This window comes from Gopherus evgoodei, chromosome 2 (genome assembly GCF_007399415.2).
Source record: "Gopherus evgoodei ecotype Sinaloan lineage chromosome 2, rGopEvg1_v1.p, whole genome shotgun sequence".
NCBI lineage: Eukaryota > Metazoa > Chordata > Testudines > Testudinidae > Gopherus > Gopherus evgoodei.
The window spans coordinates 54,303,856-54,439,460 of NC_044323.1; the positions used below are offsets into that span (position 1 = coordinate 54,303,856).

The 135,605-nt window shown below is 40.9% G+C and overlaps 1 protein-coding gene across 6 annotated transcripts; it reads right to left on the bottom strand.

Moving 5' to 3' along the window:
• Positions 1–36,629: 36,629 nt before the first annotated feature.
• Positions 36,630–114,588, bottom strand: ETV1 (ETS variant transcription factor 1). Of its 6 annotated transcripts, none has more exons than XM_030550681.1 (13): positions 114,456–114,586; positions 113,885–114,019; positions 113,021–113,108; positions 110,926–110,973; positions 101,258–101,311; positions 76,625–76,754; positions 74,834–75,022; positions 70,006–70,253; positions 55,270–55,338; positions 54,211–54,279; positions 50,080–50,249; positions 47,530–47,631; positions 36,630–39,396 (listed from the first exon to the last, which is right to left on the bottom strand). In XM_030550681.1, exons 2-13 carry the CDS (start codon positions 113,927–113,929, stop codon positions 39,175–39,177), a joined length of 1,434 nt encoding a protein of 477 aa, XP_030406541.1. In that variant the 5' UTR covers positions 113,930–114,019; positions 114,456–114,586; the 3' UTR covers positions 36,630–39,174. The 6 variants fall into 6 exon arrangements, with proteins under 6 accessions (XP_030406541.1, XP_030406543.1, XP_030406542.1 ...); XM_030550683.1 differs by lacking the exon at positions 114,456–114,586 and adding an exon at positions 114,242–114,300; XM_030550682.1 differs by lacking the exon at positions 114,456–114,586 and adding an exon at positions 114,149–114,222.
• Positions 114,589–135,605: the final 21,017 nt, after the last annotated feature.

Consider the following 135,605-nt stretch of genomic DNA (forward strand, 5'->3'; position numbering starts at 1 on the left):
AGGCCTGGGATTGTGCCTGAGCCACTTAAATCTTGAGGAATAGAGAGTACAGGTTAAAGAGTAAAAAGGCAGGCCAAGACTGATTGCCACCTTCTACTTTAATTTGTTTCCAAAGGCCATATCCGTATAGGTTCATGTATATCTGTAGTGTCTTTTCTCATTTACTTATCTGTACATCTAATTTTTTTTTTAAATTACTGCTCCTTACTTTGAAAGATCAAAATCATTTTGTTTCAAGCATAACAAAACATAAAATCCCTGTGTCTGTGCCAACTTTCAAATGTCATCTGCTTTTTCCCCCACACCCCTGTTCAACACAGTGTGGTTAGTATTCTTTTTAAGTGGGAAAATTGTGCTTTGCACTTAATCTAGTATCTTTCATTTGAGCATCTCAGAACACTTTACAAATATCCATTCATTTTGCCTCCTAACATCCCTTCAAAACGCATATGTAATTTTCCTCTTTTACAAATGGGTAAACTGAGGCACAGAGTAACTTTCTCAAGATCATTCAGGAAGTCAGTGATAGGACTAAGAATAGGACTGCATAGTCATATGATACATCTATCACTAACATGCAGTCCTCAATGCTATAACCATTCAAGACAGGACAAAAAGAGAACACCGGATATATGTATAAAGTGTGAGTTTGTCAGCCTGTTCTTTCCTGATTTCCTCATTTTTGGCAGAAGTGTTTTTTTCAGCCTTTTCATTGTAGTGCTTTGAAAAAAGTATATTGAAAAGTAAAAGTTTCTTCAGTAATAGGCAAATATTTAGCAAAGTGGTTAAAGCAACTTCAGGCTCCGGTAAATCTGACTTAAGCTGTTCTAGCATTAAGTAGAGAAGGTGGAATGTGAAAGCATTAGAGGCATATGTCTTAGCAACTTGGGTTTTTATCATTTGAATTATTCCTCTAAACTGATGAGCATATTCCAGAGAACCTCAGGGTGGGATTTTTGTTTGCTTTGGAGGGCTTGTGGGTGTTTTCTGTTATTGTTTTTTCTGATTAAATTGCAGCTGAAACAACATATAGTTAAAATAGCCATAACCTGTGGTTCATAATCTGTGTTTAATAATTTAGCATAGGGATTTCCACCTGCAAGGCAGGTACACAACATTTTTCTTAAAAGAATGTTAGTACTCATTTTTCAAAATAGTTATCATAGGTTGGCAGCTAGGGATTCATTGATCTCTCAATTTGTTATGTCTACTGCACTACCTGTGCTTCTCTGTGCTAGTACCGAGGTTTGCCAGCTGCTCCAGCTATCTTTGGGTACCTGCATGCACAGCTGCTATTAAATACAGTTAGATTAAAACTATTTTCCAGCCTAAATCATATGGTCTCCATAACGTCACCCAAATAATACAGAATTCATTAACATATTTTGCAGTGCAGTCACGTTAATGAATATTAAATAAGTTTTAATAAAGTCTTTAAAAATAAAATGTTAGATTTAATAGGTAACTGTTGGGAAACCAAAAAAGCTTTTTCAGTGCTTGAAAACAGAGTCATCTGCCTCCTTGTCACTGTGTGAATATGAATATTCTGATGAAACTGGTATAGCTGTTGCTTTCTGTTGATCTCTATTACTCAGTGTTTTCCAAGGCTGGGAACAGATGGTGCACCACCTGACTCTGAACAGTCTAATGTAAGATTCATTGTGCTTCACAGGAAATCAAAGATCAAGCAACATTGCAGAAGGTGAAGCAGCACCTCAGCAACCAGCAACACAGTATGATACAGTCAAGTGGTGGAGCGAGAAAGAGGGAGAGAGAGAGCACAACTAAAAGGAAGAAAGAAGCCAGCAAGACTTAGCTTTTCTTTTCTTTACAAGGATCTTTTTTTTTTTTTAGTTAAAGAATCTTTAGGTTCTGAAGGACAAACCTTAACCCTTAGAATGCTAGAATTTCCAGCTGGCTGGGCAAAACCCAAATGCTTAGCAAGGGAGAGAGGCAGAATTATTATGGGTTGGTTTTTTCGGTTTAATAAATGCCTATTTGGAGCTCTAGATGCTTTACAAGTATAAAATATATACAAAATTTCTGTTGGATTCATAGCCATCAAGTCTTATCCACCATTAATATTGCCCCCTAACATTCACTTACTAGTCACAAAATATTGCCAAAAACTCCCCCACCTGCTCAATTCATTGCTACCCTAACCAACCTGCTCCTTCAAGGACAGCAGATAGGTGTTAATAATAGGACATATATCAATCTCCTAGAACTGGAAGGGACCTTGGAAGGTCATTTAGTCCAGCCCCCTGCCTTCATTAGCAGGACCAAGTACTAATTTTTGCCCCAGATCCCTAAGTGGCCCTCTCAAGGATTGAATTCACAAACCTGGGTTTAGCAGGCCAATGCTCAAATCACTGAGCTATCCCTGCCTCCCTCTCTGCCCTTATAAATAGGCCAACAAATCCAGGTTCTGTGAAACCAAAGGGGGAGATTACCTCTATAGCTGAGGGTTCTTCATTTAAAACACTCCATCACTAGCTCCTTCTGTTTAAAACTGGGGGTTTTTAGCTTGGTCCCTCAGCTGATCTCAACTGTCAATGATGAAGACATAGGCTGTCACTGAGGTACAGTGACTGGTTGCTCACCCCTTAAGGATTGAAGGGCCTGGGGCTAGCCAACCCAGACTGCTAAAGAAGAATCACTGGACCAGGTGATTCCTTTATAACAGCATCAGGAAGCTGCATGTAGTGAGAGAAGCTCCTACAGGTGAAAGCCCTGACACAAGGAGGATTTGGGGGTCAGAGCCCAGGAAGCAGGAGGCTTCTGTGGGGAAATCTGGACAGGATTTGGGCTGAGAAGTTTGGGGCCTAGAGGCCAGAATCTGAAGGCTCAGCTAGAGTTTGGAGGATGGGCTGTGAGAACAGAAGAAGAGCCTGGGCTGTAAGAGAAGACACTGAGCTAAGTATAGATTTTTGGGACTCTGGGGGGGTGTTGAGAAATACTCCTATTATTAAGCTGGCCCCAGGCAAGAGTGGCAGTTTCCATGTGAGGAAGCCTGTGTGCCATTCTTAAGGGGCCCTAGGAGCGGGGCAGGGGGAACAAAAGCAGGATGCTGGAAAGTGACTTCTTCCCGATAGAGGATGCTCAGTAAACAGCCACCTTGCTACAGCTAGCTAGAAGTCAAACCATTTAAAGTTTATTTGCTTTTTGTTATGAGTCAAAACCAACACCTTAAACCTCACTCAGAAATGTGATGCCAATGCTGATTACAGAGCAAAGGTGGTGTGTGCATGAAATGCCATTTAACAAGTATGCGGTCATGTTTCTACCCCAGCTGAAATTTTCAAATGCTCTTAAAATGTAACATAGTATTGCCAACCTTGTACTCGCACAAAACCAAGCACTCTTGCCCCACCACTGCCCTGCCCCTTCTCCGAGGCCCCTCCCCCCCACTCACTCCATCCATCCCACCTCCCTCTGTCTTTGGCTCTCCCCACCCTCCCTCATTTTCACTGCTCACTCAGAGGATTGGGGTGCAGGTGGAGTGAGGGTTCTGGCTATGGGTGCAGGCTCTGGTGTGGGGCTGGGGATGAGGGATTTGGGGTGCAAGAAGGGACTGGGGCAGGGAGTTAGTATGTGGAAGAGGTGAGGGCTCCAGATGGGAATGTGGGCTCTTGGGTAAGGTTGTGGATGATGGATTTGGGGTGCAGGAGGGTGCTCCAGGTGGGGACCAAGGGGTTCAGAGGATGGGAGGGGGATCAGGGCTTGGACAGGGGGTTGGGGCATGGGAAGGGGTTAGGAGTGCAGGCTCTTGGCAGCACTTACCTCAGGTGGCTCCCAGAAGCAGCAGCAGCAGCAGCATGTTTCCCCTCTGGCTCCAAAACGGAGGCACGGCCAGGAGCCTCCGCATGCTGCCCTTTCTGCAGGTACCAACTCCACAGCTCCCATTGCCAGTGGTTCCTGACCAATAGGCCCTGCAGAGTTGGCGCTTTGTGGCAGGGGCAGCACAGGGAGCCCCCTGGCTGCCCCTACCAAACAGACTTTTAACAGCCCAGTCAGCAGTGCTGACCGGAGCCACCAAGGTTCCTTTTCAATCGGGCATTCCAGTTGAAAACCAGACACCTGGCAATCCTAATGTAGCACCATGTAGGGCATATTGCACCCAGTCTGGAAGTTACAGGACATGGATAAATGTGACAAGGTCAGCATCTCATAGTGTCACCCCTATGTTTGCATCACATGAAAAAGTACAAAGTGGAAAGCATTATGCATAAAGATAATTTTTCAATATACATGTTCGTCCCCTTGTGCAAAAAGACACCTAGAAGCCTGTAGGGCTGATCTAGAGCCCAGTGGGTCAATGAATAGCCTCCCTATGTGTATAAAAGGTCCTAGAATTGTTGGTTTGAAATGTGTATTAGTTTGTGGTAGCACGTGTCTGAACCCAATAACCGCAGTAAGGGATGGGGCCCACAAGGTAGGGTGGAAGGATGAGGTATAGAGCTAACAAAGTGAATATCCAGTCAGTGACATTATAAAAGACCAAGTAATATACAGAAAAAGGTATCATCACAGAGGGATGAAGCAAAGATCATGATAAACAGACATGGGTGCACTTATGAAGTTACATAGCTACAGACATGGGAAATTGTTTAAAGGGGAGAACACAGCTACTTCCAGTTCACATAGCCACGCATTAGGTGCAAGACTCATGCAAGTGGAAATTGCATTAGCCTACTCAGTGGTCACATTAGCACACCACAGAAATCAAAGAGCACAGAGCAGAGCATGAGAGCACCTAGGCAGAGGAAGTGGAGACAAAAACACAGACAACAGGAGCGTCAAGAAACACTCTTGGCCACAGCAGCAATTCCAAGGCACAGAAACAACTGCCCATGGGTATCAGATCACTCCCGCATTGAGGAAGTGACCGTCCTGACCGCAGACCACACATCACAATACAGACACAGGAAATGGATAGCAAAAATCTGTGGTGCTTAGAAATTACAATGATGAGGGTGGTATAGAAGAGACTGGAAGCAAGAACAAGTGGTCACAAGAAGAGCAGGTGCTGACAGTGAGAAACCCTATTCCAGCTGTGTCAAATCCCTCTTTCAGACATGCTGTTCATTCCTAGCTGTATTTTTCACAGATGTTTGTGTCTGTTTTATTATATGCTGTTCTGACGTCTTTATAATACCCACATTTGTGGGAAGAGCACATAGCACATCTCTCTCACTCAGTACTGTGCATGGTTTAAGTGCCATTAATGTGTTGTGTTGTCCTCACTTCACTGCACATGGGTTGGATTTGAGATACAGCATAATAGTGTAACTGGCCATCTATATCTGCCAAGTGAGGCAACATGCGCCAAGGTACTATGTAAATCCAACATTATTTGCAGATGAATCACTGCTGTATGTCACAAGAGTAGCAAAAACAATATTTCTGCTACAAAGAGCAGCAGACTTGAAACTCAGCCTTCAAAATCAATTTGATGTTACCAGTGCACATTACCTAATACTCGGTATGCTTTTCACTCCAGGCATATGCAATTATAGTCTAGGATTTTCAAATAGCACTTTACAAATCACAACATACATGGGCTCTCTCTCCTCTGAAATGTTACAGGGTTGAGATAATGATATTTGTGTATTTTAATAGCAACTGAAGAATAAAAACTTGAAATTTATAAGGATTTGAGATGAATTTACTCTGGCAAAATCCAAAACATCTGGAACTACAGGTTTCTCAAGCACCTGAACCATGTTTTGCATTGCCCTTTTTTGGGGATCAGTTCTGATAAAAGGTTTATTACTTACTTCTGGTGTCTTGGCAATGACTTAGTTTGACTCCACTAACTGAAGATGATATCTCATGAGAGAGGTCACTCTAGGTCCAGGGTTGAGCATTCCAGTTGTTGCACAGAGAAAATGTTACAAAATCTCTTAAGGTTAAAAAAATAAGAAGACTAACAAACCAAGGAAGGTTGTAGGCCAAGAGCCCAAAGGGATGCAAAGAACTAAGTAAGAGCCTGATTGTCACCTTTATTCATGTTATTTCTACCTTATTGTATAAGTAGCCCCATGGTAATAAAGGGGAGTACTCATATAGAATGGCACTACTCTATATGGCCACAGGTGCTTAAAGCATGCCTAACTTAGACCACCTGGGACTACCCATGTGCTTAAGGTTAGGCACCCGTTTAAGTACCTCACTGACTTAGCACCAATATGGGCAAGGGGTGCAGAATCAGGCCTTAAATGAAGAAGCATCCCTACCTCCATCCAGCCCCCAAAGGAATAATAATGGAGGGACTCTATCAAGAAGACTTTGCAGAAATTGCCCCTCTACTTGCCCCTCCAGAAAATCAGGCCCTGCTTTACCACTACCCTACTTCTCCTATCAATTCTAATTAATCCAAAGCTGTTGGTTCCAGCCAATGGAGATGACCTGTCTCTATTGTTTGCCACTATACTGACTGTAGGGAGAAGGAATTGGGTCTTGATTTTCACATGTCAAAATGAGAATAATATTTACTGTATCTTCCATTTAAGTGTTCCTATTCTCATCTATCTTTCCCTATTAGATGGCACTCAGCATTCATACTAAAGGATGTATTTTCATGCCAAAGCTGCCAGTTCTCAGTGCATCCTTGCTCAGGTAAGTGTGGACCTCTGGCACATTGGTATGGATAGTGGAAAATAGGGGAACACCTTGACCAACTCAAATTTCAAAATGATGCTTTTTCAGCACATATTAGTCATGTCACCTTGTTCAGTTCTGGCCATATATCTGTTCAGAGTTCTGGGAAGGACTTATGAATCAGTACGTACTCTTTTACCAATCTATATTTAAAATCTAAGGATATTAAAGGACACTGATAATTTACAGGTTGATTCACAGCTCTTGAACTGTGTTCCTGGAAACAACAGATTTTACAAAACTACCACGTAAGCCTGGACTGCTCAATCACTAACCTCAACTTTCAAGTAGAAATTCATTTACTTTCTCCAGTTCTGACCAGGAATATATTTATTACCACTGCAAAGCAATTTGCACATATCAGCTTTAAAGTGAGTACAGAGAGGACTGGACTTGCCAGAAAGCAGTTAGGCAATTGTCACCAGCAGGGATAGTTATTCAATCCTAGAGTGTGTGTGTGTGTGTGTCATTTGTTTTTTTGTTTTTTTGGTTTTTTTTTAAATCCCTATTGTGGTCTATAAAGATGAAGTTTAAGTGGTAATAGGACCCTGATTTCCTTTAGACTAAGCTGTGTATGCAAAGGATAAGATGATTATAAAACAATAAGCTATCATGTTGCCTACTTGACCCAGGTATATATCAGGCGTATCCTCTAACTGTGGTACCAGGGGATTGACTTTGTATTAGTTTACACAATTATTTCTGAAGGGACTGCTGTGTAGAATGGCTGAAGTAGGAGCCTGTTAGGCTGATGCTGGATTGACAGTGAGAGTTCTTGAAGAATGGAGTTGGAACTAAAGAATTTTTGGCTATGGAGCTATCTCTGTTTTCTTCTTCCTGAAGTGTGTTACAGTGTGTGTGCTATAGAGTAAGGCCTTCAGGAAGTGCAGGTATGCCACACTTCCTGTGCATTCTTGATGTAGTCTTTGGTTTCCTGGGATGCTGCCTGCTGGGGCAGATGCAAAGCATCCCACGACAGGGCACCATAGACTGCAGCTACATAAAGTGTTAGTAGCTTAATTACCTCACTTCTGTTCCTAGTTCCAATTCCTAATAAAATGTTTAACTTGACACCGCTCTGCTTGTCAATAAAACATTAGCGTGTGTGTATAGTGCTGCACCAAAAAAGCCCTATACAATGATACTGAAGAATAAAGAGAGCAAACATGGGCACTGCATATTCCACAGAGTTTTGCAAGCAACTGTAGTCTCTTTTGTCATTGGGCAATCAGGGCAGACCGACCTCACATGGTTTTGCATTAGGAGAGGAGCACTGTGGAAGAGACCTCCATCTCTTTTCTCACATTATTTGCAGACACTTAGTTTACCTGACCATCCCATCAGCCCTAATGTCATCCTCCTACCCACACCCTATCTCATCCAGGATCCCTTTGACCCTAGCGCCACTCTTCATCTTCCTCTCCCCATGATAGCTTCCCCCTGGCAGTCTGTCTATCCTCTCTAGACCTTTGCATTACCTGATTCCTCTGTGCCCTACCACAGACCCACTCCTAGCTTGGACATAGCTGGCTCCAAAGATTTATCACCCATCCTCTGCCCTCTCTTCAGACCCTGCACCTCAGGTCCAGTTTTCTCCTCCAACTATTTGCCATTCTCCCCATCTTGTAGTGCAGAACCAGTTTCCTTCTCTAGGACCTGAGCATCTGTCCTCCGTTGCTCCCTGATCCCCTGCCCTGATCCAGACCCTCACACCTGCAACATACCACTACCCACACCCACAGCCCAGATTGACTCATCTACTCAGGGTCCCAACCTTTTTTCTGCTACACACCCCACCCTTGTAATAGACCCAGTCAGCTCTTCCCAGGTATTAGCACTTGCCTGTACCATTTCACACTCAACCCCACAGCTCAAGCCAAGCCATATCTTAGGGCAGGTCTAAGTATGTCTCAGCTGGTATCTGCCCCAAAGGATAGTTTCATCAGCTGGATGTTTCCAGGGCAAAGAGGCACTCCAGTTGTGTCTCTGAAAATTCCTCTACAATGAGGGCTATACCGGCTCTGTGTCAATCAAGGAGTTTCTCATGTGGTTGGAATATTCAGCTACCTAGTTAGGGCAGCTTTATGTCCTCTTTGCACTGTCGTGTTACTGTTGATGCAAAAGCTATTGTTTTAAAGCCAAACTAAAGCCTCCTTTTTTATATATGCTGGCCTTGGACAAGAGATGTCCAGTGGGGTCCAATCGTAATGCCAAATTCTAGGATCACTGACATCCACATAGGTCACAGCCCACAGGTTTTCTAGGACTAGGTCCATGTGAGAAGCATTCTAAGGTGAGGCATGGAGCATTGGGAGAATGGGCTGTGCATTTTGGTTTGAATTCTTGTTGATCATCCTGCCCTGTTTCTCATGCAGATTACTTTTCCCCTGTCAGGAAGAAACTGCATTGATTGAAGATGGAGGAGGGAGGACTCATGCCAGCAACAAACAGTCCAGTGCAGAGGGAGCCATTGGAGTAAAGCTAATGTAGCCACACTTGTGTGGATCCAGAAATCATAAGCTTCACATAGGGAGTATGTGGTTGTGACGTTGGGAGCATGGTGGTGAATTTTATCCATAGAGAATTCATTCCTGGATATGTAATGACAGCAGTCAACCAGATGTCTAAAGCATTGCTTCACACAGTGTTGTATAAGCTAAGGGTATAAATATCCTGATCCTTTTTAGGAGTAAGGGCTTTTCAGACTATACAGCCAGAAACTAAGATTTATGTTCCACTTTTCTCTTCTTTTGTTATATCAGTGCTCTTTGCCAGGTTGCGGTATTCAAGAATAAAATTGTTCCAGGAGAAGCTTCTGCTTCCATGATCTCCAAGACATGACACTACTGTCAGCAGGCCTTGTATTCAGAATTCAGTCACTTTGTCTGAGCTACAGAGAACAGCTAGTGTAACCAAAGTTTATCAGTTATGACAACTTTTTTCTTGGGGATTTCCCCCCCCCCCCCAATTTCTTTCATCCTTTCCTTGCAAAGATTTGAAATGAAAATACCTACCATCTCTTATTCTGAAAGCCCCTGTCCTATTGAGATTGCAGTTTAAATCTTAACTTTGCTAGTTATGTTGTCACCGTATTCTCAGAGTTGAGTGGAGACTTGCCAATTTTGTTTCTTGGGGAGTAATGAAGGAAAGCAGCTGAACATCAAAAACAAAGCTCATGATGAGATGGCCATTTTAGTTTACCAGCAGGAGCCCTGAACTTGTTAACCATTACCACTGTTGAATCTATTGCATGTGCTTCAGAAGGCTGTTGGGAATATAGCTAAAAAGGCATAATAAAAATGATGATGTTGTTGGGGTTTTATTTTTTCAAAAGGTCAGTGTTTCTTTGTGTTTCTTTGATAAATGGTGTTGGCCTACTAAAAGCACTATGTGCAGCTATGTCCAACCTTTTCTCACAGAAAAATATAGTTTTTTGAGCCTACTAAAAGTTGGTAATGAGTTTCTAAACTTGGCCCTTTAACCACCCAGGAAGAGTTCCAGTTATGTGCCTGGGATTTGGCTGCATGATTGTTAATGAGAGCTGGTCTCGCTTCTGAAAATATAGGCCTATCTTTATACTGAAGTAATTTCCTCCACCATTGGTTTGAATGCTTCGTGCAAATTTCTGTCTTCAGTTAAGTACATAAAAACAATGGCTAGTTGGCTTTGGATCAATTTTTTTAATGAGCCCATGTCTGCAGACAAACAAAGTTCAAAGATAAACCAGCAGAACTGGGACTAGTACCTTGGTCTTTTTTTTTTTTTTTTTTTTTTTTTTTTTTTTTTTTTTTTTTTTTTTTTTTTTGCTCCTAACACACACGTCTGTACCACTAGAAATCTCTATATTCTCTAAGTGAACCACTAGAGGAGGACATCACACACACACACACACACGCAGCATGTTAGGAATCTGAGAAATAATTTTGCTGACAAAAAGGAAGTGACAAATATGGGGACTGCCAGATCACAGCACAGCAGCAGTCCGTAAGATCCAATATTCCGGCTCTGTTCCTCAGGTGTGGCTGAGCATCAGCATTTCCACCCCATGAGAAATTCTGATGTTTCCACTTGTTTTCATTTAAATTCAAAATGAAAATTTGAAATAATTTTTCACAGTTCAAAATAGTCTGAAAAATTTAATTCAGAAATGTCAAAAGGAAACATTTTGAGTTTGACAAGTATCTGCACAATGGCTCAAACTTTATGGAAAATTTCATTGATATGTGTCCGTTTTTTACCAGAGGAAGTAGTCAGGAAGATGATTTTAGCAATAGTGTTGGGAATGGATATAGAGTCAGGTTGGGGTTTCAAGATGGCATTTGCAAAGGCCAGAAAGAAGAAGGTTGCAACAGTCAAAATCTATCATGATGTGGGCATGGGAAAGAGTTTTATAGTTTATAAATGGAAAAGGAAGGCTAGATCTGAGCGATGTTGTACAGGAAGGTACAGCAAGATGTAACTAGGGCCTGGATATGTGGGTCTAGAGAGAGGGAACAGTTAAAGATGATGCCCAGGGCCTGAGTGTCTGATCTTTATTTATTTGTATTTTATCATATTGGAGCCCCTGTCATGGACCAGGAGCCTGTTGTACTAGGTGTTGTACAAACATAGCCCCAAAAGACACTTCCTGCTCCAAAGAACTTACCATCTAGTAGTGGGTTCCACAGTGAAAGGGAGAATCCTACCATGTAATGTTGCTCAGCAAATTTTTAGGTGGGAGAACAGTGATACTAAACTTGTCAAATGGAGAATCTGCATTCTTCCACTTTCTTAGCTAAAACATGAAAATACAAGTCAAACAGGGTGTATGCCTGGCAGCAAAGGGACCATAATGTCCAGAGGAGGATGGCGCCTTGTACCTACTGATAAAAGATGAGATCTTTGGTCTCTGGTCTTTTTAAAGTATGTTATTTATTATTTTCTTTCATGTCAGCCCTCTTATCTCATCAGGTTTCACATGAATTATTCACAGAAACTCTGGCTATATGATCTGATTGCTTTTCTGGAATGTATGTTGAATATAGTTGCTCTGCACTTCTCTTAGTAAAGCCTTTATTACTGAAACTCCCTAGCTAGAGAAATACAGCCCTCTGCCCCTCTTTTACACAATGCCACTATGTCGATGCCAGAGAGACCTTTCACTTTATAATGAAACTGCTTTTTTTTTTAAATCCAGACTTCTGCATCCCTGACTGATTTTATTTCTTGAAATGTGCTTCATTAAAGGGTATTTCTTGCAGGATGCTAGCTGCTTTCCTGGCATTAGGCGTGGATGTTGAGGCTAAATTATGCACTATCACTATTGCTAGCATCTTTAATGCCATCCTCATAATCCTGACCTCCAGGCTGCATTGAAAAGCATGTTGTAGATTATTCTTGTTCTGGCCTTTTTGAATACATGCTCCTTTGTCACTGTTTATTGTATTGTGTTAGAAAACTGAGCTGATTGCTGTTACTCAGAAATGTTACAACTTTGCATGCAGTGGCTTGCTGTCTTCCTTTCAGGACAATTGACATCGTGAGATGTTATATATCCAAGAATTTAAAAATGAATATTATTTTAAGATGTTCTTTCTAAAGGTGAAACACAAAGACTGTGCGGAAGGGCCTAGTCTACTGATTGACCAATGATCATCCTACATTGCCAAAGTAACGTTAGAAAGACCAGGTGTGTGAGGTAATATCTTTTATTGGACCAACTTCTGGTGGTGAGAGAGACAAGCTTTCAAGCTACACAGAGTTCTTCCTCAGGTCTGGGAAAGATACTCAAAGGCCTGAGCTACACTAGCAGGGGAGTTGGAACTAAGATACGCAACTTCAGCTACGCTATTCGTGTAGCTGAAGTTGAAGTATCTTAGTTTGACTTACCTGGCCGTCCTCACAGCAGCAGCACACCCCTGTTGACTGCACTTACTCCTCCTGCCAAGGTGGAGTACGGGCATTGATTAGCAGATCAATTTATCACATCCAGACGAGACGCGATAAATCAATCCCCGATACATCGAACACTGTCCGCCAATCCGGCGGGTACTATAGACGTACCCAAAGTGTCCCAGCTGAAAACAAGATCAAACAAATAGTTTAGCATAAATAGTTAGCACATATTCCAAGGGACCAATCAAGATGAAGTGGCCCATTAACACCCCTGTACCTACAGGACAAAGGAGGAGGTAGTGGGTTACAAGATTGTGGTAAAAGCCATAAATTCAGTGTCTTTAACACCAAGATTTTGTGTCAAGCAAAGTTATGAATTTAAGCTCCCAGGCTCATCTTTTGAAAGTGTTGTGCAGGTTTCCTTTGAGGATGGGAACTGACAGGTCAGGTATAGAGTGATCACTTTGTGAAAAGTGTTCACCCACAGGTGATGTGGTGGTTTTGTCTTTTATCATTTTCCTGTGTGAGTTCTTTTGAGAGCATCATGATTGACTGGTTTTACCCACAAAGTTTTTTATTGGGGCTTTTCTTTCCTGAACCCCTCTTCTGGCCCTCAAACACCCCGCCCCCCCCCGCCTCCACACACACACCTCTCCAAGCTCATCACCAGAAGGAAGCTCCCCAAAGACCAGGACACACCAATTCAAAGCAGCACCAGACCCTGCCAGAACACCAAATGCAAAACCTGCAGACATATCTCCACTACAATGATCAACACCCCCACCCCACAGCACATCTCTCATGATCCATGGGTCCTAACACATGCTTATCATAACTGTGCTGTGCCTCATCCAGTGCACTAAATGTCCCACTAAAAATGATATGGGTGAAACCAGACAATCACTGTGCTCTGGTCTGCAATGAACTGGCACAGGAAAATGACGAAAGACAAAAACACCATATCACCTGTAGCATTTTCCTTAAGCGCTACAGTGGCGCAACTGCATCTGTACAGCTGCGCCGCTGCAGCACTGTGTGTGGAGATAAGCGCTTTGACAGGAGCAATACTACACACAAGCTTAGGTCAAGAAGTGGTGATGAATGACATATCCAAATGAAATTGCAGAGGGAATTCAGGTAGGCAGAATGTAAACCACCACTGGAATTTGAATGGCTGATCAAATGATTAGTCATTAACCTAGCATTATCTATTGGGGTTAGGTCGGTATAATTGCATCGAATGGATTTTCCACACCCCTGAGTGATGTAGTTATACCAACATAAACCTGTAGTGTAGATCAAGCCACAGAGAAAGTATCCTCTCAGAGACTTGGGAGGGGGGGAGCAGCTGTGTGCGTTGGATTTATTTTCTTAAATAAAAGAAAAATTATTATGTACTGAAAGAACATTTTGCTCTTTGAGAAAAGGTAACAATTAATGTGAAAGCCACTAGTAGCATATTACTTGTAATTAATTACATAAGCCTTTAACTTTATGAGCAGTGCTTAGAATACTGTATGTTGCAAGGCTGTTTGCAAGACCTCCAGACATCACTACCTATGTAGCATAATTAAAATGAATTATTACAGATTCTAACAAAACTGTTTAGCATACTGACACATTTGGGTTTTGAATGCTCACCCTGACAAAGTATAGCATTATGACGAAGTAGATAATGCCCATCGAAAATGCCACCTGCAACTTTCTTTAGTTTAAATGATTTAATACAACTTTCTTTTGTTTATAATTCCAGTTAGAAATCATGAACGTCTACAACCCCAAGCATCAATGCTCCTCAATATCTAATTTCACAGTTTTCTTAACACATATCATGTTATTTATTATAGTCAGTGTCATCCCAACACCTTTGTCTATTCCTGCTACATTTTAAATGGTTTAGCTGGCAAACCATCAATCATAAATCATGAAACATATTTTAACTTCAAGTAAGATCAGTTTAGAAAGAAAACAAGTCCTGTATGGTCTAATTGGATACATTACTCACATCTATAAGTGATAAATGCCTGTTCTGAGAGAGAATTTTTTTTCCAGATTCTTAGTGTAGTATGGACGGAATTAAAAATCTCCAGTTCCCTTGTAACCTGGAGCTACCAAAATATTGATAAAGCCAATGCTTTTAAGGGGAGAAAGGATCTTCAGAATTGAGTCTCAAAGTTCTGCAGTATATTCAGTGTTTCACCAATAAAATAAAAATATTATTGTCCCACTACATTTTAGTCACTAAGTAAACTGAGAAAGAACTTGTGTGCATTTTGCCAGAAATCTGTAATATTAGTGGGTATATAATATAATTATCTAAAGTGGATCAATATAGTTTTATTCTCTCTTGGTGTAAAAGGGCAAGAATGAGTTTTGTGGGAGTGGGCAGTTATGCTTATTTAGCATATGTTAAATCCCCTCCAGAAAGTTTTCATATCCAGAATATTTCTTCAGTTGGAATTGGACTAAATTTATTTCTCATACTTGACAAAGTCTATTGAATACTGTTATTTAAATAAGAATCCATAGGTGCATTAATCATGCTTTTTTCTGCATGCTATTAAATAACAATATTACATTAATAATAAAGTCACAGCAGAAACTTTTTTTAAAAAAGCAACCAACTAAATCACATACAAAAGAAGGAATCAGAAAGTCCTCATTTAGCAAAGATGTAAATCATTTCTTTAATGTCATTTTAATTCAAAAGAAAATAGATAATTTCACATATTCCATGAGGTCAATTGCACTAACCACACTGACCAGGTGGTGTTCATTTCATTTTACAGGTAATTTATTGTAGCTGCAACACTGACTCTGAGATGGTTCACACAAATAATTTACCTTAAGTAAACACCATTTGCCACTAATGATAGGGCAAAACAAACGTAAGGAGCATTTATGAAGAGTAACATCTCTCTTTTTCAGTTCCCATTTGCAAACTGATCTCTGTTGTTTGCAGATGAATTAACCATAGCTTGAAAAATCATTAAAGCCATCTGGTTTGATGAGAAAAAGAACTGCTGTGATCATTTTATTGTACTCACAGAGGCTAGGGACCATTTTACAATATTTTTAGCATCATTTACCCTAAATTTGACATGCTGTATAAAAAATGAGCAGTATTATCAGTTCTCATTGTGCCTATTTAGAAATACATTTACAGAGAAACCAGCTTATACAGGTAACTTGAGGTAATTGTTTTGTTGGTCTCTAACAGATGGATGACCTGTTTTTCAGCCATTAAAATCTGTAGTTTATGGTTTTCAATGAAAGCTTAATCTCCCACTGAAATATGGTCTAATAAACGTAAAAATATCATCAGTGTTTCACTTTCAAATTAATTTCTATGGTCCATTTAAATAAAAACTCAGTCCTTTTTCAAAAAGTCTTACAGTAAATAAAATGTAACAAACCATTTGGTTAATACTATTATTTGTTACTTTAAAAAAGCTACATACTGGACTCCTTTGACCAGAGACGTCTCACTTCAGAAACTGTAAGTCTTAATAACTTTCTGAATCATACATGTTCCCTTTGGCCCATGGTTTTCTCTTGCTTTTAAATCTCATTTAATTTTTGTGTTTTTTCTTTAATTTTTACTCAAATATACAACTGAGCCTTTTAGCAATATTTCAGGTACTGACCTCATCTTGAATGGCTCAAATGCACAATTGCACTATAGATATAACACAGCATTTCTCCTCCATAAATAATATATCATTATACCAAGTACTGAACTTCATTTTAAAACTTCTTCACATACTGTACATTAAAGCAGCTACAGGATCTTGTCCTTGCTTCTGTAAAGTGGAGCAGAGATTTTAAATATAGCTACTGTGTTTCTGATAATACACAAAAATTGATCAAAAGCATTGCTTAGAAATTATCTATCATTTAATGTGTGCCACAGACAAGCATTGCGGGCTACTTCTTTGGCACAGTGGGTTGTAAAATTGCTCTAACTGGGCCATTGAGGAAGCTCCTTATCATAGGGAATCCTTCATTATTTTCTGTATATGTGTATGAAACATGTCATGAATAAACCAGAACCAGGAAGGGGAATAGCAACTGTAATAGCCTTTAGGACTGTAACCGCTGGTACAAATTAGAGCAGCCCCTGGGCCGACTGTGACTTGCATAGAGGGCACCATTCCAGGCATAGGGGGAGCATGAAGGTGACATATAACCAACATTTCTACCCCTTGGGTTCTTCCTAGAGTGTGGCTCAGCTAGACTCCAAGTCTGGGGTCTGTTTATTGTCATGACTTTGTCATGGCAGGAGCCACCTGTTGGTAACAGTATCAAGATGGCTAGTCTTGCCATTGACTAGAGTCACTATTAAATGAAGAGCAACAAGTATCACAGTGGTGCACTGTTTCAGTTGGAAGTTTTGGAAGAGCTGTTTAGTCACAAAGTATTTCCTTGGGAAGATAAATTAGAAGACTTTAGAGGACAATACCGAATTTACAACAAAGCCAGATAATCCTTTGATTGGTTTAACACATACCTTGTAGTTTGTATTTTAAAATATGGGAGAGGAAACTGAATAGTCAACAACAAAAAAGTTTAGCTTTAGTAAGAGCACATTATTTAATAAAAAAATCTTGTCGTCCCCCCCCATTAAAAAATCCAGGCGTGTTGACTCTTATTGGATACTGAGATTGAGAAATCCCATATTTTACACTACTCTGAAGTTTAATAATTCCATGTTGCAGATAACCACTCCCAACACAGACAAATGTAGAAAGAGTCCATTTGCCATAGAAAAATATCTCCTTCATTTTGTGGGTGGGGAAACTGAGGCCCAGAGAGATTAATGATTAGCTCCCCTCAAGTCACAAACTAGGAAATCATATCTACATACCTGACTTTCAGTCCTGTGGGTTATTCACTGGACCATGCTGTTATTTTTCCAAAAATCTCTTATATTCTTATGGGAAGTATTTTATAGTATTTTTAAAATTTATTTTCTCCTTATAAACATAAAATAAGTTACCCGTGCACATCAACACACATACAGGTGAAAATATGTCTTTCAGAGCTCGCCTCCAGTCTCTGGTATAAAAACACATACTGTATCTCAGAACCATGAACGTTAAATTGACAAGGAACCCAATAAATCATCCAGATCCATTTATGTTTCTGCAATAAGAACTGATGCCTCAGTCTCATTCGCTCTAATCCTTTCTCAGATGCTTGACCTATAATTGGCATCATTCTGTCTTCCAATCAAGAGAAAAACATCTGCTGACGCACTCACACACAATGTTTCTTGCAAGGTTTTATAACCTTTTAGTCATATCTTTATGTTTACAGAGGACAAGAAAGTGATCACTAGGGATGTCTTTGGTTCTGTAACAGATCACGTGAAATGTCTGATGACTATGTAACAGAGGATTTGATATTTATCCAAAAGATGATTGTAAATAGTTGTTGAATTCTAGGCAGCACCAACTGTATTATCACAATGATTTCACCACAATATTTACTACATACTCTGTACTACTTCTAAGCACTAGATACCATCCTCTGTATAATAATATTCTCACTTGATCACTCACCACAATTTAAAAAAGGCCAGATGTTAAAGGATTGCCTTTTACATTGATGTATTTTTTTGCACTGATTCTCTTCTTACATGCATGTACTTTACGCTTGTCTAGCACAGACATCTATGACTAAAATAGTCTTCTCTGAATATCCTTCAACTGAAGAACAGTCTCACAAGAGAAATGATGGAAACACCATTCTTGGGACACTTAGAACAATACTTTGCAAAGCAGTAGAAATTGTACTGAAGGGAACACCCCTACAGTGGGAGATGGTTGAATGACCATATCTGGTTTTCCATCTCTGATTATATATGTTTCTATGACCATGCTTCCATCCAGGCTGGCTTACGTAAAAAAATGTGTTTGTTCCCCAAAGATCTTAACCTAGCTGTAAAGTTCTAACAACTATAATAATTAGGTGAACTACTTTGGACCTAATCGCACCTATCCCCCAGCAAGCACTGAGAGGGAGATAGTCTCACTCTTCTCTAACCTCTCAGCCTGTCTGCACTATTGTCCCATAGAGGAGGTGGTCCTTGCAAAACCTGGGTCTCAAAATCTTTGCAGAAATCAGGAGCTCTACAAAAAGCCAGGGCTGTGTATACATAAGTCCTGCACATCTGCACTACCCTGAAACATTGTTCCAGGGACAGTGGCTTGTGGGGGAGATGCAAAAGTTAGTCTGTTTCTCTCAATATTAACTGTGCTTCAGAACCCCTTAGGAGTTTATAAAGGGAAAATGTGCATACCACCACCACCGCCTTTTGCTCCCCAACCAGTCTCTTCCTCATGAACAGATCCCACCATCCTAAGGAAGACCTGTTTCTGGGAATAGGGAAACTATGCTGCAGAGGCAACAGTCCTATCTTCTTCAGTCCCAGGTGAGGAGCCATAGGGTTTTGCCTCATTGGTCCTTGAGGCTTTTGGCCTTTATTATGTTTTATTTTTTCTTCATTAACTAAGCAGTTAATATGGCTGCTTCCTCATTCATCCATCCAGCATAATACACAGATTCTCTCTCAAAGTTTATGTTCAAAGCCAAATTTTCTGGTCAGTAAAGCATTTAAGATGTACTGCCAACACTTGCTGATTCACAGAATGATTTTAGTCTCTGCTTCTTATTTTTGTACTTTTCATTTCCCTGAGCATTCTGTCCAGAAGCAATGGCATTTCGCTATCCTTGCATACGTGATCTGAGAAAATGTTGTTGATGCTTTTGATAGCGACTTCAGGTTGATTTGTCTTGAAATATTTATTTAATCTTTGTTTCAGTTACAATAATTGTGTTCTGTTTACTTCTTTTGCCTCATCCTGATTCCCTCCTAGGTACTCCTCAGCAACATGCAACCACATGAATGCAAGTTGGGCTGACTTTTGGGAAGGATATGTCTTAAATTTCCAAGAAGTGAAGTAGCTTTTTCCATCTCCTACTCAATTACTTCAGTCATTGTTTTCATGAGAGGGATTTTATTGTGTATGGAGAGCAAATGTTTATGCTACTGCTGTCATGGGCTTTGGAACCCATGAACATTTAGTGGGGCTAGCATAAAAGAGAGCAATATAACTTTTATGAGTTCATGCAATTGTGTGAGAAACGACAATGAGTAGAGCTCTGTGAACAGTAGGGAAAAAACTGTCCATAAATATTTAATCCTAGTGGAAAGTGAGCTCTGTGAACAGCAGGGAAATACTGTCCACAAATATTAATTCCTCTTGGAAAGTGAATGTTCCTTCAGTTGTATTTGTGAACCTTTCCTATTCACTTTTCACGAACATTTGCGCAATCAAGTTTTAGTGGTGTAAATACTTGTGAAAAGTTTCAAAGCCTGACTATTCTGTCATCACCAAAAGCTCATTTTGAATTGTAGATTCAATTTTAAAATAAGCAGTTTGCAATTCATGGCATGGTGGTGATTGTTTTAATTTTATTACAGTAGCACCGCCAAGATTAGGGCAATGTAACAGGCAGTCCCTGCATCAGAAGTTTTACAGTTTGACCAGAATAGGGCAGTTCCAGCTCTTATGAAAGTCAATGGAAAGATTCCCATTGATGTCCATTGGAGTTGGATTGGGTACTATACACTGGAATTACAATGGCCACTGCTAAACTGTAGCCACATCTTGAGTGAAACAACGGTTCAGTTAGCAACACTAAGATGAGACAGTTATTGAACAATATAATTCCCAGTGGGAATTTAGGAGGGAAGAATGAAATTTTGTGTGTTAGAATCTGTCAGAGGTACTGGAGTTTACACTTCTATGTTTATGAACTGTACCATGGACTAGTTAATGGCTACAAGTGGTCCGAACCTTGGTGTCATGTGTCATCTGACATATGAAAGCTGCAGCGTTACAGCACCCTCTGCGCTTTGGTGCTGACTCTGAAACAAGAGCACCTCCTATTGAATCACCAAACACCACTTAATGCAGCACCTGCAGTGTGTGAGATCCGATGAGCGCCAAGATTGTGTCTCTCTTAAGACTGATGGATTCTAAGTCTTACTGCCTTCATGATGATCAGTGAGTCTTGGAATTAGGAACAAAGGAATATCCCATTCTTGACTCTTATGGAAAAGAACTTCATAGAGGTTTGAGAATTCAATACAGGTCTATGGAATTCAATACAGAATTATATTCCTATTATAGAATTGTAAATGGTTTAAAAAACCTAGAGCCAGGATTTCTTTCTTTATTACAGTCTAACATTTGTATATTATATTAAGATCTCTAGAACCCTAATGGTTTCATCCTGGTTAAATTCTATAAGGCTTTTGAATAAAGAAAAATGTTATCAAATTTGTCTTTGAGAAATATTTAGTGAAAATTTAAACAGTGTTCTCTCATTCTTGTGCTACCTTTCTTTATACAACAGACATCAAACACTGTGACTGAAACAGAATCCAACAAATCCTCATCCAAACAAGCCCAGGCAAATCAAAATCCCTTTCATGGAAATCAACCTTCCAACCAAATAGGCAGCTGCATGACACTGTAAGTGAGTGCATTAGGCTATCAACCTGAGGAGTGGAGGTTTAATTCCTGTCATTACGTAGAAAGGCAAACAAATGTTGAGGTCTTCTCCAAGTCCATATTTGTGCACACAACCAAAACACACCATACATTTGATCAGTAATGTTCAAGGGAGGGCCAGGTCTGGAACAGCAGGCTTAATGCAAGTAAGGACAGAAGTGCATTGACAGAGCTCTGTAGGGCAGTTTGCACAATGCCTACAGCCATGCCTGTCTCACATCAATGTTCGTTAGTCCCTGATTTTGGTGAATTCTAAATTCATTCACTCATTGTTTTAAAATAAGTTAAAATCAAAGGACCAGATTATACTCTTCATTTGTGAAGGAGGAGGAGTCAGCAGATCCTGGTCTAGGAGTCACTGAAGGTGTGGATACCACCTTGTGCAGTATCATTCTGCCCTTCCTTTGCCTCTACAGAAGATCTACATAGGGCTTTAAATGGGGGTTACAGGCCACTGGCATTGGTGTTTGAATTAGGGGGGCTGCCACACCCCCGGGCTTGAAGTGGTTTCCATTATGTACAGGATTTATAGTTTGCTTCAATGACTCTCAGCACTCCCACTATACAAATTGTTTCAGCACCCCTGTCCACTGGTGGAGAAGGAGTGCAGAAATGACATGCAGGCAGTATTGTCTCCCACATGAAATCCACAGGACTTCTCTAAATAAGTTTACTTTGATCCTGACAGCATTAACTTGACCACGCTTCTCTGGGATCACAATTTAGGAATAAATTTTGAGGTCTGTGACCGACAGCCTCAGTGCACAACCTGTCAACACAGCCCTTGCAGAAAACATGCTGGCAGATCACCATAGAGGGGTTAGGCTCCAGTGACAGGCCCTAGCTCTCTGCATGAATGATCTGTACTTCAACAGATCCCTGAGATATGCATGGGTTTTGCCTGAAAAATGCACTGGAGACTTTCTGAGGAGAAGTTAGGAAGGATGGCCTACTGAATAATGCACTAAACTGGGACTCGAAACCTGGATTCAACTCTTGGCTCAACCACAGACTTCCTGAGTGATCAGGATTAAGTTATTTAAACTTCCCAGTGCCTTAGTTCCCTCATTATAAAACAGGGGAAATTATTTCCAATCCCATGGGTGAGGTGCACACATACTACAGTGATCAGGGCCATATATTCTGTAATAGGTAGAGAACCTCATAGAGTTTCTTCTCTTGAATGAGAGTAGCTTTCACAGTACCTTTACATTTACCATTGCAAATCAAAGATTCCTGCTACTGTTCACAGCTATTATAGTTAGCCTACACTTACTGATTCCTCTTTTCCCATAACTCTTTGGAAAATATCATTTTCTTTGCTTTTAAAGACACACAGATAGTTGAAAAAAATGTCCTATTACTCTTCAAAATCTTGGAGCAAATAAGTGGATTGTCTCACTGTGGTAACAGGAAACTTTTAAATTATCTTCACTTTAAATGTGTTTCTCTATCCTTTTCTAATTTCCACTACCATTTTTTACCATTGGACAAAGGATGAAGGAAAACGTTGGATATTACTGTGAATACATTATACATTTTACTTGTGCAGTAGTTGATCTATTCTGTTCCTGGAAAATTGATTTTTATTAGCTTATTTTAAGTTTACCTTGATCCAGTTCCAGATCTTACATACCTACCTCACCCCTAGATTAGCTTCTGATACTTTTTGAAACTGAGATTTTATTCTTCTTTTAACTGCTTCTGAAATATGAATTATGACCAGGAGATTTCATTTTGTCTTTTTGTCTCTTTTTGTCTGACCTTAATAAATGTCTTATTTTGAACAGATGAAGTTGTACCTTACAACCCTGTGAAATTACATGACTGAAATTATTAGTTACATACATTAATAGAAGCACTTTTATGTATGTGTGGCAATGTATAATGCACGTGTTTATATAAATTTGCTATTACATCTGGGAGTGTGTATCACACAGTTCTGTGATTTATCACATGGACAACACTTCCCGTGTGTGTGTGTGTGTGTGTGTGTGTGTGTGTGTGTGTGTGAGAGAGAGAGAGAGAGAGAGAGTGTGTGTGTCAGGGCCGGCTCCAGGGTTTTTGCCGCCCCAAGCAGCAAAAAAAAAAAAAGAAAAGGTCACGATCAGCTCTACTGCCACCGCTCCAGTCTTGGGCGGCAATTCGGCTGCTGGTCCTTTCCTCCGACAGGGAACGGCACCAAGAAGGAGCACCTTGAATGGGTCCCTGGCTATGGGGTAAATACTCACAGGTTCCAAAAAGGCAACTGCACCAGCATAGTCCAGTGACCACTGTGCCAAGCACTCTGAGGTATCTGGATGAGTAAGATTACAAGAGTGGCTTCTTGGGCATGATGCATAAGATCCAGCATCTGACTCAGATGACAAGTCTTCCTTTGGGGATCATGGGGTACAGTTTCCATCAGTGATGGAGACCAGTGCCAGAGCAGGGAAGCTTGCCCCAGGGCCAGCAAAGATGGCTTCCCTCTAGAGAGCACCATTGGGCCCCTAACTGGACAGCAGCTAGAGGCCACATCTCTTTCTTTTCATCCACTGGTATCACCACCTCTTGTACTGCTGGTGACAGCAGAACCAGGAGCACCAGTAGATCTCTGGTTGCATCAAATGCCTCCGAGGTGGATGGCATAGCTACAATGTTGGCACCACATTGACCTTCTGGTACTTATGGATCATCAGGGACCAGACTAAATGGATCCTGTAAAAAGCTCATAGTCAACAGTGCTGTTTGCAGAGCTGAGGCAGAGATGTGGCCTAATCTAGATCGCACTGCACTCTGCTCTCCATGCCCAATCTTCTCCTGACTTAGGGAACAGCCCCTCTCAGCCTGCTGTTTCTTGTGTTTCTTTCTCAGCACCGGGGTTGGTGAATGTTGCTGAGATTCCTGCATGGTAGGAGGAGCACTCTGCACGAATATACTCAGTGCTAAGTCCAACTGGCTTGGCTCAGAGAAGGGTCTGAATGTCACGTCCATTAGCCACTTCTGACATGAACCTTGTCCGAGCACTTGAGGCAGTTAGAGCGCAGCTTACTCAAGGGCATAGCCTTGTTGCAGGAGGCGCAAGGCTTGAAGCCTAGTGACCAGGGCATGCCTTGGCAGTGAATGAAACACCACCACTCAACAAGAGGTGTCAACTATACTAACTAATTATTTACACTAAAAGTATATGAAAGTTCAAAAAAAAAAAAAGTCCACTGAGAACAGCTTGCCACCGCAAGGAGAGCAGTTCCAATGACTGACATAGGCGGTAAGAAGGAATTGAGGGGGCACAGGGTTGGCTGAGGCCTATATGCCAGCACTATGTCCACATGGCACTAGAGAGCACCAGAGCCACCTTGATGGATACCATGGAGGGAAAAATTTCCAGCAACTGTGCTCCAGGTGCACACACACCTACAATGGAACGGACATGTGCAAGCACTCGAAGAAGAAATGTCATATCTTTGGGGCTAATATTTCACAGCCCTGTAGAGCTAGAAGCACAAGTCTGATATCATTAGGAAGGGGAGGTAGATTTTAGTCCTGGAATGTTCCCAGATTACAGACTTCAGAGTGCTTACACTTTTAAGGTATAGAAAAGCAAGTCAGGAGAAGACTGGGTTTGGAGAGCAGAGGCGTCTCTTGCTCTGATGACAGAGGGACTCTGATGGAACCCAGACTTCAAATGTTGTGCATTGCCCTTTTAGAGGCACAACTTAAACTCTCACCCTTGCTAACTAAGGGTATGTATACACAGGGGCTTGGAAGTGTAAATTCCAGCTCAAGCAGACGTATTTGCACAAGCTCTGATGAAGCTAGTACGCTAAAAATAAAAATGTGTTTGCAGTGTTATGTACGCAAGATGAGTTAGCAACCCCAAGTACATCCCTATGATTTCAGAGGGGGATGTACTTGGATTGGCTAACCAGTCCTTACCACCCCAATAGCATTGCTATTTTTAGCACAGTAGCTCGCACAGAGCTAGACATGTATGTCTACCCAAGCTGCAAATTACGCGTCTAGCTCCAGTGTAGACATAGAATTATAGGACTGGAAGGGACCTCAAGAGGACACCTAGTGCAGTCCCCTGTGCTCTTGGCACACCCTCAGGCACTTGTCATTACAGGCAGAGACATACCAGAAATTTCTCGAATGCCCTTATTTTAAACTCTCAAACAGTCTGAAAATAGTTTTTCCTGGGACATACAAAATGTATGCTGGCACGGGGTTGTGTGTGATCTAAAAGTTCAATTGATTAGGAGGAGCTGTATAATTCACTCATGACATTGCAAACAAACAACATGGAAAGAACAGTAAATATGTGTCTGGGACTATTAGGTCACTTGTTAGCATGCTGCTTGCCAGACTTCATGTATGGCCCTTCCCCATAATTATGGCAGCAATAAGTGTACACCCCATCCAAACATCACATGAACAAGAAAGGCCCAGTCCTGCTCAAAGTCCTATGAGACCCCATTTGTTGGTTGGCCCTAGAGAATGTATGAAAGGGAGTTCCCGACTTTGCCCACATCCTGATGGTGACACTCATCACAGCTGCCTTGGTTGGGGTGCCCACTTAAACCATCTGACAATACAGGAGACCTGGGCCAAGGACAATTTGACACTGCATACGAGGGAATGTCTACGCTGCAAATAAAATCCTGCAGCACCAAACCCTAGAGCCTGGGTCAACTGACTTGGGCTCATGGGGCTCTGGCTGCAGATCTAAAAATATCATTGTAGATGTTCCCACTTGAACTGGAGCCTGGGCTCTAAGACTCTATCCCCTTGCCATGGTTCAGAGCCTGGTCTCCAGCCTGAGCCCGAGCCTCTGTACCGCTATTTTTAGCCCTCCAGCCCAAGCCCAAGTCAATTGATCTGAGCTCTGATCAGGAGTGCAAGTAAGGTGGTACACCACAGTACCGGCAAGAGATTTTTAGTGGGTACAGGGTACCGGAAAGACTTGGGGATGCTAGCCCCTACCCTTGTAGGGAGGGGAAGAGGTGGAGCTGCACTCTGCTCCTTAAAGGAGCAGACCATGGCTAGGGAGGGCATTCATTCTTTATATGGATTTAACAGCACAATACATATGCTAACAAACTTAAACAAAGGCTTTGTTGGATGGAATATGCTGCTTTTGGACACTGGCACCCAGAAAGAATTTCTGTTACTATTTTTCTGATGAATGTACCTGATTGACTTTCCTTTACCAAGCAGAAACTAGGGACCAGCTGCTGGCTGTCTTTGCAAATGAACTCAGTCATGTTGGTAGTGAAGACATATCCTTAGATAAAAATAAGCTGACAGAAGCATAATTTGGGCATAAGGGAGGCACTGATAGTGTGTTTAGGGAAACTGGAGTGATTGTCCTTCCTATCCTTCTTTAATTTAAGAAGTGTTCAATTTGGGGTGCTGCTGGATCCTCAATGACACCTGGAAGTACAGGTGGCACCAGGGGCCCAAAGCATCATTTTACAACTACATCTGTGTAACATTTTAGACAGGTAATGGAGGTCTTGGAGGGGGTGGGGAAAGCGTGGGGGCCCTGGTCTGAGAGTGGGATGGGGAGGAGTCAGATGGAGGGTCACATGGGCTGGTCATGTGTTTCCCCCCTTGTGTCCCTCCCATGCATACAGTACAGGCAAGAAATTATTTCTACTTGCACCACTGGCTCTCATACTCAGGGCTGCAGGGTTTTCTTTGCAGTGTAGATATACCCTGAATGTCCTGGAGATCAGGGCCATCTCCCTATTCTGTGGAGCGCCCAAGTGCAGATACCAATGGACAACACCGCCACAATGCATCATATAAACAAATGAGGCCAAATTGGGTCATTCCCCTGTCTGCCAGGAAGGTATCGGACTGCGGAACCTTCCAGCTGTGAATAGCAACCTCACAGACTTCTTAGGCATCCATGCAATAACTAGCCTTCTTGGGTGCTGGCTGGTGAGTCTTGCCCACATGCTCAGGGTTTAGCTGATCGCCTTATTTGGGGTCGGGAAGGAATTTTCCTCCAGGGCGGATTGGCAGGGGCCCTGGAGGTTTTTCGCCTTCCTCTGCAGCGTGGGGCATGGGTCGCTTGCTGGTGGATTCTCTGCAGTTTGAGGTCTTCAAACCAGTTTTGAGGATTTCACTAACTCAGTCCTGGATTAGGGGTTGTATAAAAGTGGATGGGTGGAGTTCTGTGGCCTGCCTTGTGCAGGAGGTCAGACTAGATGATCATATTGGTCCCTTCTGACCTATGAGTCTATGATTCTATGAGCCACAGGTGGTCACTACTGAAAGCCATCGCTGAACCAAAATTTTGCCTCTATTTGCCACAGAGGATGGCACCAACTGTGTGAGTTACTGCCCCAGAGGTGGCATGAGCCAAGTCCTTATCAGACGCCTTACTTGCTGCAGTTGTCGCCAGGCTTTCTATATTCCTCTCCCCTCATTCCTAGAGTAATAGCCAAAGTCTGATAGGATGGGGTGAGGGCACACAGATCCTGATAGTTGTCTATTAATTGAAATATTTCTTACTGACAGACCTTTTATAATAAATAATATAATGTATGGAGATATACCTATCTCATAGAACTGGAAGGAACCTTAAAGGTCCTCAAGTCCAGTGCCCCGCCTTCACTAGCAGGACCAAGTACTGTCCCTGATAGTTTTTTTCCCCCCCAGATCCCTAAATTGTCCCCTCAAGAATTGAACTCACATCCCTGGGTTTAGGAGGCCAGTGCTCAAACCACTGAGGGGAGGGTGAGGAGATGGGCGCAGTATTTTGCATGTCCACCAGCACCGGCGGATCCACCAGTTGGTCGGTCTCTGGGCATGGCACCAAGAATGTACGTCCCACCAACGCCTGCCTTGGAGGCCAGAAGAGGGAGGCTGACAGTCATTCTGAGGCCCTGGCCACCAAGCGAGCCCCCACCAGGAGCTGTGGTACCGGCAGAGCAGGCTGTTTGACCTGGCTCGCCTTACCCATCGATGGATGGCTATGAAGGGAGGCTGGGCCGATGTATGACCTGCCACTGTCCCTGGACCAGGAGGAGTGGCGGTGCTGAGAGCTGTGCTGATCTCAAGACTGCGACCCCGACGTGGCGGACTGATACAGTCGGTAACAGCTGCTCGGTGATTGGCTCTGGCGAGCAGATCTGCAATGGCAAATCGACAGCCATTGATGCTGGGGACTGCAGAAGCAGTGCCAGGATGGGGTCCTGGAGCAAGATGACGAATGAGAATGGTGTTGACAGTCGTGTCATGACCAGCTACGATAGCCCTTCCAAGATGAGGATCTACGGAATCACCTGCCTTGGTCCTATTGGTGTTCACTCCTCGAGGTGGGGTGGTGCCTGGAGCCTCTGTCAGATGGAACCCTGCCAGACAACCTGGTGGGAGTTGACGGTGACTCACGTGGACTACGCATGGAATGGTCGCTGTGCGGTTAACGGCTTCGGGAATGTTCCCTTGACTGAGTCCAGTACCGAGTCAGGGGCGACTGCGGAGATCCCAACGGTGGCTTGCCTCTGGAATGCAGGGCCAACATTGGCAGTGCTCCTGGTACCAGCGTGGACATAAAGTCCCAGGCTGCCTGCAGGGCCTCTGGCGTGAAGGGCATCAGGAGAAGCCTGCTCTGAATGGGCCGGGCTACTCCACTCGACTTGAGTAGGAGGCCTAGAGGCCAATGGGGATTGAGAAGTGGCCAACATGGGGCTAGCCTCTGCCCCAGTTTTACTCCAGTGCCACAGCAGAGAAGGCCTCCTCTTAGCCTTCTTGGCATGCCCCATGGACAGGGAGCGGTGCTGACTAGTAGATGGTGCTGAGGAGTCGCCGTGCACCAACACCGTGGTGCCCGGTACCGACTCGGAGAGGTACACCAGGATAGCCCAGCACCTAACATCTCTCTCTCTCTCGGTGTGTGTGTGTGTGTGGGGGGGGGGGGGGGCGATGTAAGATACACAACTTCAGCTACAGGAATATCATAGCTGAAGCTGATGTATCTTATTTTGACTTACCTCCTGTCCTCATTGTGCGAGATCGATGGCCGCAGGTCCCCTGTCAACTCCGCTACCACCGCTTGCTTTGGTGGAGTTCCGGGACTGATATATCATGTCTAGACGAGACACGCTATATCGATCCCTGATAAATCGATCACTACCTGCCGATCCGACAGGTAGTCTGGATGTACCCTTAGCCTAAAAGACTTGGGCTTGTTAAAGTAGTTCCCTGCCTCTTTGTGGGAATCTCATCACAGAGCATCTCTTAAATGGCTTATGTAATCTCCTTCCATCTCTCCCCAGATAGCAAGGCATGCTCCATGTGGGTGCAGGCAGCCTCTTCAGCCTATTTTAGAAATGTTCCAGTATGTGAGATCCATATGGCAGCAATGCAGAACAAACCATTGATCTATGTTAAACACTGTGCCCTTGATATGGAAGGTAGGTGTGATATCAAGTTCAGGAGCTAAATGTTTCAATTATTATTTGACCACAATCTACAGGTGAAACTCCTCATTCTCATCAACAGTGGGATTCACACTGGCACATACTTGAAAAAGAAAGAATGGAGACCCTACAATGACTGTGGTTCTTTGAGATGTTGTTCTCAGTGATTTGCCCACCATCTCTGCTTTCAGAGTCCTCAGCAAACACAGGCTTTGAATGGCAAAGGAACTGAGGGAGGAGTGTGGCATCCTTGCTGCTTGTGCCCTCATTTGAGAGCATGAAGAGGCTCAGGGCCCATGTGTTACCCCCAATGGACATTGCTAGGCAAACACACATGAGGCTCAAGTGGGATCCACACAGACTATTGCATCTTGAAGACCAGTAGTTAATGTAGGATAAGTAACTGTTCTTTCTTAAGCACGAGTCCCATATGAGGAGAGATTAAAGAGGCTAGGACTTTTCAGCTTGGAAAAGAAGAGGAAGGGGGATATGATAGAGGTATATAAAATCATGAGTGGTGTGGAGAGAGTGAATAAGGAAAAGTTATTTACTTGTTCTCATAATATAAGAACTAGGGGGTCACCAAATGAAATCAAATTAATGGGCAGCAGGTTTAAAACAAATAAAAGGAAGTTCTTCACACAGCGCACAGTGAACCTGTGGAACTCCTTGCCTGAGGAGTTGTGAAGGCTAGGACTATAACAGGGTTTAAAAGAGAACTAGATAACCTACATGAATTTAAGTCCATTAATGGCTATTAGCCAGGATGGGCAAGGAATGGTGTCCCTGGCCTCTGTTTGGAGATGGATGGCAGGAGAGAGATCACTTGATCATTAGGTTCACTCCCTCTGGGGCACCTGACATTGACCACTGTCAGTAGACAGGATACTGGGCTAGATGGTCTGACCCAGCATGGCCATTCTTATGTGCCAGTATTCTACTGCTCCCTGTGAATGTGTTATGCTCTATTCCAGTGGCTAGCCAGCAAAGGGACTAGCACTCTCTCCTGTAGCTAAAATAGTGAGAGCCTTAGCTAGGAATCTGAATTTGAAAGTGTTCAAACCCTGCTGCTGAGCTTCCTGAGGGGACTGCTAGAGCTGAGTGTGATTCACTGAGTGATAGGGTGGGACTCACCAAAATTCACATTTCAGCCATTTGGCTTGTATAACCCACTGGTCAGCATGCGTTAGACATCCCTCTGTACCCCATCCACAGATCATGTGTCAGCAAGCTGTAATTGCTCATGCCTTTTAGCTCTGGATGTCATTGGTTCAATCCTTGAGGTTAGCCAAGATGTTTGAAGGCTGAGTGATATGCTGCCTCCTGCCTGGGAGGGCCGAGGAACAGAAAGTCCAATAGGTCGGCATACACACCCTTACATTCTAAAGCAAAATCTTAGGAGTGAGCTCAAGAGTATTAGGGCAGAACTTCCCAGATCCATGGACTTGTGCCAGTCAGATCTCCTGATGTGTAGAGATAATTGATATAAAAGGGTTTGCTGTAGAGCACAAGTTTGAAGCTGGGATACGTGTTGTATACTATATGAATGTGGAAAGCCATGCCAAAGTTTTTCCCCGTAGCTTTTTATTTTTCTGCTTCTGCATTTTTGGATGGATGGGGCATGTCCTGCTGCAACTGCACCTGCCACTAAATTTGTGTGTGTTGTTATAAGGTGTTAGTTCAGGATGGCTATATTACTCACATATGGCTCTTGATTTTTTTGTGCAAAAGTCATGCATTTCCCCCAGTACACAAATGTGTCAGTTTCATTTCCCCTTAAAAATAAATTTAAAAAACCCAATGTCAGCAATCACGCGCCAGCTTACAATAGACCTTTGTAAGGACAGTGTTTGATATAAGGGGGATTCAGTAACAAAACAGATTCTAGTTTGCAAGTCTTTCCTGTGGAAACTTTCACTTTTAAAAAAACAAACAAAAAGGTAAAGCTGAAATCCCGTCGTGCTCCCCCCTCTGACTTGTGCCACCTGATCCTTTTTTTTCCTGCACTTCACTCATGTACTCTCTTCTTCAGTCTTTTATAGTCCCAGCTCCCCCTACTCCCGCCCCCAACCTATAATTAGAGGTCCAGGAGAAGATCCTATGATCCAAGAAACCATCTTCCCCATCATTTATGTTAGCTGCCTGAGCTAAATAAATAATGGGCCAGTGATTGTGTCACTTACTGAAGGCTGAATTATAATCTTAGGGCTTGTCTACACAAACACTTTGTGTGTGGCAAGCCTGCCGCCAACTGTCTGTGTGGACCTTGCTGCCATGCACTAAAAGTTCCATGAGATTTGCTCTACCCTGCTTTGAAATGGAAGTAGGGAACTTTTAGTACACGGCAGAAGGGCTCACATGGACACAGTGCGCAATAAACTAATGCGGGGGGGGGGGGGGGCTTTGTATTCCAGCTTGCTGCACACTACATATTTGTGTAGCCAAGCCCTTAGAATCCATCCTTGTAAAGGACTTGTGCACCTGAAAAACAACCTATCCTGTTGCCTGCAGGATGGCAGTAAGTTTCCCTTACCCTGGAGAAGCTTACTTCCTCCTGTGTGTATAGGTAGCTACTCTGGCCCATGAGTGAAAAGTGGAGGGGGCAAGACTCCTCCCTCTCTCCAACCCCTCCCTGCCTACCAGCTCCCAGTGGGCAGCCTGGGGTGAGCAGCCCTGCACTCCCCCCGCTTGCAGCCAGCATGGGGATCTGAGCAGGAGATGGGGGGATTAGTCCCTGTGCAACTAAGCTGGCTGCTCTAGCCTGGCATGGTGGAGGAAGGGTGACAATCTAGCCCTGAGTAAGTAAGTTTGTCTGAATAAGCACTGTACAAAAATAGTGTGAACAGGACTCAGTCCACAGGTAGCAAATGAGATTCTTAACGCCATTCTTTGCTGTAATGCAGCATCTGGTTCTATGGCTTCATTTCAACTCTTGGAGTTGTTCTGCACTACCTCTGGCATTTGGACCCCAACGCTGACTGCTATACTCAGCTGTCTGTAACCCTCCCACTGACTGCAATGAGAGGTTTGTTTGAGCAAGGACTTCATGCTTGAGCCCATCGAGTCTGTTATTGTTACTGGCAATTTATTCCATACCCCAGCACCCACTCAAGAGAAAGCAACAAACTTTTTATTTTAGCATCGGCTTAAAACGTTTGGGCTAGATCCTTAATACTCTATGCAGCGAGAGAAAGGAATGCTGCTGGGCCATTGGTTAGGGAGCTGGGGGTGCATGTGGGTTCAAGTACCTGTTCTACCCCAGGGTGCCTGTAGGATTCTTGGGCAACTCCCTTAGGGCCAGATCTACAAAGGGACTCGGGCAGCTTTGTACCTATTCATCTGCAAACCCTTAGGTGCCTACAGGGTTGGGTTGCAGCTGAGTGGGTGTTATGAGGATGTCAGTTACACCCAAAGTGTCAGTTAGGCTGTGGGACTTAGGTGCCTATCTGAGCACCCTAACCACTGGGCCACTGTCCATTATGGAGTGGCGGTCTCTCTGGGTATGCCTACACAGCAGGAGAAAAAGACCTGCAGCAGAGAGTCTCAGAACCCAGGTCAATTGACTCAGGCTCCTGCTGCAAGGCTAAAAATAACAGTGTAGCTGTCCTGGCACAGGCTGGAGACCTCCCCACCCCCTCACCCCCCATACCAGGTTTCAAAGCCCAGACTGAATATACTGACCAGAACTGCATATCACAGGCCAAAAATAGGGCCAGAACCTCAGCCAGTGGCTCTGTTGACTTCAGTAGTACTAAGCTGATTTACAGCATCTGGCCCATTGTCTTTGCTGACTTTTTTTATACTTTGTGAATAATTTCTCTGCATTTACATCCTGTAAGTCTAGGCATATTGCAAACTCTCATTTGCTCTTTTAACAGCTACCAACCACTGTGCAGGGAGGTAACTACATTATCAACAGTCACACCAAAGTCAGTTCTGATCTTTCTGGCTTCAGGGATAAAGTTACTGGGCCAGAGTCATCATCCCTAGTGTACATCACAAGAAGTTTGGCCCACTAACTACCAAGCACACTGCTTCGAATTATCTCCTGGGGTGGGGAGGGGGGGAGACGGGAGCACTCTTATCTTGGTTTACTACTTCAGCACTTATTTAAGTCCTTTACGTCCTTATCTAAAACACCACCATCTTCCAGGTCCCCTAATGTGTCTCATGGTTTTACTGCTACTGTCACTGTCCCGTTCTGCATTTTCCTGCTTTTTGTGATTCTCTCTCATTCTCATTCTCTCTCATTCCCTAAGTCCATTGGTGCCAGAAGTCCATTGCAGGTTCCAGGAGCCTATTGCTTGCAAGCCCTTCCACTGATTCTCTCCATTTAGGAAGGAACAATCAATTGCACACATAGAAATGGGAAATGACTGCCTAGGAAGGAGTACTGTGGAAAGGGATCTGGAGATCATAGTGGACCACAAACTAAACATGAGTCAACAGTGTAACACTATTGGAAAAAAAAAACTGAACATCATTTTGGGATGTATTAGCAGGAGTGTTGTAAGCAAGATATGAAACGTAATTCTTCCGATCTATGCCACGCTGATTAGGCTTCAACTGGAGTATTGTGTCCAGTTCTGGGAGCCACATTTCAGGAAAGATGTGGACAAATTGGAGAGAGTCCAGAGAAGAGCAACAAAAATGATTAAAGGTCTCAAAAACATGACCTCCGAGGGAAGACTGAAAAAACTGGGTTTGTTTAGTCTGGAAAAGAGAAGGCTGAGAGGGGACATGATAATACATGAAAGGTTGTCACAGGGAAGAGGGAGAAAAAATGTCCTTCTTAACCTCTGAGGATAGGACAAGAAGCAATGGGCTTAAACTGGACATTAGGAAAAATTCCTAGCTGTCAGGGTTGTGGAATCTCCATCACTGGTGATTTTTAAGAGCAGGTTAGACAAACACCTGTCAGGAATGGTCTATAGTCCTGCCAGTCCTATGATTCTATCCATGTTCCCCCCCTCACCCTCTGGCTGCATCATCCTTGACTAGACCAGGAAAGCACATGTACACATCTATTCTCCCATCTATATTTTCTTCTATTTTCCAGCACCTTCTACTCTGCATTTCCAGCTGTTAAGGGCCAAAGTATAGCTGCCACCCAGCTAGAGAAGGCAGGGAAACAACAGTTTCCCCTTTTGTCCCACCACCCCAGGACAGGGCTGAGATCAGGCCCTCTGGTTCTTCTGTGTGCAGGGACTGCTCTCTGCTAGCTCTCCTGGGTCACAATTCACCCCCATGGGAGCAGGCGCAAGTGATGGCCCCGAGTGATGGCCCCCACCTCACCTCCCCGCCAGCCTTGGGTCTTGGTTGGCCCTACAGTGGAGCGAATGTTGCAATTTCTGAAGTGGGTGTGCTCCCTCTGGGACAGAGGGGAGCTTTGAGAGAGCAGTGACTTCTGGTGAGCCCACTGCAGAGGTGTGGCAATTTATGTACATGCCACTCCCAGTGGAAGGCTTTGGTTAAAAGTCACAGCACAGTTCTTTGCAGTATGTTCAACATGCCACTGAGGTGCTAACTTCATGGAGTGCCATAAATGCCACAGCACTGACACTGGACCACACTACTCAGTGAGAAATCATGGGTGAATGAAAAACTACCTTAACAAGACTTGAACAGACACATGGAGCATCATTGTTCAGAAAAATTAATGATAGAAATCCCTCAACTCTCTGCTTCTAGCATTCTTGCCCCAAGTAACACTTTCAGTGGCATAGCATATACTGCAGATTGCATAGAAATCAGATTCATTAGGTCCAGAGGGGAGGACTTTGAAATGTCTGTGGCCCCAGGCATCATGCTGTTCTGCCACCTTCTCCTCAGTGTAAGGCAAGTCTGACTGTGGTCTCAAAGGGCATGGCCTATGGAACTAGCAAGTAAAGCAAAGAAGCAGTGACTGAGACTCACCAGGAGAAGCAAATGCAAGCCCAGATGCTCTCAAGCACCATCGTTATATCTCTCCGTTAGCTTCCTCCTAGCACTATGGCAGGCTCCATTCCTCTGCTATCAATAGTGTTGACTACATGTTTCTGATTCCCCCCAACAGGGCTGAGTAACAGAAGATAATACTGCCCTGTAACAGCATTAGTATAAACTGAGTTCTCAAAGTAGGAGATGAGCTAGTGTTTTTTGAGAATAGATGTACAGCATTGGTCTGAGGTGGACACCTGCCCCTTCCAGCCTACGTATGCCCTCTTTGGCAACTCCACTGTGGTCATCTGAACACAGGGGGGGCTCCATGGGAGCGTACCTTGGAGGCTTATTACAGGAATTTCCTGTAACAAGTTGTTACCAATTTTTTCTTTCCACAGCAAGGAATGGGGATCCCATTTACTAGGGAAGTGAAATGGCCCCAGCTCATGCAGTAAGACAGGAGAATAACAATTATTTTTAGCTACCCAACTCAGAGGCACTGGCAAGCACTGGTGGGTATGTGCAGCACTTTGAAGATAAAAATAATAAATATTTGGCGCATCTAATACCATACATTTTTAAGGTGCTGCAGTAATGAATACTTATCATCCCCTTTCGGACAAACACGTTTGGAAACATGCACGTTTGGAAACATACTCCCTGAAAGCATTAAGTAGGACGAGGGAGCAATGGTTGCACTTACATGAAGAACCTGGCCTAACATCCTTCATGAGAAGCTAGCGTCCACACATAGAGCCATTAACTAGTCAAAGACTTGCCTGTGTCTTCCCTATAGTAGCTCATCTTTTGCACATGCCACCGAGGTGTTGTCTGCTATTAAAAAGCACAAAGCAAAAAAAATGCAAAAAAAATGCACTTTACTAGCTGCAACTGTTCTTTAAGGATGGACTTGACCCCAGAGCAGTCAGGCATTTCCCCACCCCTCTGACAAATATATTTGCTTTGGCATCAGAAATATTGGTTAAATTTCATGATATAATCACATACACACTGCCTGATCGCCTTTTTTTGCTTTAACATTTTGTGAGAAGTAATGCTAACCACCGAAACAGACCCGTCAGTTCCTTTCTTCCAAAAGGAGAACTTTATACTACATTGCAACAAGCTCCTCTCCAATTAAAATACACAAGAACCTTGCAGAAATCAGCTGCCAGATTTATTAATCTACCTGAAAACAAAACAAAAAAAATGGAATAAAACCAGAACTTTAAACAAGCCTTTTAGGTACAATTTCAAAGGGTTAATCAGTTCAATGAAAGCCTTTCTTCTTTTGCTGGGAGATCATGTAATGTTGGGCTGCTTGCTTGTTTTGTTCAGTGAGTCACTACCATACACCGTGTGTGTGTGTGTGTATATATATATATATACACACACACACGTACACACACAGACATATATATTCTCTTTAAATATTACACATTTGATGCAATGTTCTTTTTTTTCAAGACCCACCTCCCTCCCACCAATGCCCTGCTCCAGACAGGAAGTGCTCCACAAATGACATTAATGGAATCAAAACAGATCAAAGGACTTTTAATCAAAACGTGTTTCCTTCTAATCTTATTTCAATGGAAGCCACAATATTCAAAGTTCTAACTTTTCCCCTTCTTGGTGAAACTGCTACAGCTTCAGTGGTCTTGCTTTGATTTTGGGTTGATCACTGAAATTTTAAGTGCCACTGAGACCTATAAATTATTGACAGAACAAGATGGCATATTAAGGCATATATACACCCATGAAATATGTTGCCCTATGGGATTCAGGTGAATTAGATGCATGCCCAGAGAGTTCTTCTACACCTTTGGTCTCTAGCAGTCACTGCTTTTTAATTTTGAATGAATTGCATACAAAATCATTTATAGCTTACTGGCTTCTTGATTGACATTGAGTGGAAAATTAAGCCACCACCAAGGGGTGTCTTTGAAATCACATATATTACAATTACAATTATTGTTTTATGTTTATAAGTTCATCTTTGCTTTCTCCCCTAGATTTGTTATGGAATTGGAAAGTGAGGCACTCCTGTGAAGTAATAGCTTTTTAAATTTCACTGGGCTCTTCAAATCCCATTTTTTTACCCTCTTCAAACTCGGAAATGTTACATTTCAGAAAAGGTGCTCATAAATATTTAAAACGTGTTTTTTTCTTTTTGTTTTACACAAAGAATAATGTGTCTTGCTTTTTCAAGATTACCCCCTCAAAAATAAAATGATTTAAAACAAAACAAAAAACAAACCTCAAAACTTTAAATTGTCTTCCAAACATCTCTGATCACATTTACATTTCGTGTCCAAAACAAGTTGGTTGATAACATCAGTGCCAGCACTACAACGTCATACAGCGACTTCATTGTGTTCTTTGACAGTTCGCATAAGTCTCCGTTCCACCGGAAGTTACAAAAGGTTCCGCAGAGCTTTCCTTAGCAAGCTGAAGCTTACTATTCATTTGTCGATGCGCATAAAAGCTGCTTATAGCACAGCTATGGCGTAAGCTATTTTCTAAGCAATAAATGGTTCAAGTCATCTATTTTGTCCTGAAATGCTATCTGTCGTTACAGCATTGCTTATAAATGGTCATAGTAAATTCAGCATCAAAGAGAATATTACAGAAAAAGACAGCAGCAGAAGCATTAGCGTTATCTAGTATTTATATATGTTATCAACATAACACAGCAGTAAAAGGTTTAAATGCATATTAATGGGTACCGTGTCTAAAAATTACTAAAGTACCTATTTAGTGTATTGGATATTTTTCTCAAGGAGAGCTAGCTGTGTCTAAACAGCATAATTAGATATGTGACTTAGTACAGTTAATTCCTATTGATTAAATAACTTATTTATGTTGCAAAGGAAATGGAAGGAAAGAAAATGTTTTTCCCCTGATCATGACCCTGCATTTAACGCTGACACGATAATGAGAAAAGCCCGCCATATGTAATTACTACTCTCAACTGGACTTTGAAAGGTCAAAAACAATAGGATGGACTGTATTTGCATAGCAAAGTGGCACTAGATCAACATGCTATGCTACAAGTCTGCAACTTGCAGTCTGAAGGAAGGAATTGTGCTCCGTGGACACCAGCACTGCTGCATGCTCTGCCTAACATCCAAGTAAATGGGCATCTTCTGTAAGGCAGGGAAAACAAAAATATAAAATGCAAACAGAATGACAAAAAGATGTTCAAATATGTACATGAAAGGTGGACAGTCTATCATGTCTAGCTTCTACATTAAATCCTGCAATTTATGCTTTGATCCTCTTTATAACTGCAGAAAGACAATTAGGAATGACCAGAGACAAATGCCCAAGGCATGGTACTCTGATAATTATATCCAAACAGTTAATTTACACAATAAGAATTAACTGTACTATGGATACCCAGAGAAAATGTACAATATCTTATGCCGATATGAAACAAAACAGACGAAATAGCTTCATTGTACTTAAAACCTGTATGTTCCCTTCCCAAACTTAAGTAAAAAGTAAACCCACCCTTTTCCTCCCGTTGCACAGAATAAATGATTTGATTCCAACCCTCTCCTTTCAAATAAAGTGCGCTGTCCATGGCAGAACATAGGAGTAATGCAACAGGAAAAGCCCCCTTTAGTGTACTATTTAAAAAACAAACTCTGCTCTCCTCTGGATCTTGTGATAGAGGACAAGCACAGGGGAGGATGCCCCCTTTTCTGTCACTGCTATTAATACACATAGCCTTCGTTATAGGGATGGGTGTTACAGCAGCCGCCCTCCTGCATGTAGACCATGCTCTCGTCAAAGTGGGACAATGGCACGGTATCCTCCTCGTTGATGTGCCGCTCCATGTCTGTCTTCAGTAAGGGGCGTTGGTTGTCTGGAAAGGCCATGGAGAAAAGCGCTTCGGGATCACAAACAAACTTGTAGACATATCTCTCTCCGGCAACCTTAACACAAGGTTAAAAAGGAGAAGAAAAGAAAAAAGAATAGTGTAAGTTTTAGCACTTTAACAAGTTGTAGTTACAGATTTCTGAGGAATCTGCTTTCACTAGACAATGAAATAAAGTGCCATGGGAGTTCTCGGGCACCAACATTAGGAGTGAAATCCTGGTCCCATTGCGGTTAGTGAGAGTTGTGCAAAAGCAGACTACATAAAACACTTTGGGCTTTAGGGCACAGCACAACCCTGATTTCCTTTGGGGGTGGGGGTGGGGAATGAATTAAAAGATTCTATTTCTAAAGCTTATCACTTGTGATCACTTTCTGTACTTAAACAATGGCCAACAATGTTGTTTTTTCTGGGGAAAGTAAACAGCTTTTTACCACAGTAGTATGATAAAACCACAAAGTTATACACCATGTTGTGTCAACTAAAATATAGATAATCCATGATAGAACAGAACTGAATTTAGTTTGATGCAAATCAAGTCATACTCAAGTTATCTCAAATATACACAGAACATGTTGGTAGTGCATGTACTGCATGCAAACAAGGATGCCTTCATGTATTAAGCAGTAGTTCCTGCAAAGGCTAAGACATTTGGATTTGTTTACTGAGTGAAAGCCTATAGGCCCAGGACACTTGGGTTATCCCTTACTCTTTTCCAAAAGGCATTGGGGGTCCTCTGACTTCTATCTGCATATCAACCAAATATGGGCAAAAATGTGCTAGATTTAACATCTTACCTGAAAAGTGGGCTTACCTCAATCCCTATCAAGTTTACAGAGCACTATTTAAAAATTCCTTTAGAATTTAAAATATATATTTCCTTTTAAAAATGTAATGTTGTTTTGGAAAGTGAACGGGAACACAATCCTCATTACATCCATCTTTCCTTAGTTTGGAACAAACGGTTTTAATTTAACAGAGATGCATATTGAGCATGGAAAACAGAACACTATCTTAAGTCTGCAAGAACCCACTACAATTTAGGGCCTATCTTTCCTGGTTTTACCTCAAGTTAGTTGATTATCTGGGGTGATCCCCAGGGTAAATAACAAACGTTTTTACCCTGGAACAAACAAGCATCCATCCTTTACTGAGAAGAATAGACAGGCCTGTAACTAGAGCTGATCGGGAGAACAGAAGGGTGTGCTGTCTGCCGGGTGCTAAGATACAGGATGTGGACCTGAGGCTGAAAAGGATACTAGCGGGAGCGGGGAAGAATCCATTGATTGTCCTTCATGTGGGAATGAATGATATGGCTAGATACTCTCTGGAATGTATCAAGGGAGACTATGCCAGACTGGGGAAGACGCTTAAGGAAATCGAGGCTCAGGTGATCTTCACTGGGATTCTGCCGGTTCCTAGAGAAGGGCGACAAAGGTGTGACAAGATTATGGCGATCAACAGATGGCTTGGGCAGTGGTGCTATAAGGAGGGCTTTGGGATGTAAGGCCATTGGGAAGCATTTACGGACAGAAGATTGTTCTCTCGGGATGGACTTCACCTGAGTAAGGAGGGAAATAGACTTCTAGGATGGAGGCTCGCCGACCTGAGTAAGAGAGCTTTAAACTAGAAATTTGGGGGAGATGGTTGGGAGATGTTCAGATCTCCACACCAGAATTTAACCTTGAGAGGGAAGTAAACAAAGTAAGGGGGATACAGCCGTGGACAGAAGAATTGGCATAAGGAGGAAGGGTATTGTAGATAACAGACTAACAGGTGATGCTGGTGGTAGAATGTCTGTGCCTAGCAGGGTAAAGAATGTGAGTGAAGCCAAACGGCAAAAATTAAGATGTCTGTACATTAATGCGAGGAGCCTAGGGAACAAAATGGAGGAGCTAGAGCTACTGGTGCAGGAAGTGAAACCCGATATTATAGGGATAACAGAAACATGGTGGAATAGTAGTCATGACTGGAGTACAGGTATTGAAGGCTATGTGCTGTTTAGGAAAGACAGAAATAAAGGCAAAAGTGGTGGAGTAGCTTTGTACATCAATGAAGAGGTTAACTGTAAAGAAATAAGAAGTGATGGAAGGGACAAGACAGAGTCTGTCTGTGCAAAAATCACACTGGGAAAGAAAGCTACTAGAGCCTCCCCTGAGATAGTGCTTGGGGTGTGCTACAGATCGCCGGGATCTGATTTGGATATGGATAGAGACCTCTTTAATGTTTTTAAGGAAGTAAACACTAATGGGAAATGTGTGATCATGGGAGACTTTAACTTCCCAGATATAGACTGGAGGACAAGTGCTAGCAAGAATAATAGGGCTCAGATTTTTCTGGATGTGATAGCTGATGGATTCCTTCATCAAGTAGTTGAAGAACCAACAAGAGGGGATGCCATTTTAGATTTGGTTTTGGTGAGTAGTGAGGACCTCATAGAAGAAATGGTTGTAGGGGACAACCTTGGTTCGAGTGATCATGAGCTAATTCAGTTCAAACTAGATGGAAGGATAAACAAAAATAGATCTGGGACTAGGGTTTTTTATTTCAAAAGGGCTAACTTTAAAGAATTAAGGAAATTAGTTAGGGAAGTGGATTGGACAGAAGAACTTGTGGATCTAAATGCGGAGGAGGTCTGGAATTACTTTAAGTCGCAGCTGCAGAAACTATCAGAAGCCTGCATCCCAAGAAAGGGGAAAAAAACCATGGGCAGGAGTTGTAGACCAAGCTGGATGAGCAAGCATCTCAGAGAGGTGATTAAGAAAAAGCAGAAAGCCTACAAGGAGTGGAAGAAGGGTGGGATTAGCAAGGAAAGCTATCTTAGTGAGGTCAGAACATGTAGGGATAAAGTGAGAAAGGCTAAAAGCCAAGTAGAGTTGAACCTTGCAAAGGGAATTAAAACCAATAGTAAAAGGTTCTATAGCCATATAAATAAGAAGAAAACAAAGAAAGAAGAAGTGGGACCGCTAAACAGTGAAGATGGAAAGGAGGTTAAGGGCAACCTAGGCATGGCCCAATATCTAAATAAGTACTAAGGCTAAGGAGGAGCTTAGGGATAATGGAAGGATGACAAACGGGAATGAGGACATGGAGGTGGATATTACCACATCTGAGGTAGAAGCCATACTTCAACAGCTTAATGGGACAAAATCGGAGGGCCCAGACAATCTTCATCCGAGAATATTAAAGGAACTGGTGCATGAAATTGCAAGCCTGTTAGCAAGAATTTTTAATGAATCGGTAAACTCAGGGGTTGTACCGTACGACTGGAGAATTGCTAACGTAGTTCCTATCTTTAAGAAAGGGAGAAAAAGTGATCGGAGTAACTATAGGCCTGTTAGTTTGACATCTGTAGTATGTAAGGTCTTGGAAAAAAATTTGAAGGAGAAAGTAGTTAAGGACATTGAGGTCAATGGTAATTGGGACAAATTACAACATGGTTTTACTAAAGGTAGATCGTGCCAAACCAACCTGATCTCCTTCTTTGAGAAGGTGACAGACTATTTAGACAAAGAAAATGCGGTAGACCTAATTTACCTCGATTTTAGTAAGGCATTTGACACGGTTCCACATGCGGAATTATTAGTCAAATTGGAAAAGATGGGGATCAATATGAAAATTGAAAGGTGGAAAAGGAACTGGTTAAAGGGGAGACTACAACGGGTCATACTGAAGGGTGAACTGTCAGGCTGGAAGGAGGTTACTAGTGGAGTTCCTCAAGGATCAGTTTTGGGACCAATCTTATTTAACCTTTTTATTACCGACCTTGGCACAAAAAGCGGGAATGTGCTAATAGAGTTCGCGGATGACACGAAGCTGGGGGGTATTGCTAACACAGAGAAGGACCGGGATATCATACAGGAAGATCTGGACGACCCTGTAAACTGGAGTAATAGTAATAGGATGAAATTTAATAGTGAAAAGTGCAAGGTCATGCACTTAGGGATTAATAATAAGAACTTTAGATATACATTGGGGACGCATCAGTTGGAAGCAACAGAGGAGGAGAAGGACCTTGGGGTATTGGTAGATCACAGGATGACTATGAGCCGCCAATGTGATATGACTGTTAAAAAAGCTAATGCGGTTTTAGGATGCATTAGGCAAGGTATTTCCAGCAAAGATAAGGAGGTGTTAGTACCGTTATAAAAGGCGCTGGTGAGACTCCACCTGGAATACTATGTGCAGTTCTGGTCTCCCATGTTTAAGAAGGATGAATTCAAACTGGAACAGGTTCAGAGACGGGCTACTAGGATGATCCGAGGAATGGAAAACCTGTCATATGAAAGGAGACTCAAAGAGCTTGGCTTGTTTAGTCTAGCCAAAAGAAGGCTGAGGGGGGATATGATTGCTCTTTATAAATATATCAGAGGGATTAATATTAGGGAGGGAGAGGAATTATTTAAACTTAGTACCAATGTAGATACAAGAACAAATGGGTATAAACTGGACACTAGGAAGTTTAGACTTGAAATTAGACGAAGCTTTCTAACCATTAGAGGAGTGAAGTTCTGGAACAGCCTTCCAAGGGGAGTAGTGGGGGCAAAAGACATATCTGGCTTTAAGATTAAGCTTGATAAGTTTATGGAAGGGATGGTATGATGGGATAACCTAATTTTGGCAACTGATCTTTGATTATCAGCAGATAAGTATGCCCAGTGGTTGGTGATGGGATGTTGGATGGGATGGGATCTGAGTTACTGCAGAGAATTCTTTTCTGAGTGCTGATTGGTGAGTCTTGCCCACATGCTCAGGGTTTAGCTGATTGCCATATTTGGGGTTGGGAAGCAATTTTCCTCCGCGGCAGATTGGCAGAGTCCCTGAAGGTTTTTCGCCTTCCTCTGCAGCGTGGAGCATGGGTCACTTGCTGGTGGATTCTCTGCAGCTTGAGGTCTTCAAACCACAATGTGAAGACTTCAATAACTCAGACATAGGTTAGGGGTTTGTTATAGAAGTGGATGGGTAGGGTTCTGTGGCCTGCTTTGCGCAGGGGGTCGGACTAGATGATCACATTGGTCCCTTTCGACCCTAGAATCTATGAGTCTATGAGTCTTTACAAACATTGTTAAGTACTGTTCAAAAAACTCTAGTGGAGGCATACCTGTGACACTGTATGGAATCTGGGGGACACTTGAGGATATTATGAATACCAATATTGTAAAATTGCAAGGAGTTATACCAGATATGCCATGTAAGATATCTGCAAAAATGTTATATAATTTGCCATATATGATCATCTCATTTATATGTTTGTATCACCGTTATATTTTGGGTTACAGATATGTATGTATGTATGTATTTCAAAACTTGTGCTATGCTTCTGGGTGACATCTCCAGACAGTTTGGCAGCAGCACAGCTTAGCCTGCTTGATGGCTCATTAAGGACCATCAGCTATACAACTGACCCATTGAGAGAAGGCAAGGGATATACCCTATGACTCAGCAAGGATGCAGCGGACATGCCTACGGACAGAACTCTAAGGCCATGGCTACACTCACACTTTACAGCGCTGCAACATTCACGCTCAGGGGTGTGAAAAAACATCCCCCTGAGCGCTGCAAGATACAGCGCTGTAAAGCGTCAGTGTAATCAGGGTGGCAGCGCTGGAAGTGCGGCTCCCAGCGCTGCACGCTACACCCGTAAAGGATGTGGTTTACATGCAGCGCTGGGAGAGCTCTCTCCCAGTGCTGCCGCTCCGACTACACTCACACTTCAAAGCGCTGCCGGGGCAGCGCTTTGAAATTCCAAATGTAGCCATACCCTAAGGCTTTCAAGCCATGTGCTCGGCAGCTTGTGTTTGAAACAAAGGAAGCACAGGCCACATGGCAAAAGACTATAAAAGGCAGCTGCATCCTCTACATTTTGTCTTCAATCCTGCTTCTTACCACTGGAGGAACTTTGCTACAAACTGAAGCTCTGAACAAAGGACCAAATGACCCATCCAAGCTATGTGGATGTGTTCCAGAGGGATTTTCAAGCCAGCAAACTCATCAATACTGCTTGGAACCTGATATACAGACTTTGCATGTATGTGACTGTTTTATCATTTAACATCTCGCTTCTTTTTCTTTTTTGTTTCTTTATAATAAACCTTTAGTTTTACACACTGAAGGATTGGCTGGCAGTGTGGTATTTTGGGTAAGATCCAAACTTATACTGACTGGGTAATGTGGCTGACCCTTTGGCGTCAGAAGAACATTTTGTACAGTGAACAAAGTTTTTAAATAACTTCTCACTGTACAGGACTTAGGCGTGATTGGGAGCCAGGGAACTGGAATACAATAAGAGGGCTGTGTGATTTCTTTTCTTGCTTCTTGATAACCAGTGTAGGGGATCAGAAGCACAGTTTGTGACTGGCTGGGGAGTTCACCTTCAGTGTTACCCACCAGTCTTGGAAGTATCTGCTCTCCCTTTTGCAGTCTGCCCTGACCTTGGCATTTCCAGCGAGGGCTGCCCCAGGCACCATCTTAAAAGCACAATGCACATATGTGCAGTTAGGTAAGTGGCTAGCTAGTTACTTGCCAGAAAGGCTTGCAAACTGTACTAAGTGGACCAATAGCAGACGAGGAAGAAACTAATATGCTCCACTGGCCGAGCCATTAAAGTGCACAGTCTAAGCTAGGACTATACAAGCTTTGCTGGGAAAGCAAGTTTATAAATTGTTTGGGCCAACTGCCTTTTCTTCTCTTCCCCTGGAAAAAAACCGGAAACACCTACAAAGTAAACGCTAAAAGCTAGCACAAATTAATGGAGTGAGCTCAAAGGGTCAGAAGTCTGGAAATTCCAAAAGTGACGTTTGTTCAATTATGTTATCTTCTGCACAACATGGCTAAGTAAAGTGTCCTATCCATCTTTGCTTGTAAAATATGAAAGTTAGTCGTGGTTATTAATGGATACTGTAAAACAGACAGGATGTGCAATGCAGGCGACTTAACCCTGCTGCAGCAGCTTATGGGCCCACTCTAGGGAAGCAGGTGCTGAGCACCTCCTGTGAGATGCTGAATTGAATTAACTGGAAGCTGAGGGCTCTCGAACCTTCACAAGAGGCACTATGGTCAGATATGTGAAGGTATTTAGGCACCTAAATATATGGAGAGTCACCTACTGGGATTTTCTAAGATGCCTATGCACAATCCTCAGTTATTTAGGCACCAAATTGCCATTGGAATCAATGGAAGTTAGATGCCTAAACACACCTGAGGATCTAGGCCAAAGTGCCTACCCTTATATTTTGGCACCTAAACACCTTTAAAAACCTGGATCTTAGTACTTCACAGAATCAGTTCCTGACTTTGAAACTTCCCATCTTTGGAACGCGTGATCTCATAAGCTGAATGCTGCAATAACACAAGTGTTGTACTTCATAGTTGTAAAAGCACGCTCAGATCACTGGATTGCACAGTGTTGATTCCAGGTTTAAACTTGTTAGCTGTGTGGATTCACAAAGTTAATGTGAATAATAGATAAGGAAGCAAGTAATGCAAGGAGATAATTAGGGTCTCTGGTAACATCAAGGAACACAAGAGCCTGATTCAGCAGCTGCTGCAAGCAGGGAACTCCTATTGACTTCTGAGTTGAATGCACGTAACAACTTCAGATACAATCAAGTCCACAGGAATATGGGAATGGTTTGTCACTGGGACCACACTATTGCACATCAGTTATTTTAAATATTAAGTATTTGTCAGTATGGTTTTTATATTACATTTCAGAATCCATTAAAAATCACTATCACTGTGATACTGAACCAATAATATTGTAACTATTGATGATTCTTCTATTTTGCAGTTACTAAAGTATCTGTTTGCTGGACAGGTAATTTAGATCTGAAAAGCACTATCCAGAGTGGATTCTGTACTTTGCCTCTCTTGGGTCCCACAGGCATCCCTTCAGCTATTTTTTGCATGCTAGTTTTTGTCCTTGCATCATGATCAGCTCAATGTTTATGATCAGAAAACATACATACACACAATGACACATTAACACAGTGTAATAGTTATATGTGTACCATCCCCCCCCGACACACAGTAGACACAGACTGTAGCATGTAAAATACAAAACCTTAGCTTATGTCCAAAAGAGTGAAAAACCTGTTTGAGTAACGCAATTACCAGTGTTCCTTCTTATAGCATGACTTATGGATGAATGTGCAACATTCCAGTGAAATTTAATGCTGCATTAGCTGCTCACCTTTTGCATGATTCCCTTCTCATAATAATAGCGAAGTGAACGGCTAAGTTTATCATAGTTCATAGCTGGTCTATTTTTCTGAATCCCCCAGCGACGGGCCACCTGCCACAGAAATGGATTAGCAGTGATTTGTTAAATGCATTTAACAAGCAGACCTTAGCATCAGATTATTTTTTTATACATAAACAACCACTGCAGGTGGGAGGCATACAAAGAGGAGAAAAGGTTGGTATGATATCTGAATTTCCTGTGTCCCGGTATGATTTTTAAACCACACATGTAATCTTTTTACTATAACATGACAACAGGCATTTTTATTTGTCAATATGGTAGCTTAATTTTTAAAAAATGAAAAGAAATAAAGATAAACACATTTAAAGAGTGGGTGGACCGAGCCTCCCAAAGCCAAGAAGAAAACTCTTCTTCATGCTGCTTTGTAGATGAGCTTCCCGCTTTTCCTGTATCATTTTTGTTACTGGAGCACTGTATATCACACAAAACCTTTCCACTTCAGTTCAGGAAGTCATACAGATTGCTGCTGTAATAGTCACAGTAGTGAGGCTATTAGAAGATACAGGATAAAAGAAAACCACCTTTCCCCATGCACATGCTACTATAGGCGAGGAAGGCAGAGAAACTAAAAAACCCTATTCTGATACTAGAACTTGTTGGATAACCAGCTTGGTGAAAAAGACTAATATCAAACACAGGCAGCACAAACCACACCTTAGAACCTGCCTGTTTATTTATTTTTAGATGAAATGCAGACAACTCATGGAAATCTATGAAAGCAACTCAATGGAGAGTGATATGCCTGCTGCAGTCATCTTTATTTTGTGTCTGTCTTTATGCCTCTTGTTTTATTACCAGACATACTTCCGTGAAAGCAGGCTTTTTCTTACTCATTCTCCACCTGAGGTCATAATCCACTGTTTGTGAAATCACAATTATTTGCTGGAATGTTACTCCACATGAGGCATAAGCAGCAGGAGCTTGTGAACTCTAAAGGAAGTTGATGAAAATACATTTCATGGGCCTGTTATGTCATCCAGTGAAATCAAAGGGAGTCCTTCCATTGACTTCAGTGGGTTTTGGATCAGGCCACAAAAGAAATAGAAATTAACGGTCATCTAACTTTCTTAACACCAATGCATACACATAGTGTGCTATAGGGCTTGAAAACTTTCACCATCAAATCAACCGACACAGTTAAAGAGCCAATTTCCATGATGCGACACAACCATTTTCAATGACCAGCTAAACTGGAGGTAGAATCTGTTGGCAGCTGAGTGTGAAGATCATCCCAGTGTAGAGGGACACTTGAATGGAGCAGAACCAGCATAGACGCTCCTATGAAAACCCCTCCGTACTGCTACCGTAGGGGCCATATCTGGAGGATGGAGGACATAGCTACAACCTGCCGATCCTTGACTGCTCTAACCGCCAGCTGGAGCTGTGGGAAGCTGATATAATTGAGGGCCAAATGAAAACCATCTTAAATTATGCCTGGCAACAACAGGCCTAGTTGAGGGCGTGTGTGTGTGTGTGTGCGCGCACGCAAAAACAACCTTGCACCTCTCCTAAACTGCACTGTGTGCTTCTTACCTGCAGTTGGGAGTGAGTCCTAAAACAGAACGTTCATTCTAATCCCCACCCACCTCCACATACCTCATCCCCATGCGTAGTTTTAAACCAATCACATCACTTTGTGATTGCACTGATCAAAATATCAGCACAAGTATTTTACTGAACTCACACAACCAGATTTTCTGTTTTGTGGGCAGGGAGGATGTAGAATGGTTCATACTCTAGCTAGTGAAAGGAAAGTTTATTTATAAAAACAGCCTATTATTTATTCCTGTTGCTTCTGTTCCACACGATTTAAGCCTCCATTCAGCAAATATTTATGCATGTGAGTAACGTTACACTCTTGACCAATCCTGATTTCAATTGAACTATGCATGTGTAGAAGCGTTTCCAGGATTGGAGCCTGAGCTGGTGGCACATGGGTGAGGATTTTCAAAGGTGTCTAATTCCTACTGAAATTGAATGTAAGCTTGATGCCCATCTCCCTTAAGCTTCTTTCAAAATTCTAGCCAGAGCCTTTGGACTTCCCATGCCAGTGCCCGAGCCCTTCAAATTTACCTTAGCATTTTTCAATTCGAAGAGACGGGGTTAATAACCTTGCATTTCATAGACACATGGGGGCGGGGGAGCACATTTTCAAGAGCGTTCAGCACCCAGTAGCTCCCATTATTTTCCATGTAATTCATCTGAAAATCTGGCCTCCAACTGTCAGTGCTGAGTATTTTGAAATATGGTACTTAACTTCCATTTGTTTTAGTGATTGTCTGTGCATGATTAGTTGAATCAAGACACTTAAAATAATGTGTACCTCTTCTAAACCTACCAGCATGTACAGTACCTGTCCTCCCTATATTACCTAAGTAAACTTTGCATCTCTCCAGAAAAGGAATACAATTAATTTGTAGGATGCATAAATCTATTTTGAGATGTATTGTCCTTCAAACAGCAAACTTCCACACCCACCTCTTCTGGCTCGATCAGTTTGAATTCCATGCCTCGGCCAGTCCAAGCAATGAAGTGAGAGTTTGATGGGTCATCAAGAAGGGCTACCAAAAACTGCCAGAGCTGAAGTGAGCCCCGCCGCTGATATGTGGGTCCCTCACGGTACATCCCTGGCTCTTGTTTGATGTCACCTACACACACACAAAATGTCAAATATTCATCAGTGATCAATTAGTTTGATGAAATGCCAAACCAACCACTACAGTTTGTAAAACTGTACAAAACAAATCCTTATCACCTTACAAGCCTGCATATACTACCTTCCCTTCTTCTTGCTTATTATATATAATACACTCATACAGGTAATTTACTAGCAAATTAAAACAAAAAAGTAGATTCCCTAAACTTAGTCACACGTCATGTCAGTCTTCGTTGTTTTTCATCTAACTCTGATGTATGCAAATCTCACTAGCAAACAACATTTTGCAATACCCTTTATCTGAAAGAGCATGAACTGTTTTTGTAAACAACTCCAATGCCTGAAGAATTTCATTTGTATACAATACTTTGCACAGCCCCCATTTTGAAAATGTAATTTATGCTTCATATAGCTGCAAAACCCTACTGACTGAAACTTCTTTTGCATGCAAATACTTCTAAGGGAAATTTGACAGAGCATTTGACTTGAACTTAAACAGCATTGGCTTTATGTATAGGCATGCAAATCCTGCAGATATGTGAGTTCCTCTGTGGCATATTGGACTTGCATACAAGATAGTTCATTTTTAGCATGCTTTATAATTTACTCAAACCTACAGATGAGATTAGCATTTCTCCTTAAAGAGCAGTAAGTTATTTTTGCTTAAATTTCAGACCCAGGGAAATCTATCAAATAAACAACATTTTGCTAACTGCTCTGCACAAATTGGTAATGAAACACTGTTACACTCATACTGTGTGTTTGCTTTTTTTAAATTGTATTTCTACTGAACAACTCAGGGAAATAACATTAGCTAAAAGGTCTGGGGCTAGAACAGAGATTTTGTTTCTGCTAATGATGACAGCAATCCTCGGTCTACTGGTAAAACTCGATTCTCCACTTCACCACCAGAACAGCAACTTTTGCCAAGCAGCCTGACCTGAATGCAGCGTTGCTGTAGCCGTGTCTGTCCCAGGATATTGGGAGAAACAAGGTGGGTGAAGTAATACCTTTTATTGGACCAACTTCTGTTTGTGACAGAGACAAGCTCTCGAGTTACACAGAGCTCTTCTTCAGGGCTGGGAAAGGTACTAAGGGTGTCACAGCTAAATACAAGATGGAACAGTTTAGCATAATTAGTAAGCACCTATTCTATGGGAACATTTAGGACGCTGAATTTATGGTTTACTACAACAATCTGTGACCCACTAATCCCCCTTTTTGTTCTATGACTACAGTGGCATTAACGGGCCACTACCTGTTGCATGGTCCCTTTGAATATGGGCTAACTACTTATGCCAAACTATCTGTTTGATCTTGTATTTAGCTGTGACACTCTTAGTACCTTTCTCAGCCCTGAAGAAGAGCTCTGTGTAACTCAAAAGCTTTTCTTCCTCAGCAACAGAGGTTGGTCCAATAAAAGCTATTACCTCACCCACCTTGTCTGTCTAGCGATGGAAGTCAGGATTTTACATTAACCAAAAGCGTAAGGAGAGCCTCATTGCCATTATAGAAGGGCTCAATGTAGTCAAAAGAATAAGAGCATTACAAACAGAATACAGCCTTTTATAAAAAGGAAAGAACACTAAGGCAATAGTTGGCAAAAAAAAACCTGGCTCTTAGATTTAAGTTAAATCCTGATCCTGCAACCACTTATTTTTCAAGGACAAGATCTGTCTTCTAACTATAGTTGAGTAACATGTAAACAGTAAGTGCAGTATTACTGAGGACCTGATTCTTAGTTAGTGTAAGCTGGCAGAGAGATATACACTGATTTCAACAGAAACAGTAGAGAATCTAGCCCCTAAACTTTAGGTACATTGCTGGATATATCCCACTTTTACCCTATGGGCCACATGCAATGAAGAGCCAATATCATTTTTAGAACAATGGGTGATTGTGCTCACATCTCTGCTCTCACCACATTAGAAGCATGTACAAACACACATATTCTAAAAGTTTTATTAAAATTAATTTTAAAATTAAATAGACACAAGTTAAGAGGGAAGGTACTGTACTTCTGGGGTCAGGCTTGAGTTATGAGGGATTACAGGCAACAAGGGTGAAGAGATACGTATCACACAATCAGCATAGACCTGATTCTGATCTTGTGACGAGCACTGCACTGTCCACTTACTTCAAGTCAGCTGTTTCTCTTGGAAGAGTATATGTATTTCAAACATTTATTTTTGAAGCAATCTGCTCCAACTTTCGATTCTTATTTTTTAAAAATAAAATGTGCAGCTGTTCAGGAATGAAATAAATGGATATTGCTCCTATAGATAATTTTAACTTCATGAAGTAAAGAAACAGAGGGCCCAACCCTGCTCCAGGGTTGTAAACAGGAATATTTCACCAGTGTCCATGGAAGTAGGACCAGACACATAACGTTTCTTGTTTAGAAATAAAGATCTGAGTTGATGTGCTATATAAAAACACAATTAGCTTACATTCCATCACCCAGAGTACAAGGGTGACTGTGAGTAAAACCATTCCTTCCGTGAAAGCGTCAACCCCATGACAATATAGTGCTGGATTTAGCAATCATCAGAGCTTAGGTCTAATAGCATTCAGAATCCTCCATTTACTTCTTGCTATTCCACATCAGCTCTGATATGCTGGTGGCACCTCAGTTTCAAAGCTATGTAATTCTCCAGGTTAATCTTAATTTGAGGGCCTCCCATTCATAAGCAGATGTAACCAGTGGGTTAGACATGCAAAGGTTTGATAACACGCACAAATGTCCTAGGGACAAACTGGAGCTCTCCAAACTGCATTAAACAATGTTCAGAGAGCCTTTCACAGTCAACTTATCAGAAGGACAGCCACTCAATCCTATTAAACAAGCAAAGGTGGATGTACAGAGACTAAGCCAAAGCAGCAACTACACTAGAACCTCAGAGTTACGAACAACTCGGGAATGGAGGTTATTCGTAACTCTGAAATGTTCCTGACTCTGAACAAAATGTTACGGTTTGTCCATCAAAAGTTTACAACTGAACATTGACTTAACTTTGAAACTTTACTATGAAGACGAAAAATGCTGCTTCCCCTTCATTTTTGTAGTACTTTACGTTTAACACAGTACCCTACTGTATTACTTGGGCGGGGGGTGTCCCTGACGGCTTACTTCTGGTTCCAAATATGTGATTGACTGGTCAGTTCATAACTCTGAGGTTCTCCTGTAAATCAATTAGCTGTTCAGTCTGCAAATCACTTACCCAAAGTTGCAGACTATCACATACTTGGCCTAATTATGCCTTTGGTTACAATGGTACAGAACTATAGTAAATAAGAGTTGCACCAGGAAATCCATATACTGAGATGACTTTGGGCTATTTTATCTGACGTGACCACATTACTCATCTTTGGAAAATGTTTGTTATAATGGCCAGTACTACGAAAAGGAAATTCTTTTGGTACGAACCCTTTTCAACAACTACCAAGTAGCACAAGGTTTAATACAGACATCTCTCTAGACAAAAAAAGAAAAAAAAATACATCAAACCCCGAACTGCTCTGTTGCACTTATGTTCAATAATTCAATTCTTCATGGACAATGAGACACAACAGGCTGCATTAGTCATCAGTAAATCCAGAGGAGCTGCTTTCTGTTCTGCTTTGTTAATTACAGGATCAGTTTTCAATAAATCTCTAATAACAAGCTGTATGTGATCATCAGTGCAATGGAAATCCTCCTTTACTTCTCAGCACAGCCAGAACTGTGCTTCTCTAACATATCTCGGATACAGAATCTCTCACTAGCAAAAATGGACTGACATCCTATTGAAAAGGTGACTTTGGTTTCAAGAGGCAGAGGTCAGTTTTGGTTGGGTGCACTGCAAATGATGTGTTAAGGAATCTTAAATTGGAATGTTACTGACCTTTTTGATCAACAACTCCCTTTCAAACTCCCCACACCAGGAAAAAAACCAGAAATATGGAATACATACCATCAAACTTCTCTGGAACAACACAAGTGTCATCATAAAACTGTCTAGGTCCCTTTTCATACATACAACCTGTAAATTGAAGAGGAGAGGTTATTTGCTAAATGTAATGAAGGGAGAAAACACATTGCATACTGTCTTAAAATATATGTTAAAGCAGAAGACTGGGAAGCAAAATATCTGTCTTTTACTGGTAATTTCTTCTAGTTATGGACTACTTTCATTAGATATATTAAATGCCTTTACTGTGCACTAACAAACTTCATTTTGACAAAGGCCCCAAACCTTCACCTACTGAAGTCTGAGGTCTGCCACTTTTAAATGGGTGCAGGATCAGGCCCAAAGAGAATCCAAAGAGATTTTTAAAACAGCACTGCAAACTTTAACGCATTAGCTAGGTTCCTTAACAGGTGACTGAGACTGTCAAACCAACAGACTGGGGAGCAGCATTTTACCAGGATGGACTCAGGGAGGCAAATTTATGAGAAGTGCTCATTCAAGAGCTAGTGCCATTGGAAAGAATATTGAGCAAGTCCACATTTCAGCTGCTTGAATCCTATCGAACCTTTGGTACTAGTATAGGTTGCAATGATTTGGCACATCAAAAACACAGGGATAGAGCAGGGGGCAGCAGAGGATGGAGTTTTCCAAGCAGCACAATAATTCATCATGTGATCTCCAAATTTCTCCACTAAAAAAATACCAAAAGCAGGGGTGGCTCCAGGCACCAGCGCATCAAGAGTGTGCCTGGGGCAGCAAGCCACGGGGGGGCAGCCTGGCGGTTGCCATGAGGGCAGCAGTCAGGCTGCCTTAGGCAGCATGCCTGCGGGAGGTCCAATGGTTCCACAGATTGGGCGGCAATTCGGCAATGGGCACGCTGAAGGCATGGGACTGGCGGACCTCCCACAGGCAAGCCGCTGAATCCGTGTTACCAGCGGACCTCCCGCAGGCATGCCGCCGAAAGCCACCTGACTGCCATGCTTGGGGGAGCAAAATACATAGAGCTGCCCGTGCCCAAAAGTTTCTCTTGTACAAAAGTGACATACAAAATAGAAAACTTAACTTCTGTTCTGTTTGGGTGAGCCAGAAAGCCTTCTTGCCTCATGTAAATGGAATGGCAGCTAGGCACTTCTGAAAGGAGAAGACAACGCTAGTCAAAAGACTGTCTGGAATTGAAAGTGTGCAGGTTATCAATGAGACAGGCTACAGATAGAAGAGTAACAGAAAGGGACATAAGTCACAGCGAGCGGGAACCTGTCAACACATAGTTAGCATTTCAGAGCAGCATGCACAAAGCATGGCAAAAAAGAAAACCATACTGTGTGGAACACTGATCTTGTCTAACACAGGCACTTGAACTCAAATTTTTATCGTCATTAACCTTGTTAAAGGTCAACTCCCATGACAATCACATTTCAGTGTGATTACAGACCAAAATACACAAGTCAGAATTAATTTTCTAAACCCCACACTTATGCATCTAGGTCTTTTGGTAACCAAACTGACATAGCAATGATTTTGAAATCAATAGCTCGCCAATCATAGCAGAGACTAATAAACCACAAAATATGACATAATTATCACAGGGAATGCTTCTGAGCCTGGGTTCCAAGTTCTGAAAGTGTAAAGGCATTTTCTCTAACTGTTAGGACACTTTAGAACATGTGTAAGGAATTCAGTGGTATTGGTTACCGTTTTTACAGCATTGTGCACTTTTAAGGCAATACAAATGCATATAGAGTTTATAATTTCTACTATCTATGTTGCCAATGTTTCTTTAAGCCTGGAAGAAGAATGAGAAAGCCAAACAATACTAATTAAAATGGTATGCTCTGTGCAGACACCCATCTTTGTATTTTCCCCTCACTTGACTCTATCCCTAGTTATGCCCCATGCAAACAAACCAGACCACAAATGGCTGCCCTTCTAGTCCATTTTTTTAACCTGCCTATTGAATACCAAAAGTCTTGCTTAAGAAAGTCTGCTTGATCTTGTGATAAACTCCTACCCTAAGCCATGCAATCTTATAACACATGACTCTGGAAGAGATGCAAAGAGAGGTCAGGAGAGACGGACATTATTCTTCTAACATGGTCTACAACCCCTTTTCAGAACGCAATTCTAAATTTCACTGTTCACTGACTGGTGATGAGTATCAAGGGCTTGGCAGGATAAGAAAATGAGGTTCTATACTGAATTCCCACAGCAAGCACAGCACAGGATAATAATAAGTTTCCTCCAACCGTCTGAAAGCCCCATCCCTCTTTTATTTCTTGTTTTCCCTATCAAGCATTCAGTACTTGTCTCCTTGGGCTCTAGTATTTCAAGCATCTTTTACAACTATTCTGAGTAATCACAGGAATCAGTGATTCAATGTTCAGATAGGTCAAGTGTAATTTTGTAAACCAGAAGTCAAAGCTGCAAGCAGTGGTTCACAAGCAAAGAATCACTCAGGTTACCAAACAGATTAGATTGTAAGCAAACGGAAAAAGAATCTATGTAAAAGGAGGAAGCTTGAGAATTGAAACAGATGTTATTTTCTATTTTAGGTAAAAATTCACTAATATTGGCAACAAAACCTATTTGCAACTCATGATGCTGGCTCTTGCAAAATGATCTAACTGACAACACAACGGAGCTGTGCATGTAGCTATCAATACAATTGTGTTTTTAGCCAACCTTGGTAATATCTCTTGTGCGCCAAAATCAATTATAATTAACATCTGGTGACTTTTTTTTTAAGACAAGTCTTGTTTGTACCAACATTATTTAAATGCAACCGTACTCTAAGATTAAATATTCCACAGAGGACTGAAAAATATAGCAGAGAAGAGTCTATTCCTCATAAAGTAACTAAAGTCTTGTTATTCTAAAGTGCTATCAGTTAATTTATGACTATCAGAGTGGGTCAGACTCTAATCAAATTGTAGAAACATTTCCAAAGTGATTATTCAATCAAATGACTAACATGGTTAATTAGGAGCCATAAACATTGCTCTGAAGTTCATCAAAGTAATGACTTGCCCAGAAAAATTACTCCTAATTAAATTGCCTGCTGCTTTCATTTCAACCTTATCTAATAAAAACTCCAACCAATGAAATTTAACATTGCAGTTTTAAATTTACTAAATGCTTAACTAAGATCCAGAAGTATTTTAACTAGCTAAGCAGAGTTACTTCAAAAGCAAACATTTTAGAGCAGAAATTTCAGAGCAATTGTGTATTTTCTTGTTAAATTATGGTCTCAAGAAGATAAATGCATCAGCGCAAAGGCATGGAGCTACTTTCAGGGCATACTGCAAGTAGCTGAGGTGAACTGGTTGTATCACCTTCAGATCTTTTAGCAGCTTACAGATATTAAATAAATATGCCTGGCTTCTGGATATGCAACTGACATATGGCACATTCTTAGCTCACATTATAAAATTATGTCACCTTACGAAGGGCAGAGTCCAGTGAAAAAGTAAGGATGCATAAGGAGTGCTATTAATCTGGAACACTCCGAGGTCATGCTGGTCTCCCTTAACCCTAAGAGCAATAGAGCAGTCGTCTTAAAATAGTGAAACTAGCCTTATTTTGTATTCTTCTGACACCATTCACCCCCCAGTAAGTGTTACTTTAAAATATATGATCCAGAGACTGAAGCAAAACCTGTTCTTCGGGGAATGCCAAGGAGGAACTTGATAAACTATGCTGTGCCTTCATCAAGAAGTACAAAGTAAGAACCCAATCTTCCTCCTACTGAAAACAGGGAAATCAACTACTAACTCCAGTGCGCGCAAGGTCAGGTCCTATCTGAACAGCTCATACTGGATTCTATACAAACAGGGAAGGGATTTGATCCTTCTTGTTTAGCACAACTCTCATATTAATATGCGGCAACCTGAGGGGCTGTCACAGACACAAGCGGAATGACTCAGTGCTCGAAGTCCACTGCTCACACCTTGACTCTGATGGAGATGAGGACAGCAAGGGCTACTTGCCCCCAATACTCCCTGCTGTGAAGAAGTAGGCAGAGTGGGAAGCATTCTAGCTCCACCGTCTCCCACAGAGTAGTTGACCCGCTGCACAGGGGAAAGTAAGGTTGCCACGAGAAAGGGTGAAGTAACTTCTTCCTCCCTCAGAGCAAGGGAGAAGAAGAGGAGGAACTGAGAATTTGAATCACAATTCATTCTCAGGTCTCCTCCTGGCACAGTGCAGCTCTCCACAGCAACCCTCACTTAGGGCAGGCTGCAAAATTGCAATCTAGCCCTGAATGATTTAGTACCTATCCCAGAATAAATGGATTTCTGGGACAAAATGAGAGTTCTATCAGAAACCTGAAGTTCTAGCTTTCCTGGAAGAAATACTCTGCCACTGAGCTCCATTGCTCTAAAAGGGGCAGATCTTCTGGTTCACACTTCTTTACAACCCATAGCAGATAAGGGCCTGGTGAAAACGATAACACAGCGGGGATTAAATTCTGTACAAAAAACACAAAGCAAGGAAGCAAAGATGTGATTCTGCCACAAGTGGCAGTCACTTATATTGAGCCTGCAAACAAGTCTCTCGCTTTGATCAATAGACCCCATTCACAGACAAAACCTGTTTTCTTCCTTAAACACAGTAAATAAAATGATAGTATTGACACCGGGACCATGCTCTTGTCTTCCTGTTTACTTTTCTAATTCTTCTCTCACTTACCTTCTGAGACTGGATAGGATACTATTATAAGAATGGAAGCTAATCACTAAAACTTCAAGGGGTTTGGCTAGAGAAACAGCCAATCGTTTAACTTGACCTGACAGCATTTCCTTCTGAACTGTTCTTTTGGTCTTTAAAATAAATATAAATCCATCAGACCCTCAAAAGAAGGGCTATGATGTAGGTCAAATCCCAGGCTTCCATGACTGTGGCTCAATACACCAAATCCTTAGCTGGATTTGGTTTCATAAGTAGACACACATATCATGTCCCTCTGCTCTGCCTGCTGTTGTTATAAGTGGGCAAGACAGAAAAAAATCAATAGAATCCTGTTCACCTTTTCTTTTCTTGGCTCAAGAGCCAATTTTAGTTGTTAAAGAAAATGTTAAAGTTAGGACAGGTTATATTTTCGGACTCCCAGCCTCAACGGTGTCTCATTTTAATAAAATAATAATGTATATGCACATAGTATTTATAGTACGAACCAGGAGCACTTAAAATTTAAATTAATATACTTCCTATGCACCAGGGTCATTACATCCACCACTAAAATGCAGCCAGCTCCAGGATGGAAAGTAACATCTGTTTAATACAGCAACTTAACCCAACAGTTTAGAGTGTGAGGTGAAGAAGAATACAGTAATCAGCTGAAAGCATAAGGGGAATTTTTAGGTAGGCAGCAGGATGGATTTGATTTAAATCATGATTTAAATTATGATTTAAATCACTAGTCAGGAAGACTCAATTTAATCATGGATTTCTACATAAAAGTGCATTCTTGTTGGTCGTTATAACCTTAATACATATTCTTCACAACTCAGAGATAGACATAGGTTTCATTTTCAGAAGGTACACACTATACATTTTAAAACAGTGATTTATTCTGAAAAAAAACTTTTCAGATTTGTTTTACAGCTATATCAGAAAATGAATGAGTGTTTGGTTATTTCATTTACCAAAGGTAATTGAAGCAGATATTTATGAAGTCACTGGGAGGTGAACTATCTCCGATTCAGCAGGTTAATCATTAATATTTGGAGTATATGCTCTACTAGGAGGAGGACATCACCAGACAGACAGACATTTAAATTGTTTTATTTAACTAAAACAACAATATTAAGTATTCTGGATTTTTTTTCTTCAACAGCAAACATATAATATTTTAACAAAACAAGCATATGTCCCTCACTTCTCACGTTTATCTCCAGACTTCTCCTTGTCCAGATCTATTCCACCCCCAACAAACTTCTATTCATTGAACTTTTTGAAATTTTGTACTTTTAAAGAGAGGTAAGGGATTGACTCTATGTACACAAATTTGCAGAGCGACAATAGAGCTGAAGTCTCTTATTTCTCACCTCTCTATATTATTTATTTATTTTAAAACATTTTTGCTGTTAACAAGTATGTTACCTCTGGAGATTTAGGTTGAGAACTGCAAAACTAAGCATCTCTGATAGCATATTTTAGACTGAGCACAATTGGGGAGATAGAAAGATTAACCTAAATAATCTGTAAGAACATAAGAATGGACTTAACCTCCACAAATTTATCTAGTTTTCTTTTAAACTCTGTTATAGTCCTAGCCTTCACAACCTCTTCAGGCAAGGAGTTCCACAGGTTGACTGTGCGCTGTGTGAAGAAGAACTTCCTTTTATTTGTTTTAAACCTGCTGCCCATTAATTTCATTTGATGACTCCTAGTTCTTATATTATGGGAACAGATAAATAATTTTTCCTTATTCACTTTCTCCACACCACCCATGATTTTATATACCTCTATCATGTCCCCCCTTAGTCTCCTCTTTTCCAAGCTGAAAAGTCCTAGCCTCTTCAATCTATACAAAAGCCTATGGGACCCCATAAGATTGGGTCCCTAATCCATGAACTATTGGAACTCATTTACAAAACTTTTCATAAACATTACATGAATATATTGTCTCATACTATAGAATTAAAATTTATAATCCCTATGCCATGATGAGATATCTTTGAGCTATAATGTAATAAATTAAATTAATTTAATTAAAACTATCTTTAGATAGGTTTTTTCCTCAAAAAGCATTTTATAAAAAAATCCAATTATATATATATATACATATATTTAAAATTATTTATTTTTATCCACTTTGGTAGGCAGAATGCTACAATTCCAGCTGCAATACAGCTAGATCACCTCTTGCTTTTTGGGACCTTCACGTACCACAAATGTGCAGGGCTTTGGTGTTACATCTCATCAGATGGACAGCACTTCCACAGTGCTGTTTAAGGGACAGATTCTGCAAACAGATATACACCCGTGGACCCCTACTCTTGCTGCCCAGCCGTAAATATCCTTGCACACAGATCTGTTTGAGGATCAGTTGCTAACATCATAATGTGAGATTTGGTACGGTCTTGAATGGGGCCAGGATTCAACCCAAAATGTAGACATGTTGCAGTTCAGACAAATGCCTAATGTTCTCTCTAAAATCTTCATTTAAAATGACATAGATTGCTTTCATCTGACAATTCTACTACAGCGCTTCAACCCAATATTGTCTGGCTTGGGCAAAATATTGCACAAGAGAACAAAGTAATTTTGTTAAATGAGAGCCTCTGTATTTTAGGAGCACTGTTAAGTATCAAATAAATAATGTATTTACTCCACCAAAAAAAATACCTAATTTCAGAATTTATGGTGACTCACTGTTAAAATATTGTTTATAATGCAATTTCGTTTTCTGGAAAATGAAGACACACCAAGTGGAAAACATAATGAATAATTTTTTCATTCTTCATTAGACAGGTGGTAACGGCGGAGTAAGCTCTTCCTCCCTGCCCCAGTCTGTAGCTTGTCTGTCCAGGAATCTCACTTATATCCTGATCCCGCAAACACCTGCGCAGAACCCCGTAACACTCAATGAGACTACTCTCATGCATAAAGCTAAGCACACAGACAAGTGTTTGCAGGGTGCCACCGTGGTGCCATGAATAGGAGCAGTGGTAGCAAGACTTAAATCTGCGTGCAGAGCTCACAGGATCCTGTTTGAGGAAGGCTCAAAGAAAGGCTCATTTTCCCTTCATTTTCCAAGGCTCTACATTTGAATTATTCATTATTTTCCATCTGTATCCCACTATTACAGAAACACTCTTATGACACACACACAAATCTTCCTAAAAGGTAACCATGGCAAGATTAATTCTTACCTATAACCCCTGACATAAACCTATCAGCTAGCATCAGATACAGTCCAAGCAGTTTACACCTATGTGAAAACAGTTAAAAAAACCCCTCTAAATAAATATCTTCCTTTCCCCTCTGAAATGCACCAACTTTAGTTTCTATAGTGAAATGGGGCTTCACTATGACAACATCTTGACATCTGGTCTCTGAAAATATATTTTTAAGACAATAGTCTGGGCAACATGTAACTTTATACATCAGAACAGAAAACAAAGGCTCCGATATTAAAATCGGAAATTAAATTCCATACAGATCTGGTCTTTGAAGGATATTTTAAAAGCAGATATTCATTTCCATCACTTTCATTAACTTAAAAATTTGTTTTGAGTTTAAGCATAACTTTCCCTTTAAATTCAACAAAAAAGTAAAACGGACTTTTTCTCTCCTTTTTTTTTTTTTTGTGAGCTTACTGCAAAAAATGTCTGTGTTGCTTTTTCTCCCTCGCCTGGTTCCCTGCCTGTAAAATCTAAGTTGGACAAACACTGCATGGCTGAAGTGACATATTTGAATGGAATTCAGACCAACCAGTTCCTGTTTATGTTTCTGATTTGAGAATGTAGCCTTCTCATTCACTATACATTAGAAACACACCAAAGCCATAAATGGTGTCAAGTTACATGCAGGCAGGGCCAATGAGCATTAATCATTACTTCAAGTCAATTGGCAAAAGCAGCAGCTGATGGAACACTACACTCTTTAGTTCTATATAAATGGACATTCCAGGGTTTGTTTTTCCCCCCCTTCAGCATCCATTTTATGAATGAAACTTCAGGCTGTACAGAGTCCATTCATATAAAAGCTGCATTCACAGAGTTCAGCCCCAAGGGATCAATCGGTCTTGGGTAAGGCTGATGTGATTGGTTTAAGACAGGCTTCAGCCTTCCATTACTGATTTAAAATGCAGCCTGTGTCCATCTGACCTGCATTAATGCACAAAGAGTAAATCCAGACTGTACTCTCAATTCTCAAATCAAATCATTAGCCAGTGCCACTTACTGTAACTGTAGATTTAGAGGATATTTATCCATTTCTTTGAAAAACAGCAGCCAGAGGACAACTTTTTAGATTTTTGTTGTCTGCTTTGAAATGAAAAAATACACAATTGATATTTTGCTGTACACAGGAGAGAAATATGTTGCTGCGATTTACATTATTTTATAAAGAAAAAGTAGAATAGCTTAGTAAGATTAGGTACTAGCTTTTTAGGGACAGAAATAGCAAATATTTAGAGGAAAATAGCTACCCAGAAAGCAAGTGAGACAGTATATCTGCTGCTTTAACAACAACCTCCCAACAAGTCCAAGTATTTCCTGCTCCTCACTTAGGTCATCACATTGTTTTCCACTGTTGTACACATCCGACGGAGGGTATGTGCACTCGTCATTTTAGGGGCAAGTTCTACACAGAGCGTTTAAGCAGGAGAATGAAATCCAAGCTCATTTCCTTAAGCAACGCAGTAAAGACAAGCTCCTGAAGCAAGAGTGTCAGGTATTTTAACCATGCTCATCTCCCCAGAAAGACACTGGGGAAAAAAGAAGCAATGCTGGAAAATATATAGGGTGAAATACAGGGTGGAAAAACTCCCAAGGGGCCAGTGTTTCACCCGTAGCCATGATGCTGACCTGAAAATGATATATGTTGTTGCACAACAGTATGGTGATAAAAAGGACATAATTTTGAGCTGCACTTTCAGAAGCACTAGGAAAGTGTTAGTTCCACTTTATGGAACATTGGTGAGACTATGCAGAAAATACAGCACAGAGTTGCGAGCAGCATAACAACAGAAGGAGGGAAATCACAACAAATTTGAGGAAAGGCAAGATTAACAGCTAGCAAATTTATAAAGCAAGATTTCAACAACTAGACACACAGACAGACAAGGAGAATACATGCAGACTTCCTATAAAGATTTAGAGGTGATATGTTAATACCAAGGAATTGTTCAGTAGGATTCAAGGAGGTATAACTCGGAGCAATGGAATGAAATTGATCAAAGGAAAATTTAAGCCCATTATTAAGAAATATTATTACTGTGAAGTCTGTTAGACTATGGAATAATCTCCTTAGGGAATAAAAACAACAACAGGAATAGCAATAATATTTAACACTTATATGGTTAGGCTTGGCAGAATTCAATTTTTATTTTTTTTATAATTTTGATGGATAGTATCAATATTCATTTTTAAACATTTCCCCCAATTTTTATCAATTTACTTTTTCACAGTGTTGGGAAAATATGAAGGTGGGGTGTGGCAATGGAGATAGGGACGGGGGGAGTCAGACAATTATTATTTACCCCAAATAAGTAAAAAAAAATCTAGGCAAATAAAATAAGTCCCAAACAAATACATTTTAAAATCGTTTTGCTTCAAAATGTAATTCAGCTTCTCTACCAGTGTGGCACAGCAAGCCTCCAAATTTAAACAATGTCACCAGCCCCCTCCCCTCCCCCAGTGATGGCCACATATGCTGAGCAAAGCATGGGAAGGAATCTTTTCAGTTTCACTCACATTGACCTAAGTCTTTTAAAAATGACAATGACACAAACACTATGGGGGGGGGGGGAAGAGGAGTCTAAAACGTTTTATTTTGTTCCTGTTCTATCTTTAAACACATGTATATAACATTGTAGCCTGGCACAAAAAGCTATGTGAAAAGAACATTAAGGCTGTAAAGTCAAGCACTCAAAAAGTTAGGACGTCAGAATTAAGGTTGCCCCTTCTGCCCTGCTACTTCCACCCTGTCCCTATCCCATTCCAATCTCTGACCAATCACTGGATTTTTGTCTCAATCCTATTATCCTCACCTAGCCACTCCCAGCCTCCAATCCTCAAATTTCTAATCCCAGTTCCATTCCCTTCCTTCCCCGGACACTCATCCAATTAGTTTATCTCCCCTACAATTGCTTCCAGTCCCCCACAACCCACAATCCCACTTCCTGTCCCCATTGGCTCCCAGTCCTAATCTCCCTCTCCGGGATACTCATCCAATCTCTGCCTCTCTATGGCTCCTTGTCCCAGTTCCTTTGCCCAGCCAGTCCAGTTCTCCCGCTACAGTCTCAATCAGACCCGTCTCCCCATCTCCTCTCATCTCTTTGCCTCAGCCCATTGGTTCTCAGTCCCCATCTCTTTGCTCAGCCAGTCCCAGTCTCCCTCAGGGTTCTAGACCCAGTCACTGCCCCTGACTTGGACATTTAGTCGCAGTCCCCATGCACACCCAATCCATCCCCACTCCACATCCCAGTCCCCATCTCTCACTGCTTCCCTATCTCAATCATCTCCCTGTCCTATCCTCCTCCCACCAACGTCACACACACTTTGCAGGTCCAGCTCTTATCCCCCCTGTGTATGAATCAGATAGCTTCATTCTGGGCCCAAAGGAGTCATTGAGAGCACATGAAAGATAGGTTCCCTGCTCTCAGTTCCAGTACTTGGACCCAATCTGGCCAACAGCAGCCAAGAGCTGCAAGTGCAGGGAAAGCCTCCCAGCTGCTGCATGCCCAGTGCTAACAAAATCTTTGGGGAATCTAGGTGCTAAAATCTAAGACGTTTCCATTGAGATATAAACTGTGTTTTTTCAAAAGCTTATAACTTGGCCAACTTTGGGCATATTTTCACATGGATGGCAAAGGCACATCTGTAACTCAAAGGCCACCCCTGTCAAACTGAAACTCGCTGTTCCACAGCATGGAAGCGCTGGAGGTTTTCAAATAAAAGATCACCAGATTTTTTTTAACGTGGCCAAAACAATGCATTTTTCACTAGCTTTCTCTCTCAGAAATGTTTTAGCTGAAAATTTCAGCTGTTTTAGCTGAAACACTCAGCCTGAGGAAAACACCCAGTATTGAAAATTGCAACCCAAACAGTTAATGTTTGGCAAAGCTATGGAGAAATAAAAACACTCTCTTATAAGGGTAAGTGACTGGCAACCTTAATAATAATACATTTTGTATGGCATCAGCATAGCAAGCAGCATGACAGAATGAACAATGCTCATACTTATTTGTTTTCTTTGAATAATTCACTGGTCGTAGAAGGTGAAACATATTATTCTGGAATTGTAAAAGGAGTCATTTTAAAAGCAGATATTTAATATTGCAAACATACATAGGCACAATTGTGGTCATATTCAGTGTACCTCCTGGTATACCACTTAGGCTGTGCTGTTGTCATATTTCATAAGATAAGAATAGGGTCACGCCCTGATGGAAACTACCTAGAAAATATTAGGCTAAGATTTTCAAAAACGGACATCGGCTGCTAGACTCCTCCATCTATACTTACCTGCATGCTTGGTTTTAAAAAGTTACATGCACACAGCAGAACCACTGAGGTGCCCATATACATATATACAGCTTCTAAAGCACATTGGGGCAGAGTCTCAGCAGATGTAAATTGTTATAGCAAAATTGTCACAGCTCCTTTGACTTCAACGGAGCTGTGACAATTTATACCAGATAAGGGTCTTACCCTCTGAGTTAAAAGGTGCTGTATAAAATGTACAATATTATATACATCTATTAAGTGACAGCCAGAAGATTTAGACTTAAATTTTCTGTTGCAATTCAACATATATGAGAAACTGCATTTTCCAGGAGGAGGAGGAGGAGGAGCAAGGGGCAGGGAGGGAGGAAAGAGCTTCTGCTCTGTTGACATTTTTCCTTTTTTTTTTTTCTCTTTCCATTATCTCAAACATTCTGCAATAGAAATTGCATACCTGCAATTATAATTACAACTAATTGATCTGCCATTTCCCATGTCATAATTAATGTCATGTTTTAATAGAGTTATAATCATTCCATAATAATGCTTTTCATTCACCAGATTTCCACAACGAATAATAGTATAGTGCACAAGCAATGAACTTTATGAAGCTCCTTTAAAAACATCCCAAAAGGAACATCTTCAGTGAATTGCAATGAACTTTTTAAATATGTTTCAGTATTCTTATTTGAGCTGCAAGAAAATATCATGCAAAAAAGATTTTCCACTCTGGCATTTGTCCCCCCTCAACGTCCATAGGTGAAAAATGGAATCAATGATTCAGTGACAAATACATTATGTTTCCTAAGGGGTTATTTAATGTACTCTTAGCAAAGATGGAAAAACGATGGTTTCTAGAGAACAGATGGCAGCAAGACAAAATATCAACAGACCACAGTTGTTGACTGCAATTTATGGAGTGTACAGATGTGTCAACTTAAATGCAGTGATTCTAAGGCCAATAAAAATACTTTCTGATACCAAGAGATTAATTTTTCATGACCACTGGTTACACAGCTATTACATTTTTAAAAACTCTAATTATTCATCTACAAACGAAACAACAACTTTGCTTGAATGTCATTACTCTAAAATGGAACATTTCTGTCACTGGCAGTGAAAAAAAGAGAGAGGTAAAAGATTGCACATCTTTCTTTCAGATTAAATTTCCCTTTTCAGCTCCAAAAAGAAAATTTGGAACAGAAATGAAAATTAACACTGCCTCAGATTTAAAGTAACAGTATGCAATAAGGAGACCCCTTTCCCTTGCCAAGTATGAAGCGTGCATACAAAAGAGCCTTTCTTTAACCCTTTAATTTAGCAAGATGAATAACAGTGCTTTTGAAGATTGTAAGGGACTTGTGAAGTCCTCTATTATCTATGGCCATGTTAACTGTGCTGATAGTCTCTCTCATGCTGCTCTGTCCAGAACAGAGGTACATGAAAACCAAAACCAAGGAGCTCAGCAACCCCCCAATTATGGAAAAGTTCAGCTCTTGATCTGATCCTTAGCAGTTAAAGCTCCTTTCTAGCTTGTACTTCAGCTTCAAGAGGAACCTCCATCAGCTCCCCAAAAATAAATTAACCAAAAAAAAGATTAAATGGCTTTCAGCTTCTCTTTCCACTTACTCTGCTACCTGTCACACAACAAAGGAGAAAACAGCCCTACATTGTAAATGCTTGTGTTCTAACATCTGCTAATTAAAAATAAGCACACTATAATGATTTGCCTATGAAAACACGCTCACAAAGGTCAGTCAGGTGAGTGGATCCATGGAGAAGACATTAAAATGAGTTTTTATTTGCACTGAAAATACAAGATAATTTATTATGGGCTGAACTTTCAAAGGGGCTTCAGCTCAGCCTCCATGTGGCCTTTGGGACAGAAACTGAAGCTGGCAGGAGAAGCTGTAGAAACTGCTTAAGCAAGTACGGATGCACTGGGGGAGGAAGGAAGTAATATGAGCCCCAGCCAGGGCCATCCTTCACCCCACTCCCAAGAGTGTCCCAATGAAGAACTGTGTAGGAGACGTACCCTCCCCCCACTACCACTTCAGGATGCACTGGGACCCACATGGTGCCTCTCCTCACAGCATTGTGGTCTTTGGGAAAAATGAAAGAGGGAACCGATCAGAGACCAGAGCCAGCAGAAGCACCTTAAATGGGATGGAGGGACACTGAGAATATTTTCTAGTTTTGAATGGAGTGTCTCTGCCTTGTGGTAGTTGACTGTTTGCTCTAGCCCCCAGCTACCTCATCTCACAGTTTCTCCACACCTGTCCTTCACACCTTCCTTCCCATCTCCACTTTGTACCTGCTCTGTCCTCCTCACTGGTCCCTTCTCTTGTCTTTCAGTTCAGCTAATCCCTTCCTAAATAAACCCCATCGCCACCCACCCCTCAAAAACCAAAATAATCCTGGCACCAACATGATGTCTGCACATTATTCACTGCTTGTGTTTTCTACCCCTTCCCCCACTCAGTGTCAGTCTTGTCTATTTAGACCAGTGGTTCCCAAACTGTGGGGTGAACTCCTTTGGGGGAGGGTGAAGAAATGTTGAGGGGGGGAGGGGGCGCAGCAGGGCCCAGGCCAGCCCTACAGAGGGATGGGAAGGGAGCACCATCCCACCCCGCTCTGCCCCCAGTTTCATTCCATTCTGGCCCCGCCTGCGACTCTGTTCCCAACTGCAGCCCTGCTTCAGACAGCAGCCTCAGCTCCACTCCTGGCCATGGCCCTGCTCCTGACCCCAACACCCAACCCTGGCCCGGGCTGTGGTTCAGCTCCAGGCCACAGCTCCTGATCACAGCTCTCAGGGTGGGCATGGACAGGTTCCATTACAGGTCAGGGGGAGGCGTGATAGAAAAAGTTTGGGAACCACTGATTTTAATGGGGCAGGGACCATTTGCTACTCTATCCCGTGCCTGGCACAATGGGGCCCCATCTGTGGTTGATCCCTAGGCACTACTGGAATACACATGATTAATAACAATTTATCTTCTACATCAGCAAATTGGCATCCACAGGTCATTTGCTTTCACAAAACACAACAGTTTACACACAAATTGAGAAGTCAGCACTGATTTGCCTAATTTGTATCCCTCACTGGTTTTACAGCAGTGTAAACCCCATTGGACTTCAATGGAGTTACTCCTGATATAAAGGAAATGAAGCAGCAGGAGAATCAGGCCCCTATTTTTGACAGACATAAATGAATGTGCTCATAAAATTGTGAGCACAAATTTAGAGGCCATTTCTGAAAGTGTCATTACATATAGCATATCACAAACAAAACTCGTCAGAGGTAGCCAACCTAAGTTTAAACACATCAGTTTCTCCTCTCTGTCTTTCATATTTGATTTCTAGATAGCTCTATAAACTGAAGTCCTCTACAGACTAAACATGAGAGGACAATTGCAGTGCAAGGTTCCCCACACTGCTTTACCAGCATTATTATCTAAAGAGGCTACACTGCCAAGCCTAAATGAATGAAAGGGGTTTAAAAGCCTTCAGAAAGAAAGTCTGGATTCAGATGCATCTAAACATCACTGAGAATAAAGACCAGTTGGCCTAATCCTGGTTAGGCTTCATTATTTTATCCCATAGAACTAAAGAAAACAGTCTTACCTACCTGAATCATATGCAAAATCTCTAGGTTCCTGTTTAATCATCAGAGGAGGAGGGAAATTTTGATTGGCTGCATTGCCAACCATGGCATTGTGTTCATAGACTGGATCATGGTACTCCTGCTTAAAACCTTGAGGCGGGAAAGGGATGTTTGGCTCAGACATCTGGCGTTGGTATACTGGGCGTCCTTCTCTTGACATTGCAGGCAAAGGCGGGAAAGAATTGCAAGGTTCGGAGAGTTGGCGGCGAAATCTATGACACAAGTTAGAAAAGTCACTCAAAAGTACAATGGCAGAGTGATGTGGTAACTCAAGAAACAAGATGGTATATAAAAAACAAACCAAAACCAGATATAATTTTTAAATTGCTCTCTTGTGTCCTTAATCAGTAAAAGATGGAATTAAGAAAAAATAAATTAAAAAAAAGCTCAAATTTTCTGGGCTCAATTCTCAGTTACTCTGTTCCTAAAAATGGGAATGGAATTCAGAGAGAGAAAGATGGCTTTCAATGGCCTTTACCCTATGGGACATGGGAAGCAGAGAATAGCCCTATTATTTTATTAGTAGTAAATATTTACATTATGGTACTTCCCAAATGTCCCAGTCAGGATCTGAGCTCCATTGTGCTGGGCAGTGTAGAAAAAGACTACACCCAATCCCTGTCCCAGAAGGTTTACAGTCTAAAAAGACACACACTTCCTCTGCTATTTCAACAGGGGCTGTGAGCAGGATTGTGCCTTACACCAGCTCTCCATATAGGGCATGCCTGCACAGATGACATTCTCATGGATGTGGCCCCTGTATGCTGCAAGCATGGCATAAAGGCACCTTAGCGAATCAGGTCTATGTGTTTATGCAAGAACAGAGGGCTGTATCTGTTTGCTTACAGATGCCATCTCCAAACAAATAAAGATGTCAGTGGTAAGATCTGGGCATCATTCCACAAAGTTAAAAAGCCTCAATTGTCTCCTCATGGTGAAAAAACCATGGGAGTTTTGCCTTGCAGACTTGGTATCACATTCCTGTCTCAGTGGGGAGGACTTTTCACCCCTCTGGAAAAAGGAGGGGTGCACCTTGAATATCCCACAGACCCAACAGATCTACAGGGAGACCAAAAAAAAATTAACAGCCTCAAGGATGGCCTTCCTACTCATACTGCTGTCATGGAAACAAGGGTCTCATAAGAGTTCACTGCTCCCCCAACTGTTTGTATACAATCTTCCTCTCCAAGGGACGTGGAAGTTGTGGAGTGGAGTTAGTGCTCCATGTCATGCACCAGAATGGAAAGGAGCATGTTCCATGCTCCCCTCTCCCACAGATCTGGCATGTTTCCCCCTACAAAACCTCAGAGCCCCAACTATGGGTGCTGATTTGGAGCAGTTGGGCTCTGCAGGTTTAGAGATATGAGCAAAGAGATTCAGTGGCATGCTTCCCTGGTGAATTATACATTTTCATGCGGCTTCCCCACCCTCCCATAAAGGGAAGAGATCAGCCAGCCCCAGCCGGCTTGGTTTTGAACAACCGTGGTGGAGATGGGACCTATTACCTCTGTGTTGATCCACAGAACAACAATTGCAATTTTTTGAAGAAAACTGTTTGTCCTGCCATCCCTAAACAAAGGTATGTCTACCCTTGGAAATGGGGGTGCGATTTCCAGCTCAAGGAGACATATTCACCACTGCTCTGACTGAGTTAGAGCACTAAAAATAAAATGAAGCCACAGCAGCACAAGCTGGGGAGAGGCTAGATGCCCCAAATCCCTACCCATCAAACACTCTAGGCATGTACATGGTGTGGCTAGCCCCTACTGTCGCTCACACTGTTGTGGCCACACTATTGTTAGCACACTAGCTTGATCACAGTGAACACACAATTGTCTTCCTGAGTTGAGAATCACACCCTCAGCTCTAACTGAACACGCACTAAAAGAGTAAGACAAGAAGTTATATAACACAACTGTCTTCAAGAGAGAGAAGGAAGTCAAAATATATACGACCAGGAACCAATGATTTTTCAGTTTCTTTTACTTTGGGACTGAACTAACTCGGTTCATGCAAGTAAAATCAGATGCTCGCGCTGAGAAAATTGGCTGGAGAAGGAGAGTAGGATTTGATTGTTATTTATTGATAGGTCAATAAATTCTTTAATATAAATCTTATGCAGTATACATTTCAAATGCAAATTTTAAAATCTATTAAACTTTCATCAAAACACTGCCATGAACCCAAATATTTACTGTCATGCGTAGAAATAACTGAAGAATAAGGTAGCAATGGAGACTGAACTTTAATTAGTTTAAAAACATTAAGAATATTCCACTCTGCAGTGGTACACTGTAACATTAGGTTTCGCAATTCCATCTACACCTGCACAAAATAAACTTAAAAACTCAAACTTATTATGAAATAGTTAGGCTGGCTGGCACTGCATTCATTTCCCCTCTCTTCCTTTTTTCATTAGCCAAAAAAAGAAACAGAAATTATCATTAAGAACTGTCAAGGAGTGAATCAGAAAATTGCAACTTGAAGTTAAAATAAGAAACAGGCTCACTTGCAAAGCCTCAAAGAAAGTTAATAATACTTGTTGTACTGGAAGCTTTGTATGGAATCAAGCCATTTGTTTATACAAGTGAATCTGATTCCTTTTGGTACTTGTTAGGACCACTTGTCCCACATACATTCACGCCTTGTATGAAGCTGCATGTTCTTGAGGCTGCTGTTATCCTAAGCCACAAAATTTATGGTCCAGAGAAATGTACACCCATTTTATATAGATACATACAATCATATTCAACCATAGACCTGATTTTTTTTAAACGACAGTATTTTTTGAATACACTAATAAAGGAAGCCTGCCTCTCTCCTACCAGACCTGTGCAGAATGCAACAGATCATCCTGCAATCCAGACCTTTCCATATGCTTCTCACAAAATTATTTACAAGATCTGCATACACACCACTGAGTTCAGTAAGGGAAGTGAGGAATGGTGGGAGGAGAACATGAAACAAATTCAGGATTAAAAATGGAAAGGAAAAAATATCTTCCACAGCAAAATGTACCATTCTTTGGAAATAATGAAGAGTGAAATTTTTAACCACAAAACATTAGCCTTACTCTTTGAGTTTATTACTTGGGGCTTTGCTAAAAGGTTGTGCACTAGTTATTCCTTCACTGAAGGGAAGCATAATACAAAATGTCCTTAGGAGGGCATGCATCAGACCATATGGTAACACAATTAAGACATCATGGGACAAACGTATTATAAAGCTGAGTGTCATGGGAAACTATACACACTGCAGAAAAGGTATATCTGAGCCTCTCTAAATATATATGTTAAGGTTGAAATGCAGCTTCCGCTATAACCTTCCTTTTCAGTTGCTCCCAAACAAAAACCTGTTAATCTGAAATAGTCCATCTTGCTTTCTGAATAGAGAGCAGTTTACTGTTTAGAGAATTTCATCCAAACCTGCTCAGACATCTGAGTTTGGTGTACTTACAGAAATACACTTGTCCAATGTCCTGCAATCAAAACCACACTCTGCCGTCTGTTGAGGGCCTGCACAGTTCCAAGACAGCCCAAGAAAGATGGGGCAGGACCTGGTTAAGGCAACTGAATGTGTTGATTCATTGCCTCCTCACTGCATCTCCTGTCCGTGGGGTTCAGATAGTCTCAGACAGAACTAAAGTTGCCCCAGCAGAACCCAAACTAGGCAGCAAGAATGGAAACACCACCAGCCCTTCCTGGAAATGAGGCAAGGACCCCTGCAAATAGTAGTGTTTGTTACTGCAGGAGCTTACAAACTGCACCTCCTGGCATAGCAGGGGTGAATCTGACCCATACGCTCTATGGAGTAAGATCTGAATTTTATTTGAACATGGGTTGGGTTTTTTTTACATATTTTTGAAGTCCTGGTGTATCACTCTGAACACGTGTGTATTTATGGATATTCACACTATTTAACAAACGAACCATGTTCAGATAACAAGGTTAAGACATTACTTATACTCGCATACAAGCAGATAAACTGACAGTTGCAAAAATAAGAAACTCCATCCTGAGCATATGTGCTGCAAAACTTAGGCACAGGGGAGTGAGCTAAGAAAGACCATCCATTGTTGGGAGACCTCTAAAATAGCAAAACAGAACAGGATGACTGAAGGCACAGTTTCAGCTCTAATTCTGGAATTTTTAGCTTTTGTGGGTTTTACTTGGTCTAATATTGTTTGAACATGGTTTATTTTGGCAGCTTAATTTCCTTTTTATAAGCTGTTGTATTTCAAAAAATAATGCTCACTCTTTCAGGGAAGAGTATGCAAAGTGACACTACACTCTGTAACAGCAACTCCAGAAGATACCCACACATCTGAATAGATGTATACTAGACAATCTTATATACTTATTTGTAAGCAAGGGGCCAGATTCTGATACCCTGGTTCATGCCAGGTAGGACCTCACTCCTCAGGTAGTTCTATTGGATTCGATGGAATTACTTGAGGAGTACGGTACCACTCATGGTAAGTAAAGGTGGCAGAAACAGGCCCCGATACACTGTAGTTTCTACTCTGAGTTTCCACTGCTGAAATCTCAGGCTGACAGTCCCCTGTAAGAGAGTTATAGAAATGCAATTACTGAGGATGCTTCTGTCACCTTTAGCCATTACTGACTAGTATGTTGGTCCCACTGAGTTCAACAGGAATAGCTACCGAGTGAAGTACTACTCAACCCGAGTAAGAGTAGCAGAATCAGCCCACAGCCTTAACTATCAATGCCAAGGGATCAGTCCAATGCCTTTTATTGTGGTCATTAGGATATTGGTTTTCTGGTGTTTTTACCTGTGATCCATAGGGAAGCTGTTGTCTTGAATGGACTGGGATGGAGGGAGGTGAGTAGGGAAAGCCCGGTCGGGTTTAGGAGTCTGAGCTGAGTTGGGGGATGCATGGTGCAGTGGTGACACTGGAGTGCTGGATGGCGTTGGTGGGTTAGAGGGCCTCATTCCAACTTGCAGCTTCTGGTCATAGGCACTAACAGCAGAGTGGGGGGGGAAAGGTGCGAAGTTAATTTCTCTGCAAATAAAAATGTATACCACAGAAACATTATCCTATTCGTATTCCTTTTATTCAGAGGGCACCTGGTGGAGTTCTCTTTTCTGTACATGGAAAAGTACAGAGAAAAGTTAGTCAACAGTTACACATGCTGGTCATGTTCTTTCCCTCTATGGGACAGAGATGTATTTTTAAAAGAATTTGGTATTACAGTGCAATAACAACAGGAGATAAGCATAAAGAAAGTTTCAAAGCACAGGTAGCTGGACCAGAGTAGAAAGAGCCTGCCCTGCTTTCCAGTGGTCTGCACAGACCTTAGAGTGCGACAATAAAGAATGCAACCGGAGAAAAGGAATCTGACCCAGAAAAATACAGCTCTGTTAGTTTATCTACCCACACGTAGATGTCAGCAGCCTCTACTGATGGACTTTTTCCTCTCTCAGAACTAAAACACTGATCTTGCAAACACTTATGCGTGTGCTTAACATTATTCACGTTTCCTGATTCTGGAAAACACTTAAACACATACATAAGTCCACTCCTATTCAAGAAAGGACTAACGGAGGTGCTTAGAGTTAAGCACATGCTTAAGTGTTTTCCTGAATCAAGACCATGGGTAATCCTGCTGAAGTCAGTGGAATTACTTGCATGCTCAAAGTTTCAGCATCTATAGGGGCTAAAACAATAAGAGGTCTAAAAGGGTACCTAATAGGTGACAAGGGTCACCTTGGTAAGTAAAGCAGAAATCCTCAAGCTCATTCCTCTGTGACTGAGTTTCATCACGTTTGCAACAGGGGTGACCTGTCTGTCACATGAAGAGGCAGATCTAGGTAGTTTTGTTGATACCTATAATGGTAGTGTACTTATGTGAACAAAAATTCTGTGCTGACTGGGTTGAAGATTCCCAAATAGACTAAAACATCAATAAGACCCCCAGCAACTGTTAACATTTGAGGAGAAAAGGAAGACAGAAATGTGAACCAAAATAACATCCATAAAGAATGTAATGATATTAAACTACATTTTTTATCTCCTAAAATAATTAAAATATTTACTATCTATCCTGATTATCAGAGGGAGACCACTTCCTTCTGAAAAAATAAAAGTATCTGCAACGCCTAATAAAACTATTTTTATACTGTAATTGTCCATGAATGCACACGTATATCATCTGCAAAACTCGTCAAATACCTAATGTGTTGCTCAGACCTGCCAATCTCTCGCCTCTTACCAGGAGCTCTCTCTCAGCCTAAAGTGCATAATGCATTTTAAAAGTACTTTCAACATAGCTCGCGGTAATAAGACTCCCTCCCCCATTTTTAAACTGTGGCTATATCCAGCGGAGGAGTGTAGCCACAGTATTTCAATGAAAATTATTGCTGTAAAATGATTAAGTGCTTGACAGGACTGTAAACAGTTCCATCAGAGTTCAGCAAAATGCATTATCTCATGAGTCTGTTATCTGCTGAAGAGGTAACTTTTATAAGATCTCTATTTTGGTTTTATTTCTCTTTAATCGGGCCTCATTTAAATCTGCAGTCCTCACTGAACCTACTATAAAAGTAATCCTGGCTGTTTTACCTGACATTGTACAGGCACTTTTCCCCATAACTGAACTTGAATGGCTGTTCTTGACTACAAGCAGAGCCAAGTTCCGAACATGGACTATGGGGTTCTTTCTTGATTTTCACTGGGAGACCATGAAAAGCCACTGGAAAGGAGAAGAAAACAACAATAAAAGCATGGAGTTAGAAACAAAGCATGGTATTAAACAGTGTGCATTATCAAGCAAGTTAGATGCTGCTAATGAAACACAATTAATTAAACCACTGCAATAATAGACACAGTTTAAGAAATGAAGATTTCAGGCATTTCTTTGGATGTCAAATTGAAAAATAGACACCAGAGATCCTTTGCATTGGCTATTAGCACTTTTATTGTTTAATAGAATGATGGCCAGGCTCCCATCTCACTAGCAGGAAAATAACAGCCCACTTATATTTGGCTTAGCTACTGTAAATGTTGTCAGAGGCAAAATACTTCCCAGGCACAAAATGCTTCTAAGTAATATTAGCGTGGTAGCTTTCAGCTGTAAAGGCACAGTAGTTCACTTAAAAGAGTAACATATCTTTTACCGCATAATTAATTTCTCATATTTAAGCCTCAAATACAGCACCACTAATTTTTTTGGTCTCACAAAATACGTGAAAACTTGTAAAAAAATTTTTTTAATTAGCAGATTACAAGCTTAACAGTTGATGTTATAATAATAAAGTAATGTCAGAAAAGTACACAATAAAAGCATTATATATTTCATTAAAAGATTTATTAGCTGAAATCCTCGCCCAGCTGAAGACAATGGGAATTTTGTCATTGACTTGAATGGGGCCAGGATTTTACCCAGTTTATTCAAAGGCAGCAAGAGGAAGGGATGGGACAGAAATGGGCTATGAATGAGAAGCATCAGGTTTATCTAGATTGGGCAAAGAGGTTAAAATCGGGTTAGGGCTAGCTAGCTAACCTCAACCTTTTCTGTAGTTCAAGGTCCACCTTAGCCAAAACAAAGATAAAAAATGCTAATTGGCATCTACAGTAACAGCTTGGGATTACCTTAACCCCTTTTGCTAATCCACTACGGGAAACAGAATAGGGGCATGGGAGCACAAAAATGTTAGAGAAGAGCAGTCCTAAAAGACAATTTAAAAAAATATATATTTTAAAAATACAGTCCAATACACAATGAGGCTAAAATTCCATCTCTGGACTCTGTTAGCAAGCCTAAAACCTTCCATCTTAACTCTTGTGGTCGATGATATCACCAGAACATCCTGTTGAAATTTCAGCTTTCGATACCTGTATCACATTGAGATCCTCCTACAAACCTGTACCTCTGGGGAGTTTCAGTGACTTCTGTGGGACTCCACGTTAGCGAATCTCAGTGCAGCATCAGAGCATTATTATGTACCCTTAGGCTTCACATCATTCCTTCGCTTGCATGTAATCTTAAAAGTGACATTTTGACATGTACTAGCTTCAAAATATGGGGTGGGGGGAGCTGAGCATGTGCACACGCATATACATTTTCCTAAAGTAAAATATATTGCAACAGATTGGGCAGTCTTCTTAAAAGTAAATGTGCACTAGAGAAAAACCAAGGAAAAGTCTGAATTAAGAGCGCCAAAACCTCAATCAGAGGTCAAAATCTGGTCAATGGGCAGGCTTTTCCTCTCATTGAAGGGTAAAACAATGCTGATACGCTACAGAATTTTATTGCTGGTGTACTTTAGCCACAATTTCTATGATGCAAGTACAACAGTTGTGTACATTTACCTTCAATCAAAGGACTTGGGGCCAAATCTAGCTCTCATTAATCAGGTGATGAGTTGGAGGAAATGCGACTCCATGTATGATTATGATGAGCAAGATCTAGCCCTTCATGCAAATATATATGCAAATCAATTGTGGCCCTAAAGCTCCTGATTAGTTGCCAGTTCTCCTCACTCTATCACAGAGTTTGGGCAAATCTGTCTTAAATGAAAAAAATAATAAGAAGAAACTCAATATTTCTTTAAATAAAACTTTCTCCCCTCTTAAGGCTTGACTGTTCTCTGAGTTACTTAAATGGGAAGAAATTGGTGTAATTCCATTCACTTCAACAGAATTACATCTGAATTCACACCCATGTGACAGCAGGATCAGGTCTTCATCTGTGTGCTAACTCTTATACCCACCTAGTCACCTAACAGGAGTCAGCATGTAGGTTCAGACTCCATATATGTCTCCACCACAAAAAAAAGTTCGCAACTTGGGTTAGCTAATTCAGGTTAAAATAGCAGGGAAGACACAGCAACTTGGCTTTTAACTCAAGTTAACAGCTTGAGTTCAACTCCAGGCTTCCCTATATAACTCTAGTTGCTATCCCAAGTTAAAAGCTGAGTTGCTACGTCTTTACCACTATTTTAACCCGTGTTAGCTAACCCAAGTTAAGGACAGGGTGCAAATTATACTGCAATTAAAACCCATGGCTAACCCATGCCAGCTGACTCTGGCTCACGGGACTTGGACTGTGGGGCAGTGTAACTGTGGTATAGATGTTCAGGCTTTTATTGGAGCCCAGGCTCTAGGACCCTACAAGCTCGGAGGGGCCAAGAGCTCAGGCAGTAGCCCACTTTGCCCAAACATCTATTCTGCAAGCCTGAGTCACCTGTCACTAGAGTGACCAGACATCCCGATAAAATCGGGACTGTCACAATTTTGAGGAGTTTGTCCTGCGTCCCAACCAGAGTACGGTCGGGACGCCATTTGTCCCGATATTTTGTTTCCTGGTCTTCGGCGGCAATTCGGCAGAGAGTCCTTCAGTCACGGACCATCTTCAGCACTATTTCAGCGGCGGGTGCTTCTGTCTTTGGTGGCAAGGTTTATTACCCGCCGCTGAAATACTGCCAAAGACCGTCCGTGACTGAAGGGCTCTCTGCCAAATTGCCACCAAACTCCCGGATAGGTGAATGCAAAAAAAAAACAAAAAAAACCCACAACACCCCACCCCTCCGCTGCAGTGGTCCCGATATTTTCCTCTTAACATCCGGTCACCCTAGCTGGCACGGAACAGCCACAGGTGTCTAATTACAATGTAGACATATCCTGTGTGTCTTGGCCATGGAGACTGGGTTCCACCTCTGACATGCCCAGTATCTCTGACTATGACCTTAAGTCTGTGAATTGTTCTGGTTTGAATCTATTGCGAGTTAACCTATGAATGCAACAGGTTTTTTATTTTAAAAGCCAACAATTGCACATTCACATAAAGGCCACATGCTGCTCTATTTTCTCTTTTTGACTTTACTGCTTCCTCAGAGTTAATCTGTTATGAAAAATGACTTCCCTTATTTATTTTTAAATAACGGGAGTACAGAGACTCCCACACCGCAGCCCTGCATGCAGAACTGGTTGGGTATTTCATCACAGTGCTGAGAGCCTGAACGTCTGCTAACAGGCAGTTTTCCAGCTCACTGGCACAGGCACAAGTGAAAGCAGCACATTCATTTTGTGCAATTTGCTTTACCTTCCCACATGGAGTTGGTGTATGTAAAAGGCTGTTAAGTACTAAATTATTCCTTATCAAATCACCATCATCTGGAGTCATGATCAACACTAATTAAATTACTTTCACTGAACACGGCTCCAGCCTGCTGCCTCAGCTGAGAGGTACATTTTATTTTGCTTACTGTACAGTCCTAGCTAGGTCCAGTGCAGACAGCTAGAAGACATGCATGCTACAGTTTTAATTAAAGTTTTCTACACCTTCCAAGTTATGAGCGAGGGTGAAGTGTATCAAATGAAACAGGTTAACTCCTTCATTTTGATTAGGGAAATCAATTCAGTCCAAAGTGAATTTTTATATTAGATCCATATCTTAACTATGGCCAGGACAGATAACATAGCTGTAAAATTTAAAGTTCTCCTCAGACACACCCCTTGTCATGCAAAACTCTATCCACCACTCCTTAAATGGACACTTTTAGGGGAAGGAGAGGACAAGAGAGCCTGAGAATATACTTGTTACATTTTTTCTTTGATGACTACTTGACCTTTCAAATCACACCTTGAGGCTGGCTGATGAGGACTGAGTTACCCCAACAGACAAATTTTAAGCATTCAAAATGCCAATACCAATTTATCTTCACTGACATCCCCCCCCCCAACACACACATACACACACACAATCATTTCAGTTCATTGTAGGTTGCAACATTTTCTTGTAACTATTTTTTAATATTATTTGTTGTTTTGCTAAACTGAATTTAAGGTTTTTTAAACCATTAAATACTTTTGGGGAAAGTGGGGTTGCTTGTTTTTATATCTGTATTCCTACTGGAAAAGAGCAAGCTACCCATACATTCAAGTTAAAAAAGAATGGTATTTAAAACAACCAAGGCCTTTCCTCCCCCAAACACACCAGGTGAAATCCAGAAATCCTGACACTGTTGAAATAACGGGAAATTTTGCCAGTGACTTCAATAGGGCCAGGATTTCACCCCAAATACTTAATAGCTCATAGATGGCCACTTCCAAACCAAAAAAATAAAAATGCCCCTTTAAAAAAGAAGGGTCTAATCCTACAAACTTTACTTAGATGAGTTGCTGGGATACTTTGTGATCAATTGGTCTAGCTGTGAGAGTAAGATTAATCCTGCTCAATGCACTGCTCATGTTAGTAGTGGTGGTCCCTTTGAAGTTACCATGACTGCTTACATCAGACAAGCATGATCTGGCTCATTGCATTTAGCAGTAAATGGATCACTGTTTAAGTCCGGAGTGCCTTATAAAATGATACACATTTTTTATATGTAATGTGCTAATTTGTATTCTCTTTATATTTGCATTCTATAATGTATCATTGGGGTGGAGTGTGTGTAAGTTAAAAAGTGGTGTGTGTGTGTGTGTGTGTGTGTGTGTGTGTGTGTGTGTGTGTGTGTGTGTGTGTGTGTGTGTGTGTGTGTGTGTGTGTGTGTGTGTGTGTATAAAAGGTAATAAAGCAAACAACTCCACTGTGCTATAAACTCAAAAATGGCATGCATATATAAATACGCACACATATACACTACAGGCTGTTGCCACTAGGTCTGAAGTGCTGTCTTCCTTTGACTACTGTTACCACTCAACACCTTGATCCCGACTACCTTACTCATGCAGACTTGCAGTTCAAGTCAGTAGGGCTTGTCCTGGGTGAAGTCTTCGTGTTAGAACCCAGTGGAGAGCAATTTGATTAAAACGTCTGTACGTGATTAGAAATCACCTTGCCTTGACTAAGACTTATATGTTAGTATCTTTAGTACCCTGCTGCCTGAGATAAATAGGGCAGTAAGTTTCTCTCAACATGGTCAAACTGTAACTCATTTGGGCCAATAGGTTATCTTTTCTTGGGAAAGCCCTAGGAAGGAGCTGTGTCAGATAGCAAGCGCTGGCTACGCAGACAGTGCACATTAAGCTGGAGTGTGGACCCTGCTACGAAAGGTTCTGTACTGTGCAGTAGCAAGGTCATGTGGCCAGTAGTGCATGGCAGGCTAGTGCGCTGTAGATTTATAATCCAGTTTACTGTCCACTAACTGTCCATATAGACAAGCCCTTAATTACTTCTATACTACGTGAAACCACTGATTCAAGTCAATCGCAAGTTGAATACTTGAGATGAGGAAGAACTGGGAAAATGCCTCATGAAACTGGCTGCAAGTCTTTCACTTTTGAATGCAAAGCTAATTTAGGTTGCAGAGCTGAGACTCCTGTTCCAATCCCAAGGACAAAATAAGTACGCTTTTCAGAAAAGTTGTGTGTTGGAAAAACCACATAAAGCAGGTAAGTGTAGTGGTCTTCGCTTTCAGCTTAGTTTCTAAGTGTTCACTTTCACTCTATAGACCAAAGGTTATCTCTTTATTATCTGCATTGGTATGGAGACATGCACGTACTAGCTGGTGTAAAATGGTGTCAGGATCAAATCACTGACACCTGCAAACGCGCATGCTGTAGAGAACTTCCAGTCATTTAGTAATGCTATACCTGTATGTATAGTGTAGAGGATTTTGTGCACCACCAGAAAGAGATAGTCACAATGAGTCATGTTCCGGACATATCTACTGAACTCATTTTGGGTTGCTTCTCACCTTTATGTCATACAATCATCTCTAAGTGTATGTCTACACTTGGATCTGGACGGTGTAATTTCCAGCTCCAGGAAACACATCCATACTACCTCCGATCAAGCTCACGCACTAAATGTAGAAGTGTAGCCGCGGCAGTGTGAGCAGCAGGAGAAGCTAACTGTTCCAAGTATGATCCTGTCTGAGGCCCCAGGTATGTTCTTGGGGCAATCCGCCTGTCCCGCTGCTAGCATCACTGCAGCTACACTTCTATTTTTCACGTTAGCTCTATCAGGGCTAGTATGGGTACGTCTCTTTGAGCTAGAAATTATGCTTTCCAGCTTCAGTGTAAATATACCTTCAATAAGATTTTGTATGTGATCTCATTCACTTTTAGGACCAATGAAATACATGTATAAATATGTGACACGGGGTTTTTCACACCAGTGAGAAGGTGAAAACCCATTCACTTTAAGTTAAGGTCACTTCAATTCCAGGTGATAAACTGATTGAGATGACCTCAGTTAGTCGTCAGTCAAATGCCAGAAGCAAAAGGGAAGGCCTGTGTACTGATAAAGCCAACAGTGTCACAGACTATTTAAATTCATCTTCCCATACACACAGAGAAAAGCAGCAAGCACTTCAGATACATCAGAGCCTCTCAAAGATTCTTTTCCAGTACATTTACCTCTGCCAAGCCCTTCCCCTCCCCCAACACATAAGAATCCATTACTAAAGGGTCTAATCTCAGCTATCAGCACAGAGTGGCTTTTATGGAGCCATTAAACCATTTCTCTTGTTTACAGTGCCTGAAGAAAGATGTGAATTATGCCTGTGACAAAACAGGCGATAACATTTCTAAACCGGTATCAAAATGCAAACTGAAATACATTTAAGGGCAGGGACCCTACTTTGTGTTTTTTGTGATTTCCCTCACCTCCTATATGGGGAACGAGAGGGGGTAGCACTCACCTGATGATTCTAAAAAGGGAATAATTCTGTCACAACAGGTAGACTTTTTTGAGCCCAAAAGATTTAAGTATACTAGTTACATAATGGTCCATTCAAAAAAAGGCAAAATGTTGGTTACTTCTCAGACGATAAGACGTTCTACAATGGCTCTCACTGGCAGACGTTAAAAACAAACAAAACGCTGGGTTCTCATGAGGACTCTAATACATGATGCTCCAACAGCTACTTACTGTTTAAATGCACAGCCGGTAAATTCAGTATTCATAGTCCTGTATCAAGTACAACACAACACAAAACTGAAAACTCATTGGACAGCATTCTAGGTAGGAATGTCAATCTTTATAAATGTTCCTTTAGTACCTGTGAAGATATGAGCTTCAACCTCAGAACAGTAAGCAGGGGAAGGTTACATGGCAAGTCAGAGACAGAGATCTTTTGGGACAACTTTGGTCTAGGACAGGGGTCTCAAACTCAAATGACCACGAGGGCTACATGAGGACTAGTCTATTGGCCCGAGGGCCGCATTACTGACACCTTCCCCCGCCGCCCTTGGCCCCGCCCCCACTCCATCCCTTCCATGAGGCGCCTCCCCTCCCCCACCTCTTCCCACCCCTTCTCTGCCCCCATTCCAACCCCTTCCCCAAAATCTCCACTCCAATTCTTCCCCCTCCCTGCTCCCAAGGAGTGCAGGAGGGATGTGGGGTGTGGCAGGGGCTCAGGGCAGGGAGTTGGAGTTTAAGGTGCAGGAGGGGTTTGGGGTGCGGCAAGGGGCTCAGGGCAGAGGGTCGGGGTGCAGGGTACGGCAGGGGGTCGGGGTATGGCAGGCGGCTCAGGGCAGTGGGCTGGGGTGCAGGAGGGGTGTGGCTGGGGGTCGGGATGCAGGGTGCGGCAAGGGGCTCAGGGCAGGGGGTTTGACTGCAGGAGGGGTTCAGGGGACGGGCTGCCTGGTACGTGGGGGAGAAGAGATGCGTGGGGGGGGTGTTGCTGTTGCTTCAGTCACTGCCCCCAGCAGCTCCCATTGGCCAGGAACGGGGAACCACGGCCAATGGAAGCTGCTGGGAGTGGTGCCTGAAGCAACAGCAACACACACCCGTGTGCCTTTCCTCCCCTAGGTTCTTTCCACAGCTCGGAGTGGTGCAGGGGCAGGGCAGTCAGGCAGGGAACCTGCCCTGCCCCTGGTGTGTGTCGGGCCAGAGCCGCTCTAGGTAAACACTGAGGGAGGGCGGGAAGGCCGTGAGGAGCTCGCGGGCCGCATGTTTGAGACCCCTGGTCTAGGCCACCTAGATCTTTTGTAGACAGTGGCCCAGTAGCTGACAGGGATACAGTGCAGACAGCAGATCCTACTTGTGGTATGCTCTTATCCCACTCTGCACTAGCTGAAAGGGTTTACAGTTAGTCTAGTCTAAAAGGTGTAGATGACAGAGGCAAGATCTTCATCTGAGAGGAGTGGGTGTAATCTCTTGGAAAGACAAAGATGAAAAAAGGTGTTTTTGACAACTGATACAACTGGGGAAAGCAGAGGAAGAGACAGACATGAGCCAGGTCCCAAGATTGTGAATTGCTCTGAAAATGGTTGAGCAGATAAGCTAAATATATATTTCACCAGGTTCTCAAAGTGCCTGCCCACCAGAATCATCTCTATCTGATCTCGTCTGAGCTCCAGTCAACCGGACTTCATTTGAGTCCCAATCTCTACCAGATAACAGAAGAACATAGTCACTGACTGGCTATCTGACATACTGATGAGTTACATCAGCATAATCTCCTGAGCTATCCCAGCAGCTTCATATAAAAATTGAACAGAAGAGATGAAGGATTGAGCCATGCGGAACTCCACAGTTTAGGAAAGGAGTTTTCTAAAGCTGCTCTGTTGATGGTTCTTAAATGAATTTGTAGAACTCCATAAGATAATTCTTTCCACCCTGTGGCTGAATCTGCAAAGCCTCATAAACAGCAGCATCAAAACCCACTATAAAAAGTAAAGCAACAGTACTCAGGACATATGGCCTCTGTCCATTTCCTAGGGTGGTTACTGGCCACCACGATTAGCTCTAATTCTATGCAGTGATCCAGTTTTAAGATTAATTGGAAGGGAACCTGAGGCTATCCAATGTCATTGGAGTTGATCTACTACCCCCTTTTCAGTGATCTGTCCCAGAAATGGGACCTTCAAGAACTGGGAATTGCTTGGCATACATATTAGATATTATCCCATCTGATTCAGTTTTGCTTTGGCTTCAAATCCAATCCCTCCATCCCTCACCAGTCCAGTGGATAGAAACAGCATGGAACGTCATTTTTGGAAGCTAATTCTGTATGATGAGCCTAAGCACCAGATTTCAGAGCCAACTGGCAATAAGGGAATATGTGGGCAAGATGGAGCTATTAGAGAACCTCATCAAACAAAAGGAAAATAACCAGCTTTGAAGTGAGCTGCCACCTTTATGCAAATCACAAATGCACTTTAGTAACATTTAAAAATTCACTCTATATGACAAAGCACATGACTATTCTGTCTCCCTGCCTATAACACGTAGTGTAATGCACATTGATTCATGGTTCAGTGGAATATGCAAAAACATTTTAAACACTGCATTGTATAAATGCTACATAACACAGCATGAAGCAGACTAAAGTAGTCATTAAAGTCCTCTTTGGACAAAAAAAAATGTCAGAATACATGGGCGTCTCTCTTCCATCTCTACCCTAATTGCTCTCACCATGACAAGGTATGACAGGAGAAAAAATGTTGACTATAAATCTGTCCTAGATTTACAACAGAGTAGCAGATCAAGATAAAATTGCATTGTAAGTGAAAGTCTATTTCTGTTCCACTGAAAGACTTGGGATAGAAAGGTAATTTCCTCCAGTTCTGATACCTATGAAAATGCTGAATGCTTATCGCCATCACTAAAATATGTCTTACTGGAGGAGTTTACATTATCAAACATTGCCGCATTAGAATCATATTCTCTAACTGCAAGGGTGACATTTAAAAAAAAGAATTGTGAAGAAACAGGAGATTGACAAAGAAAGGTATCAGTAAGCACTTATTTAAATTAGCTAATTAATTACATTGTAAGACGTTATAGTTCTAAATTTCCACCACAGTTATTCCACGTTTCAGCATTTGAACAAATAGCCTTTGAGTAACACAGGCCCAAGACTAAAAAGGTTTGCTGTGCAGTGGCTAAAGAACAGAGTGGGGTTAGTGGAGCTGGGCATCACAGTTGTGCTGGATCCTTTGTTGAATGTTATGGCTGATCACCACTTTACGTACTGAAAAGAAATGTCACATTACCTTCCATAGAGCTGGTATATACTATGGCTTGTCTACATGAGGAAATTGACTGGCTCAGCTATAACGGCAGTATAATTAAATTGCTATAGCGATGCTGGTGGAACTCCCCATATGAACACACTATTCCGGAATAAAACTGACTTTATTCCAGTACAATTAAAGCAGACCTGTTTTACTGGAATAAAGCCAATTTTATTCCAGAGTAGAGAGAGTCTCTACATGGGGAGTTATATTGACATTGCTATAGTCATATAATTTTCTGCTGCTATAGTTGTGCTGGTCCCCGTGAAGACAAGTTCTTATTCACCAGTTTCCCTGCCTATCAGGCTGCTGAAAGCAGCTATCCTGAATCCTTTTAGCAAATAGGATCTTCTCTGCGTTTATCTATTCATGGCAATAATATAACTGATTCATTAGTTAATGTGTTGCTTCTAAAGCATGGATGTGAAGGGGACACCTGGAAAGTTTTGCTGGCTTATCTATACCCGTATTGTTAAACCAGCAAAACCCTCCTCCTGCGGATGCAGTTATATCAATTTCTGGCATAAGCTATACTGGTATAAAGCACAGTTACACCAGAATAATTTTGTCCACACTAGAATTTACATTAGCATTGCTTAATAGATTTTTTTTTAAATTGAAACATTAATAGACTAGTTGTAATCTTTCAAGTGTAGACAAGCCCTTATTTGCATGAAATGCAGTCACTATAGTACACAATGCTACATTCAGAATTAGAAGAGTACACCTGCAATGTTCTGATGATGTAATTCTACTGAAGGCACAACTGAGATCAATCCAGATATTATTAGCCACATAGCTTCTTGTTCAAAAAACCCACTCCGCCAGTAGACAATCAAAGCTGCAAATATTTTCTGAATATCAAAACTAGGTAAGCTTGCCCAGAGGGGAAGCCAGCTGGCTGGGGTGGGGTGGGGTGGGGTGGGGAGTAGTGGGGGGGAGCTTTCAATAAATGCCAATGAAAGTTAACCTGTTTCTAAAACAACAAAGACTAAGCAATTACAAAGCAAACTCTCCAATGGCCTGCCAGTAAACACCTTGTTATGACACTATTAGTCATTTGGTCTAAATTGTTTTAGCTCCGAATAGACTGAAAATCCACATTATTTAGGGAAGATTCTGTCAACATTTCAAAAATTGGAAATTGTTAATTTGACACGTGGTTTCAGTTCATTCACATACCCCGATCCTCCCACCTCCATAAGGTTTTAACATCTAGTCCAGAAAGGCAGTGAGATATTTTATTCGGTATGCTTTACAGCTGTTGACACAGTCTGCTAGTCTCTGAACGCAGCAATCTTGCAGAAATGCTGTCACAGGCAGTATTTTACACTGATTTATGTTCCCCCTTCATGTTTCATTCGAGACATTTACCTGTTTGAGTTTATGAGACTCGCAATTATAAGCGATGGAGGGGAGAGCGCTGGTACTAGTGGCAGATGCCCTGAATTCAGTACAATAATTACTCCAAAGCAAACATCTTTGGAGCAAGTTAACTTGTTGCTAAATGCCAGAGCACTAGATAACTATGGGGCTAATGCAACAAATTTTTCAGACTACTGATGGGAAGGAAGGAATAGAGTATGACGCAATTAGCGCCAAATTCAGGCCTTTGGATAAATAGAAGCTCCACTGATGGATCCCCTTATGGAAAAGTCCTAACTTAACTGGGATGAAACCAATTAGGTTCTACATAAATTACTTTGAAGACCTATGGAATTTAACAGATAATGGAATTATTCTTTACAATGATTAATTCAATGGTACTAGGATGGCAGCCCCCAAGACTGTTTAGAAATGCAAAAGAATCTTCTGCATTACACTAGACCCAGGTGCAAAAATCAAACATTAAAATTTAGCGTAATTACCCGACAGTCATGCTAGTAAGTGGGTTAAATGAGCCCAGACAGGGAATGGGAGTGTCTCTTTTGGATTTAGGAAAGAAAAAGGATGTCCTGAAGGAAAACCTTCAAAACAGCCACGCTTGAGGAGAAAGTTTAAGCTCTTGTGTTCCTGTTTGTGAGTTATCAATAAACCCAAATCCCAGGGAGGAGATGCCTTGGGCACTAAATCAGGGCCTGTGTACTCTGCTGAGGACAAGATAGGTACCCAGCCATTCACACTAACCTAGAGAATGTAGTAAGCACTCAGATATTATGATGATGGGAGCCATAAGTACATCTATAAAATAAAGAGTCCAGAATTATCACCTGGAAGCCTAGAATGTCTGTTGAGTCAGTGTGAAACAATGGAAACAGCTGCAAGCATGGCTGAGAGCTATCTAGCCCCACTCCAAAAAGGCACTTGGCCAGGTTTGCTCCATTCAGGTCTACAAAATTCCTGCCGAACCCTGTAGCCCCTAAACCCACCTGCTGCCTAAGTTTTCAGGGTAAGAGTTACCTAGACACCTATGTTTCTGTCTCTGAGAATGCCTAGTACTGCCTCACTGTAGCCTATCTCCAGCCTAAATCCATGCGTAAAGTGGGAGAAGATAGGCCTTTGCTTGCCTGTCTCACATGAGTAAATAGATAATATCCCTGCCGCAGTTTTCAGTAAGTAGGTTTATCATTTCTGTATTGGGTGCTATAGAATTCTTCCAGAAGAGCTTTAGGGGCAAACTTGACAACTTGTTATTTTTTTCTAGGACAACTGGTGTCTGAAGGAAACTTTGGGAAACTTGGTTGAGACTTTCACCTGAACCCCTGAACTAACCAGAACTTTGCCTGTATTTTTCTTTTTAGCACATCATTTAATGAATAGATCACTTAAATGCAAAACCTATAAACTATTATTTTAAAAAGAAACTGTCAACTTAAAATTTTGTCAATTTCCCTCCCTCACCACCCTCAAAAGAAAAAGAACAAACAGTAGTTAGCAGGACATACAGCAGGACCTACACAGGACTGCCAATTCTGGGGAGCTTCCACTCACATTTTTCTAGGTTTTTTTTTTAATGTTTTCTCCCTTCCCAGTAGCTTAGTGACAAATCCATATAATGACCTTGTGTGCAAGAAAGTGGACTGGGAGTTAGGAAACTAGATTCAGTTCCTGGTTTTTGTGTGAACCTGAGCATATCACTTGGGCCTATATTTTCAAAAGATGGCCTCTGATTTTGGGTACCTCTGTTTTGGTAGTCCAACTTGAGAAACCTTAATCACTGTATGTTGTTCCCTCACCTGTAAAATCGAAATGATGATATTTCCATACCTCACAATGATGTTGTGAGGATAAACACATTCATATCTGTCAGGTGCTTAGATACTATGAAGGGAAATGCCATAGAGAAATCTATAAACAATAACATTGACTACACAAAGTGCTGTCCCATGCACAAAGTAAACGAACTGAAAACAGTCTTATTTTAGCCTCTCTCAGTTGTAGAGAAGTATTAAAAATAAAAAGAGTAAGAACAATTTCAAAGTATTATTTTTAAATTGACCATGTCTTTTTAATAGCGAGAGAAAATAAAATATGTGTCAACAAAACACGCTATAGCTTAACTCTAAATTCCACAAACAGCACGCATAAGGTTGCCAGGTGTGCAGTTTTCAACCGGAAAGTTTGATGGAAAGGGGACCTGTACAGTGTCCAGTCATATGTACTGATCAGACACCAAAAGTCCAGTTACTACAGGTTGGGGGGGCCAAGGGAGGAGAAGCTGGATCATCAACCCATGCCAGCCCCTACTCAGCTGGGGCTGCCTCCTACCTGCATCTCGTGGCCAGGCAGGCTCCTGGAGCAAAGGAAGCCCAGCTGGCAGGGGGGAGGGAGGTAGACAGTATTGAGCGAGGAGGATGGGGGAGGGAGAAGACCAACGAGTGAAAGGGGCGGGGCCTTAGAGAGCAGAGGCAGAGCATGGACGGGGCCTCGGGGGTAAAGGGGAAGGTTCTAGCGCTCCTGCTGTAGTGTCCAGTTTTTAGAAATTAAAAAGCTGGCAACCCTACACACACAATTCACATCAAGTTTCATAAGCAAACATAGAAGTAATTAATCAGATTCTAACCCTGTTAACCTTGCTCAATCATATACTGTAGTTCCAAGAAAGAGAACAAGAATCTCTGAACTTGGCATGCATCTTTTTTTCAAAATTTGCCAAATCACTGAGGCCTGAATGCAACACAGCAGTGTAAATTTTATTTGCTGACTTCAAGTGTTTAACTTTTACTCTCTAAGGATCAGATACACCCAGGGAAAGCCCAGGCAGAAAGTGGCTGCTCTCTTTGTACTCCAACAACACACAGTGCCCCTCCCTTTTGCACTGGCTACCAGAGCTGACCAGATAAGTAAGATACAGTCCACAAAAGGATGTAAGTAGCAGGTGTGCTGCTTTTGCATACCTAGGAACTCAGGGATATGTCTTCCCTGCACAGTTAACCCAGAAACTGGCACCAAGGTTAGCCTAGCCCAGATATGAGCATTCCCTCCTGCACAGCTCTATTCACATAACGGTGTCTCCACTCACCCATAGGTAACTGGGACATATCCTTGGTTTTTTGTGATGAGTAACAGTCATTTGGATCAACTGCAGGGGAACTGTGGGAAGGGCTATTCAGACGAATGATTTTGTCTACATCTTCACTGCAAGGTGTGAGTTCCAGCCCGAGATAAAGTTGAGCTCAGGCTCTAACCCCCACCTCCAACCCCCAGACAGGTAAGCTAACCTGGGCTTAAAGCACCTCGGTTTTTCTATGTGAATGGAGGGGAGAGTTGAGCTAATTATGCAATGAAGACATATCAGAGTGACTAACCTTCTGTGAGCTGTGCATACAAGGCGGTGTCGGGCTTTTGGTGGTTAGATTAGCCTACCATTTTATTGACATCCTGGAGGGTTGCTGATCCCACCTACAAGAAATTGGGGGCCCTAGTGGGAAGTTTTATATAAGTTATTAGGATTGATTATATGACAGCTTACTTCCTCCAAAAAAACAGAACTATGGTACAGAACCATAACATATGTATTAAGTCGTCATTAATCCTTGCACTGTTCCATAATAGCATTGCTGCACATCTGAAGCCTGTGGACTCTTCCAGGAGACTAGGAAGTTGTCAAGTAGATTTTCCCCTGAAATCAGCCTTAAATCAATGGGAGATCTATTTAGAGACCTTTCTTGGGAAAATGTGCAAACATTATAGACCCATTATAAATAACACATTAGCAAAAATACCATTTAGGCAATAACTCAGCTTAAACAACACCAGATAGTTAAAAGGAAGACTGAAACTCAAATCTAAGTCTGTAGTCCATTCTATATTCAAGTCTGTTCTGATGGACTGTAAAAGTCTAGCCATTGCAAAAACAATCTATTGAGTCTCCACTGGACAAGACGTAGTCCCTGCAGTGACTCAGGAGAACTTATCGCCAGCTGATTATTACTGTAATTCTATAAGCAGTTAAAGAAAGAGGCCATTATGAAAATTTTCAGAGATACCTACAATTAGACATTTTAATAAGTGCCCTGATGTTCAGAGGTGCTGAGCAATGAGATGCCATTGAAGTCAATAGACTTGCGGCTACATACAATAATAGAGGCCTAATTCTTATTTAACGGAGGTCACTTAAGACTCCTTTACACGGCCAGAATAGTGTAAAGTGACCTTAGTGTAAATGAGATTCAGGTCTGAAGTTACACTTATATTTCAAAATGTGCCTGAATGCAGTTGCTCCTTAAGCTGCATGTTAAACCGTTGCATGTAAACTCACAATGCACACAAACACATTAGGTATGTACTGCACACATCCAACAATCCCAAATAGTTTCAGCTGTGAAACTTACTGAGGTAGTTAACACCTTAGCTTCTGCTAGTGGTTTGGCTTGATGAAATGTTCTTCAAGGCTGGATTAATAAGAAAACATCACATCAATTTCCATTCTGAAGATTTTCTTTACAGTGGGATAAAAGTCAGAAATATTTTCTTTTTAAGCCAAAAGTTAGTTTGTAGAAAAGCAGCAACATTTGCATGAAGACCCTAAAATTTGCAGAATTGGCAAGTTTCTTGCACATGCACATTTTCAGTGTCCTTGATCATGACACATAATGCTTAAAGTTAAAACCAAAGAAGACAAACCCAGCCCGTAAGCAACCTGCCTGTTCAGTGACTCCATGACTTGGCAGTAAATGCTATTACTCTCAAAATATTTCACCACATTAACTTCCCGGTAACTACATTTCCTGAATAAGTTCAAAATCAGCAAAAAGGAGTAAGATGACCAGAAATAAAGTTGCTAATGGTTCACTCATTTCTAACATGGATAGCCCTAAGCATAGATAACTGGTTGATACACAAGAATGAAAACGTTCTACCCTGCTCTAATTTACTCGTCTTCAACTTCATTCAAGGTCACTCTAACAGCAGATAATGGTAAGAGGTGATGTGCGAAAGACACAAAGCATGAGATGGGCTAGGAAAAATTGACCTAATTCTTTCTCAGGCAAAGCTTCCATTCACCAAATATAAACTACGAGTTCAGAGTCCAGAGTAAATATACTCCGGTATTCTGTCCACAAGTTTTAAGACAAATTTTATTTCTACAGCTTTAGACTGTTAGTAAACAAGTATTCAGGACTGATGAGATTGACCACCACTTAATTATACTTCCTTCATAATAAATGTTCATTTGTTATATACGAGTGCCATTTGATTTATCAGTCCAGTAAGACTACTTCCCAATAATGTGAAGCAAAGAAATCCTAAATGAAGGGACATGGAACCTTGAAATCAGGGACATTGTGTGTATTTCAGCGGCTTTAAGGGTTGCCCTCAGAGGATGTGGATGCATTGTGCATCATAGTCTCTCCAAGCTGTCAATTCTTAATGTATCTAGGACAGTCATTCTTTCCTTTTCCCTTTCCCTCCTCCACTTCCCTATGAAAAGCTCACATTTGACTGATGGAGACTGTGACATTTGCCTTAAGTTGACGATGCAGCAAACAGAAGGAAGAACAAATGAAATACATTTTAAATATACACCTCTACCCTGATATAACACGACCAGATATAACATGAATTCGGATATAATGCGGTAACGCAGTGCTCCGGGGGGGCGGGGCTGCACACTCCGGTGGATCAAAGCAAGTTCAATATAACACGGTTTCACCTATAACGCGGTAAGATTTTTTGGCTCCCGAGGACAGCGTTATATCGACGTAGAGGTGTATATCTATTTTATCCATGGAAAAAAACACAGTAGTAGAGGTGGGCCCCAGTTCCAAAATTGGATCTGGGTTTCAAACATCCCAAAAGGTTAATGACGTTCACATTTAGGGGTTCAGTTTGGGCCCCTTCTGCAGTACAAAATATGTTCTCCAATGAGACTGTATGGGAAGGAGTTAACTTTAAGGAGCATAAATGTTTGTGTCAAAATAGGTTGATAGAGTCCCTTTAATTTGCCTTTTTTGCTTTGTTTGTCAAAAAGACAGGAGAACAAATCAACCACTTTTCTATTTACATTCATTAACACAAACAAGATCATAGCAGGTACTTCATACATTTGATCCTATACACAAATGACTGTCCTTTTAGACATCAAAATAATTGTAACTGTCAGAAGGACTCTGGCAGAGGCCTAGAAGTTGCACTGAGGAGACGGCTTGTGTATTTCCCGGACTGGAAGATCAATAGAATTCTAGATGGAACTTCCTCAGAGAGAGGGAATGGCAGTTTTTTGCAAAACTGAAATTCCCTATTTTGAATAAAGTATGTTTAAATTATGTTTTTATGTAAACGGCCTTCAAGAAGTTATTTGACGGCCTTGAGAAATTACCATTTAGAAGGGGAAAGGTTATATGCTTCATCTTTGACCTAGGAGACAGCTTTATCACAGGATGGGATGACTGAAGTTTATTCATTAGCTGATAACCTCCTCCTGCAACTCAAGCCATTAATCTGCACTAAAACTGTGAATGAGAATGGGGCTTTGAGGAAGAAAAACTGGGCTGAACTGGCCTGGAAGTGTCTGGAGGGGTCTAGAGGGAGCCACGACAACACAGCAATGCTGTCCATTTACTTGGATTGTGCTACAGTCTCTAGCTCGCTGGACTATCAGGTCACTTAACATCTGGGCCTCACTGCCAAGTACTACACAGTCAAAGCACATCAACATAGTAGGACTGCAGTCTCCGCTGGGATGGTGAAAGGCAACCTTACTCAGCAGTAAATGTTCTCTTCATCACACCAAGGCCATTTCAAAAGCAACAGCTCAGACTTTAGGGATTTGACTGCAGTAAAGTCCATCTCTGGATAAGAGCTAGCTACTTGTTTCACAGGACTATTCCCTCAATTGTATTAACCTAATTTATTATCAGTATCACTGCAAGAAAACATAACAAGGCTTCAGAACTAGAAATATAGTATAAAAATACAATGAGGAGAGAAAACAAAATCTTCTTACTAAAATCAAAACAAATCCATAAGCTTTCAAGATATTATTAGGACCACAGATATTATTAGGACCACAGATGAAAAGCATTATGGGCTCAGAAAGGACTCTTGGTAAAACTTTTCCAAGAATTAAAGTTAGCAAAAGTGAGAGCAGGCTGAGCTGGGGTAGGTTTGAATAGTCCCAAAAATCCCCTAGAGGAAGGAGAAAACCCTGCTTAGCACAGGCTAATGCCCAGGGCTGAACCACAAATGAGCCCACAGAGTTCTCTAAAAGGCATCATTCACAACTAAATTTATTTTAAATAATAATTTAAAAACACACACACAAACACAGCAGCTAAAATGTAATGTTAGTGAGTTCTGGAAGAAAGTCATCCTGAGGGAGAGACTGAAAGAGGTGAGGACATGTGGGGAGGCAGGAGGTAAGGGCCAGCCAATAACTGTTAACCTGACCCTGTAATAGAAATAAAGTAAATAAATAATAATAATAGTAACAAATGCTTTGTACTACGTAAAGCCTTTTATCCACGGATCTCAAACCATTTTACAAGAGATGATTAAGGGAGCCGTCCCACCTCCTTGTGAAGGATTCATGCATTTTTGTATCCACTTCAAACTGAGGTAACAGCAGTTAAGCAACTTGTTTGAGGCAGGAATAGAACCATGGAGTCCTGTTTCCCTGACCCTTGTTCTGATCACCTAAAAATATCCCACAGAGTTATGTTCAAGTTAAACAAATAAATTCCATCAGTGTTTTGACAAAAACAATCTGACCCAATAGAGGAAGTAGTTTATAGCAAAGCACCAAAAAACAAAGCAAAATTGCTGCAGAGAGCACTATTAGTAAGAGTTATCTGAGAAATCTGGACCAAGACTGAAAATCTCTTAAAGCCCGACCACCTAGGGTATTTGTCAAAGTGTTCCAGTACTGTGCCTGCAGAACTATATTAAAAGAAAAGGCATTTCTAGCAAGATTGATTTATCACAGAAAATTGTGCACTGGTGTTAGCCATCTAGTCACTGTATCTTGAAAAACCAAAAAACACTAGCAACTGCACTTTCTAGGACATCTTGTTCTAGTAATACATAGTTACCAGCTGCCTAGGCAATGAATCACCACTTAAAATCAGGGGACATAATGCTGAACTTTAAAAACTGGATTTAATTTTTTTTTCAGGCCACTAATGACTTTCTTGAGGATCCAAACTTACACACCAATAAACTACACAGCATCATAAATACAGACAAAAATGAACATAGTATATAGATGCTTCATACAAAGCTCTTAGTGACTTTGATGGGAGCTGGATCGGGCCTAACAGTGGAACTTACACTATAGTGATATTTCCAATTCTGATTTAAAAATATCTTTCACATCAAATAGCCGAGAATGAAATGATAATTAAACATCCAGGATCTGCGCTCACAAGATATGCGAGGGTAGATAGGAAAGTGTTACAGTTCTATAAATTGTAGTTTGTGTAATTTGCTTTTAATATTTAATTCACCAAAAGAACAAGAAGTAAAAATAGTTCTCATTCCATGGTGCAGAAAAAAACCTAACCATGATTTTGTGTATTACATGGATGCAAATATTTTAATACTTTTCCTACTTACATTGGAGATAGAATACACTATGCCTTTACTTAAAATGATAGAAGAACACAGCTACCTGAAGCCTATGTAAAAGATCTCTCTTTAACAGGCTTTTAAAGACTGCAAGCTGGAGAATCTAAAAAGCACAGTCCCTGAATAATTTAAAGATCCTGGCATCTGCAATGAAAGAACTTCTTTGCTAAACCTGAGGAAAAAATGGTCTTGAAAGATCACATGCAAAATCATTACTAAAGAGTATTTTTCTTATCTTAAAGTTTAATCAGACACTGAGTAGAGAGAATTTTATAGCCAGCCTTACCGATTTACTGTCAACAGTTGAGGTCTAATATTAACATTTACCCTTTGGCAGTATTAAGTGAAAGCTGAACAGTTAGGGAAAAAAATACATAATCAAAAACAAAACAAAGAGAGAGCCTGGTTGACCTGGTAAAGCACAGCACAAATTCTCATTAGAAGAAAATTCAGTAATAGACAAAAGAAAAGTTTATCATGAATCTACATTTTAAAGGATGGAGAAACATCAAAAAGCAACAATGTGAATAAAAATTCTGAAACAAAATGCCAAACACACGATTATGCCATTAAGGGACCAGACTTCCTAGTTTGGTGCACGGGTAATCCCTGTTTATAAACAAACGTACCAGGCTACTTTACAAATCAGTATGTTGCTGACAGTATGAGTTTTCACTGCCAGCTACATCCTCTAGCCCTCTGACAATTTTATCAAAGCCTGCCTACGTCCTCCTGTGTCTTTCATAGATACCATCAAACAATGGGAGGAGGTAGAGTAAAGTTTTAAAATCTCCACTTAAACTAAACCAGCTTTCAACCAAACTCATCATTAAATACAATTTTAGCTCCTACAATGGCAAGTCTTGGGCCCACTCTCCCTCAGCCTCACATCTCTGAGATCTTTACCATTAATTAAAAGGGATGCAGGATCTAGCCCCCATCATCAGTAGGTGTCAATGGACTTTAAACAATAGGAAATCTTATCCCAGAGAGATAACACAGACCGATTTTTCCTGGCATGTAATTACACATTGGAGGTAAACACCAAAATAAGATTATTGAACTTTGAGGAAAGCATTTGTCAAAAATATAGGCAACATTTACAGAACCCTGGGGGGAATTTTTTCCATTTTTGGAGTATTTTTTATACTTTTGATATATGCTACTTCTCATACACTTACCTTAAATCAAGCTGCTGTTCCTCAAATATAGAATAAGCAGAAGATCCTGCAAAACACCAGCTAGGAATTTCTCTGCTGTTGCATGAAGCAACAAAGCAGGACACTCAAGCTTAGCTATAAACATAGCAGCAAAGTACAAATTTTGAACTAACTTTTTTAATGACGACATTTGCCTGTTTCACCCTGTTTTTAGTGAATAGATAGTGACATTCTAATGTGCTTTGCTGAGGCGTGTAGACATGCACTTATTCAGGCAAGGTGGGTTGTGTATCTACAGCAGGATATTTCTGATAAAGTTTCCCACTGTCATAAATACCAGTGCAGTTTCAGCAGCGGTATCCCTAATGAACAGAGGGATGCAGGCACCCAGTGTATTTTAAGTGCCATGTCATCCAACCTTGCTTAGTACTGGTCAAAAGACATGGTCCTTAAAAGCACCAGCAACTGGCAACATCTCTTCTACATTAGCGCTTCCATCATTGCCAACACTGATGTTTTCGGCACTAGAAAAGTTTTGCCATCATTGCAACAGTTTTGGTGTGTGGCTCGCAGTAGTTTCTCCATCTTGCTTACGGCTGCTACTTAATTAGCAAGAGTTTCCTTCATGATTGGGTTAACACCACAAATTTACACCATATCTGAGGGTTATCTTTGAGTGGAAAAAGCTAGAAAGAAAACGTCACTACTTCCTGCACCTGATTTGTTCTCCCTTCTACTATTCGTAGATTATAATTCTGCAGGGCAGAACCTTGGTCTTTTTTTTTTTTTAAAGCAACTTGAATGAAGTTCCTTCTTTCTCACACACCCTTTGGTACAAAGCCCAACTAAAGAGGTTTTGTTCAAGGAACCTCACTGAAAGTAGGCCTATAAAATCCAGACAAGCATGGGGCAGCTGCCTCTGGGATGGCACAGTGGCCAGGACTTCCATTCCACTGGCCACATCTCTGTCCTTCACCTCCTCTCTTAGCTCAACTATATACCTGGCACAGAACCTACAGCTGAGACTACCTCTCATACACAGTGAAATTTCTGTGCTCCTGCTATGCTGGGGGGTTCATTATAGAGCTATAAACAACAGAATAAATTATAATACATTGTAAAGGCAAGTTCTGAACCGAGAGGAAGTAGTCAAAATTGTGGGGGAGTGATGTTTCACATTGGTACTTTTCTTCTGACTTTGCTTATGCTGTTCCCCATTTCTGTTCTGAAGAGCTCATAGCTATGTACATTATATCCAAGTCTATGTTTGAAACTCTGTAACCTTTGCTAGAGTACTCTCCAGGAAGCTCGCCTGACCTTTACTTAAGACAAAGAAAACAACTGAAATGAGGAAATAAATGCTCCTTTGATAATACTGTGTAAGCTGTAGCTAAAGAACTCTGAAATACAACAGCATTAATGAAGTATCCATGTCAGGTGAATTTCTTTATCACTAGAAGCAGTGACAAACTTTGATGAGGTTTTTCATTCACAGTTCACAAATTATTCTCCAGGAATCATTGACTTATTTTGGAACAATAATTGTGGGTTAATAGAAGCCCTGGCAGAACTTTGCACTCTTATACAAGAGATCTGTGCCATGCACATTTTATTTGGACACAACAATGTATGTAGGATGAAATTTATAGACAAATTTTGCATGGGTATTATACTAGACAAATTTGCTATATGAAGAGAGGGGAAAAACTTCATACAAATAGTAATTTCAAAGTGACATTCATATTCATGTGTGTGTCTTTAGGAATTAGTGCCAGGAATTATTTGAGGCAACTTATTACAAAAATAAAAGCAATTGCAGTGTTGGAATAAAATCAGCCTAGGAAAAGAAATCTTGTTTTGTCAAATATGTAGGTTATGTGCACGCGATGGAAACTATGATAAGGAAATGTATCTAAGTATCTTGATCAATCTCAAGGTGTGCAGGGAAGTTAAGCAACTTTGAAACTACATTAGCTTTATTGTTTTTTAAATTCTAATTTGTTTGAGATCTTTATTATAAAATAGTTCATGCCTTCATTTTTTACTATTTTTATGATACATGAATGCTAGTTTTAACAGGTATTCGGTTTAGCTGATTGCAGCAATTTTCTCTAGTAGGATCAATAATAGAAGTTATTTAGCTCAGTGGAAAAGCAGCCATTTACTCTACTGCCATAACCAGCCAAGTGTCAAGAAGTGACCTTTGATGGAGACCAGACTTGCTATAGGGGAGTGGCATGTGTATGTTGGGAGCGGAGGGAGGATGCAAGACAGTATTGGCCTCACCAGGCAATGTCTCTCATGCCACTGCCTTCATGTATCCTCTGCCAGTCAAACCTCAGAGCAGCACTAGTGGAAGGGATTTCAAAAAGAGAAGTAGAAAAGTAGGACACTGGGAACTGCAGCAAGGGAAGAGTTGGTGGTGCATGTGTTAAAAAATAAATAAAAAGTTTCTGGCATGAATAAGATAAGTGGCAAACCAGACAGAATGTCCATCTGATTCACACACAAAAAGGCTCAAAAAAGCAGGTGGATTAACACAACATAGAGCTAATTCCTGTTGTTCTAACTCAGGTAAAACTCCTACTAACCCCAACGGAAATTTCGCTTGAGATAGGAATGCAACATATGGTTCATGGAGCCATGCTGTATATAGTAATATAATTTAATAGACTATGTTTACAGAGACTGGCTGTATTTGGTAAATACAAAACAAGAGGGCTGTTTAGAAAACTCACAGAGAGAGAGACTCAAGTAATTTTTATGCGAGGGACTAGCTGCTTATGTTTTACACTACTTGGATCCATACAGCGCTTACCATCCTTCTCCCTCTATTCAAGAGGCACAGAAAGCTCCACTATCTTACTGACCTCAATGAGAGAGAATTTCTCTGCTTCAATGACAAACGGAAAAATGGGACCACCTGCTAAACGTTACACCTTCAGCAAAAACAACCTTTACTGGCTGCAGTTCAGAGCCCTACTTGTTTCATCTATTCTTAGTGCTGATGTCACTGAGAGGCAAATAGAACGACCACATGACTGTCACATGACCGTGAATACTAGAAATTGAAACAAAATATATCTTTTAAGAAAGCGATGAATCATACTATACTTACAACTTTCAGCCTGATAGTCTGGCACAAACTGCTCATCATTGTCAGGTACCTGAGCTGAAGAAAGGGGGAAAAAAAGGGGGGACAAATTAAGAGAAGCCACTAAAGCATAGTGCAGATTATTGTCCTAACCTTGAAGCACAGCCAAGGTCAAAACTAGGATTTTGTTGGCTCAACCATTATTAGGACTGAAATCAGGCATGAGAACAACCTCAATCATGACTAACCTGTTAGAATGCATTTTCAAAGAGGACTTCTGCACAAAAATAAATCCCAGTGTTTAAACCATCTTTGTACATTTAAACCCCTCGTGTTCCTTCACCAGGAGAAACTGGACTCATTTAGGAGTAACACAGCCAAAATGGCAGAAAACATTTTTTATTTTGTTTTTTAAAGGGCCAAAAGAGTCTTTGGTCGGACCATAGAATTTTCATTTCAATCTTTGTCTTCAGATGGGCCCAAAATACATATCTAGCATGAGAACTATAACCAGAGTCCCTCTGCCTTCTGTAATATCTTTACTTTTGGGAAACTTTATGACACAACTAACACTATAACTCCAACTGCATCTGAAACATCATGGTTGTCCCCCGGTGATAATACAATGCCATTTTGTTGCATAGTCAAGACAAAACAGACTCCCTAAATTGTCTTAATGCCTTGTAAATATCCAAGGCTTTAGCACAGTTTAGACATATAGCTGAAACTCTGTTTAGTTTAATTGTGTAAGGTGGAAACTAGCAGAAACCAGGTCATGGGACAGCCATGGTGTAACCTTTCTAGATAATTCCACAGTTAGCAAAAACTCAGCCTGTCATAATTTAAAAATACTGCTCTTCTGTCAAACTATCTCAGCTAGAACTTCCACGGCAAAGTGACATGAAATGAACTGTTTGAAAGTATGTGACAATTCTTGTCCAAAGAGAAGTAAATTGAGAGTAATCTTCCATGACCTGGTAACCCAACATGCTTCATGAAAAAGTAAACAGTGGTATATACCCATTTATTGGAACACTGAATATCAAACTATTAAAAGCAATAAAGAAAAATATGTTGTTTGATCATTTCAGAAGGCTTTCCAAGTTAGGAAATATAAAGGGCTTGGTTCGCTTTTATACATATACATACCTACCACCCCTGATATCAATGGGAATTATGCATGCGAGTCAAGAGGTAAGAATCTCTCTTTAGACTTAGCCACTCTTGATCCTTTAGTGCAAAGGTGCAAGATATTCTGCGGACCTGATCCTAAGCTCCTTAATTCAGGAAAAATTTCTTAAGACTTCACTGGAAGTTTTTCTTGAGTAAGTATTTCAGGATCAGGCCCACAATGCAGTAGAATAGTACTCTCATGATTCCAAAGAATATGTTTATAATCCTACCTAATGTATTGAAGGAAACACACCTTAAAAACAAAATAATTGTGGGTAAACTATAAACAAGGGTGTAGCTCAAGTGTTAAAGACAAATATGTGAATGGCAATTAATGTTACTCTGAGGAAAACACAGATGTTGAAGCTTTTTCTAGCATTTATATTATACTACAACTAGCCCTTTAAGAAGAAAACTGTGTATCTGAAGACATTTTTAATTAAATGATAAACAAGATTTAAAGTTCTACAGAATGCACATCAAATTTACTAAATCAAATACTCCAAGTACATTTTTGATGCATTAAACTTCTCTTCCCTCTAAAGAAACCTCAGCATTCTTACCAGTGATGAACTCAAGGGCAATGCAAAGCCCAGGAGAGATAAAGTCAACCAAAAATTAACACTCTGTAAATTTCAGTTGGTGCATTCAGATCAGTGCATGTAAAAGAAGTTTAAAAATTTCCCTTCAATATGCCAAATATTTGACTACTACAGAAAACTCCAATCTTGAAGTCAAGCTCTCCCAGATAACAAACTTTACCGTAGGGATCTTTTACATTTCTTTATTTTTTTTTTTTAATTTTGGGGCACATATAAATGTGTAGCATTTCTATTCATTAATTTTATTTCTTATATATAGGATATATCCATACAATACCTGTTGTCCATGAACCAGAAATATAAACTATATATATATATATATATATATAATTTTATGTCATTTTTAAATGCAGCTAGCAGGAGGTTAAATATCCGTCTAGTTATGAAAATAAATGGGCTTTCCACATATGAATATCTCCACCTAAGATTGATTTGTGGTAGTTGCAGAAATGGGTCCACCATATTTTACATTCTTTGCAGCAAATTACCAACTCCAGCTTCTGGGTCTGATTCACCACTGCTTTATGCCGGTTTGATTGATTTCAGTGGCGTCACCAGCATAAAACTGGAGTAATACAGTGGTGAATTAGACTCTTTGTTTTCCTATCCAGAGGATGAGAAGTGTAGGGCCAAAAATCTCTTTTAAGGTCCAATTCCAGTCTCTACCTGTAAACCAGCATAATTCACTGACTTCAATGGTTTTATCCCCCTTAATTTGCACTGGGGTGAATGAGAGAAGGATTGGGTCTGACTACTGAAAGGTACTACTGAACACCTAATAGTTAAAAAACCCAAACACACCACTTTATAAAAGAACAGGATGACTAATGTATTTAAAACTATTATAATTTTGACTACATTTGCCAGTATGTGCTTCTCTAAAAGCTACTATGGGGAGGTGGGAGGGGGTTGGGCGAGAACTTAGCAAAGCTGGCAATTCCTTTTTACATTAAAAAAATGCACAAAATGTCAGGCACATCGTTGCATACATTTTCCCTTGGGATGCTTAGAAAAACCCACATAGCACCAAAATAAAACAAATGCTGTAGGAAGTAAATCTGTGAGCCCATCCTGAAAACTATACAAATAAGAGTCACCGATCCGCTAGTCATAAGACACATGGCAAATCAGAACTGTCAATTTATTCCCCCTTTTCAACTCTTGGTTTTTTTTTTTTTTAAACTGAACAGAATTGAAATTCCTGCATGATCATATTACAGAAATTCAAGCAACTGTCCACCCAATACACAGACTTTTTCCAACAGTAGCTAGCTGTGAAAAGGGAAACGGATTGAGTGTACCATCACATTACTCAAACAGAAGAGGGCTTTTGTGCCCCAAGTTGTGATAATTAAAGGGAGTCTTTGTAACAAGTTAAACCAGCAAGTACACAGTTAACTTCAACTTAACTTGGATCTCTGAAAGGAAAACGTGACTTGGGAGTGTTGCAACTTCATGGACATTTATATATGGATATATCGCTCGTTTCCTCTTTTCTTTAGTCACAGACACTGCAATTCAGCAAGGCTATCATAAAAGCTACATCGGTCTTCTATCACCACATTCAGGACAAGACACAAGTCAACAAAACTTTTTCCCTCTCCATTTAGCAGACTATTAGAAAACATGTCTGAAATGACCACCCAGAGAATGAGACTATTTCCCCACACTACTTAACTAAGGGATCAAGAGGCCAGGAGGAGGGAAAAGCCCAATAAAAGGCTTTCAAGGAGATTAAGCATGTAGATTTTATTGGTAATAGCAGAAGTAGCTCTATCGGGTCATTTCACATTAATAGACAAGCTGCCATCAAGTCTCAGACTCTGGTACTTGAAGTGGGCAACATCTGTACTATCAGCCAGTCACCTTAGCTGAGATTATTACCAAAAGTTTGTTTTTTGGTCTGACTACAGCACTATGTCCCAGGTGTGTGTGGGAAATGCACAATAATGTTAATTATAATCCTAGTTTTATAGGGGATGTATCAGTTTGGATTTTATAGTCTCATCACCTCATTAAAATCAACTTGCCAATAGCAACTGTTCAAAGCACTGAAATACTTCATACCTGTTTTTGATTTTCAGATACAATATTAACACATTACTTTACAAAGTTAAACTTAGAATACATCTTGCAAATGGAAAGCAACTTGGAAAAGCAATTTAACCTGACACTGGGAGTGCAATTTCCTTTCTTTCACTGCAAACAAATTTTTTTTTAAAAGTCACCATCAACAAATATCCAGTAGAAAAGGAGTTAATATTTAATTAAAACCAGCTCTAGCCACTGTAACAATGACCTGGAGCCAAACAAGGAAGAAGATGTATGAGTCATTCTTTCTGCCAGTGAATGAGACAGCTGATCTCCTAAGCAATTCCTCAAGACAAGCAGTCAGAACTGGAGTTCTGCCTCCATTCACAAAAACACACTCCAGCATGAACCATGTGGCCTCAACCACAATCTTTTCATGTCACACCCTTCCAGAACGCAACAGCAAAGTAAACTTGAACTTGCTGCATAAACACACCAATTTCATTTCTTTGTCTCAGAGGTAGCACAGACCCACTAAAGAACATATTTAATAAACGAAAAGGCAATAAAATGTAACTCTTCCTTTCCCAACCACAAACTTCTGCCAGAAATTCAGCACCACGTGCATGTAAGGTTGCAGGACAAGCAGAGAGCTTGCCATTTCTTCTTGCTTCACTTAAGAACTTTATTTTAGACATTCTAAGGTTTCCTGTACTACTCTCCTCTCAGAACTTGAGGCTCACTCTTTGACCTAGACATAATTTGTTTCAAAACAACAAAGATTTACTCTGTGTGGCAAAAGAATCTGAAACTGACAGAAAGAAATCTGAGTAGCACTATTTCCAGCTTACCCTAAAATAAAGTTTATAGCCACAAAACAAAGTAATGAGACCTCTAATCTTTGTTTCATTCAATATCTGTTTTGAACATTTTAAAGATTATATGAAGTACAGACATGAATAGAAAAAATATATTTTTAATAAAAAAGATGAAAAAAGGATCAACCAAACTTTTTTTTTCTCAAGTGACCTGCTCTGACATATAAACTTATGTGTAACTTGAAAACTAGGGGCCAGATCCTGCAAACTATTCTTGGTGTGAATGATCTATACTAAGATGAAGAGGGTTTGCGAGATCTGGCCTTTGTTTTTGACTTTAACTTTTATGCAGAATAATATAGAAGTTGGTTTAAAATGCACACTCACATTTTACACCTGCTACGTCCCTAATAGTCTGTAAGTAACTATGCAATGGGACAAAATTACTAATCCGTTTTTTTCATCAAAGAAGAAACCCCCAGATTAGTAGTGTGCACACTTCCAGGACCAACAATTTTAGAAAAGGTTAGCACAATTTTGCCAAATCCAATTTTTCTCCATTTTTTGTGCAGAGATGTTTAAAATCAGGTGTTCATTTCAAGTATTTAAAAGTCAAATCCATTAACTGTCCAGAACACCAAAAAAGGGAAGTGATTCACAGTGCTACAAGTCTCATCTTTAACATGTTTTTTATTCCCTTTTAGAACACTCCCTGCTAGGCAAACTTCAACCAAGATGTGAAGCGGTCTTTGTTTGCCCATGTTTGTTCACTAAATACACATATATATAGATACAATACTTAATGTTTGTGTACCCGACATTCAGATTAGTGTTCTTACCAAATGTGGGGTTCATTATAGGGCAGCAGAAAGCTAAGAAGCCAGATCCACAGCTGGGGCAAATCAGCATAGCTCCACTGAAGTCAATGGAGTGACTATGATTTATACGAGCTGAGAAGTTTTATATTCTGTTAAAAATGGGAATTCGAGCATTACTGAACAATGCAAATTAAGTGATCACTTTCCTATATACGTATTTAGAGATAATCCATTGGGCAACACCGAATCATGTGTATACAAACTTGACAGTGGTAGCAGAGATCACAGAAACCATTTCTTGGAGTTCATCCCAAACTTAACCATTAATTGGTAGCAGAAATATAAATGTTTTACAGAAATCGTATGGGCGCCTTCTTCAGTTTGGAAAACTTGGGAGAGCCACTCCTGCTGTGCCTGTCTAGCTAGAAACTGTTGGGGGAGAACAAACCCGTTACTTGTGCCTTTTATTGTAAAGCGATTACTTTGCACTAGAACAGAGCAAAAAATACAATAAATATTAATGAGTTTTATGTGACAAACTATCATTGTTACTATCAAAGAAGAAACTCCATCATACAAATCAATAGATTAACTTTTTAAAACAATAGAATAGCTTAGTTACCTATATTCCTTTTGGAAGCCTTTTACTCGTCTCTATCGAGTTTCGGCCAGGAATTAGTGACAGAAATACTAGAATAGCCATTTTTAATAAATAATGTGTTCTTCTGTTGGCTATTATTCACCCACCCCAAATGCTGCTATAATGCATAGTAGGCTTTCCGTGGCAGAGTTTGTTTTCTCTCCTCTGTTTGTTCCAGAATATGTAGACGCAACCACAATGAGATAGCATTAGATTAATATTTGAACCAATTTATCTCAAGTCACTGAATAATTGCTATCTGCCAACTGCAATATAATTCCAAATATACAGAATCAATAAAGGCATTATACAATATTATCATGACAAAATGTAGCCGCCACAATACTTAAATAAAAAAACAAAGACATTATCTGAACAATATTTGTCTTGGTTGGCGATAAGCAATTTTAACTCTTCGTTTCCAAGTTTAATAGTGGAGACAATTATTAAAATCCTTCTACTTTCCAATTATGGCATCAGGAAATAGTTCAAAATTATTTTCTGTCCTCCATCTACTGATTTTAGGAAACCACATTCAGTTTAAATTTTACCTCAAAATAATGTGAGTATTCTTTCTGATACATTTAATAGAATATGAAGAAAAAGCTACTTATTTCATATAATTCAAGCACTGCAGAAGCAAGTATAACACATCATAACTTTTCTACACGTGGCATTCAGTTTCTGGGGTTGGAGGTGGTAATAAATATATTAGATAAACAAACTAATACAATAATCTGTTTATATTTTGTACTTTGGATTACTTTTGTCCTTTAATATACATGTGCAAATCCTATTATTTACAATGGAAGTTGTGTACAAGTACTGAGAAGAGAATAAATCCCTTTGTGTTTAGTTGTTTATTACTAAGATTCTTCATAGAAAACAACAAATCGCCCTGTTCCATAGAAACATGCTGGCTAAAATGTCCCAAGTAGGAAAGGCGCCCTGATAATTTTTTGCAACATTCTTCACATGTGATACATTTTAACTCCCTTGACTCTCTTGTTTAATAAGCAGATTTTCTGACCTGGTTACTCCCCAGTGGGGTTTTGAACTTGTGGGAGAAACCTGGTCAGTTGCCACTGCTCTTAAAATTTCATGGTCACTTTCCTGGCTACAGAGCATCATGAAAATAAATATGTAAACATTACTGATGCTGCCAAATTGGCAGATATCTAGATTATGAAGGTCCAGGAGGATATAAATGGACAGATCTAGCAATGGGTAAACAAGTCATCCATGCAGCCATTTCAGCAGAGCTAAAATATAGCATTTTTAACACTAGTATATTGTAAATACTAGTGCAAGTTTATAAACTTTTATTTACAAAGATTTTTAAAAAACATAATAATTACAAGGTGTCAGAGGTAATAAATAGGATCAGAAACAGGATCTTGATTTTTTTTTCTTTAGATCTGATAGATTCTCTGCAAAGCCTGTAAAAACTGGGGGGGAGGCAGATTGTCTGTTTTAAATGAGAACTAAAATGGTAGCGGTCTGAAATTTATAGTTTTTCTAAAATATTTTCATAATAGTGGGATACATATAATATTTAAGTTCAATACTCTGCAGAAATATATAATTAAATATAAATGTAAAACTCAGTAGCGTGGGTATTTCTTTCCAGATAAAAAAGTAACTTTTTATACTTACCATATGATATTAACAATAGTTACAAGCTTTCCTCAGCCTAACTTACAAAAGGCTAGACACATAGCTTTGATCTGTCAAAGTAGTCTCTGCTTAAAAACATAAGGAAAAACTTAGAGCACTGAAAACAATTCATTTACTCTTAAGAAACAAAAGTAGTTCAAAAGTAAAAATCGCCACTACAATCCTTTGTATATCTCTAGAAATGACGTAAGCCAATCTTGATTTCCATATTTTTTTCTATTTACTAAACTGCTCTGCACATACATTACCAACCTGACAAGAATCTTTTTATTTAGAATAAAAAAAAAATTAATCATTTCCAGGAACAAAAAGAAGATTCATGTCACTAAAAATAAAACTAAAAGTTGTTTTATCATCAAAAAAAAATCATCATACCTTTTAATTAGTGTTTTGACAACCTTCTCGTTTGTTAAAATGAATGAGATTAGACACAATAACAGATCCTTGCTAAAATTACCATAAGATAGCCAGTCACTGTTTTATCTGATGATTATAGTAAGACTATCTTGTTGCAATACACTCTATTTTCAGTGATTTAAAAAAATATACTAATACTTATATTCCAACTCCATCCCACAACTTCATTAAAGAATTTTTGATTATATCTTGACAAAGACATATACTAAAGACAAAAATTAACGCTAAGAGGATTAAAACATCAGTAAAACGAACAAATTTACAGGCTAACAGCTTGACCAACTAAATACATGGTTATCAAAAAATCAGCCTTAAGCCAAGTAGCCACCAGCAATATCTCTCTCTTTCCATGGCAAGAAGTCGCATGTAATTCTCCCCACTCCCAGAGAAACAAAACATCTATTCAGTAAACAACAATAGTGTATAATCCAGTATAATATGCTAAAAATAAAACACTAGAATACCCACAATGCCTAAATCAACGTAAATTCACAGAAATTATGTTAGTTTAAATCAAAATCATGTTCAAATTGACTATAAAAGTTTTCCATTTACAGTTCAACCAAAAAAATCTTTCCTCTGATGTAATATGAGACAGACAATGCATAAGAATCTTCATTCTCAAAATAAACATTAAATAATAAACATAAATTACCAAAGTGAACAAATACACCTTGAGCAGCAGAAAGCTCCTCTCAATTTTTTTAAAGTTCTCTTGTAGCAGTATCTCCTCCTTTTTATTACCCATATCTCAATAGCTAATCTAAATTCAGATTCAATATTACTGTTTTTAAAACCAGCAACCTCAGTATCATGAGACTTGAAGGGTTACTTGAAATATCGAAAAATGTAAAATGACAAATGTCAGATTTCCAATTAGCTCCCAATATACAGTCCTATAAAAAGTAAGATATGAAGAAAAAAAATTAACTTATACACAATATCAAAAGGCTTATGAAAAAAGAAATCTCCTTTCTTATTAAATATTTGATACACACCTAATGTTCTGTGTTGTGAACAAGGTGGAAAGAAGACACTTGCACTTAAATCTTGAAGCATCCCGTCCCGATGAACCCAGAGAAACTAATTTCTGCCATCAGAAAAGTACTCCACCAGAACACCAAATAATTATATGTGCTGCTGTAAAGGAAACAGCAAGCCCAGTTCTGGCTGTATGCAGTCTCTCGAGGTACAATAAGATAAACCTGATCAATTGCAATTAAAATCTGAACAGAGGCTTAGAACTTGAAGTCTTGGTGCATTAGTTCTTGCCAAAAGCAGATGTGATTGTGAGCTGGAAGCAATTTCTCCTGGTAATTTGTGATGACACTGGGTAGAGCAGCCCCAGAGTCCCCAAAGACAAACTCATCAGAGGCTCTAATGTATGCATGACACATGAGGTGGCTCTTTTAGAGCTCAATTAATTGGGCTGAACATTAAGACAGCAAGTTCAGGACTTATTTTTTTTTCCTCCAGAGTTGTTTTTCCTCTTTTTACAAGCAGTTTTTCCCCTTACCTTCTGCAAGCCATGTCTCTTGTAATTGGCTCAAATCTTGAAAGAGTTCTGAAGAAAGAGAAAGACACGTATAAAAGACACACATCTTTAATCTTCCCATAAGATGAAACTACACTAGAAGAAATATTTTCCTGAAGAACAAGGCATGTGAATTTTACTTTGGCAACCTTACATACTGATAAAAAACAACAGCTAGACCCTGGTTGCAATTAATGATTATTCTACTCTTTTTTCCATCAGAGGTATACACACTACAGTAATATTTGACTCCTGAAATAATAATCACCATTTTTTAAGTTTGCTTTTATAGCAAATAATGCCTATTCAGTAACTCAGAAAGAAGATAAGATGATAACCTCTCATTCAAATGATCTATTTCTCCTTACACAATACAGGCCTCTTCCTGCAATCTTTGCTCCAGCAAAACTCTAATTGACTTCTATGGGAATTTTGCCTAAGTAGGGGGTTGATTTTTTTAAAACACTATATCCAACATAAGTAAAGGGCAGAATGTAGCAAACGAAATGTAAAAGGAAAGACACTCAGCGGCTCTGTTAGACATAGAAGTTAAGTAAGGTGTTACTCTTTTATGTTTTAGTAACAATTCTGCTTTGATACACATTGATTCCACTTTATCAGCCTCATACATAGATTTGAAATTAAAGTTGCACCGCCACGGCCATGGACAAAATTTTACGCTGCTTTACATCCCATGCAACCGTACTGACATGCATGGGCTCATACTGGGTGTAAGTCAGGGCAGCATTTGATCCTATTTTCAGAGATTGAGCAACTGAGTATGAATATTTGCTCTGAGCTAAAACTTAGCATGTCTTTGAAGGTTATTAACTTTTAGAAAGATATTTCCTTTTCTATGATTTTACCACTGTAATATGCGTTTAAATGTTACAGGCTATTAGTCCATATGAGAGGATGATGGCTTTGCTTTAGATGTGTGCTGTGAATAGGCATTTTTGCAGGGATTTTAAGCACACCTTAGTCCAGGAGCAGGCAACCTATGGCATTCGTGCCAAAGGCAGCACGCGAGCTGATTTTAGAGTGGCACTCACAGTGCCCGGGTTCTGGGGGTCTCTGCATTTAAATTTAATTTTAAACGAAGCTTCTTAAACATTTTAAAACTTTATTTATTTTACATACAACAATAGTTAAGTTATATATTATAGTAAGAGACCTTCTAAAAACGTTAAAATGTTCTACTGGCACGTGGAAACGTTAAATTAGAGTGAATAAATGAAGACTCGGCACACCACTTCTGAAAGGTTGCTGACCCCTGCGTTGCCACAAAGACTCCTCGTTGTTTTTACAGATTGAGGGGTCTCTGCTCATCTTACCATTAGAAGGGTTCCATGGGTGTACACAGTGTTTGGCAAGTATGTATAGAAGCTACACTGACCCTTGTCAAGTAGGAATAAATCTTGCTCACCTTCCTCATGCAAGTATTCCCACTGACTTTAACATGGCTATTATATGAGTGTGGTCTACAATGGTGGGGCCCTCTCAAGTCTGGTCCAAACTAGACTTTCTTGCTTACATTTCCCACGGATGGAAGGAACTACCAGCACAACTCCACTGGAGGTAACAATAGTGCAAATGCTAGTGTAGATGATAGGCCAGAAGCAGCTGCTGGTGTTCCGTCTTGCCCTTCAGTCCTGCACTAGCACAGTGGTTAGAATACCAGTCGCTGGTCTATACTAGCACTGGCACTCTTGCTATCACTAATGGAGTTGCACCAGTGGTAGCAATAGTGGAAAATGTTAAAAAGAAAGAAGTCAAGTGTAGGCAAGGCCTGAAGGTGAAGATGCTGGTTGCAGAGTATCCTGAACTTGTGGCACTGTGTCAGATACTGCAAAATTCTCACCTCGGTGAGTGACATTTATGAGCCATATGTGCAGCAATATCTAAAACGAAACAGGGTGAGTCAGGAAGGAATAGCAACTTTAACAGTTAATTGCCTTTGCCAGTTTGTGTCACAAACTTAAATGCAATTTTCTTGTCTTATTTAGCTCTCATGAAGCTTCTCTACATTATTAAATAAACCATGGGGGGAGGGGAGGGGAGGAGAGTGAGCCCTCACCTTCTGAATCATGAGCCAGGTCTCTGTTAATGAATTTTCTTTTCCTGACATTTGTTGGTCTCTCACTGCAGTTTCTCCCACGCGGATTCTATAAACAGGAAAGATCAGATACTTTAAACACACACACACATATACATACAACCCTCAGATTTCCACATTTAAACAAAGCCTACATGGATTCTTTACATATTCCACAGAGAAAATGACTATCCTACAGTCTCTATTCTTAATTTCTACATACAAATTTACAGCAGAGGATTATGCTGCGTACCTAACATCCTTCATACTTGTGCCTAGATGCAACACATTCCTATTTATCCATGTATATCTCTATCTGTATAGAAACATATGCAATATGCTCCAGCTGCAGCGCAGTACTAACACATATATTTAGCAATCTGGCACACAAAAGCATAAAAATCTCCTTTGCTTAAACTCTTCAGGAGAATTCGAATAAGGACATTCTAGCAGGCTGCTTTGTTTCCAGATGTTATTTGTAAAACTGCTTGCAAAAATCCTGAAAACAAGAAATGTTAACGTTTGCCTCAACTTCATTCTTCTCTGTGTTGCAGGCAAACACTGCCAGAAACTTTGCATGCAGCTGCTGCTGGTGCCCTCCTCTTCCACTAATCGTGTGCATGGTTTTACTTTTTTGAAGGGAAAAAAAGGATCCAAAAATTGCCCTTAAAGAAAATTATGCGTTATTCAAATAACTAGAAGATAAGCCCATCTTGCAGGCACAACTCCTAGATGAAGAGTCATCGCTACAGCGGTAACAAAGCAGATACTATGGACGCAAAACTCCCCCTGAGAAATAAGTCAGAGTCAAGTTAATAAACACCAACTTTTGAACTGATCACTCACGTTGGTGACCACGTAAGGCACTTGCTGGTCATAAAATCCATCCATTCTGCAGCTCTTCCACAAGTCTTAGCTCAGTGTTTTTATTTTCTGGGCATTTGACCTGGAGATTTCCTCAGGATCTGGTCTCCAATCAGCCTAGAGGGGAATACAAGATGGCTTTTAGATTTAAAAAAAAAAAACATGAATGAACTGCTTGAATTTGCATAGCTAATTAACCTCAAAGAGTCCCATTCATAAAAACAACCCTCCCCTCCCTGCTTTCACCTGGGTTCTAAGCAAGTGCCAGGTTAAAACACAGAGCAAACCCCACTTTTTACAGCAGCGGAAAGCAAAACAAGAGGCGAGGTATTTATTTACACTCCTGCTGTATCCCCAGAGCGATCTGTGTAACTGGCAGCTCTGATTCGCAAACGTGTGCAGAACTCGTAATGGCGAACAACATGACTCGCTTTGCACCTAACGGGAGTAGCGAGCGAGCGAGACGCAGCTATCTTATTTTAAAGGATCGTTTTTGCAACCCACAACCATGCAATTATCTGGAGCTAGGTAAAAAGTTGCTGGAAAGACCCACCTGAAGGTAACGCAAGGCGATCGGCTGCAAAAAATTCCCTCCAAATTTAATAAAAACATTAATTATTTCCCAGCACTTCCCCCTTGGAAGCAGTAAGCGCCACTGACAGAGCTCAGTTCGGTGGTTTTTCCTCTGGTTCTCCTCCAGGGGCCTCCAGTCCAAACTGATGGATCTCTGCCTCCCATTGGCTCTCTGTGTCTTTCACAGGATCAGATTTCTGCCTGTCAGTCAGGCTGCCTCTCTCCCTCAGGGAAAAAGGTAAAAGCTGGATCCTGCCGGATTCTGGTGGGTCCAGCCAATTTTTGGTCCTTGCTCCCTTCAAGCTACTGCATACGTAAAGAACAAGTGTAGCTGCTTGTTTTATACTCAGAAAGAATATACCTATATCTAGCACCTGGTTCCAGACTGTTTTTTGAACCCCAACCTGCAAATGCCACCGCTTCAATAGAGAACCAAGTTGGCTCTCTCCTATTCCAGGAACAACAAAGCACATTAGATGCAAATATATCCCTGCACAGCAGTGCCACAAAAACCCATGACCAGCATCTGGATCCTGCCAAATCCTGCCAAGACTTGACCTCAAACCCCTGAATTCTACAGCCTAAATATAGAACATGTTTGTCCATTTCTATAGCACAAAAATATCCAAACACCAATGCCTTCCAGTACAACAGCAGCACAAAAAGCATCAGAAATAGCATTTGGATCCTGCCAAATTTTGGCCACAAACTCAGAAACAGTGCCATCAGATTCATACATAGGGATCTGGATTTTTTGATGGGTTAGGAGAAACTGCGTATGTACTAAATTTAGACTATAACCAGGGTGTGCAGCCAAAAATTAGCTGGGTACAGCAAGATAGCTGTGCCAAATTCAAGTTTTTGCATCTTTCCTGTATCAAGATTTATCCAGGTCCAGATTTTTCAGTTGATTAGCAGAAGCAACACTTGCTTTTTATTTTGATGATACCTTTTCTGGGATTTGTAGCCAAAATTTAGCAGGATCCAGGTGCCAGAACTGGGTTTTTGTGGTGCTGTTGTGCTGGCATTTCTGAAGTCTTGTAATAAAGACTAAACTCTCTTTAGGCAATGGAATTTGGAGGGTTGGAGTCAAAAGCTGGCCAGATCTGTATTTTTGCTGTACCAAGATGCATTGGCATTCTGAGAGTGTCAATACTTGTTCTCTATTGAGGCAGTTAAATTTGCAGAGTAGGGGGCTCAACATTTTCTGGGTATGGCAGGAACCAGGTGCTGAATCTGGTTATCTGTGGCACTGCTGTGGTGAGATGCATCATAATTCAGACTTTTAAGGTTCAGTCAGAGCAGCTAAATGTATTTTCTATTTAATTAATGGAGCCAAAATCTGAAAGGATCCAATATTTACCCTGACTCCTTTCTCAGGTTATTCTAGTCAGAGATGCTCTGGTCTTCCTGCAATTGGTGTAAATGCAACTGGTGAAAATGGGTTTGCACAAATAGTCTGCAGTTATTAACAATTTGTATGTTACTTCTTCCATCTTAGTATAGTTTGTTTTGAAAGTTACTGTAGTTTTATTATACTACTTTGGGATCAAGAAAATTTGTCTCACTTTTCTCCCTCTTTCTTCGTTTTTGCCTTTCTTTGGGATTCTCTTTGGCCTTCTCTCTCCCTCTCTGCTAACGTGCCATTTCCTCTCTCTAGTAGTCAGTTGGGAGGAAAGCATCAAATTCCCGCTAATCTTGTCACTCTTCTACTTGCTTCTAAGAGAAAATAGTCTATCACCAGCAGATTCTACTTCCAGACTTGCTGCTTTGGAGTTTTTGTTTATTTTTTGAAACAGGCCTGGGTTATAGGAAAGTACTTTATGATACTGTAAACAGCTTATTAGTGTATTATAAGAGGACAATCTTGTGCAAGTGCTCAACTTGTAGCTGCCAGTTTAAACTGCTCCAGTGACATAGTTGTGGAACTGGTCACTGGAGAATAATCTGGTATAAGTGGGATTCCCTGGTGAGTGTAAAATCAGGAAAATGGTTCCACCATCCTCCTCTGCAGCCACCATGCAACAGCCAATAGATTAGGGGATCATACTGGAGGTGTGGCTAGGGTAGAGATCTGGCTAAGATACTCCAGGTGTTCGACTTTATCTGTAGAACAGCCCCTTGGAGGCCATTTCAGCTAAGTATAAATTAGAGCAGCTCTAGGCAGGGCCTCAGGATGATTGAGAAGATGGGAAAATGCAGATTTGACTTAAAGCCACATTCGCGCCAGACTCCCCACACACACACACACACCATGTCCTAATTCCTTATCAAGTGGGGCTCACTGCAATTTCATTAACTACTAAGAGATAAATGCATCCGACGAAGTGGGTATTCACCCATGAAAGCTCATGCTCCAATACGTCTGTTAGTCTATAAGATGCCACAGGATTCTTTGCTGCTTTTACAGATCCAGACTAACACGGCTACCCCTCTGATACTATTAAGAGATAGATACTTACAGTCAAAAAACCAACTTTCCTTCAGTAACACACACAAACATCCATCAGGTTTCAGACTGGTAGCTGTGTTAGTCTGTATCAGCAAAAACAACGAGGAGTCCTTGTGGCACCTTGGACACTAACAAATTTATTTGGGCATAAGCTTTTGTGGGCGAGAGCCCACTTCATCAGATGCATGAAGTAAAAAATACAGGAGCAGGTATAAATACATGAAAGGATGGGAGTTGCTTTACCAAGTGTGAGGTCAGTCTAATAAGATAAATCAATTAACAGTAGGATACCAAGGGAGGAAAAATAACTTTTGAAGTGGTAAGAGAGTGGTCCATTACAGACAGTTGACAAGAAGGTGTGAGTAATAGTAAGGAGATATTAGTATTGGGGAAATTAAGTTTAGGTTTTGTAATGACCTAACCACTCCCAGTCTTTAGTCAGGCCTAATCTGATGGTATCCAGTTTGCAAATTATTCCAGTTCTGCAGCTTCACATTGGAGTATGCTTTTGAAGTTTTTTTGTTGAAGAATTGCCAATTTTAGGTCTGTTATTGAATGACCAGAGAGATTGAAGTGTTCTCCTACTGGTTTCTGAATGTTATGATTCCTGATGTCAGATTTGTGTCTATTTATTCTTTTGCATAGGGACTGTCCGTTTTGGCCAATGTACATAGCAGAGGGGCATTCCTGGCGCATGATGGCATATATCACATTGGTAGACGTGCAGGTGAATGAGTCCCAGATGATATGGCTGATGTGGTTAGCTCCTATGATGGTGTACCTTGACTAGATATGTGGACAGAGTTGGCACCGGAGTTTGTAGGAGGGTTTGGTTCCTGGGTTGGTGTTTTTGTTGTGTGGTGTGTAGTTGCTGGTGAGTATTTGTTTCAGGTTGCGGGGCTGTCTGTAGGCGAGAACTGGCCTGCCTCCCAAGATCTGTGAGAGTGAGGGATCGTCCTTCAGGATAGATTGTAGATCCTTGATGATGCACTAGAGTAGGGGCTGTAGGTGACGGCTAGTGACGTTCTGTTACTTTCTTTGTTGGGCCTGTCTTGTAGTAGGTGACTTCTCGGTACCCTTCTGGCTCTGTCAATTTGTTTCTTCACTTCACCAGGTGGATATTGCAGTTTTAAGAATGCTTGATAGAGATCTGTAGGTGTTTGTCTCTGTCTGAGGGATCGGAGCAAATGCTCTTGTATCTTAGAGCTTGACTATTGACAATGGATCATGTGATGTGGTCTGGATGAAAGCTGGAGGCATGTAGGTGGAATCTCCATCTCTGGAGATATTTAAGAGTAGGTTAGATAAATGTCTATCAGGGATGGTCTAGACAGTATTTGATCCTGCCATGAGGGCAGGGGACTGGACTCGATGACCTCTCGAGGTCCCTTCCAGTCATAGAGTCTATGAGTCTAGGTAAGTATAGCGGTCAGTAAGTTTCCGGTATAGGGTGGTGGTGATGTGACCATCGCTTATTGGCACTGTAGTGTTTAGGAAGTGGCCCTCTTGTGTAGACTGGTCCAGTCTGACGTTGATGGTAGGGTGGAAATCATTGAAATCTTCATCATTTAGACCCATGAGAAGGAGGCCCTTGAGGAATTCCACCAAGATTTCAACAATTTCCACCTTACCATCAACGTCAGCCTGGACCAGGATGCGCAGGACTGTGTGCTACTCGTTTATTATAACACACTGTGAAAGCACAAATCAGTACTCTAACATAAAAAGTCCCAATACAGTTAGAGCAAGGAATTTGATAAACACCAGTTTTAAAAAGAATGTAAACACATTTTCAAAGAAGAAACAAACCCCAGCAATTCTGAATGACAAAATCTGTATAGAACATGGGAAAATAATCCAAATTGCCTTGAAAACAAAAACAGACAATTATATTTGAGGACACTATTAAAACGACCACCCTCCTGGATACCCTTATTACAATACTGAAACTAAAGAAAATCCTTCAGAAACAAACACAGAAAACTATGGCTTAGATAGGATATCGAAAAAGATTTTGAAACAACACTGAATACAGTACATCCAGTTGCCCTTCTGAAGTTATTTAACCTAACCCTCCAATCCAGACAGTTATCTGATATATGGGCAGAGGGACTAATTAACCCAGCACATGAAAGCATAGATACCCAAACAATGATAGAACTATCTGTGTTAGCAGCAACATCAGAAAACTATTCTGTAGCAGCCTCAATAAACTATTAATATGTCTGAACGATTGTAGTATAATCCATGAAAACCAAATTCAATTTTTCCCTGAGAAATGAACTGCCCACCACATTTTTAACCTACCAATGCTTGAGTCTTCTTGTGTGGACAGTGCTTAGCACATTGTGATGCTATCAGAATACAATAGAAAGAAAGAAAGAAAGAAAGAAAGAAAGAAAGAAAGAAAGAAAGAAAGAAAGAAAGAAAGAAAGAAAGAAAGAAAGAAAGAAAAGTCAGGGAAGATATTTGTCTGCTTTGTAAATTTGTATAAAGCTTCTGATTCAACGTGACACCCAGGATTGAATCTTAAATTGCTACATAGTAGTATTAGTGAGAAAAATATATGACAATTATATCCACATGCTAAATATCAAATGTAGGTTTAAAAATAAACAACATGCAAACAGGGGTTTTCAAGAAAATAAGGAGAGAAAACAGGGATATAATTGGACTATTTTCATACATCAGTGATCTAATAACCCTGTGGAACAATCCCCAAACATGAGACTTCCACTAAATGATTGCTATGTACTGATTACCTGGTCACACTAATACCCATGCAACATAGCCTTCAGGGAAACTTAGATGTACTGGAACTGTGTAGCAATATATGCTAACCAGGAAAAAAAAATATTTCAGAAAGAATCTAGAAAACAACCAGCACAATCTAATATTTTACTACAGAGAGGTGGAAACTGAAATTATATATATCCAGTCCGTATAATAAAGATTAGAAAACCTAGAATGACTCTAAAAGTATAAAAAGAAAAACCATCTGGCAGCCCTGGAATAGTGTGGTTTAGTGAGAAAAATCACTGGACTGGAGCTCAGGCAACATACCACTGGCCTCCTGGGAGATCTTGGGCAAGTCATGTCACTTCTATGTGCCTCAATTTCCCCAACCGTAAAATAATACTGAGCGCCTTTGTAAAGCACTTTGAGATCTATCAATGGAATCACTCAGATAAGATAGCTGGGTGTGGTTATTATTAGTTGTTCAGGTGAACAGGCTTGGACCACAGTTATTCTTCAGACAGCCCAGAAAAACAGGAGCCTGACCTTTGGGACTTCCGGCAAGCCTCAGATTCCCTCCTATCTATCTATCTATCTATCTATCTATCTATCTATCTATCTATCTATATGGCTCTCATCCTCATGATATCTGAGCTAGAGCTCGTCAGAAAATGTGGGGAGGGGATGGCTGGGATGGGTTGTTTGTTTGTTCTGTTTTGTTTCCCCCCTTGTGGAAACTTTAGACAACAAACAAACAAAAATATAACTTTTGTCAAAAATTTCCGCAGAAAAATAGAAAGCCAAAATATGAAATATATTGATTCTGAAATGAGGCTACAATATGGGAGTTATAATTCAGATGTCTCATGCTCCAAGTCTTGTCTACAGGATGGGCTCCCTGACAGACTACATCTCCCATGATGCACCACGGTCTTCCCTCTTGGTCCTCCCTCTCAACCAGAGAAGCAAACATTTCTTCCACCGCAAAATACTAGAGAATAATTCAAATGGCAGCATGTTCCACTCCTACATATGATTACTTCTCAGGCGCAACAACACAAACTTCCTGACCCAAGAGCAAAATGCAACCAAAAGTAAGAAACTGCTCAAGACACTAGACTAACATCTAAAACAATAATACTGAGTCACTGGGAAGAACAAATGGGAAAAAAAAGTCCACATACATGTACCTTGAGACAAGCCCTTGTCCAGGCAACAGAGGGGAAGGAGGTTCCTTGTTTTCAGTGAGACCATGTACCTTACTCTGGACAATGGTTAAATGTCAGAGACAAGGTGGATGAGGTAATATCTTTATTGGACCAACTTCTGTTGGTAAGAGAGACAAGCTTTCAAGCCACACCTTGTCTCTCTAATATCCTGGTATAAATCTGGCTACAACACCACTGCCTACAACAATGGTTAAATGTTACAATTTGTCCCATATTGTTTAATTAAGGTTTTGTCTACACTGGCAAGTGAAAGACAAAACTTTTGTCATTCAGAGGTGTTAAAAAACACCCCCCTGAAAGACAAAAGTTTTGCTGACAACAAGCGCCGGTTTGAGCAACGCTAATGCCGCTCGTTGGGGATGGTACTTTTCAGTCTGCAGAAGAGCTCTCCCCTGCCCGACAAACAGCAGCTACACTGTGCGTCTTTTAGTGACACGGCTCTGGCGGTGTTGCTAAAACCTACATCATTTAGACGTAACCTAGCACTGGGAGATTTATGGAGAGATGTGCATGAGCATTTGGATGGAATTTCTTCATGGTTCTATAAACTTCTCGGTTGAGATTGTCAAGCCTGCTACCTTACAGGGGATGTAGAAGCCCCACAGACAGCTGAGGGAGAAGTCTTCTGTCATAGGCACTCTGTAAAACAGCCATAAGATGCCTTGTGCAGCCCCTACTCAAGCCCTAGTGTAGAAAGTGTGATGCGAGGGACAGGGGGCTTTTCTGTAGCTCTAGGTTCCACTGTGATTCTGGGTCACACTGTTACCCATAAGCATCCAAACATACATTGTATAAATGATGCCCTCTGAGCAGCCTGTAATCCAGAGAGCATAAAAATGATTCATACAGCTTTTCCTTGGAGGCACAATGCAGAATCTCACCCCTTGTCCACATTAGGCATACTCAGAGGTTTAACACAACCATTAAAAAATACCTCCCACACTAATAACATGCAAACTATCCTTCTAGTTTCACCCCCACCCCATCCATTCCACTTAGACATCCACCCCTCCACACATGACCCTAGCCTCCCAAACACAACAGCCATCCCTTCCCCCACATACCCACCACCCTTTATGCATATGCAAATATCATGCTACTCCAAGAAAAATATAATACTGTAGCTCAGAACAGGGCACAGAAGTTCTAGTCCTCACAACGTAAAACATCAGTACACAGACAAGTAATTATTATAGTTTTGTTTTAAAAAAAAGTATCACTTAATATCTTTCCAATTAGCTATTAAATTAGTTTTAAACATGTTTAGTGTAAATGCCATAGCAGATGAAAAAAATTCGGTGGATGAATGTGTGGAGACGTTGCTCTTGTGGCAGGTGTGGACCTGAACAGAGAGGAAGGGGTGGCTGGATATAATTAAATGGGAAACTCATTATTTGTCTGCATATGACAGAGTTGGTGATGGTTGCTGGGTTGCTACTGTGGGAGAGGGAGTAGTTGAGTATTTATAGGGGAAGTGAGATCTCACAAGTTGTATTCCGAGTTCTGCCACACACTATGTAGTCTTAATGCATTGAATTTAATATTATTGCTTATTTGTATTGCAGTAATGCCTAGGAATCCTGATGGTGGATCAGGGCCCCCTGGTGTGAGGTACTGTGCAGACATGGAACAAAGAAGACAGTCTGTGTCCCAGAGAGCTTACATTCTGTTTGTCAGACAGGATGCATGCAACATGTCAACAAAACAGAAAACAGACAGTTGGGGTGGGAGGATGAACTAACAAAATAGAAGTCTCAGCTTGCCACTTGTCTAACCAATTCCAGACAGAAAAGAATGTGTAGGCATCACAACAGAGATGGTTTTAAGGATGTATTTACAAAGAGGACAATGAGCCCGCTTTCCGAATATTTACAGGGTGTTGATCCCTATAGATAAAAGGCAGCATGAAGGAAAGTGGAATGGTGATTGAGTAAGAAGCATTCTAATGGGCAATTAAGGCTGCAATCATTGGCAATGTGATGGCGGGGTTTACAATCAGATAAGCTAGAAGATTTAACAGATCGGGAGGAACACAATCATGAAGCAGCTTGTGATTGCTGTGGTGGAGGTGGAGAGCCAGCAGAGGGATGCAAAGAGAAGAAGTGACCTGGTCGGAATGATGAGCCAGCAGTATTTGTAACTGACTTTTCTGTGGGCTTCGGATATGGTGATTGGTATCAAGTCTAGAGAAACGGAAGAGATTTCACAAACTGAGGTGTGAGATGAGGGTGGAACAAGAGGCTGGACAGACAGAAAAGGCCAAGTCTTTGATATGCTATGTAAGTAGATGTGGCAAGACTTGGATATAGGTCTGAAAGGTGGCTGCATTGAAGATGACACAAAGATTATGGGCCCAAGTGACTGTCCAGAGTGACAAAGAAATGGGAGATAGAGAAAGACTTGCTAGAAAGACTTAACAGCTCTCTTGGTCATGTTAAGCATAAATTGTTTACTGGACTTGGAGATATGAAAGACAGAAATAACTGGGTTTAGATGGAGGGAGAAAGTTCTTTAACAAAGATAGATTGGTGAGTCATCTACATCAAGATGGTGCTTGAAGCCATGCTTATGGATAAGAGCACATAGAGCCAGGATGTAAAGAAAGACGAACAGGAGGCCAAAAACCTCAAGGGACTCCTACTGGAAAAAGAGGACCCACCAAACCAATAATCAAAGAAGTAAAAGGAGAACTGTGAGAGTCATAAGACAGTATAGGTTTTTAAAAGCAGGAGTAATCTTTTTCATCCAAGAATCTTAATGTGCTTAAAATCATTAATTATGCCTCACAAAATTCCACTGCAAAGTAGGTAAGTATCAATATCCCCATTTCACAGAAGGGAAGAATGAAGCTCCTGCCTTGAGCCAGGATTTCTCCAACTTCACTGCACCACGACCACTTTCTGACAACAAAAATTACTACATGACCCCAGGAGCAGGGACTGAAGGCTGAGCCACCCGAGCCCCGCTGCCCCAGTGGAGTGGCCCAAAGCCAGAACCCAAGGGCTTCAGCCACAGGCGGTGGGCCTGTAACCTGAGCCCCGTTGCCCAGGGCTGAAGTCTTCAGGCTTTGGCTTCAGTCCCAGGTGGTGGTGCTCGGGCTTCAGCTCAAAGTGATGGGGCTTGGGCTTTGGCCCTGGCCCTCGTGCCCCAGAAAGTCTAAGACAGCCCTGGCGACTCCGTTAAAATGGGGTCGCAACCCCCTTTGGGGTACCAACACACAGTTTGATAACTGCTGCTTGAGGCCGTGGAGCAGGCCAGTGACAAATCCAGTTGATGTGGCAAAATTGATTTAAAAATTGAAACTTTTTAATTAAAATAAAATAGCCAAAATGGGTCACTGTCCAGAAATGAATATTGACTCAAGGTACACCCAGCCCAGAATTATTAATGGAGGCAAATTTTGTAGTGCTGAAAGGATTTCAGTCAAGTTCCATGACTTCCCTGTTTCCTGGATTCTGTCGTGATGGGGTCACGAGACTGTAATTCTGGATGAGCCTTTCTATTGAAAGTGCACAATGCAGTGGGGTTAGATGAGCCAAACTAAGGTTCTTTGGAACACTGTGTTTCATGATGCTCCAATGTTTCCAGGAGGAGGAAAGACAGGTGGGAAAGTATAGTCTTACCTTTCCATTTCAGATGTGTTTTTTAATGACTGTTTTATTGAGGTGTTTTTTTTTTTAAATTTTGATACATAATTCTGTCTTAATGGACCCAAATCCCACCCTAATGGTATTTAGTTTTTAGTCTAGGAATAATCACATTTTAAAATATCCTTCATTCAAACAGTCAGTAGTCTTTACCCCACCCCTGTGTGAAAAAGGAACAACAAGTAGACCCTGGGAATTGGAAGAAACTGGGGTGGTTGGGAGAGAGGGAGATTTTGTAGGTCTGCATAGTTACCGAATTAATTAACTGGGGATTCACTTTTCTTCATTATACAAAAAAATCACAGCCGCATATAATATAGTGCAGATTCTTCCAAAACACTGCTGCTTTTCACCAGCTAACAGTGTAGGCACCAGCCCAGCAAGCAGGTGCTTGTGGTGGCCAACGGAGAGTGGCGGCTCTTTGGCGGCAAAATTTGGCAGCGGGTCCCTCAGTCCTTGTCGAAGGGAAGGACCAGCTGCCAAATTGCCACCGAAGACTGGAGCGGTGGCGGTAGAGCTGATCACAATAGCGGCTTTTTTTTTCTTTTTTCTTTTTTTTTGCTGCTTGGGGCAGCAAAAACCCTGGAGTTGGCCCTGAGTGTATGCTGTAGCCACAAACACTGATGGGGACTCCCCAACCCAATACATCACCACCTTGCCCATCTTCAAATCGATGTAACAAACTTCAGGCTGGAGAGAATGCGCTCTACAGTTAAAATCAAAGGCTTCTTTTATATAAGGAGTTTCTCATAAGCAATTCTGCTCCAACACTTTCCGTGTGCATATTATTCTAGCTATTCATTTTAATAATAAAAAAATTGAAAATGGTGATCTCATATATTAGTAAAAGCAGAGAGATGAAGCCAAAGTCTTCAGAGTCTCTTGTTTTTCTTTCAAAAGAAAAGGGGACCAGGGTGGGAGGTAAGATTTTAACAAACTTGCTACTATCTTACTGACTCCGTTGATTATAAGTTTCTCTTTTCTCCGCTTGGCATGGGGGTAAATTGACTGGTACTGGCTTTTTATGCATGTTTGGCACCTTTAGAACCAAGACTAACAAGTGGTTCCAAAGTTTTTTCGTGAGGGTTTTCAGAGTATCCATAGGAGCAAATGTACCATTGTGAAAAAGATCCACAGAGGCAGCTGCTCTTAAAGTTCCATGCATAAAAACAACAAGAGTTGCACAAAGTTTCCACTATTTTTGAAAATGAGTATTAAAGAAAAAAATCAGTTCAGCAAATGCCAGTCAGTCTGAATGGAAATTTTCAGTTTGGCAGAATTTCAGACATGGAATGGCAGAACAGAGGCAGAAAGGATTTGACATTTATTTGCTTGTGTTTCAAAATCACATCTCAGTTGGGAAAGAGGAAGCAAGGAAAGAAATAAACATCTCTAACAAAAATACAATATAAAGTTGCTGTTCCTATTTGGAAACATTTAGATTATGTACTTGCATTATGCCATTCCTGTCACGATCCCTTTCATTTTATTATTTTAGAGATGGACCCAGGTAACAAGAGAATCAAATGCAGGTTTTCATCACCTCAATGTTTAGGAGTGTTCATATTTTGGATTTGGGGTCAATTTCTAATTATTTTTAGTTTCTTCTTTTAGTTTATCTTGTTGTATTTATTTAACTTTTTTCATTTTAAAGGTTTGTGGTATAAAATGCAAATTTTTTTAATGCAAAACTCCATTCAATTTGGGCCAAATAATTCTGTTTAAATTGAGTTCCTAGTAAATCCGTTTCTAACACGGTATGTCTGGCCCTTGTGAATGGGGCCAAATTGCATTTAGAAACCATATTTCAGCTGAGCTGGAATGCAAGCTTTCTGCTTCAGCAGCAACAGATGTTCAGCCAACATGGAAATACCTGGTTTATCATGGATTATAGACTTGCTTAGAGTAAATAATAAACATTACTTTAGCCAACGAGGATTCTAAAGGTAGAAAACCTTCCAGTGTCCCTTGTAATCTTTTAAAGGGTTACTCTCCTCAGAAGGTACCTGATCCAAAGCCCACTGAAGTCACTGAGAATCTTTCTTTGTCTTCAGTGAGTATTGAACGAGGCTCTGCTGAAGGAAGCTGACTTCTCCTTGCCTCATCTGTCTCCTATTCTGGGACGTCTGAATCTTCCAGGGATATACCCCAGAACCTCCACCGAGATATTCTTTCCACAAAAGAGGTACAAAAGTATTCCTACTTTAAAAAAAATGTTTTAAAAAATGGACTCTTTGAAATATTACTTTTTTCTAAGTATTTAAGAATTGCTTTTTTGATGACATGGAATCACAGAATTGTAGGACTGGAAGGGAACTCAGAAAGTCATCTAGTCCAGTCCCCTGAAATCATGGCAGGACTAAGTATTATTTAGATCATCCCTGACAGGAATTTGTCTAACTTGCTCTTAAAAATCTCCAATGATGGAGATTCCACAACCTCCCTAGGCAATTTATTCCAGTGCTTAACCACCCTAGCGGGAGTTTTTCCTAATGTCCAACCTAAGCCGCCCTTCTTGCAATTTAGGCCCATTGCTTCATGTCCTATCATCAGAGGTTAATGAGAACAATTTACCTCTCTACCTCCTTGTAACAACCTTTTATGTACTTGAAAACTGTTATTATGTCCCTTTTCAGTCTTCTTCAGTCTAAAGAAACCCAATTTCTAAAATCTTACCTGAAAGGTCATGTTTTCTAGACATTTAATCATTTTTGTTGCTCTTCTCTGGACTTTCTCCAGTTTGTCCACATCGTTCCTGAAATCTGGTACCCAAAATGGAACACAATACTCAAGTTGAGGCCTACTCAGTGCATTGACAAATTCATTCATGGATTTCACACATTGTATGTCACAGCCTGAGCTTTGTCCCCAAACTATGTAGCAATTACAATTCCCATTCCCTACACTGGCTTCATTGAATTTTGAATGGAGTTCAAGGCCTCTCTCATTGTCTTCTTGGTGTTCAGTGACCTGGGCCCAAAGTTAACTAAGGCTTCAGGATAAAGATCATTACTGACAACTCCACTGCTCTGGTACAGTGAAACTCTCTATATTAAGAAAAAGGCTAATTTGTGCATGAGACGGACTTACCTTATGGGCCAGTCTGAGGCTGTGGAACTAAAAAAAATCACAAACCTTCCACTGTAAGTGCAAGGCATATTTCTTTGATCTTGCCTTCTCTAACAGAAACACATGGCAACACACAAACACATATCTCTCTACCAGAAAAACCAAAACACTACACCCACGCACAACTCTCCTGTTGTGGAGAGGGTAAGAGAACAAACCACACATGACAGATGTGAGTCATATTGCTTAATGCACTACCAGAAGGCATGCAGATGCTTCAGTGATGTGAGTGGTGTAAGAACCTATACAGACTAGAAAACAATGGGAGTTTTGCTATTGACTTCAATGAGGTCACAATTTCACTCACAGAAACCAGATTATTTTGAGAAGACATCAAAAACTGTATAGCAGAAAATACTGAAATATCTAAGAATTTCCTTTTAACACCATCTAAACCACAAAAGAAAATATCAGCCACCAAGCAAGATCATATACTATTCAGAGATAAATACTGGAGGCAAAATTGTAAAAACAAAACCAGACAGAATACCAAGAGTCCTGGCAGGTCTGCATCCTGGAACTAAAGGATGCATCTCTGGCATGGAAGTTGGTCTATCTTCCACACCTGGAGAAAAATTAGTATAGAGGGAGGACAAAATGTTTTTTCCTGGAACTCACATCCTTCCCGCATTTCTTCACACAGTCTCCCATATCAACATGTTTTTCAAACATCAAACAGAGCTGAAATTCTCCCATACAATCCTCCTAGGAGCACTAGAATAAGTATGTCCACAATAAACATTTTCTGACTTATCCTGTATATTCTTAATAGACCAAAAGAAGCGAGGGATAAGAGCAGTCTAAGAGCTTATCTACATGAACATTTAGTTCGTGGCAAGCTAGGGAGTGAGTCTATCCTTTGCTAGCCTGCTGCAGCCCAACTGTCCGCTGCTATTGCACATTAACAGTTTGTTAAAACTATTATTAAAAAATTATATAGTACACAGGTTAAGAAAAGAATGTCTGTACATCTAGGTATAGTACTTAAGGTTATTCACAAATACAAAGTTTGTTTTAAAACTCATAAGATACATATAGTGCATAATCAGTAATAACCCAAATTTAGGTGAATAAATTTAAGAATACAGTTTAGATGTTAGCATCCAAGTATTCGGGTACATCACTCATGAAAAGTTGTACAGAGAGTTGATTGTGGAAATAAAAATACACCTCTAGCCTGATATAACACTGTCCTCGGGAACCAAAAAATCTTACCGTGTTATAGGTGAAACCGCGTTATATCGAACATGCTTTGATGCACCACAGTGCACAGTTCCGCCTCCTCAAAGCGCTGCTTTACTGCATTATATCCGAATTTGTGTTATATTGGGTCACGTTATATCAGGGTAGCGGTGTATGTCAATGAGTGAAGCCTGTCCCTCAGTAATTGAGACATTAGGGTAAGTTGTCCATTTGGAAAATAGAATCCATCAGGAATGTATTTCAGGCCTTGGCTACACTGGCACTTTATAGCGCTGCAACTTTCACGCTCAGGGGTGTGAAAAAACACCCCCCTGAGCGCTGCAAGATACAGCGCTGTAAAGTCTCAGTGTAATCAGTGCCCCAGTGCTGGGTCCCAGCGCTGCAAGCTACACCCATAGAGGATGTGGTTTATGTGCAGCGCTGGGAGAGCTCTCTCCCAGCGCTGGTGCTCCAACCACACTCACACTTCAAAGCACTGCCGTGGCAGAGCTTTGAAATTTCAAGTGTAGCCATACCCTTAGTTACTTTGATCTGGTCCTATTCCAAAGAGGACAAGATCAAAGTGCATTAACAAACTGCTAATGTATGTCAGCAGGGTGCGCACAAATAGTGAGCAACAGGCTAGTGCAGGGTAGATTCACACCCCAGTTTGCTGTAGTGTAAACCAATTGTTTGCGTAGGCAAGGCCTTAGTTAACAAACAGATGAAGATATGGACATTTAGGATAGAAGGTGGGATTTTTCAGCAGTGCTTACCTGAGTTAGCTTGTAGGATATTAGAGAGACAAGATGAGTGAGGTCAATAAAATATATTACCTCAACCACGTTGTGTCTCTAAGTGAGTTAGGAGCACATGAGTACATCTTTCAAAGGCACAAGTAGGAGTTTGGTGCCTTTGAAAAATTCTTCCACAAGTCCTATTGATTTGTGCCTCTAAATCATTTGGTTACCTTTGAAAATCTCACCAGGAATCTTAGGGTCCCTCTTAACTGATGTATTTCCAAGCCATTTATTAATATGATTAGATGTTGCAGAAGCATAGCTACATATACCAATTTTCCTATGCCACCATCACTTTCTAAGGTTTTTGTATGGAAATCATCAATACAAGAACTTTCCATTTGAATTGTCACCAGTCCCAAGGATCTTAACCCAAATATTATAGCAGTCTTCATCAGGTTAAGGTAAAAGGAAATTCGTATTCATCCTTTTCGCTATAAGATTCTGATCTACGCATCCTCTTCCCAATTTGCAAGAGCACTCTGTCTTCTACAAATACCCTGGATTCATGCTAGATTTCCAGAGCACGTAAAGTTTTCCAAATAACCACCTATCTTGGGGCAGAGATCACTCTCAAGGCATCACTTGCAAAGCAAATTCCTGTACTCATAAAAACGAAATTTGAGCTACAGGCATACATTTCACAAATAAATAGAAATCAAGTATTGTTCATTCATCTTCACTCACAAATCTTAGGTGCCAGAGACTCCTGCATCAGAATAACTTCTCGTGTTTTTCTTCACATGAGAGAAACAGAAAGATTCCTTCTTAAAACTTGGAGCCATTTGTAACAGTGACGTACAACCTATTCAGAGTTCCCAAGGCAGTCAATGGTGGACCAGGAAGTGAGATAGTCTCTAAATATTCTGGATTACAAAACAATCACAACAGATTACTAGTTTCGCTGGCTGGGGACCTTTCTTAGAATTCCTTTTGTGAACTCAATGTTAAGTTTGGTTTCTGCATAGTGACCCCAGATTTCCTGAATTGCAGCCTAGTGCCTTAACTGCAAACCCTTCATTCCTCACCAAGTAAAATTTAGGATTAAAAGTGAATTTAAATCTGAAAACGAACCCAGAATAAAATTAAGATTAAACACAGAAAGCCTCAAAAGCAGAGATGCTACAGCACAGCTCCTAATTCATCCTTTTGAGTTTAGCTGTGGGACACTGAACCCACTTTCCTCTAGCACCAAACACCTACTGGTTTGTCCACTGATCATTTCTTTTGCCTTTCGTTCTTTTACTAGAATTGTGTGAATACACACTGAGTATTAGAACATAATGTACCAACAAAGCAGGAGCACAGTCTACATTTCAAACACTGCTATAGTCCCAGGATAGGAATTATACATAAGGCTCCTGCAGCTGCCAATCCACTGGTTCGCATCCATGCTAAATCATCACCCCCTGCAAGCAGTACCTGTTGTCCACCACCATGAGTGACCGATGATGATTTAGCACACAGCATGGGTGTTTTAGTCCAGTGGCAGCAAGGTAGGAAGGTTTAAAATACGTATAGGAAAAAGAGACAGGGGAAACATAAGAGGAGAAAAAAAGTGACATGAATATGCCTTTTCTCTCTCATTTGGCCTTTTCTGATTTTTCCTTCCTTTCATTTTTTAAAAAAATTCATCCAAGCCTTGCTTCTCTGCTGAAACTGTCAAATGATGCCCCTTTTTCTGGTGGGTTTCTTAATACAGAACCTGTCCTCTAGGAGCTAGATTGAGTGCCTCAGCTCATTTTCTTTAGAACCTGGCCCTGAAGCTGAGCCTCAAAGAGCTGGGGTTGATTTCTCAGCCTCTAGCAGGTGATTTAGAAAAGGAATGCCTCCATAGCTCAAAAGTTTTAACAGTGGAACAATGAAAGCCCCTCCTGAGACATTTAGTGCATATTGTCTGGATTTATTTTCCTTGACATTATTCATTGCATCAAATGAGAACTCTGTTCCACCATTTCATGTAGAATACATGGTCAGTATTACCAAAAAAAGGTGAACGAGGTGGGCTGCTGCAATGCTTTGACATCGAAGGCTAGATTTAGAGCCGCTGAGTGTCTCTAACTCTGAATTCCCTTGTCCTGTCTATTTGTGACTGCTCTTAAACCAGACTTTAGAGCTTAGCCCATTCATAGTATTTATTCTATACATTCTGTCAAGCAATTATACTGATTCTCTGTATTCTCCGCAATATTCTAGGGTCCTGTGCTCATTAAGGGGCAAATACTGCCTCCGCTTCCATGGTAGCAGAAGCTCTTAGCAAAGGAAACAGGACAGCTCTGCTACATAAGCAAAGAGGCAGAATGGTACACAAGGTGGTAGCAGTCATCAGTGCATCATTGTATAGGGGTAGATGGGATTATTGCTGGGCAGGTCCTGAGAGTTGCTAAGTGATCCTCCTGTCCTCTCCCTTCTCTGTATTAAGGGATCTTAGCCATTCTACAGCATGATTGGGATATAGATTCCTCCACCAGCCCTCTGTGTTGTTGCCCAGGATTTGTGCCTAGAAGAGGATTGCACTGGAGAAGGATTCCATGGATTTAGTTGGTGCATCTCTTTTAAATGCAACAGTTAAAATGTTCACACCACAACACCAGGGTGGACAGGAACACTTCTGGTGTCTTCTACACTCAGAACATCTTATATCTGTTCTTTTGCCAGTGAATTCCAAGATGTCTGAAGCACCTACCGCTAGTAAGCAGTTGCTGGAATCAGGGATTTTAGGATAATTTCCAAATACAAGGAATAGTAAGACAGGGTGGAATTAGGAGGATTGGTTGAACTGGTGCAGCTGCAAGTATTTTGGCTTCTGAATACACTACAGAGAAACCTTTGTAGACCATATTGTTTCATTCAGACCTGAATAAAAGACTTGTTGTAGAAAACCAGTATAGCCAATGCTTGTAAAATGCCTGGAACTACTGTTGCAATGGCACGGTACTGTACAAGTGATATGAACTCACCATATTCCAGCCAGTGGTTTCTTCCAATGGTTTATTACAGAACAGCAATAATTTTTGTATATATCAGTTGAGCTTTTGGCCCTGCAATAGCCCATCTCTGCCACCTTGTCTGCAGTAACATGTCAGGCCAATAACTTTACAGATAATTTGTTATAACTCCCAGATATTTGCTCCTTTACACTGCGCCATGATTTAGCTCCCCGAGCATGAATGCAACACATCCATCTTTACTTTTAAGATCAATAAGTAAATATCAAAATACAGACTAAAAATTTTGAATAGATAGTTACAGTGTTTTTGCCTGAGGTCAGTGTTGCATGTAATATGATGTTTAATAATATAGTAATTGTATCAAATAGTGTAAATCAAATCAGTCATCTCAAGCAATTGTAAGGGAGTCAAGGCGTTTACTAGTTTCACTCCATATCCATGCAGGTGGACATTGGCTGAGTGTGATCAGAACTAATTTTCTCCACTCTCCTCTATTTGGGAGGTGAGACAGGCTCAGATAATGGCATTCATTTCCATTGTGGCAACACTGGTGACATCCAGGAGCTCACCTTGAAAATATGGTATGCTAGCTGTCAAGGTTCCTCCCATACTCTGAACTTTAGGGTGCAGATGTGGGGACCTGCATGGACACTTCTAAGCTTAATTACTATCTTAGATCTGGTAACACTGCCACCATCCAGAAATTTTAGTGTCTGGAACACTTCCTGTCCCCCCAAAACCTTCCCCTCCTTGGGCAGCCTTGAGAGGCTTTTTCACCAAGTTTCTGGTGAACACCAATCCAACCCCTTGGATCTTAAGACAAGGAGAATTTAACCATCCCCCCCTCCAATCCCCCACCAATTCCTGGTGAGTCCGGATCCAATCCCTTGGATCTTAAAACAAGGAAAAATCAATCAGGTTCTTAAAAAGAAAGCTTTTAATTAAAGAAAGGTAAAAATCATCTCTGTAAAAATCAGGATGGAAAATACTTTACAGGATAATCAGATTCATATAGCCCAGAGGAACCCCCTCTAGCCTTAGGTTCAAAGTTACAGCAAACAGAGGTAAAATCCTCTCAGCAAAAAGGAACATTTACAAGTTGAGAAAACAATAATAAGACTAACACATGTTGCCTGGCTGTTACTTACAAGTTTGAAACATGAGAGATGATTTAGAAAGATTTGGAGAGCCTGGATTGGCGTCTGGTCCCTCTTAGTCCCAAGAGCGAACAACTCCCAAAACAAAGAGCACAAACAAAAGACTTCCCTCCACCAAGATTTGAAAGTATCTTGTCCTCCCATTGGTTCTCTGGTCAGACGTCAGCCAGGTTTACTGAGCTTCTTAACCCTTTACAGGTAAAAGAGACATTAACCCTTAACTATCTGTTTATGACACTAGCAGATGGAAATCCTGCCATTTAATTTATGTTTTGAAATACAAGATCAGTGGCAGATCTAGACATTTCGCCTCCCCAAGCACGCTGGTCCCTCAGCTCTGGTCCCGTGGCTCCGGTGGACCGGCTCCAGTGGACCGGCTCCGGTGGACCTTCTGCAGGCGGGCCTGCTGCAGGTCTGCTGGTCCCGCGGCTCTGGTGGACCTCTGGCAGGCGTGCCTGTGGAGGGTCCACTGGTCCTGTGGCTTCGGTGGAGCCGCGGGACCAGCGGACCCTCTGCAGGCCTGCCGTCGAAGGCACCCTGCCTGCCACCCTCCCGGCGACCGGCAGAGTGCCCCCCGTGGCATGCCACCACAAGCATGCGCTTGGTGTGTTGGGGCCTGGGGCCGTCCCTGGTCAGTGGCTAGTAAAGAAGTTATCATCCATGTTTTAATGGTAAGTTATTTAATTAGTGCTCATTAGCAATTTTTAAGCCACCAAGACTAATTGTCCTATTGTGGCTTTAATTTCCAGGTGGATGACAATTCCTGTGAATCAGCTATAGCTCTCTGGGCTAGCATGACAACCATGGGACTGTCACAGTTGATTTCTGGCCTAACTCCTATTTTGGGGGCACTCTGATCCTGAAGCAGAATAAGAGGAATGGAAAATGTGCTTTTTGCATGGATAAACCATTACCAAGTCTTTATGGAGGCCAACAGTCACCTTTCCTGTCAGAGTGACAGTCCCAGGCCAGATCTGGGCCTTTACCATAGCCCTTGTGTGCCATTGATGCATGGAAAAGGGACCATAAGGTGTCCTAAAAGAGACAACAGAAAATGGAACAACAGAACCTGTCTCCTGCCCCCACACAGTTCCTCTCCCTGAACAGAAGAATGAAGCAAGAGCTACCTGTGGCAGATGCTTTTCAAATTGTCTCATGCATTGTCAGGAAGTGCTCAGACATGGTGCTGGATATGGTATAAGATCCTGAAAGGAGCAAGAACTGTTTGAAAAGTTTCAAATTTGAAAATTTCACTGAACCTTTTCATGTCAACTTTAAAATTTCAATGAAAAAAAATGAGGGAAATATTTCAATGAAAAATTATAGAGAAATATTTTCAGCCAACAGTAGAAAAGCACTTAGATACATTTTCAAATTTCACAGAAAATAACCTTGAAAATTTTACATATTTCTATCTTTATAAAATGCAGTTCTGATTAGAGAAGAGGATAGAATGGTGGCAGTGTCTGGAATGAGGGGTGAAATTTGAGAGTTCTGTTTTTCTTTTTACATTCTGCTTGGTCTACTGGGATAAGTGTGTACTTTAACTTTCTTAATATTCCTAAAGATTGGGATAGGTAGATGTGTAATATCAAACTGAATACATTCGTAAAATAAATTTAAGGATTATATGTAATATGGTAGGTTATGCTCCTACCATATACTGTTGCTGAAAGGAGTTTAGCAACTTTGAGAAATAAGCAGGCTTAAAGCAATAGTATTTATCTGACTGCCTGTTGATCATTTCAAACTGAGCATATTCCCAGGATTTTATCACCATTCCTAGACGCATCCTAGAAGTGGCAACCTGGGATAAGGCTTTGCTAGGGCCTAACATTTAAAGGCTG

Coding starts and splice junctions, on each gene's coding strand:
- ETV1 (XM_030550681.1), bottom strand. CDS start 113,929: ATGGATGGATTTTATGACCAGCAAGTGCCTTACGTGGTCACCAAC. Junction 54,280..55,269: donor TCACCCAAACAGAACAGAAG/TTAAGTTTTCTA, acceptor TTCAATTTACAG/GTTGTATGTATGAAAAGGGA. Junction 39,397..47,529: donor AGAAGGGAATCATGCAAAAG/GTGAGCAGCTAA, acceptor CCTTGTGTTAAG/GTTGCCGGAGAGAGATATGT.